Below are 144,179 nucleotides of genomic sequence, written 5' to 3'. Positions count from 1 at the left end.
GTGCAATACCTGTAAATAAGAGTGTTCTATTTTTTTATTTTTTATACGGTTTACTTACCTGCTAATAGTATTACCTAGTCTTGTGCTAGCTATTTTTACTTTATTTTATTTTATTCTATTATCATTATGTTATTATTATTATCTGATTTTTATCTTTATTTTGTATTTTTATTATCGATTTTATTTTATTTTATTTTCCCCTCCATTCCCTATTAAGACAGAAGAGGAGTTTTGTTCATAAGAGTTCTATTAAGAGTGTGTTTTGAAACTTCCTATAATCTGTCCTTTCCTCCTGTTTCTACTGCAGTGGAACAACGGAATTTCCCCTTGTGTGGATATTAAAGGTTTATCTTATCTTATCTTATCTCTTATCTTTCTTTTAGTTTCTGTTAGTAATCTTGCTGCTGCATTTTGAACCAGTTGGAAGCTTTTTTTTTGGAGCTTTTCTGAGAGGTTGGGAGCAGGGAGTTACAGTAGTCTAATGTAGATGTAACAAATGCATAATGAAGTTTATTTTTTTGCTTTTAGGTAAGATCTTTCTGATTTTTGCTATATTGCACAGATGGAAATAGGCTGTTTTACAGACTTGATTTAAATGCGCTTTGAATGAGAGCTCCTGGTCAAATAAGACTCTGAGGTTCCTTTCAATAGAACTGGCATTGACATACACTGACATTGTCCTGTGTGACTATCTGCTCAGATAAAGCCTCTCATAGCCATTTAGGGCCCAGTAGTACAATAACCTCCTTTTTAGTTTATTCTAACTGTTATTATTTGCGCCGCCGTAAAACCAGCAACAAGTCGGCGCATACGAAACAGAGAAAAAGGAGAGTTTGTTGGACTGGCTACAGTGTTGCAAAGGTATCTAGTGTTGTTTTTGTTAACTTCTATCAAATTTGTATAGTATCTGGTTTGGGCTTCAGTATTAATAATCATTTATTTTGCCCGTTTCAATTCAGGTAGAACTGAACATGAATATGCAGCTACAAACATGTCTGCACTGTCTTAAATGCCATCTGCAAAGGCTGTGTGTGCAGCAAGGGAACTTTTGACTGAGAATTGTCCGTGAACTTTATGGCTAAGACGTTACTATTTTGTTTACATTGTTAATTTCAACCATTGTTAGAAAAATAAACTTTCATTCAAGCATCTTTTGTGAGAGCTACATTTTTGTAGTTTTTTTGCATTTTTGCATTGTGCATTGTCCACAGAGGGGAAGGGGGACCACAAGCTATAGTGAGGACGGCACAATGCTCAATATAATGGTGCTTTGGACGCAATGGGTAATCTGTGAATGTGGATTGTAAAAGTTGTCTATGTTCTATTACTTTGGCGAAGAATGTTGATGGATTCAATCGTCTGTGTGTCTTGTGGCACTGTAGAACCTACTAGTAGTGGTATTAGTCCAATGAGATAATGTTATTGCAATGCATTGTTAAGTTGCCAGTTCTTCTGGCACAACTTCTTCAAGGAGATCAGGCATTAAATCATGTGGGTTGCCAGCTACAGCATGGAAGTGGGACAATGACAATACACAGTTTTACACCATATCCTTCATCAGCAGTGGGGTCTTCCTGCACTTCCATCACTTGTTGGTCATACATTTTAGCATTTCATGGAGTAAATTAGCCTGTGGATACCTCTTTTTCTTGTATTTCGCGCCTTGATGCCATGCAGAATCTGCATTGTTCTGAATCGTTTAACTTCATTATGTACTCCACTGGCTTAACAACAGAAAATGTGTTATACATTTTCCCCTTTTACTTGTTGTCAGAGATCAACCTTTCTAACAGAATCTTGCTATAACATTTTTGTTTGTGACAGTTGTCACTCAATGATGTGTCATTAAAACGTTGTCAGCCATGAGCTGTTTTAGAATGTCATTTACTAAATTGTGTAAAAATGGTTCAGACGAATCATATATTTGTACAAGTTGTTCAATCGCTTCTAGTATAGATTGTTGGGGGGGTATGAAAGTTAGTTTCCATCTTGAGAAAGAGTAGAGCCAAATGATCGTCTCTCTGTTACTCTAGTTAATCAAGGTCTTTATTAGGATCCTCACCGTCAGGCTCACGTTCCTCAATGTTTTCATTTGTCACTGCACAGTCCTCTGGGGTACCATCATTATTACCAGAGACAGTCCCCCGGTTATGCTCTTTGTGTGTTCTGCTCTTGCGAGTATTGAATGTGGAATACACATTGCTTTCAAAATTACATCCATCAAATGGGCAAATAACCTAGATGTGTACGTTTTAAAAAAAACATCCTCAGTACAAAATGCAGCAAAATCACAAAGATTCACAAAAATTGTAAAGACTCTTGTGGTTGTGATGCACAACTAGTGTGAGCGTTTAGTGAATGGATTGAAATAATTGTACAAACAAGGAAAGGGCCTCTCCTTGAACCGACACCTTAACGTGGTGGAAGGGTTTGAGCGCCCGAATGATCCCAGGAGCTATGTTGTCGGGGGCTTCAAGCCCCTGGTCGGGTCTCCCAAGGCAAACAGGTCCTAGGTGACGGGTCAGACAAAGATCGGTTCAGAAGCCCTTTATGATGAGTTCACAAACAAGGCCGATTACGTCGCCCAGATCGGCGTCACCGGGGCCCCTTCCTGGAGCCAGGCCTGGGATGGGTGCTCGATGGGGAGCGCCTGGTGGCCGGGTCTTACCCCACGGGGCCCGGCCGGGCACAGCCCGACGGAGCGACGTGGGGCCGCCCTCCCGTGGGCCCACCACCCGCAGGAGGATCCATAAGGGGCCGGTGCAGAGAGATCTGGGCGGCAGTCGACGGCAGGGGCCTCGGCGACCAGATCTCCAGACACAGAGACTAACTCTGGGGACATGGAATGTCACCTCGCTGGGGGGAAAGAGCCTGAGCTTGTGCGGGAGGTTGAGCGATACCGACTAGATATAGTCGGCCTCACCTCCACGCACAGTTTGGGCTCTGGAACCCATCTCCTCGAGAGGGGCTGGACGCTCCACTTCTCTGGTGTTGCCTGCGAGGAGAGGCGGCGGGCTGGTGTGGACTTGCTTATTGCCCCTCAGCTCAGCCGCCACGTGTTGGAGTTCACCCCGGTGGACGAGAGGGTCGCGTCCCTCCGCCTTCGGGTGGGGGACAGGTCTCTCACTGTTGCGGCGGCCTACGGGCCGGACAGCAGTGCAGAGTACCCGGCCTTCTCGGAGTCCTTGGGAGGAGTACTGGACAGTGCACCGACCGGGGACTCCGTTGTTCTACTGGGGGACTTCAATGCCCACGTGGGCAATGACAGTGACACCTGGAGAGGGGTGATCGGGAAGAACGGCTTCCCCGATCTGAACCCGAGCGGTGTTCAGTTATTGGACTTCTGTGCTAGCCACGGATTGTCCATAACGAACACCATGTTCAAGCACGAGGATGTCCATCAGTGCACATGGCACCAGGACACCCTAGGCCGGAGGTCAATGATCGACTTTGTTGTCGTGTCATCTGACCTCCGGCCGCGTGTCTTGGACACTCGGGTGAAGAGAGGGGCAGAGTGGTCAACGGATCACCACCTGGTGGTGAGTTGGATCCGCTGGCGGAGGAGGAAGCCGGACAGACTTGACAGACCCAAGCGCATTGTGAGGGTCTGTTGGGAAGTCTTTTGGAGCCCTCTTTCAGTAGGGTATTCAACTCGCACCTGCGGAAGAGCTTCTCCCATGTCCCGGGGGAGGTTGGGGACATTGAGTCCGAGTGGACCATGTTCTCCGCCTCCATTGTTGATGCGGCTGCTCGGAGCTCCTGTCGTGCCTGTCGTGGCGGCAGCCCCCGAATGGATGAGATCTGCCCTGAGTACCTAAAGTATCTGGATGTTGTAGGACTGTCTTGGTTGACACGTCTCTGCAACATCGCGTGGCGGACTTCAGTCAGACCTGTTCCCAGTGCATGTTGGACTCCGCCAGGGCTGCCCTTTGTCACCGGTTCTGTTCATAATTTTTATGGACAGAATTTCTAGGCGCAGTCAGGGGTCGGAGGGTGTCCGGTTTAGGGACCACAGGATTCCATCTCTGCTGTTTGCAGACAATGTTGTCCTGATGGCTCCATCAAACCCGGACCTGCAGCTGCACTGGGACGGTTTGCAGCCGAGTGTGAAGCGCCTGGGATGAGAATCAGCACCTTCAAATCGGAAAAAGGTGTCTTGCCCTCTTCAGGTGGGTGGGGAGTCTTTGCCCCAAGTGGAGGAGTTCAAGTATCTCGGGGTCTTGTTCACGAGTGAGGGAAGGATGGAGCGTGAGATCGACAGGCGGATCGGTGCAGCGGCTGCAGTGATGCAGTCGCTGCATCGGACCGTTGTGGTAAAGAGGGAGCTGAGCCGAAAGGCAAAGCTCTCTATTTACCGGTCGGTCTACGCTCCTACCCTCACCTATGGTCATGAGCTTTAGGTAGTGACCGAAAGAACAAGATCACAGATACAAGTGGTCGAAATGAGTTTCCTCCGCCGTGTGGCAGGGCGCTCCCTTAGAGATAGGGTGAGGAGCTCGGCCACACGGGGGGAGCTCGGAGTAGAGCCGCTGCTCCTCCACGTCGAGAGGAGCCAGCTGAGGTGGCTCGGGCATCTGTTCCGGATGCCTCCTGGGCGCCTCCCTCGGGAGGTGTTTCAGGCATGTCCCACCGGGAAGAGGCCCCGGGGAAGACCCAGGACACGCTGGAGAGACTATGTCTCTCGGCTGGCATGGGAACGCCTCGGGATCCCCCCGGAGGAGTTAGAGGAAGTGTCTGGGGAGTAGGAAGTCTGGGAGTCCCTGCTCAGACTGTTGCTCCCGCGACCCGGCCCCGGATAAAGCGGCAGAAAATGGATGGGTGGACGGAGGAAAGGGCAGCATAGTTCCAGCATAGCTCCCATGTTTCAGTCTGTTTGATTGTTTGAGCGTGGGACCGCTCTTAGCGCATTTGAACTCACAATAACTACAGCTCCACAGCATGTTGGGATAACCACCTGCAAATAAGAGGTGCAAAACAATTACAATCCAATCAATACAAAGTACAATACATTCCACAATTTTAATTTTTTTATTATCACCCATATAGTTTTAGAGACATACACCTTTTGACCATATTGGTTCTAGTTGCTAAATAAAACAATATAAATTCAGGACACATGTAAAACGGGTTTGCAACTTACGCAGGTGCTGGTGTGTGTCACCAAAGCCTTTACTGGCCAATCATAGGCTATATCCGCTATTCCGTACTCAGTTCCTGTAGCATTTTCTTGTGGAAACGCAAAGATTCTGAGTGACGAGAAGCTCTGGCGGTCCTCCAGGTTTCATAGAACCATAGTTACTTTCGTATTTTTTGTTCCATATCATCCCTACTGATGGCTAGAGATGGTACTTAAGCACTGCATGACCGAATATCGGCAGAGTGACGAGGACTCCTGAGTTCAGAACTCACTGAGTGAACCAAGAGAACTCCAGTAACAGAAACACATGAAGTGAATAAGGCATTATTACAGTCACGGAGCAAAGGATACTACACCACTACAAGTGACACTTGAGTCATTTGTTGAAGGATGTTGCAGAAATGGTGCAGAGCCTTAAACCACACCATGTCCACAGGCTGGTCACAGTCCAAGATGGTGCTAGTGTTCAGCCACGCCACTGCCCGACTCCTGTTATGTCGCTTATTAGTGATGATCGTTACAACATATGCAGTCATATCAGCCCAGACAATAGTCTGTTGAGTTTCTGCTGTACTGGTTTACAACCGTGGCTCACTTTTTCGCGTCAAAGCGTCAATGGAGTCGCTTTTTGATACATGGGACAAACAAGCGCTTAAAACCAAATTATGTCTGTTACAGCTAATCTGTTGTGTGGAGTTCCTCGGGGTTCCGTTTTGGGTCTCGTCTTATTTTTGCTTTGTATAATCCCCCTGGGAAAGATCAGGAAAGCAAACCACCTGTTTGCTGACAATATTCAGCTATATTGCTCGTTCTGAGATCCAGAAGCTGAACTCGTTGGTCAGTTGTTTAGTGCAAATAAAACAATGGCTGAGTAAAAACTCTCTGCAGCTAAATGCAGACAAAACTGAAACACTGATTATTGCCCCTGATGATGCCATTCCAGGCATAAACCTGTATTTGGGTGATCTAGGCCAGACTGCTAAACCAAATCATAAAACTTGGGGGTTATCTATGACAAAGGCATGTCTTTAGAGCACCACTTCTAAGCACAAGGAACTGTTTCTTTCAGTTGAGGAAAATCTCTAAACTCAGGAAAATGGTGTCTCAAAATAATCTGGAACTCATAATCCATGCTTTTGTTTCTTCACATTTGGACTATTGTAATAGTTTGTTTTCCTGTCTTAACAAGAAGGAACTCTCTCGTCTGCAGCTGCTCCAGAACTCTGCTGCGAGGATCTTGACTCGCACAAATAGAAGGGCCCACATTTCACCCTCAGAGCCCTTCACTGGCTGCTGGTCTCCTCCCGGATATAGTTAAAAATTCTAGTTCTGACTTTTAGAGCTTTGCATGGTCAGGTGCCTTTGTACATCAGCGATCTGATCAAACCGTACACTCCCGCTCGCTCACTGAGGTCTTTGGATCAGTAACTGCTGTTGGTGCTTCGCACTCGTTTTCAGACCAGAGGAGACCGATCCTTCCAAGCCGTTGCGCCCGGACTCTGGAATGATCTTCTGGTCTCCCTGCGGTCACTGGATTCTGTTGTTGCTTTTAAGGGTCAGCTTAAAACCTTTTTATTCATTCGAGCCTTTTAATTACAGTTGTTTAGGGACTGATTTGACTGTATATTGTTGTATATGTATTGCTTACTGTAAGTTCTTTCTGTTTTTATTGTTTTATTCTGTGTTTTTGTGAAGCACTTTGTGACTTCTGTCTGTGAAAGGTGTCTATACAAATATAATTTACTTACTTACTATGTATGGAAATCAAAGTCAGAATCAGATATGGTTTATTGCCAATTAACAATAACAAAGCTAAATATAAAAAATAAGGCATGCATCAAAGAAAAACAATTTAAATTTACTAATAAGTAGTGCAATGAGTGGTTGTTGATTAAATTATAGTTAAAGTGACTGGTGCGTAGCCTCCTGCCTGAAGGGAGTGGCTCAAATAGACCGTGTCCAGGGTGAGAAGGTTCGGCTGTGATCCGACGTACAGGTCCCGCAGAGATGGAAGTCTGCAGTCGATCACCTTCTCAGCAGAGCGAACAATCTGCTGTAGTCTCTATTTGTCCCTGGCTGTGGCTCTAGCATACCACACGGCGATGGAGGAGGTGAGGATGGACTCAATGATGGCCGTGTAGAACTGCACCATCATCTGCGCTGGCAGCTTGGCTTTCCTCTGCAACTGCAGGAAGTACATCTTCTGCTGGGCGTTCTTAATGAGGGAGCTTATGGTGAGCTCCCACTTTAGGTCCTGGATGATGGTGGTGCTGAGAAAGTTGAAGGAGACAATGATGGTAATGGGGAAGTCTGTCAAGGTGAGGGGGGGCTGTGACTTTCCTGAAGTCCACGATCATCACTTTTTCTGGGTATTGAGATCTGGCTTGTTACCGCTGCACCAGGACACCAGCCGGTCCACCTTCCTCCTGTAGACTGACTTATTCCCATCTGAGCTGAGCCCGGTGAGGGTGGTGTCGTCCGCAAACTTGATCAGTTTTACGGAGTTGGTGCTGGAGGTGCAGCAGTTTTTGTACAGGGAGAAGAGCAGCGAATAAAGTATGCAACCCTGTGGAGAACCTGTGCTGATACATCACGTCCAGTCCAGCAGCTTTTCGGGGGTTTGATTTCCGGAGGAGTCTGTTTACATCCTGACTCTGAACTGAAAGGGTGGTGGGGGAGGTGGGTGTTTCCGGGGTTGGGTTGGCAGAGGTGGTCACAGTGGGGGACGGGGTGGTGGTCTCGAACCTGGAGTAGAAGGTGTTAAGTTCGTCGGCCAGTTACCGGTCGTCTGCAGCGTCGGGGGCTCGGAGCTTAGTTGCTGAGAAGCTGGAACCCTCTCCACAAAGAGAGATGTTGTTGTCAGATCCATACATCGTAACTTTGCAGCGTTTTCTGTCACCAGCCCTGTGCGCTGCCTCCTCCTGCTACCTTAACTGCCTCAGTTTTGGTCTGAACCAGGGTTTGTCGTTATTGAAAGTGACTTTGCTGTGTGATGGTATAAGGCTGTCCTCACAGAATGAAATGTATGATGTCACAGTTTCCGGTTACTCATCCAAACTGTCTGTGGCAGCTCTGAAAACCTCCCAGTCTGTAATGTCCAAACACGCATGTAGCTCCTCCACTGCCTCATTGTTCCATTCATTAGAGGTCCTCACTACAGGTTTGAAAAGCTTCAGTCTCTGTTTGTACGTGGGGATCAGGTGAACTATGGTGTGAGCTTGGGCCACACAACAAAAGGTGTTGCTGAGTGTTGTGTAACAGTGATCTAGTGTGTTCTGCTCTCTGGTCAGGACTTTAATAAACTACTACTTTGGTCCGCAAGCACACGCTGTGCCTCCTGCTCAGGGGGATGCAAACAGCGGCCAGAATGAATCAGGTGAACTCACGTGGAGAGTAGAATGGTTTGCAGTTAATGAAAAGATATTCCAGAGCAGGAGAGCAGTGCTTGGGGATCACAGTCACATCAGGAAGATCAGGCGCTGTTTATGTAAAAACAGTCTCCTCCGCCTTGTGTTTTTCCCCCGCAGAGATCCATTTGTCTGTCGGCGTGGAGCAAGCCCTCCAACTGTATGGTGCAGTCCAGGACCGACTTGCTGAGCCACGTCTCCGTGAAGCACAAATCAGAAGATAAAGAAAGTTTCGGCCAGTTTATTCAGTTTGCTGGAAAATGAGTGTTTAGACTGGAAGATCCCAGGTAATGGTGTACGCGCCGTGCTTCTGATGGCGCACTAGAGCACCCGCTCGCTTTCCTCATCTGTGATGTCTCACTCTTTTGGAAAAAATATAAAAATGACTAATTCTGCTATGCTAAAAAAACTGGGACTAGGTCTGTAGGAGTTGTATATCTGATGGTTAAAGGTGGTATGGACAATTTTTTTCATCACATTTTTTATCATATTTCCTCGTGGCGTAGATAAATCATTTGTCCTGCCACGTATCAATCATAAAACGCACCTATCGCTCACCTGCAGCCGCGTCAGGCTCGTCCCCACGTTTCCGCTTGCCTAAGCGCATGGATCTATCATAATATAGTTCCCTCAGTGTACGGGGCAAAATGAAGACGGAGAAAGACAGTTCGAGCGCTTCGTCACGATAATAAACAAACGCACGTGTGTGTTGTATCAGTCCACACGGGGGAGTGCGCATGCGCACTTCCGCCTGCGTTCTCAAATCGCCGAAAAAGAGTATTTGGGGAGGTGGGTAGAGTAGCCAGAGATTGCACTCAAAAGTAAAGTTACTTCAAAATAATGTTACTTAAGTAAAAATACACAATAAGCAATTACAAGTACAAGCCTAAGGAGTCCCCACTGGGGTCAGTGCCAGAGGCGGAGCCAGAAATTCTAAACATCCAGGGCTTAGCCCAAAAAGAAAGAGGAGGGTGATTGCTCATTCAGGCCGATATGATGTGGTTTTAGTGCCCCAAACACTTCTGTACATAGAGTAAGGCAAAGAAAGACCATGGCCTTTTTGCCTTCTGAAAGCAGAGCTCCTCCCTCCACATAACGTTGAGGTGGTAGTATTTAGCTACATCTTTTTCATGAAATTGTAGATCTTGGATTAACTCTCTGACACAACACTTTTACTTGGATTTAGTTTGAAGTTACTTGATAATTGGTAAATGATTTGTGCCTCTTGCACTGATCCTTCTGACTTAGTTTGTATCAATTTTGTAGAAAGTAAAAGTCAGTCTTACCTTAAGCAGACTGCGCCAGTTTGTCTTTTTGCTTTTTAGATGAATAAAACCTCTCTTTTAAGCTACTGCTGCACTGAAAACCACACTAATTCATAGTTTGAATGTGCATGTGCTGTTGGTTTAATGCTGTTGTCTATTCTAAGTTAGATAAACTTTACTTACTTTGTTTTTCAGCACATGTTCTAATGCCTCTTTTTTCCAGTCCATCTGCTCCTTATTTATGCCCTACACTTTTTTGCAAAACATCAGTTAAATGCTGTAGAAAAGGCCTTTTTGCCAGACCCATGGTCAAATCGCATGGCATGCTCTTCTCAGTGCTCCGTCTGCTGTAAACATCATGCACATGCTACGCTACCGCCCACTTTCTACATGCAGCCAATCATACACCAGTTCAACAAAAATAACAAATGAGACAGTGGGTAAAAAGAGCCAGCATCCAATCAGAGATGGAGAAGCATTTCAGACGGACAGTCAGAGCTGCCAATCAGTGCTTTATTTCTGGAGTGCTGACAGTAACAGTTAAAAAAAAAAAAAAGCCAAAATTGAAGCCATAGCAATAAAAAAGTACAGAAACATGTTTTTTTGTTGGGGGTTTTAAAATGACGGCTCTACATACTTTATAGACAATGGGCCTCATTATGCTCACCAACATACAGCTATGACCACCACGTCACTCATTCACATTTACATAAAAGTTTGTATGTATTTGCCAACAACGCCCTTAAAACATCTATATTTACAGACCGCCTCTGGTCATGGGGGGTTTACAGTCCAGTGCCTCTGGTCATGGGGGGTTTACAGTCCAGTGCCTCTGGTCATGGGGGGTTAACAGACCAGTGCCTCTGGTCATGGGGGGTTTACAGTCCAGTGCCTCTGGTCATGGGGGGTTAACAGACCAGTGCCTCTGGTCATGGGGGGTTTACAGACCAGTGCCTCTGGTCATGGGGGGTTAACAGTCCAGTGCCTCTGGTCATGGGGGGTTAACAGACCAGTGCCTCTGGTCATGGGGGGTTAACAGACCAGTGCCTCTGGTCATGGGGGGTTAACAGACCAGTGCCTCTGGTCATGGGGGGTTAACAGACCAGTGCCTCTGGTCATGAGGGGTTAACAGACCAGTGCCACTGGTCATGGGGGGTTTACAGACCAGTGCCACTGGTCATGGGGGGTTTACAGACCAGTGCCTCTGGTCATGGGGGGTTAACAGACCAGTGCCTCTGGTCATGGGGGGTTAACAGACCAGTGCCTCTGGTTATGGGGGGTTAACAGACCAGTGCCATACATTTGAATGTCCACCATGTGTCCATGATTCAAGTCAATGAGAAAAATACAAATAATAGACAATAGCTCAAAATGAGTGGGAAGAAGGTGTGTGTACATGCTGTATATATCTTTATTTATATGCTCCTTTCTACTTTGAGCCAATGCACTTTTCGCTGTAAATGTGAGTGTGGAAGTGGTAGTAGTGTTTTTTTTAGCAACTCATCACCCTCCAGTTGAACTATGAATACAATAGTAAAGCACTATTTAACATTTAGACCTATTGATTGTCCCACATAAGTTGGTCAATCCAACTTTATGGTAGACTATAATTTTAAATAAATATGTTGACGTTATCTTTTAAAGTGTTTAAATGTAGGTTTGTCTTGGGGTCCTTGCCTTTCTCTCCTCACATTGCTGTCAGTGCACATCTTCACATCTTCATTTGACATACAGTAACTCTTGCGTTAGTGACACAAAGCATCATAAACACAAGTGTGTCCCGCTCTCGTCCTGTCATAAGGGCAGTTCTCTGCTGTCCATATCCAGACATTTGATTTGTGATTGACCCGCCCACTGTCTGCACAGTTGTGACGAAGAGGAGAGGGACAGAGAGAGAAGGACAGAGGGTAGGGACAGAGGAGAGAGTCAGAGGAAGAAGGACAGAGGAGAGCCAGAGAGAGCAGAGGGACAGAACAAGAGGAGAGGGACAGAGGAGAGCCAGAGAGAGCAGAAGGACAGATTAAGAGGAGAGGGACAGAGGAGAGCCAGAGAGGGCAGAGGGACAGAACAAGAGGAGAGGGACAGAGGAGAGCCAGAGAGAGCAGAAGGACAGATTAAGAGGAGAGGGACAGAGGAGAGCCAGAGAGGGCAGAGGGACAGAACAAGAGGAGAGGGACAGAGGAGAGCCAGAGAGAGCAGAGGGACAGAACAAGAGGAGAGGGACAGAGGAGAGCCAGAGAGAGCAGAAGGACAGAACAAGAGGAGAGGGACAGAGGAGAGCCAGAGAGGGCAGAGGGACAGAACAAGAGGAGAGGGACAGAGGAGAGACAGGTGGAGAGGGGGAGAGGGAGAGGAGAGGGAGAGGTGGGGAGGTACATAGGAGACACAGAGGTAGATGAGGAGAGACAGAAGGAGAGGGGAGGGACAGAGGAGAGGCAGAGGAGGCTTGTATATTTGCAGATGAGGGGCTGTTGTCAGTCCAGAGCTTCATGCACAAACCATAGAAAGAGAGAGTGTCAAATCTAAGGACAATGACAGTAGTGTCCGTAGGATTTGTTCTTCCAGAAGAACACTTTGAGTTAAGAAACATTTTCTTAATGACAAAAACCTTGGTACTAGTACAACTTTATTCTGGATTCAAGGTCCATTTCCAAGACAGAAAAACGTGTTTCCACATCTTGCCTGGTTTCATATTGCACTGCATGTTATATTTGTGATTTTCTGAATTTTTGCCTGAAGATTATACATGAGTCACAGTGGTCCTTCAAGGCCTCATGAGCACCAGACAAGTGCCATTTTAATCCACCTGCAGCCTTCGCAGAATGGCTTTTTGTAGTTAGTCCAGAGGTGGGCCGTGTCCAATGTTTATCAGTACAAGAACCAAACAGAACAAAGCATACCACATTCTACATGGTCTGCAAGTATCATCATCATCTGCCATGCCTGCAGTGGTGATATGCCCAAGATATTTCATTTTAGTTGTAACAAACATTTAAACACAACATTTGACAGGCTCATTAATATGTTTGTCCTTTTTGGTTCTACAGACCATGACCATATTCTTAGTTGCATTACATGTAATACACCATAGTCTGAACAAATGTTTAGTATTTTCTGCGGGGCTAGAACTAAATACTGCCAGATTGTCCGCGTACATCAGATGATTCAAGACAATATTGGGTTTTTTTCAATGCTTGCCCTATTAGATTCTATATACCTTGTTTTTATTATTGTTCATCGTTGTATGTTGCACCGAATCACCAAAGCAAGTCTCATGTTTGTGAATTTTGTTCATTGACAATGGTAAGGAACGTTTTCTGATTCTGAATGGAAGCTTTATGCATAACTGCGAGCCTCTGGAGGATCCTACACCATGATGTTCACGACACTCCAGAGGCACCAGCAGCTTCAAATACCTGTTTGCTGCTTTGTAATGGCATTTTAGCAGCTGCTCTCTTAATCCAATGTATTTGGCTAGCAGAGAACGTCCTCATTGTGCCTTTATCTGCACAAATCCATGTGTGTCTTAATAGTATGATGATCACACTTACGTTTTAGTGAAATATCTAAAGTTTTTATACCCTGTACAAGGAATTCAACTATTTCACACTTTTCGGCATGAAAGAGATCCTTTTATTTCCCCATATTGCTTGAAAATTGTGGTCTACTTAATAATGTTTCTTAAGTAATTTTTCCTTCAATTGGACTTACCTGGCACAGGAGCCTGAGATTGATTGCACTGACCTAAAGAGCCCTGAGACACAATACCATCCATGAGTTTCACCGGAAAACAAATAAAACTTGCTTTATGACACTTAAACACAATTTGCATAACAATTTTCGTATGTATGTAAAACTATCTGCAGACAAGAGTGCTGCGGTTCATCACAAAACTGTTTCAAGTGATGAATTAGCATTTATTTATTGGCAGTAATATCTGAATTAAAATCACCAATACAAAACACATTAGAGAGCTTCATGTCCTGTGCTAAAGAATTCATTAAAGCCAATCTATTGAGATATTCCATTTCATTAAGATGGCACTCATTTCATGTGTGCATATTTTTGTGTTCGTGTATCACTATTCACCAGTCCACTGCCAGTCTAATTATATTGATAAAAGAGTCACTCGTCTTATTCCAGAAGATTGCAAAATTACCGTAAATGTGCCCCTTACTATTCCATCACAAATGTCATTGTAAATGGCAGATTTTTCTAAATAGTTATAATTAGCATATTAATAGGGATTGATTATGCCCAAGCTTATGCAAATTCTACAATGGCGTAAACAAGCCTTTAAAAGAGGTGCACAGTGTCCTTAACATGGAGGAGCTAAGTTCCTCATGTGGGAGAGCGAGGGTTCCTGGAGGAGGACAACACCCGGATATTGTTTGAGTTTATATTCTTTAGTTATGATTGAATATTCTTTCATGTTTTTCACAAAGGGGGCACCATTACAAAACAGGTTTAACAGTTTGATGTAGTTCACAGGGCAGAGCAGTAAACACAATGAGGTATAACAGCTAAACATGAACTTTCTGTCACAAGGAGGTGCTTCCTGGGAAAAAGAAGGTAACCTTGTTTTGACAGACGAAGAGTGGGAAAGTGTTTGTATATCCCAGTGGAGGACCACAAAATCACATCTCTGAAGGGATTTTTTTGCCTTGTTTTTTCATAACACCATGTCAAAGTGCCCATTATTTACATGGAAGGAGAGGGTGTGTAAGCCTGGAGGTAAACCACTATCACGTGTTTTGGGATTGTCCTTTTGCTCGAAAATACTGGACTGAAATTGATAATGCACCGCAGACAGTTTTTGACATTGCCCTCGCTCTCAATTTTAGAATTTAGAAAACATTTGGGCCTCAAAACTCCTGCCACGGAGACAATTAACAGATACCTTTGGAGCTGCTTTTGGCAGCAGGACAAAGGCCATCACAAAGAAATGGATGACACAGACCTCACCAAGGACTGGACGGACGCGGTAACAGACATCAGACAAATTGAAAAAAAAATGACATTCAGACCTCATTTGGAAGCTTCATTTGAAGACGCGTGCACATGCCAGGTTACTTTATTGTTCCACACGTAAACAGAAAAGCTGGCACTTACTTCCATTTAGAAGACACACGCTTGGGACACAACAACGATACCTGACCAGTCTCTTTCTGGTGAGATGTAACGATCAACATTAAACGAGGCGTAGAACGTGAACAATAACGAAAATGAAAATGATAACGGTAAGATAACGAAAACGTAACTTAACGGTCAACAAAAGTCTTCTTCCCCGTGCTCACCCCGCCACCATTGTCCAAGCCACACACAGCAGGTGAGCGCTCTCACTAATGAATACACACACCCTAGTGCCGCCCCCAACACCGCAGAGTCGAGCTCGTACCCACGCACATGCACACACCCGCGCATGCACACACCCACGCGCATGCACACACCCACGCGCATGCACACACCCACGCGCATGCACACACCCACGCCATGCACACACCCACGCACGCCATGCACACACCCACGCACGCCATGCACACACCCACGCACGCCATGCACACACAAACGCGCATGCACACACCCACGCCATGCACACACCCACGCACGCCATGCACACACCCACGCCATGCACACACCCACGCACGCCATGCACACACCCACGCGCATGCACACACCCACGCGCATACCCACGCACGCCATGCACACACCCACGCACGCCATGCACACACCCACGCACGCCATGCACACACCCACGCCATGCACACACCCACGCACGCCATGCACACACCCACGCGCATGCACACACCCACGCACGCACATGCACACACCCACGCACGCACATGCACACACCCACGCACGCCATGCACACACCCACGCACGCCATCCACACACCCACGCGCATGCACACACCCACGCGCATGCACACACCCACGCACGCCATGCACACACCCACGCACGCACATGCACACACCCACGCGCATGCACACACCCACATATGCCTCTTACAGACACATTTTAAGGACTTTGAAACAAGTGGGAGCGTTACGTTAATTTATATATGATTTGGATGTTTTTTCTCTGGATGTTTGGTTGATTATTATTTTTTATCTTCACACTCCGGTCATGTTCTGTTCAATTAAAAAAAAAGAAGAAAAAAAAGCTGTGTTTCCACCTTTTTAAATTAGATAGTCTGTAACAGTTGAGTCTGACGTGAAAGGAGAAAGCAGGTTTTTTAAATCTTTATATTTAACTTATCTGACAATAAAGGTTCATTTAAAATTATTTTAGTCAACTGTAAACCCGGAATTATAATTAATATATGTTTTAGTATACTAATTATAATTCCGGGTTTACAATTGACTAAAATATTTTAAATGAACCTTTATGAACCTTTATTAGCTTTTAGTGCTGCGTTACAGGCGATGAAGAAAAAATGTAAAAAAATGTCCCGTTACACAAATGAGGTTAGTTAGCTTCAAACTCTGGTCACTCTCTGCACCACGCAGTGGGGACTCTTCTCTGATTCTGCTTTTAAGCAAGTGGAAGAAAGTTGGTAAGTCTTACAAAGTTGATATTACTTTAGATATTACTTTAGATACTACTTAAGATAATACTTTAGAATATATATAATATGCTTTTCGAAAATGGCGGAAGATAATGCTTAGCTGCGGCTGTCGCTAGTCAGCTAGCTAACTTGCAGCTATGTCTAGTCTAGAGCATTGGCTTTAATGTCTTTTCACTGGGGCAGTTTGCGGTAGCCATCATGGCACAAACTATGCCCAGTAACGTAGGTTCTCTGTGACAAGTTCTGGGCCTTGCTCGGATAACACCACAGCCACGGCTAAGAACGTTACTGTGTGTAGCAGCACCTTTTTAGTCGTTCATTGGTTCAGCAAAAAAAAAGACACTGAACTGGGCATGAAAGCTAATGGCCGCGTAATTGAACATGTCTTTAACATTCATCTGGGCATATTGGGCCCCAACAGTTCGACAATGGAATTTTTGTTCTATTTCATCAAGCACCACAGATCAGAATTAAATGAGTGACATTTAGAAAAAATTACCTGACGGCTCCATTTACTTGGTGGCAATGTTAACAATCTTAAACGTTAGTTTATTTGCCTGGACAAATAAACTTTTTCATGTTACTGCCTCATTGGTTTGGGATCCATCCATTTTCTACCGCTTGTTCCCTTTCGGGTTCGCGGGTGACTGGAGCCTATCCCAGTGACTTCGGGCCTTAGGCGGGGTACACCCTGGACAGTGGCCAACTTAGACATGGACATTACAGACATTACATTCACTCTCACATTCATTCACTCGGGCCAATTTAGAGTTACCAATTTTGCCTAACACATCATGTGTTTGGACGGTGGGAGGAGCCGGAGAACCCGGAGAGAACCCATGGTAACACGGGGAGAACATGCAGACTCCACCCAGAGAGATCGTGTGATGTTGGTCTGGTCAGGGAATCGAACCCATGATCTCCTTCTTGGGAGGCAAGAGCGCTAACCGCCGTGCACCCCATGGTTTGGGATTGAAATTGGAATATTGTGACCAAAATGTGTTCACTTTTAACAATACTGTCAAGGCTTGGCTGTCTTATTTTTGATACTTACAAGTTCTTCAAAACATTTGCACATGAAATGTATGTTACAATGTGTCTGTAAACCCTCATTTGCATCCTGTCGCAACATGGTAATATAGATGATTCAGCTGTGACACAGATTGTCAAGGCTTCTTCGGAGCGTAATGTAATCACGGTTTTGTGGCAAAGAAGCTTCCCTGTCAACCACAAAGAGGAGAGAAGCATGTATTACCAATAACTTTCTCATGATTATGCCAGTAGAGTACATTCTGACTAAATCAAAGAAATCAAATGAAGTCCTTGCAAATGCAATGTTCCTCGCAAGGAAATGCTTCAAAAACTGTTGATTAGAGACGATGTATTTGAAAAAGGTCTGCCCCAAAATAAAACCATGGGAATACAGTACTTACCAAGATGATAAATATTAGAAAGGAAAATTCTTTGCTTGAAGGGGAATAATTCAAAACCTGTCTTGACGACCCTGAGTTGTCAAATCCATTACGACCTTCTAAATCAGGGGTCCCCAACCACCGGGCCGGGGACCGGTACCGGTCCGCAACGTGTTTGCTACCGGGCCGTACAAAAACAGTGACAGCATCTTCTCCGACGTAACTTTGGCCTGTCCCTCATAACACTAATAAGCTCGTCTGTAGATATATAATGAAAAGCCTTATAGGAAATTGCCAATGAAATCCATTAAACATAATGGCATTTGTATTATATCTATAGTCTTGTCCTGCGTGATAACATTTCTGATACGTGCATTATACGCAATACAACATCGCGGATGAGTCGCATCAAACCCGCTGCTCAAAAGTAGACCCACAAGCCAGCGAAAATGAGTAAAAAACAAAAGTCTTTGGAGAGCGTTTTTGCAAAGAAAAAGAAAGAGATTTGGTACTTAGTCAAATGAGCTAATAATTATAAGCAAAGACTAATAGACCATGTTGAATGTGCTTATGCTGTTTATGGCATTGCTAAAATTAATCTTTATTTATGTAACCAGTTATCTCATGAAACATTAGCTAATCCAGGTTTACGGAGGTACAATCTCTCTCTCTCTCTCTCTCTCTCTCTCTCTCTCTCTCTCTCTCTCTCTATTTTTATATATATATTTATTTATTTATTTTTTCAGAGAAAGTTTCAACATGATATTAGTTACAAAGTATATTTTTATCAGCTATAGCCCCTGTAAAAACCCACTACATTTACAATGAAGTGAATTTACATCCTGTGGAGCAGCGGCAGTAACAGTCTGTTGAACGAGCTCTTGCGGCTGACCTGTGCAGGGTGGAGCGGGTTGGAGGGAAACTCCTCCTCTGCTTCGCGACAGAGTGCAGCCCCTCCCACACAGCAGCATAAACATTGCCCACCCTTCGACCTTTGCCCTCGCTCCAGTCGCTTGTACCTTGTATTTATCCTTACAGCCCCGCCCCTCTCTCTCCTCCTCACCTCTCCCTCTGTAGCATTAGCCCTGTTAATCACCTGCCTCACAGCCCACGCATAATGTGCTCCGTGCCTGTTTACCAACATCCCTGTGCATCCCTGTGCGGGGCGTATAATCCATCCCCTCCTCTCTTAGCGCCACTCGACATATAGCTCCACTCGACATATGTACTGCTCTGCTCCTGTTGTTTAAATATCTCTGCATTAACCTTTTGATTGAGACAAAGAGTGGCACAATGGCTCTGCTCCTCCGGGAGGTGCAGCACAAACAGTGAAGCCATTACCCGCACAGTCAGATCTCTCCGCCCGTTGGGACAGGGGGACATGTTGACTGTCAGTGGTCCGGGCTCCATTGATCCAGCGTGATTGCATTTGCCGTGAAGTTAATGAGTTTTTTAAGGGGAAGTGGCTGTCATTGTGTGGGGCCGTGACAGATGTATGTAAATGGCCTGTCCATGTGTGTGCTAAAGAGAGGGCTGACAGGACTCACGGGCGTGGGTAAAAGTGTCGACAGGAGAACAGGAGAAGGTGTATCATTATTTTTTGTTTGGAATTTGATTAAAGGACAAATATAATTATGGGTCATTTTTTTAGTTATTGCTCTTTAAAACATCTCTTTAGTACCTTTGTTTTCTCATCTTTAGTTTACTAGACAGTTTTAAACATTAAATCATGTATGCATATAAAACCTTTCTAAAGGTCAGGGGTTCCCTCATCAGGATTTGGTGTTAGCACTTCATCTACAGGCAGCAGAAGGTATTACCACAGGGGAATAAATAAATGCAAGCTTGAAATTATTTATTAACTTAAAATCAGGGACATTTGTTTCCGGTAAACTTGTGAACTTGTTATATATTATATTAACTTTATTTTACCAAGCAAAGCATTAAGAAGAAATCCTCATTCACATGTTGGCCTGAGAGTGCACACAAGGTGAAGGGAGTGAAGGGAGAAACAATTTACTTTAACATTAAGTATTATACAGTGAGATTAAATCTGTCGTTAGAAAACTTTTACACAAGTCATTGAAAATGGGCTTTGCATTAAAAAGTAGAGAGAGGAATTATAGACCTTGTTTGAATGAGTTCTGAGCCAAGACAGAGCAGAAAAGTTACCCTTGTGAACAGGATTACTGAAACAAGAGCAAATGAAGACATTTTAAAAGTGATGCGTGTTTAATTAATATTTTTTTTACAATAGACCTTCAAGAGCCTTTAATACATGACTTTGGTAATTCATGTTAATGGCCGGACGGTGGAGGTTGTTTATTGAACATCAATCACGTTTGCTGCATGGATTAAATGTATGTACTTAATACTTCAAAAATAAAGATCAATAACTATTCAGTTTATCACTCGTTTGATAGATCAATAAATCAAGACTTTAAACTTGACAAACAAATCAGTGCTGTGGAGAAGGGTAGCTTTGTCCATTTGAGGGAATTAGCCTAAATAAAGTCGTCACTCTCGAGAAACCATTTTAAAATTTAGATTCATGCTTTTGTCTCAACATGACTCGATTATTGCAGGTTGTGGCAGATTTTTACTTCAAATTTCCTTCATGTCTAACAAGGCATATAACTGGCTTAGGCAATGTGCGTGTCTTATCCGAGTATAGAACCAGCTACCTTCTGCAGTGAGGGCAATAATGCTCTCTGTATCGCGCAACACCAAGGCCATTGTTGTCTTCCATATAAAACGACAAAGCACAACTCTGGTGATAAAGGTGATAAAGATGGTTAGCATGTTAGTGGCGCTCCAGATTCCTCCTGTAGAGGTCATCCTTGAACGTGTCCGTAAAAATGCCATCAGTCATAATGACACAGGCCATGAAACACAATGCCCCATTTCAGCCCCAGCGCTGCCTTCAGGGACCCTGGGAAAAGAGCGTTCGACTCCAGTGCGTCCAGCAGACAATAGCACAGCCTCTGTCAAGTCCAATGGCTGCGGTCGTTTTGTAATAAAAGTTAGACGCAGACAAATGTGGCTCAAACTTTTACTTTTGCTTGGGCAGTGACGTGTTGGATACAGTTTAAATTTGGTGTCAAGATTAATCCTGTGTTCAGAGTAAATGTACAAAATGTTGTTGGTTGTTAGCTTGTTAATGTGTCAGCCTTTTCCCTCCTCTGTCATTGTTGTCCTTGTAAGCAGCCTTATTTGTCAATCCCCTTGTCAATCACGCTCAAGCATTCTGTGGTAAAAGTGTTGGATTTTTTTTTTTTAAATTTGGATCACACTTTTTGCAAGCCACTCGACATATTAATGATGATGTAAATTGTATCAACTTTATATCAGCGAGAGGGGTGAAGGCTACGTGTGCCGTTCAAAACGCCTTTCCTCCACCGTAATCAGCGCAACACCCACAAGGTGCATTTCCACAAGGTGCATTTACTGCTGGTCAAAGAAAAGAAAAGGGAAATAAGATGCATTTTGGTGAACAAAGGTCAATGTCTTGTTTTCTCTAGTGAATTGTATGTTTTTTTCTGGGGACTTGAACTTTCATAAAATTTAAACTGTGTATTCGCTGCAAAATAATTGGTATAAAAGGAATATCTTTCATGAGTACCCTGTTTAAAACAAAACAGATTAAACAAACACACACACACACACACACACAAAAAAAACAATCGATAAAATTAACAAACACACACTCATACACTATGAGATAAAATCGTGACAGTGGTGGTCTTCTTCTACTGTAATGAACCTTAGAGCTGAATGATAAACCGAGTTCAGAGGTTTTAAGACTGATGCTGTAGACTACATCTATAATATCACCATAATCTAGAACTGAGAGACATGTAACCTGGATTTGCTGTTTTCTAAAATTAAGAGGAATTCTCAATCTGATTATTTGATTATTTATCATCTCTTGTACGTGTTTAATGAAGGAGAGTTCATCATCGATCCAAATGCCCAAGTATTTGTAATAGGGTACTTGGTCTCTTACAGTACGATCGACTGTAAGAATAGATATTTTCTTTGTGTTGCTAGAGTGTCTTTTGGAGAACAGCATATATTTTGTTATAATTCTTTATTTTTATTTTTATTAACACAGTTGAATGGAATGAAAATCCTTTGAATGTTGAATGACTTGTGCACAAGAAGGTGCCTTAGCATACAGAATTGCATCATCTGCAAAGGCCTTTGACAAATCATCAACAACAACAGCAGCACATTCTTCATGATTATGCAATATCATTTATAACTTTGGTAGCAGTTGTGATTGTACTATGCCCTGGTCTAAAACCGGACTGGTAGCTATTTAAAATTATTGGTTAAGAAAACACGCACTTGGTTACTTATTAGCTTCTCCAAGGGTTTTTCTTGACAGTTTAGTTTTGCGATTGGATAAATGTTTTTCAATAAAGTTAATACAATATTTTGATCATTTTTCTGGCCTCCTTTGTGCAAAGAGGGAACAAACCTAATTTTCCATAGTAATGGGATACTTTCAGTTTGAATTGTGATATTAAAAACAACAGCCTAGGTTCAAGGGTGTCAGCTCCAGTGGACTTTTATGGATCTATAGAGAGCAAAATATTTAATACTTCATACTGTGTAAAAGGCTTAAGGGAAAACACTTGATCATCAGCCATTTTCTCATGGAATGGGGAAACAGCATTAGATGGAGCATCAGCATCAGCAAAGTGTTGGTTATAAATATATTTTGTTCTTCTTTATTCTATCTTTATATCATTTCGATTGGTTTAGAGCGAGCAGAATTTAATGAAAACTATTTGCCAACATTTTGCAGAATTGCCCTGTGATTCAGTGAAAGTATTGACATAGAAAGATGTTTTGGCTTTACGAACAGTAGAGACATACGCCAAAACTGCTGCCAAAACTGCTGCCGATCTGCTGCTGATTTGGTTGCCGTGGCTTCTGCTCAGACTTTGTCACATTCTCGAGATAATACAGCGATGTCTGGACAAAACCAGGGATTACTCTTTTTTTTTACCCTGACTCTTAAGAGGGGCATGTTCATCAGTTATATCATTAAACGTTTTAATGAGAAATTCTAACGCTGCGTTTGACTCAGGAATGCTAGTGGTAAAACCAATGTCACTATTAAACAGATCAGATTGAAATACTTGTTCATTAAAATGCTTATAGGACCTTTAAACAGTTACACATTTTGTTTTCCGCACTCACCAATAGGACAGTGGTTAAGTGGGTCTTAAAGAGCAGTAATATCTTGTGAGAGGTTTAACTCATTACCATTGTTTTTTTAGACCGTTTGATGTTTTGGACAACAAATCGATATTCATGTCTCTTAAGACAAGTAAGAATGATCAAAAGGGGAAAGGAAGGTAAAGTCCTCCAGCTCACCAACAGGAGCAGACGGAGGGTGATAAAACCCTACAACTGTCATTTTCCCAGTAATATTTTTAACCGAACCCACCTCTAGAGCTTTGTATTCAAAACTTTCTGACTCGGAGACTTCGGAATTTAAAGATACAGCGAAAATATGCATAAATATTGCTAATCCACCTCCTTTATTGGGTCTATCACAATCTAATATATTATAATTGTCCAAAGAAATGTCAGCATCTGAGACCTTTTTTGATTTAAATGTTGATATATATATATCATAGTTAGGCTACCCCAAATAAATAGTCTGTTTGCTGTAACCCGAGTCAACATTTTTTAAGTGGCTCGGACGGTAGGCAAATTCTTATTTTTTTTACTTTGAAGGCAAAAAAAAAAGATCCAAATTTTGTCATTTTTAGACTCGGAGTGACCACCAGGGGTCAGGCTACAACAGTCAATGACGGAAAACGTCTCTATCAACCCGATCAGGAGACTAAATCTCACGATTTTAAGATATTTTAATCAACTTTTTGTACGCCACTATCCTTTATTTTGGTAGCGAAGGCGAGCGGGGGAAACATGCGGGGGACACGGGCGCCGCCATGTTTGTTGTGATGACGCGGCTGGGGGTGTTTCAATCCCAGAATGCATTTGCGTAAGTCAAATTTCACACCCTGACAGAGAAACACATGTTCTATGCACACTACAGTGGCACCGACAGAGGCAAACCAACTTGTAAAAAGCAATATTTCGGCTCTTACGTGTGTTCTGTTTTGTTACAGACGCATGCGAAGTCGCACATGTTTCGCGCGGTGCGTTATCAGTCCTTTGAGATGAAAGACAGGTTTATTAGCGTGATAAAAAATATTAGACGGCGGTTTAGGAAAGTCCGGTCAGTGAGTCGGCGAAATAATTGAAAAATAAGAGATTTTGACGTTTTTTCAACAAAATGCTGATATTTTTTTTCCAGTCGGCTAGTTTCGTAGCGGGTCGGTTGGGTTACGGCAAACAGACATATTGTTTTGCCAAGCCTTATGGACATCTAATTTAGCATTTGCAATAGGCAGGCTTTTAGTACGTTTAATGTTGATTAAGTATGATGTGATGAAATGCCAGTGTGCTTTGACTCTGTTCCATTTTATTATTCACTACACATTTGTCAGGTTTGTAATCATCAGCTGGTTCCTGTCCCATTTCATACGGAGCAATAGAGTGTTGGACAGGTTTAGGCCCTGACACTGTTCTCCTTGTAATCCTGACGGGTTCCATAAAAGGTCCAAGGGTATTTTAAGTATCCATACCTGATTGTCACACATTGACTGCTGCAGATGCAAGTGTGATGTCAAAGTTAAAAGAAAAAAGACGACATCCAAACATATTTGGATGAAGGCGATTACATTCAAACGGTTCAAGTCTTTTGAATAAGGCAGCACAATTGTCCACATATGGAATTTGCTTGGCCCCACAGTATGATTTAAGCCAAACATGCAATTTCAAAATGTATATATTAAAGAAAAGGTGGAACGATGCATATTGATTAACATTAAATGTTGAATGATAATATGCCAGATTATATCCTTGTGCTCATTTTCATCTGCAGACCCCCGGCAGGCAAATGTTACTGAACAATGAAACATATACAGTACTTTTCGGACTTTAAGACGCTACTTTTTCCCCACGCTTTGAACCTGGCGGCACATACAACAGATATGTAGATTTTTACTGGCTAAGGGGCCACCGTATATGTACAATTTCTTGTTTCTTTGTAAATTTAGTTGGAGCGGCTTTTATTCAGGACCACTGTATAACCCCAAAAATACGGTATATACTATTTGCACAGACAGCTGGACAAAACGTAGGCAGACAAGGGCATGTTAGAAAAAAACATGTTGAACTAGAAAATCTGCAATGGTTGAAGCCATTGCTGGAGTGTCTGCGTCTCTCCCTCTCCCTCCCTCTCTCCCTCTCTCCCCCCTCTCTCTCTCGCTCGACTGGCTCCGTCACAAAATTCTAAAGAACACCCGCTGACATAATGCCCGAATTAATTTAAATGGGGAAAAAGTACAAATACTTTTGAAAATTCTGCAAAAAGTACAAGTTGTTCAAATGTCAAACGTAATAGCACATGTACTACTGCGAAAGCGATCGTAATGAGGTATAACATGTTGAAATCGATTGAAGCGTTAAGTAGTTGAAACTGGCTAAATGGAAAATCATGGAAAATATAATAATAAAATATACGTGAAATACAAGAACATATAGTGTCTGCGTGACATCACGCAGACACTCAATAAGCTAGAGAATGATAAAGGACAATTGGAATTAAACTTACCTGTATTGCTCATGCCTTATTCATTCAATCCTATTGCACGGATTCCCTTTGCATATTCATTGCTTGGGTAGATACAATTAAATTGCCAACTTTTAAATAATATTGGAAACTTTTAAACATATTTCTGCCCTTGATCAGGGCAGAGGAATGTAAGCCGTGAGACATGTACAGAACACATTCATATATATATCAGGCTCTAGGCGCTGAAGTCATCAGAGTTGTACCGGTCAACTGAGGCTAGCACAACAAACGAGTGCAGTATTTGCATATGTAAATGCAAATGAAAGTGAACGAAAGAGATGCGGTATTGTTCTTAGCGGAAGCTTTTGCATTGAACACACATTTGCGTTTTACATTTGTTTCTTCACAGCTCACACCTCAGTTTTACCAGTGGTAGGTTGTACAGCGAGCGCTTAAAGGGATACTAATTTCATGTTTGTTGTCCAAAGTCATGGGCACAGTGAAGGCCAGGTGCAGTCACTGGAGACGGGTGTTTAGAATGGTGGTCTTTGATAACATAAATAACCCACATTAGAGTGTAATCTGACTTTCATGGCGATCGCATCGGCCTTGCTCTTCCCTTGGCACAAATGCATACGTTTAACAATGTCCTCTCCAAGTTTATTTCAAAGCAACTTGGACATCGTAAACAAGGCCAAACTGTATCATTTTATTCTAGAAAATTAATTTGTACCTAATTATTAAACAATTTAGGTGCAATTAATGAAAAAAAAAACAATTACTGTTGAGGTGAGAAACACAGAGCACGATCTTTGAGGAAAATGTTAATTATTATAAATCTACAGCGTTAAGACGGTGCTAATTGGGTTCAAAGGGAAACTTCTTTTATTGAGTGCAGATATAGCTTTGAGGGCTAATGGCCTGATGGTGTTATTGCAGTACTCTTACATCACTTGTTGTGTGTTTTAATTGGGACTGTTTGGTTTGCCACTGCATTCTGTCAAAAGAGCTAAACATAATCAATTGTACAATAGTACTGCTCCCTTAATGAGGCTAGACAGCTACTATTTACAATGAATGAAGGAAATTGAGCCTTGTAGCCAAGTTCTGTTTTTGGCGTCCTGTACTTTACTTGAGTTGTATTTTAGTACTTGAACTCCATTACATATACGAAACAGACTAGTTCGATATTACTTTCCAAACCATGCAGTCCTGCTGTACGGATGATCTTTTCACTTTTCCTTTTTGGATAGAAAACCAGTTCACTGCCATCACCGTTTTTCCTGAACATTAATTGCAGCAGGGTGACAAAATGGTCTTAACTGAGCTTTTAACCATGTCTGAGCCTTTTTGCCTCAAATCCCATTCATTATAACTGTGTTCTTACATTAGCATGTCTGGGGAAAGCTAGCTTGCCTTTGTAATTCCTTCTGCTGCCAGTAGATGGAGCTTTGACACGACTCCTAACATGGGAAAGGCCTGACTCAGAGAATGACTCAGAAAATACCATGTGTGTTTTTTGTGGACAGTCTTTAAGTTCTAAAGTCTGTTCAATCAGCCTTTTCCTAAAGCTTGGAAATGTTGAACTCGCTACTGACTGACATCAAGAGCATTCTTGAGTTCCAAACGTTTCCCCACCAGGCTCAAGTTGTGTCTCAAAACAAACCAAAACTGGTTTCACAATAGTGTCACGACCCCAGGAGGTGCCGTGGGTATTTCACTGTTTGGTGGTCAACCGTGTGCACCCTCTCTTTGTTTCCTTTTCTTTTGTTGTCCACTAGACATCACCTTACAAAACTCCCACATCCCCTGATCATGCATTTAAACTAACACTCTGCCTTTGCCTGACGTTTGGCCGCTCCAAATGTCCACGGATCTGGTTCGTCTATGATTTATGTTTTGTTTGAGTATGCCCAGAGCTGATGTGTGTGTAAGCTGGATCCACAATTCAAGGCTTTGCTCTTTCTTTCTGACAATCAACAAGGTGATGAAAGTCGCAGTGGCAGGAAGAATGTTGGAGGAGGTATATTGAGTCATTGTTTCACAGGAAGATAATGAATATGCTTTTAAAATTATTTAGAGGTGGTACATCTTCATAAAAGTGTCTAACAGGACTCTGTGTCTGTCCTCCTCTCTGCTCTGTCTGTTCCTCTCTTCTTCTCTTTCAAGGCAATCTAGGTTATGTACTTTCTTCTGTTCATATTTCAAGTCAAATATCATTGACGCATGTTTAAAAATAAATGCATAGCCGCTGATCGATCGCTATTATTTCAGATTAGACTTATAGCGGGTTGTATTTTTGTGGTTCCTGGGTTGTTTACATTAAATAAAGTGTCAATAATGTTTCATTCTCCTCTGATGTGAGCTTCTGCTCCACATTTCCCCTCGCTTATGGCCCATCATAAGCGCTCTGAGAGAGAGAGGGAACCACACGGCTTTCCACAGCTGTTCACTGTAGTAACGCCACGCCCCCTCAGCCAACATGTATTTTTTTTAACAAATTGTTGCTTTATTTAAAAATGTTTTTCATTCAAAAACAACTGAAATTAAAGCCGCAAGCGGCATCCAACGGCCCTCGCGGGCCGCCGGCCTTCCGACTCTGCTCTCTGCATTTTACAGAGATGGCGCTAACGCAATTGTCTAAGAACTAAGACAGTGACACGTTGTACATGTACAATGCTGTGCTTAACCAGTGCAAATGAAGACAAATATCGGTCAAATGTGCAGCTCCAGCGCACAGAGACCGTGACACTTGGAATAAAAATATGGATAACTTTTGATGCCCCGCTTGTGTAGATGATATTCTCCAAATATGAACTTGATCGGGTAATCGCCCTAGGAGGAGTTTGTTAAAGTGTGAAGTGTAAAAATGTGGTCATTTTAGAGATTTTGCGGTTTCCCCATAGGGATAACATGGGATGTTTCTGTCATCGCTACGGCTACGCTTTACCAAATATGACTTTGGCTCCCATACTTTTAATTTGGGGATGGCAAATGAGAATTGTGTGCAAAATGTCATGTCATTTGGAAAAACTCTTGTTTATAGGCCACTCTGAAGGCCAAATAGTCCAAATTCTGCGAAAAGTTTGCGGCTCAGCTGCACAGAGACCGTAAATGTTATCCATAAAATTTGAATAACTTTTGATGCCCCACTTGTATAGAGGAGGTACACCGATTTTGAGATCGGTGGGCCAAACGCACTAGGAGGAGTTGGTTAAAGTGTGAAGCGTAAATGTGAACATTTCAAGGATTTGGCGTTTTTCCCATTTGTGACAGTATATTTGCAGCTCCACTGCACAGAGACCGTACCACTTAAAATCAAAATATGGATAACTTTTGATGTCCCGTTTGTGTAGATGATTTTCCCCAAATATGAGCTTGATCGGGCAATCGCCCTGGGAGGAGTTCGTTAAAGTGTGAAGCGTAAAAATGTGGTCATTTTAGAGATTTCGCTGTTTTCCCATTTCTGACATATTTGCGGGTCCGCCACACAGAGACCGTAGCACTTAGAATCAAAATATGGATACGTTTTGATGCCCCGCTTGTGTAGATGATATTCTCCAAATATGAACTTGATCGGACAATCGCCCTAGGAGGAGTTCGTTAAAGTGTGAAGCGTAAAAATGTGGTGATTTGAGCGATTCAACGATTTTCCCATAAGGATAACATGGGATGTTTCTGTCATCGCTACGGTTACGCCGTACAAAATATGACTTTGGCTCTCATACTTTCATGATCAGGATGGCAAATTAGAATTTTGTTCAAAATATCATGTCATTTGGAAAAACTCTATTGCTTATAGGCCACTCTGAAGGCCAAATAGTCAGAATTCTGGGAAACGTTTGCAGCTCCGTCGCACAGAGACCGTAAAAGCTATCCTTAAAATGTGGATAACTTTAGATGCCCCACTTGTCTAGAGGACGTACACCAATTTTGGGGTTGGTGGGCAAAACGCACTAGGAGGAGTTCATTAAAGTGTGAAACAGAAAAATGTTGATATTCGAGAGATTTAGCGGTATTCCCATAGGGATAACATGGGAAGTTTATGTCATCGCTACGACTACGCCGTAAAAATTAAGGCATTTGTCTGATTGGCTTTTTTGATCGGGACGCCAAAATAGAATTTTGGGTAAAGTTTAGAACATTTTGGTCAAACTAATTTTTGACCTTCAATGTTAATTTAAAGGTCACTCTGTAGGGGGCGCTATCGCGCCCATTTAAATTTTGTCATCATAAACTGGTCCAAACTAGAAAGTTGAACAACTGATTCAAATTTGGTCATAATTGGACTGGTTTTGATCAAATGGGAGCAATTTTTAGACCTGCAATATTCCAAAATAAGTTGTCCAACTTTGCGGCTGCGCCGCACACAGACCGTAAAAGGTATCTCCAAAAATTGGATAACTTTAGATGCCCCACTTGTCCAGAGGACGTACGCCAATTTTGAAGTCAGTGGGCAAAACGCCCTAGGAGGAGTTCGTCAAAGTTTGACGTGAACAAAATGGCTAACACAGCGTGTTTTCATTTTCAAAGGAAGATGGCGGCCATAGGGTAAGTCTGGGGGCGTGGCCACAATGATTTTTTTGTCTTTGTCCTCACGAGAGGAATGCATGTCCCGAATTTCGTAGCTTTACGCCAAAGTTGACCTCGGGGCGTCTCCCATAGGCGCAATGTATTTTGACTTTTGTCGGTGGCGCTGTCGCGCCATTTTTTAACGAAAAAAAAAAGGCCCAGAAAAAATCAAATTTTTCGCCGATTCTGAATTTTGGGCAAAGTTTGGTGAGTTTTTGAGCATGTTCAGGGTGTCAAATTAGAGATCAAAGCCCTGAAGAAGAACAAGAAAAATAATAATAAAAATTAAAGCCGCAAGCGGCATCCAACGGCCCTCGCAGGCCGCCGGCCTTCCGACTCTGCGCTTTCGACTTGATAAAGATGGCGCCCTTATTGTGTTGAATTAAAAAAGAACTTGACAGACGGCGACACATTGGACATGGCCAATCCAGTGCAAATCAACACAAGTGTCAGTCAAATTTGCTGCTCCGCCGCACAGAGACCGTAGCACATGGAATATAAATATGGATAACTTTTGATTCCGCGCTTGTGTAGATGATATTTCCCAAAGTAAAGCTTGATCGAGCTATTGCCCACGGAGGAGTTTGTTAAAGTGTGAAGTGTAAATGTGAACATTTCAAAGATTTGGCGTTTTCCCATTTGTGACAGTATATTTGCAGCTCCACGGCACAGAGACCGTAGCACTTAAAATCAAAATATGGATAACTTTTGATGTCCCGCTTGTGTAGATAATTTCCCCCAAATATGAGCTTGATCGGGCAATCGCCCTGGGAGGAGTTCGTTAAAGTGTGAAGCGTAAAAATGTGGTCATTTTAGAGATTTCGCTGTTTTTCCATTTCTGACATATATTTGCGGGTCCGCCACACAGAGACCGTAGCACTTAGAATCAAAATATGGATAAGTTTTGATGCCCCGCTTGTGTAGATGATATTCTCCAAATATGAACTTGATCGGACAATCGCCCTAGGAGGAGTTCGATAAAGTGTGAAGCGTAAAAATGTGGTGATTTGAGCGATTCTACGATTTTCCCATAAGGATAACATGGGATGTTTCTGTCATCGCTACGGTTACGCCGTACAAAATATGACTTTGGCTCTCATACTTTTATGATCAGGATGGCAAATTAGAATTTTGTTCAAAATATCATGTCATTTGGAAAAACTCTATTGTTTATAGGCCACTCTGAAGGCCAAATAGTCAGAATTCTGGGAAACGTTTGCGGCTCCGTCGCACAGAGACCGTAAAAGTTATCCTTAAAATTTGGATAACTTTAGATACACCACTTGTCTAGAGGACGTACACCGATTTTGAGGTTGGTGGGCAAAACGCACTAGGAGGAGTTCGTTAAAGTGTAAAACATAAAAATGTGGTAATTTGAGAGATTTTGTGGTTTTCCCATAGGGATAACATGGGAGGTTTCTGTCATCGCTACGACTACGCCGTAAAAATTTAGGCATTTTTGTGATTGCCTTTTGTGATCGGGACGGCAAAATAGAATTTTGGGTAAAGTTTAGACAATTTTGGTAAAACTAATTTTTGACCTTCAATGTTAATTTAAAGGTCACTCTGTAGGGGGCGCTATCGCGGCCATTTCAATTTTGTCATCATAAACTGGTCCAAACAAGAAAGTTTAACAACTGATTCAAATTTGGTCCTAATCGGACTGGTTTTGATCAAATGGGAGCAATTTTTAGATCGGCAATATTCCAAAATAAGTTGTCCAACTTTGCGGCTGCGCCGCACACAGACCTGTAAAGGTATCTCAAAAAATTTGATAACTTTAGATGCCCCACTTGTCCAGAGGACGTCCGCCGATTTTGAAGTCGGTGGGCAAAACGCCCTAGGAGGAGTTCGTCAAAGTTTGACGTGAACAAAATGGCTAACACAGCGTGTTTTCATTTTCAAAGGAAGATGGCGGGCATAGGGTAAGTCTGGGGGCGTGGCTACAATAATATTTTTTTTTTGTCCTCACGAGAGGAATGCGTGTCCCGAATTTCGTAGCTTTACGCCAAAGTTGACCTCGGGGCGTCTCCCATAGGCGCAATGTATTTTGACTTTTGTCGGTGGCGCTGTTGCGCCATTTTTTAACGAAAAAAAAAATGGCCCAGAAAAAATCTAATTTTTCGCCGATTCTGAATTTTGGGCAAAGTTTGGTGAGTTTTTGAGCATGTTCAGGGGGTCAAATTAGAGTTCAAAGCGCTGAAGAAGAACAAGAAAAATAAAAATAAAAAAATATTTTTAGCAAAAACAATATAGCCGTTTCCACTATAACAACAAATTATACATCGTTTGAAAGCTCTAAGCCTTCCCGATGCCGCCATGGGGTGGAATCATCATTACGAGCGCTTACGCGCTCGTCAATCCCTATTCCGTCGGGATGCCCCGCCCACTCCCCATAGACTTCCATTGATTTGAGCAGATACAAGCATGGCCCATGCCTGCGGCATGGATTCTCGCGTACGGGACGATGCCAGGAGTGATTTTGGAGGAATGCAGCGCTTCGCGCTGCTGTTGTCAACAATGAGTGAATGGGCTACGCCCATTCACTCATTGTTGACTATTTCTGTCATAGCAGGAGTAAGTATGCATGATCCATGCCTTCGGCATGGGCTAGTTCACTGTACTTGCCAGGGGCGACGGGGTACCAAACATGCGGGCGCAGCCCGCATGTTTGGTCAGACAGTTGCAACGCTGCCTTCGGCAGCGTTGCGGGAGCAATAGGCCCTCCGCCCTGCTGGGGCTCGGGCCTAATAACATTCTATTGAATTGCTCACAACGATTATGTCATAAATCAATGCAAGTGTTAATTTGTCTTCATTCTTAAAATTCCGTTAAACTCCACGTTACGGCACCTCTTTTGAGAAGGCCTGTTCTAAAGAGTGATGAGAACACGGCCAGCCCATGTATGGCCCAGTAGATCAGAGTAAGGCTGCTGGAAATGAGCCATGGATCATTATTAAGGACACAGACTAAATACAGATGTACACAGCTGGCCTTTAGGGTCTGTTGTTTGGTCTTAACAAAGCCTATTGTGCGTTAACGTTAGATTGTAGCCCGACACATAATTCACCACTTCTTCACATAAGTCAAGGTTAGTTGTAGCTAAGGTAACATCTCTGTCCTGGTCCCCTTGCCTTGTGGCATCTTTCTGAATGTGTTTTTCAAAGCCTGCCTTTCCACAAAGCAAGGTAACTCAAACAGTGAACACTTATTCATTATTAATAATACAAAGAAAACATAGCACCAGGTTGTCTTTGAAACCTATTTACTTGATGGGTCATAAGTAGTAAGTTCACATGTCATTTTCTATGAACATGTGTCTGACACTGTTAGATGGTTAAAACAACGCTCAATGTTGCATAGTAACTGGCCTAATTTTCTTGATCAGTGTGGCAGCCCTGACCGCTGTTTGAAGAACAAAGTGTCTATGCTCAAAGTACAAATGTATCGAGACCACTAATGTGGAGCATCGCTGGCCCTTACTTTGAGACACCTACACAGATGGCAAAGCTCCATTCTGTGCATTCAGTGTGAGGCATTAAAGTCTCCAGTAAAGCTTGTGAAGTCTTACTTAAAAGAAGTACAACAAACCAAATGCTATCCAGAGGCTGTGACAGGAGATTTATAGTGCTACAGAGTTTTAAGGAAACTCCAAAAAGATTGGATTGTGGATAGACTCGGTTCATGTTGGAGAAATCTTGTTTATTCAACCAAGTTCTGACATTTGTGATGCTCAAGTAGAAGGAAAGATATTTTGAAAATATGAATGATTAGTTATCACATGCGCAGGTGTCTGAGGTCAACTGGCTCATGAGAGCGAGATGTAAAGCCGTATGATGAGACTTGACAATAAACATTTTATGAACATGATAGCCACATTATGTTTGTGCTCTCCAAAAAAAAGGTAGGTGGGGGTTTGCTTCTGTTCTTTGACCGCATATTTTCACAAGTGAGCTGCAGGGGACGCTCTATCGCTAAAGTAATATAGAGTTCTGGAACAAATTCCAACTAAAGTTTTATAAATGAGATCCCTTAGTTGAAGTAGAATATATATCTTAATTTGAAGAGTTAGATTTGACTTCTTATTTCAAGCCATTTACCAAAATTGCACCTTCCCTATTAGGGAAATACATTCATTCTCTCATTTCAAGCTGATTTGTTGTGTACGGAGCCCACAAAGTACTGTTTGTAATTTTTGAATAAGGGGTCTTTCTCATGCTCCTGACCAGAGTGTGTAACTCGAGCTATTGAGTTAGTAAGTCATGCCCCCAAATGTGAAAGTGCACATGCATGTGCATCATCTCAGCGAACACAGCAGAGTATCTGGAGCATGCTCAGATATGAGGATAAAGAGCTCCAGTCACAGTTCCAGTCACAAACCGATCTGAAGAGTTTGCAGTCCTGACTAGAACAACATTCAGTGGAGACTAAAGTGCTGCTGAGCCCAATGTCATGCTGCCTATACTTTTGAACAGTTGAATGACCAACAGTTGGCCCTATAGGCTACAGTGGTGCCAATTTTAGATTCTGTTCATTTTAGCTAATATAGACTAAATGAAATGTAAATGTTAATAACACTTCAGATCAGACGCTCCAGATCCTGCACTTTCTCGGGATCCTGACTTACAAACATGTGCATCTTATTAACTCAGGGTGCAACTTACTAACTATTTTTTATTATCACGCACTATCATTATCATTATTCATTTTTTGTTTCGTTTTAATTTTTCACAACAGGACAAAACTAGAGAGAGCAAATAAAGTATAAATGTAAACAAAAAATACAAACTCAGGACCAGGACTTACTTAAAAATAGTCTTTAGTTAGTTACTTTAATCCTAAAAAATTGTCCACTGTTCCTGCCAGGTTGCCCTGGCGACGGTGAAGGACTGTTCAAACGCAGAGGACACACTTAGCATCACCTTCACCTCAATAAGACACTGCAGGACAACGCCTTTTTGCTAATAGTGAACAACACAACGTCCTTCTTTTAGTCCTGGATTCAATCTCTCTAATTTTAACATTCTCTCCACATTTGAACCGCTCGAGTTCACTTAGAGGTGGATTTATTTAGCCTTTGTTTAGCCTGCTTTGTCTCTTTGGAATCACTAATCTCTTTATCATTCAAGACCTAGTTCCAAACTGGCAGCAGCTCAAAGAACTGTTTTTACTCATTTATTTTTTAATGGAGACACATCTTATCAGATCATACTCAGAGACAGTCTGCACAACACAGATAGAACAAATGCCTCAAAAACACACGAGGAGGACAAAACTTGGCAGGTACAGAAATCCACCATTATGAGGGTTAAACTAAAATAAAAATAAAATAATAATAGAGGGGAGATAAAGAGTATTTCAGAGGGAAGGATCATAAACAGTTACTTTCCACCCTTTTTTCACTAACCATTTTACCTGCAGCTGGGTTAAATGTCCATCCACCTTGTAGCTGTATCTCCGGAGTATTTGTGTTATGTTGGTGCCATTTCAGCTCCTCTCGGTCCAGTCCGTTCCAAGGTCAGTTTGGCCAGGGTTTGGTTTTAACCCGGTCTACAGCTGGCACCAGCACCGGTCCAGATGGTGCCCCCGGAGTCACATGATCCTGGGCCGATGGTTCTGGAGGCGAGGACAGCGCAGGTGACATTCATGGGCTGAAATGTGAAAAGGGGCAGAGGGAGTGACAATATCAAGCTTTGGTCTAAAAGAGTACATGTTTCTCATTGATAAGCTTAATGCCATACTCAGTCAATCTGTAATTATAGAGCCCTTTACAACAGGGAAATAATCTCTCAGTGACAGCATCTTCTCCGACGTAACTTTGGCCTGTCCCTCATGACACGCTAATGAGCTCGTCTGTAGATATATCATGAAAAGCCTTATAGGAAATTGCCAATGAAATCCATTAAAAATAATGGCAAGTATATTATATCTATAGTCTTGTCCTGCGTGATAACATAACTGATACGTGCATTATACTTGATACGCGTCGCATCAAACACGCTGCCCAAAAGTAGACCCACAAGCCAGCGAAAATGAGTGAAAAACAAAAGTCTTTGGAGAGCGTTTTTGCAAAGGGGAAAAGGCCAAGTGAGGAGCAGACGAGGAGCCAGCGACCTCCAAGAAAAAGAAAGCTAAATTTAAAAGACAATACCAGGAGTCCTACTTAACTACAGGTGACACTCACGCACCGAGTCAGCTCTGCATAATATGTGGGGTAAAGCTAGTTAACAAGGCAATGAAACCTTCAAAACTGCGGCGGCGAGTGAATTGATTGATATATGACGTGTTCCAAAGGAGGACACGTCTCCTGGGCCAGTATTTTCCAGCTGCTGCACGATCACCTGCTTTTACTTTTACAAGAGTTTGAGCGCTACTTCCCTGCGCGTGAATGGATCCGGGCGAATCGAGCATGTCTGTGCAACAAGAGGATCAGCTGTTGGAGATTGTAAACTACGGCGGTCTTAAACTTATATTTGAGGGAACAACTCTGTTGACATTCTGGATGAAAATCAAGCCAGAATACCCTGACATCGCCACAAGAGCACTAAAAACCTTACTACCATTTCCAACATCCTCTGTGTGAAGCGGGCTTTTCTGCGGAGCAAACTGGACTCAAACACACTGTGGGGGTCATTGTCTCCATCACTCCTAGATGGGACCACCTCATTGCACAGAAACACTCACCCCACTGACTCAGCCTGTGGTGAGTTGTGATTTTTATGCACTTATTTTTGCCATATTTATGTGATGAGCTTCCACCAGTCAGAAGAACAGTGAGGACACGTGTAACTGTACCTTATGTTACTCCAATTCAGATATTTTGGTATGGTACACTTAATAATGTACAAACTTCCGAGCTGAATCGAATGGAAGCCTAAGCCCCGCCCACTTCCGCGCAAGTTAACCTGACCGCGACATAAACTGGCACACCGGTCCGTGAAAATAAAACCTACATCATTCCGGTCCGTGGTGCAAAAAAGGTTGGGGACCCCTGCTTTTCAACACTCAAGGTGACCAAAGTGCTTTCAAATAAAAATCAGTGCAATACAAAACAGTGCAAACAATGAAACAAACTGTACAAAATGTGTCGGTAAATTACAGACTGTTAAAAGACTGAATAATCCTATTTCTAACAACACATCAGAGCCGCAATAGTAGTTCACCACCTCCATGTGAGGGGTAAATGAATAATGCACTGTAAACCGTTTTGAGTGTCTTAAAGGGTGTTATATAAATCCAACAATTAATTAAGTAATGAATTAACTTATAAAGGCCTGTCCGTGATGGTGTGCAGCTTGTTCCACAGTCTGAGGACAGCGACAGAGAAAGCATGGTTCTATTAATGTCCACGCTATTGGCTCAGCTCTGCATCGTGGGCTCTGCCATGTGACCTGCTGACATCACCCAAACATAACATGGATGGTTTTTCAGCTACAATTTAAGAACATATTTTGTCATTAGTTGTCTTATAAAAAGTGGTGTGGAGTTTGAAACATCAAGAACTGTGTTATGACATGGAACTTATCCACAGTACCCGTCCTCACGATTAGATCCATTTGGGTGCGTCTTTTGTTCTAGAAGAGCAGCCTGTCCCCTTGCTGTGAGAGCGCACGAGGACGGAGTTTAAACACGCTGCAGATGATGCAGATGAGAGGTGCCTGTATCTGATCAGAGGAGCCACCATTGTCGCCAAAACTAAGAAAAGCTGTGAGATCAAAGTATGGACATTTTGGGGTCATTTAGACATTCCTCCCGTATTTTTAGTTATTATATTTTTAGTCCTTAAAGAAGGAGCACATGGTCACCCCAGTAAACAAGCAACAACTTCAGCTTTAGTTTCAGCTTTTTTGGCATTGATTTCTCTTCTCTGCAAAGCTTCAACACTGCGCTTTAACGTCTCTTTATATAATGCATTGGCTTTGGCTGATGTAAGCTGCGTTATGAACTGGAAATATGATATTATATATGATAAGTGCTGTGCATTGATAATCAAGTAACAGCCGTCGCTAATGTGCGCTAGTTTTATTTTGCTAAGGATGTTGACTCACCATATGAGTCACTGGAAATGAGCTGGTTTATTACAAAATCAAGTCAGCCTTTGTTGAGAAATGTACAGCTAATGTGAGACAGGCCCGACATATTTGGTGCAGGTTTCTGTCTGATACACCAACTCTGGTGCATCTGGTGCTGTGTTTTAGGGACATATGCTCAAAAATATTTGATGTACTTTTTAAATGAAATGCTCACCACCCTGTGACGTTTTAGGAGCATTAGTTATGTTACATAATAAAGATATTCATACGTTACATGTACACTAACCCAGGATTGCAGTGGTTCCAGCTACATATAGGGGATGATTGTATATCCATACTAAAAATATATATTAAAAATATTCAAATTAATTTACAGACAATATATTTACAACAGAGTAGCAGCAGAAAGAGATACATCTCTCTAACATGCAATACCAACATCGTAATATACTTGAGATGCTCATGTGGATGTGCCGACGTGGGCCAGACCACTAAAGACTTGCATCTCGAAACACAAATTGAATATTTGTAATCGTGTCAAGACAAGCCCATTACATTTTACTGAGGCACAACACAGTGTGAGTGTGCAAAGGTAGCGGTCCTCAACCTGGGGGGATTTCAAGGGGAAAATACTAAATGAAAGTGTCTTAAACCAGGCTTGACACATTACAAATCCAGTGTAGCTTCCTATTTCCGGCCAACAAAATTGATTTATTTAGGCAAAAGTTTTGAACATAAAATCAAGCAGTAAATACACGGCTATAATGTTTTAGTTATATTCTATTTTTTGTGTTTGGGGGTCGCAAATGCCAACAGTTGTTATTTTGAGGTGAAATCCACTGTCTTCTACAAAGTGAAAATTTTGGATTTTCCCTCTGGAAACCCTTAGCCCCTTAGACCCTTTTTGTGTCCTCATCACAATGTTGACAACGTTACTCCACTCCATAGAACACAGAGCACATGACTTGTGCATACCAACTTTCTTACAACTTTATATATATATGTTGTTTCTGCACGCTCCAGACAAATAGACTTCTTGCAGTGTCTTTCTGCAGACCCTCGTCAGAGTCAGTATAAACCACAAACCGAGCTTGAGTCTGTGTTCTCTTGTCTTCACCACGCCTTCTTGTGACGCAGCAGAAGAGGTTGACAAAGGAAACGTTTTTGCGTTCACACCATCAATCTGCAGCGACAGATTTTGGCCTGCAGGCATTATTAGACAGGACAGATGAGTGAGAAATGGGAGATGAGAGAAAATGGAGGACATGCAGTAAATTGTAGGAGTCGGGACACTGAGGCCGGCTGCACGTGGAGCCTGGCATACGTGTGCTGTGCCTTAACCACTCGGCCACCGGGCAGCACTGGAGCAGGACTCGGAACAGACGAGCAACATCAGCATCACAAGTACTTTTGAATGATTGCTGAGCAGATGGACCATGTTCCATCATTAGTCCTAAAATAACTCGTCAGTCAACAACTGCAGAGCTTCCCAAACCCAAACAAGGCCTGGCTGTTGTACGAAGGTAAGATAACAGAAAGTAAGGTAATAAGTAGTTGCTTTTCATAAAACATGTTGGATGCACAATAAAAAATATTGTCATTGTATATAATAATAATAATATATTATAATTAGCATTAAATGACACATAATAGGAGGTAGTTTTAAGCCTGACTGTGGACACCTTTAAAAGTCAGCTGGGAAAACTATAACATCACGCGCTCTCTTTACCCTCAGCAGTGTGACATCGCTGTTTTTCTCCTCGCTGCCAATCTGGTGGATCAGTAAGTCAAATTTTGCCCTTCATCACCCAGCTTCAGCCTAAGAATCATCAGGACAAAGCTGAGTAAAAATAGGTACAGTTTGTCCCTTTCGCTGTCAGGCACAGGTGGTTTGGACAGAGGTTACTCAGGAATGTTCAGGAGTGGATCCTGGAAGTCGATCCCTTGCGTTTTCCCAGGTCTCTTTGCCTTGGGCTCCGAGGTGCCAGTTGTGCAGATGCCTTCCCCCTTGGGCTTCAGGTCCTTCTTGGACTGTCTCTGAAGCAGTAAGGAGTGCCAGTGAGTATGTGTATGGTGTTGGAGACCTCAGTCCCAAGGGCGCGGTTGTCTGGGATTGGTCAGCCTCCACTTCACTTGCTGGCGTGGTTGTGGGCGCACCGAAAATGTCATTATAATATTACACACACTATATAGCATGTAGTAATTTATTAATTATATATATATACATACACACACACACACACACACACAGTTGTGTGGCCTAGCCCGTGACACTTGACACTGACACCATCTACATTAAAGTGGGTGATTTTGGGAGGAGCAGTGATGGAGATGTTGTCTGGATTAGATCTGGCCCCCAGTGCTCTTCTGCTCCTCACGTGTCACGGCCCTCCCCTGCCTGTTGTGGGAGGCTCCCCATGGCAGGTAGGGGTGTGGCCGCCTGATTGGTGGCACCTGAGTCACATAAATGGTTTGCGCTGAGGCTCATGTCTGCTCTCTTCCCCCAGGTAATCCCTTTTGGTTTCTGTTCAACGGTGGTTCCAGTTATATTATACTTTGTACTTTTGTTATGGTACTCAATATTACTTTATTATGTTCATTTGTTGAAATAAATAATCTTAAAGCATTTTTTAACCTCAATTATAACGTCAGAATTGTCGGTTCAGTTTGTGTTCTCCATGTTTTGTGATTGCCTTTTTCTGTGCGGCCAGAAGTATGCTAAAAGTGGGATTGTGGCGTCAACAACTGCATTGCTTTGTTAATCTCAGCCCAACGTTCCTGAACTACAGTCAAAAAACACATGTTGAACACATGATGTTACTCCAGTAGTAAGAATAGTGAGAGGGTTGTAGAGGTCACTGCTTTTTTAATTTCTTGATTATATTAACTTCTACTTTATAAATACCCAGAAAAGTCCTGTTTATCCAAGGCAAAGGATTTTTTCAACATATTTTAAATCAGGTGCACAACTTTGATCATAAGCCAACCAATTTAAGATGTTTTAAGTTTGTATGTTTGATCAGCTCCTTCCATGTTGTAAGCACAGATTTTACCCAGGGATTCTCAACTCCCTCCAAATGACTTAACCACTTATCCATCTGCCAGTAAGGCCTGCACAGGAACCCCCAGCACTACATTAATCTCAATATATTTCCATTGAGCTTATTCTGGGTCACACCAGCAATGTTCTGATTTGAGCTGAAATAAAGTATTTTTTTAAGGAAAAGCCCAGCCTGCTTTTCTTTTGATAATTGTAGAGTTTTGTACTGGATTCGAAGTTTCTCGCCTTGACACACAAATCTTGAGATTGTTATATTCCACTCATCAAACAGCCGGTTGGGATGGAAACGGGAAGAGTCAGGAATAGAAAGATATCAAAGCTTGTAATTGTATTTTATTTTACATAAATACCTTTTGTTAACCAGGCCTCAAACCTCAGGTCTGTGCTGTTTGGTACAAAACCTTGGTCATGACTTTAATCCCAAACGGGAGCCGTGCCAGAGTCGGTGTACGTGATGCTCTTTGTACAGCACAAACCGTTATGTTATTTGCATTGATCAATACACATGACAAAAATAGATTAGGCATAACAATGTTATATTATTTTAGCATGCAATTTGTATTTATATATTTGTTATTATTAAATGTGAAAAATACATGTTTTTTAACATAAAATAGGCATTGATATTATATGCAATAAACCAAGAAAGAAACTGAATTTATATTTGAAATAATGTCCTTGTTGGAGAGGCAATGGCCGTGACCTACAGTGTAATACTATATACACTGGTGTACACAATGTTTGTACATTTGTATATGAAACTTGGGCACTATACGTTAGAGGTATATAATGAACGTAGAAAAGGTATCCGGTCAATATTTTTCACATATCTGGGATTTGTAAGACCTATCTGAAAGTTACTCTCAATCTTAAGTGCTTATGCGCCGTTACAAATTGTGTAAATTCTTTCCAAAATGTCTTTGTATTGGTACAATTACAAAATAAATGAGATAAGGTTTCAGGTTGTAGAGAGCAAAAAGAAGAATTAGGTCTATAACGGGCATGAATGTCACCATTGTGTGCTTACTGGAGAATCTGTGAAAAAAAAAATCCTTAATTTAGTTTGTGATGAAGTATTTCTGGAATAACTAAACCTATTGCACTGCCCACCTGCGGTCCGTTGAATGCACTCTTGTTACTCCAGTTTCATCAACATTCCACATGACGTCACTCCCATCATTAAGGTATTTCTCAATAGCTGTGCAAGTTTGACAAAGACAAAAGTTCCACATTTGAACGGTTAAAGCTTGTGTAGTGAACCAGTCTTGCCCTGCCATCCGCTTCCACACTCACGTTTGTGGGTTTGTGACACCGTACGTCGAGGCAAGTTGATTTTCTCACCTAAAACAATGAAATAACAAACCAAACTGCATTTTCTGAAATCAATGATCTCACACCGTGCCATGTGGTGTCATAGTGTACTGGCCCTTTTTTGTATTTGGCAATGATAAATGTTTTTTTATGTCACTCTTTCTTTTCACGCCTCCTACACTGGTCCCTTGTGTGAAGTGACTTAGTTCTGCTTAAAAGCCTAAAACACAAATTTAGTGTAGGCAAAAAACATTCCATGCTTTGCAAAAAGACATTAAAAAAATGGTGTTCTGTGAATTCTCAGAGAAGTTAAATAAATGCTCTCTAAAGCTGAAGAAACCGAAATAGGTTTGGTGTTAAATCAAGCTTTGGACTCATCTCACAGCGTCACAAACTGGGAATTGTCAAACATATTTTTGTAAATGACTAATATCTAATGATTCAGATTTTAATTAGATATTATGTGCCCTCGAGCATGGAAACACACCTCGCTAGTAACCCTGACCATGCTGCAGCTCACTGGGCAGGCCTGGGTCCAAGAGACAATGGTATAGCCCGCTATAAAATCGATGTCAAGTGAGCAAATATTGGAAAAACAAACTGGCACATGTATGTAAAAAGGCACACGTCCTGAATTGAAATGCTCTCTAAAGGCGGAGATGGTGTTTGAAAAGGGAATGTTGCGGATGGTCCTTGTTCAGTTGACAGAACTCGAGCGATGGCTAGAATGTCACGCACAAAGTAAAAATGTGTTGTTACGCGAGGTCAGCGGAAAGGTTCGGTCATGTATTGCAATAAAAGGTAATAAATCCAAGAGCGCGCTCATCGTAGATTCTTTGTGTAGCTTTACATCTGTCTTGGCTGACCTCATGTCACGTCCAGGAGACACGCCCTCTGGTATGCTGTGATCCATTACATCTGGTAATGATGAGCTTTCTTCTTGGCTTTCGTTCGTTAAAAACCTCTCCCTTCCATGTTTGGGTGGGCATGCCTGAGACGTTCTGTTGGGGCCCTCCGCACACACCGCTCCTGGATTCCTCCACATCTTTGTTGCTGGCACCTTTTTGTCATCTTCAGAAATCGGGCCTTTTCCACCTTTTCCCCTCTGGCAGCCGCTCAACAGATGTGCTTATTCTTCCCCTTTTGAACATGATTTATCTTGATTTCGAAAGAATTACACCACATTCGAAACACCTTAGGCCACATGAAAACAAGCTGAGACGGCATTTGTTTGTCTGATGGAGCATCCAGTATTGCTTTGCAGCGTAATGATACAATCTATTTTTCGAACTCTGGAAAGTGTCGTTTTTTTTACAGCCTTCCATAAAGCGACTGGTCTCGTGATTTTGGGCCGTACAGAAATAATTTGATTTGACTTGATTTATAGCAGAAGGCATTTGCCTCAACAAGAAGAAAAGGCAGGTACGATTGCTTTAATAAGATAACAGGTTGAGGAATCATGCCGTTTGCAGTTTGCTGAGTCATAGAACACTGAGCTTTTTTGAGCAGCGTCAACCTCGTCCACGGCCTTTTTACAGCCCTGACAATAAACCTGCAGCAGTCACAAATATATATATCCAAGAAGAACAGGTGGTGGTTTTATGTTGCAGTACTCTCCCAAGGCTCGAATACTTGTATGAGAATGCATATCGCTCTAGCAAGAGACAAGGACACAATTTGAATTTCCAAGAGTGGTGGCAGGAGCTGTCAAGGAACGTCGCCCAATGTATGTTTGCAATTTCAAGGTTTTATGTCGCAATATAAGAAGCTATTTTGCAGAGAATGGAAACTAAATCTTGATCATGAAATATTCACACAGTCTTTGGGTGGATTTGACATGGCTTTAAGAATGGTGGATGAAAGCCAAAGATAAATGTTGACTGCTCCCATTTTTAAACATTTTGAATACAAATTGTCTTCTTTATTTTGCCAGAGTTGGATAAGAGCAATTTTCTACTTATGGGTAAAAGCTTTGTTTATTATATAACATCTATATGAATCTGCGAAAGGGAACAAGCGGTAGAAAATGAATGAATCTATATGAATCAGCTGAGCATGGAACTAAAATGTATTTTTTATATATTTTCTACGTTTTTTCAGGATGTGCTACTGTAATGTTATTAGAATTGTTTGTCCATCCCAGATCGCAAAAGGACATTTATTCAATGTTTAATCAGGGTTAAGAAGATTGATTCTTGGTTGATGTTGAAAAAGCATCGCTGATTCTATTTACCTTTTTATTCTTTCAATAATTGGAGAAAATCTTTATAATCAGCATTGTTTAAAGACATAATTTCAACCATTGACATTCTGACACTTCTGACTTAAATTCAAGCCTTGAACATTTACAGCAAGAGGTCTGGTCCAGTGTACAAACTTTTTCCAGAACTTGTTTTGGGACAAGCTGTTAACTGCAGCCTTTTTAACTGAAGCCCGTTTACCCAAGTAATTACTACATTTGTTGTTGTTTAATGGGACTGCTTCACTTGTTTTTGTGTGGCATATGTTACAGCAGCATGTCATTTGTCACATGTTCAGGTCAATCTTTGTGAAACAGCAAATACGTGACGTCATATTTGGATATACTTGGTTCAAAAACAATTGAAATACAAGTTGCGTAAGTATCGATTGATTTTTTGAAAGAAATTTAAACCACAATGATGTTTCAATATTGATTATACTTTATTCACAGTCGGAATAAACTCAAAATCAATTAGATGTTGCTCAAAACCAGCACTTTTAATGGCAATTCAACGTTTTGTCGTCGATATTGATTCAACCAAAACACCTAACACAATATCAGTGTTGAATCAATGTCCTTGTGCTATCTGGGTTCTCATTTGCACGCTCAGAGTTTGAGTTATTCATGCATGTTTGAGTCATATTTATTCTCCTGCATTCAACGCCATTGCTCGGTCTAACCCCGTTTTCCCCCCGACACAAACTCACTGCTATTTACACAAAAAACAGATCATTAATGTGAACTGCAGCTCTCCATTGTTGGGCGGTTAGCATAGTTTTAGAGAGTGGCACTTTTTTATCGTTATGATGATGATGATGATGATGATGATGATGATGATACCGTAAAAGGGCAAGTAGAAACCAATGTCGAAATGTTCAACCCACGCAATTTGTTCTTAAAGATCGTGAACTTTACAACTGTCCAAAACACCAAATATTGACCCACTGCTGTTATAAATAATAAGTAAATATATATCAGACCACACTATGTGTTGTTGTTTTTGTTTTCTTGTAATAAAGTCAAATCTGTTTTGCCCTTTTGGCAGTGGGCAGCTTTCGTCAGTGAAAACAAAGGTCTCGATCAAGGCAGGACATAGATTATAACACATAAGTAGAGTTAAACTTTGTTTCTATTCTTGCACGTTTTCCCAAAATTCACACTTTTGTCTGATCAATTTTCCAGGCAAACGCGATGGTCATGAACCAATGGTACGCCTTTTTTCAACACAGAAGCCTGAACACAGCGTCACAGATTGTCTTCATATTGTCAGAGTTAAAGTGTGAGAAGATGGTGAACATTTCATTCAATGAGTTTTACAAGCGACAAAGCTGAAATCCTCTGTCACCACACGGCTGATTATACTCAGATTTCCATATTGCTTTTGTACAACACAAAACATCTACACGCGAGCGGCCTATTATTGAAGATAACAATGCTCCTCCATTGTGGATTCTTTTAGTGTTGGTCATTATTTGCATTATTATTAGTTTCTGTGAAACTGTAAAGTTTTGAAACAGTTTTGAATGAAAAAAAAAGTGTATTTTCTCACAGCAACTACATGTTTATCTACCGAGCCCACGTCCAGTACATTCTCGGTCTTAGTAGCACAAAAGCTGAACCTCAGGTGGGCGGGGTTTGTCCTGCATCAGCTGTTTTTCAACAACAACAAAAAACAAAAGAAAGGATTAACAAAAAAACTTGCACATAATACGAGTGGTGATAAATGTATTTAGATTTCCAGATAAATGTAGACAATGTCAGCAGAACATATGCTCCTCTCTCGGTGGAGAGCTTTCGACTGTACGAAAACAGCTCGGGGCCCACCGCTTAGCAGCGCAGAGGCCCACCGCTTAGCAGCGCAGAGGCCCACCGCTTAGCAGCGCAGAGGCCCACCGCTTAGCAGCGCAGAGGCCCACCGCTTAGCAGCGCAGAGGCCCACCGCTTAGCAGCGCAGAGGTCCAACTCTTAGCAGTGCAGAGGCCCACCGCTTAGCAGATGCCCACCTCTTAGCAGCGCTGAGGTCCACCGCTTAGCAGTACAGAGGCCCACCGCTTAGCAGCGCAGAGGCCCACCGCTTAGCAGCGTAGAGGCCCACCGCTTAGCCGCGCAGAGGCCCACCGCTTAGCAGCGCAGAGGTCCAACTCTTAGCAGTGCAGAGGCCCACCGCTTAGCAGGTGCCCACCTCTTAGCAGCGCTGAGGTCCACCGCTTAGCAGCGCAGAGGCCCACCGCTTAGCAGCACAGAGGCCCACCGCTTAGCAGCACAGAGGCCCACCGCTTAGCAGCGCAGAGGCCCACCGCTTAGCAGCGCAGAGGCCCACCGCTTAGCAGCGCAGAGGCCCTCCGCTTAGCAGCGCAAAGGTTTTGTAAAAGTAGATCTCAATGTGAAATGAAACTGCAGATTACACATGAAGCAGGAAGTGTTAGCGAGCACATTTTTATTAGCTTTACAGTGATAGTGAAATCTACTCTGGCCTCAGAAAGTTGTGAAAAGCGCTTCTAAACTCATTTTGGTGAATAATAATAATGCTCAGAATGCATTAGGTAAATGAGTAAAACTGTGGACTGCTGCAAACAGTTTAAAATGAACTAGTTCTGTTGTTCATGTTTTAAGGCGGTAAAAATCAGGTACCACACCACATCTCAAACTGTAAGCCTTTCTGAGAAAACAACTTTCTGAGAAAATGACAGCTTCGTAAACGTGGGCTCCAAACAGCTCAAACAAACTAAAAACTACAGAGAGCTCGAGCCACGATGAATATTTTTTTGGCACAGAACTCTCCTGAAGATGTTTGAAGCTAATCATGAATGACCCGGGCGCCTCTGATGAGATAATGATGCAGATTTAGATGCTGTCTACAAAATCCCACCAGAATTTATTCATAACGACTTTGTAATTAATCTGTATTTAGTTGTTATTTGTGGCATTCGTCTAATTTTTAGGAATTTCAGCATGCAACGCACTGATGGCACTGTCATGTAGCATAAAGTCGGGGTTTTTTTTGTCCAGGGACCATTCCTCAAACACACTTCAGAGAGCCTCAGCTGAGTGGTCTGCGGTGGGATTCTGGGGCAGTGAGACTTTTATATCAGTCGCTGACTCGGTTCTACGTGGTCACTCAAGCAAATGCCTCTGCCATCCCCAGCTGGCTGCAGGACATGATGATGTGCTGCTGGGGCGGGTAATGAGTCGACAGGTCAACCCGTAAATTAGAGGTATTACCCCACGTCACAAAGATTTTTTCCCTCAGCGTTACCCACATTCTCTAGTTTGCCTCGTTAGTTTGAAACGAGTTAAAATTCTCTCGATCTGCTGATGTGGCATTGTTTCCCACATTTTCTCCATGGTCGATCTTCGTAGTGGCTATACTCTGTACATGGACAATTTCGGCACCAGTCCTGCCTTGTTTATGGATATGAGAATATGGGTGCGTGTGGCATAATCAGGAAAAATGTGTCCCCCCCCAACAAACATTTGAAAGTAAACACAGAATTTACATATTTCTATCATAATTTGTGTAAATTGCTCCTCTGTCTCAGCCAGTAAACATCTTCTCTTATCACATGGCAAGCTTTGGAGTCTATATAAAGCACAGAAAACGATTATACAATTACTTAATTTGTTGATGACTATCTCAATAATCGATTAGTTGCGATTAATCGATTAACTTGTTTCAGCCCTACTGCAAGCTTTGTGATGGACAAACGTGAGGCGACTGTGTGCTCCTCCATTTACACATCTTACCAAACTATTCACGGTATAGTCAAGAGCGAAGGTGCGTGGCGGATCGAAGAGGTTCGCGTCCCAGATTGGGTGCTTGACTATAACAAGCATATGACGGAGCATATGTGACGAAGCGCCGTAGATGCCGGAACAAGTCGGCCTCGGTGAAACTGAGATGAAGCCAAAAAACGATATTTTTTTTCAAATGTGTGATTTTCGTTTTTTTGCAGAATGTGCATGTTGAAGTTATGAATGAGCCCCTGTGTGCTTCAGATAACACTATTGGTTGTCTTAAACATATACATTAAGCTGTTAAAAATGGGTAGTTTTTGGGTCTTTTTCCAGCGCTCCTGGGGGCGTCACCTTTTTCTCGCCAGCGCATTGTTGATATTTTTCCACCAATCAGCTGCGAACCACATGGCTACTTATTCAGCAGCAGCTACACGAGAATTTATTAATTTCTCCAGACTGTCTCCAGAGCTTATGATTCCCTGGACTGCATTGCAATGGAACTGAGGTACTTTTACTCTAAAGTATTGCTTTAACGCAGTGTTTTAAGGTGGTCTCGTGATGTCACTTTAGCCTCGTCACTTTTGCCTCGGGCACCAGAGCAGAGACAGAGCAATGCTAAGCTAACACGCTGCTTCAGTGCACTCTGCATAATAAATACGGGCTTAATGTGACTACTTGCTGAATAATTAACATCACGTAGTCTCTTGAAACTAGCTGTTTTGGCATGGTATAATGTCTGCATGCATGCTTTGTGTGTGTTTTATGGTGCTTTGCATCAGTTTTCGTGGCTAAACCGGCTTTAGCTCCGGGCCGTGGGGCTAAGTTGAAAGCTAAACTTTGTTATCACCATGTTATCGGGTTATTTTTCGGCGTTGTTCTGTACAAATCATATAATTATGTAGTATTTCTTGACCCGTGGGTTGTGTGGGTCGTGCTTTGTGTGTGTTTTATAGTGCTTTGCGTTAGTTTTTACGGTTATCTGTGAGGCATGTTTGTTCTCCCAAGCTAGCCTGCTAGCCGCTAGCCTTACAGCTTTGATGCCAAGAGACCAGGTGTGGTGCTTGCAAAAAGTCACTGTGAAGCAGAACCTGTGGAATTTCAGCTACTACTTAATTCAGCAGTTCTGCCTCCGGTTGACAATCTCCATGTCCTGATCCCACCTGGACTGAACATTGACAGGCAGACCTACCTGCATGAAAAAATCAGACCTTTCTGTGCTGACGAGGCAAAAGACATCACATGCCCAGCGCCAAGAGTCACAGCACAGAAGAGGATGAGGATGTGATCTCTGATGTAATTGGACTCTAGTGGTGTACATATCATATATATTATCTCATATCTCATATATTCAAAGCCCTGGACCCGTTGCAGTTCGTATACCTGGCCCTGGCATCTGATTATAAGAGTTCTTCTATTAAGAGTGTTTTTAAAACTTCCTATAAGTTACTGTCCTTTCCCCATGTGTGGAAATTAAAGGCTATCTTATCTTTTGTTGTTTGTGTTGCACTGAATCACCTGTGAATTCTCTTTATTGACAAATGGCTATAAACCCTATTCTGATTCTTTGATCCAAGTATTTCCATTTCAATATAGTAACTTCTAATTCTGATTCAAGTCCAGTTACCATCAATAACAACACTCCTCTTGAGTCTTGAGTGACAGCTGTAGGGGGAGGTGCTGTCAGTGTGACAGGGGGGAGGGCTTATCTCAATGAGATGCAAATGAGCCCCGCCCCCTGTGACTCTGGGCTCACTCCGGTGAGAATCTTTAGAGGCCGTTTTCTCAGTGAAAAGTTTTGAGAGTTGTTTATATTCAAATGACCACAACTTACTCAAATATTATCAGATCTACATGAGTGAGACATCATTGTATAGCTTGTAATTCACACTTTCAGACTCTGTGAATAACTCAAAATGTCTCCGGGTAGACTTGTTACTGCTTTATCCTCGGTCGGTCACATATGACGGGATTTATCTGACACTGTTCTCCGTATAACAATGGAGTGGTACAAATAATCACTTTCTGTGCCAAGACATTGAGGAGAAAAGGCTGCTGGTGCCAAACGTCTGACGCTAAAGCACTTCAGAAAAGCTCTCTTTGAGCAGCTTGTGAACTTTGCCAAATGACCAGAGCCAGCAGCATCACATTTGCCTGTGGCCACCTGCACACCTCCCTATAATGGTGGGGATGGAGTGAAGAGGAAGTATTACAGGAGGTGCTTTGAGGCCGGCAATAAACAGGTCAAAACACTAATTATCTGTAGAAAGTGCAAAGTTCCTCTGTGCTTGAAGAACTGTTTCACCATCTGGCATGATGAGAAGTGCTAATTGTGTGAATTGTCTTAACAGCTGTTTGCAGTCGAATTTTACCTCCATTTTGTATTCATATTTTATAAGATAAGATAAGATAAGATATTCCTTTATTGTCCCACATGGGGAAATTTCATTGGTGCAACGCAGGTAGATACAGAGGTAGATACAGAAGAACAGATCACTTATAGGAAGTCTGAAAAACACTTTCAGTAGAAGATCTCCTATAAATAAATAAAAACTCCCATAGACAAATAAATAAATAAATACATAAATACCATTGCATGTGATCACGACAGTAATTGCACATGAATATGTGTCACGACAGCACATAGATTGCACATGAATTCCAACAGTAATTGCACATATGACAGAATTGCACATCAGTATTAAGTTAGGTCAGTATTGCGACGGGATAACGTGACGATCTCCGGGTAAGACGACCGTTCTCCGCAGTTTCATGAGTTCCTCCTTTGTGAAAACGCGGTACGGCGCCGGAGCCGGGGGGCGGGGCCGGAGCCGGGGGCGGGGCCGGAGCCGGGGGGCGGGGCCGGAGCCGGGGGGCGGGGCCGGAGCCGGGGGACTCAGAGCCAAGACACATCGCAACGACACGACGAAAACACTCAATCCAGCCGAATAAAGTCAAAACAAGTTAATTTAAAGCGATTCCAGTGCGTGTCCCGATCGTTCGTGAAGTTCCTCTTTCATATAAACGTGTATATAAACGTGTACCGACGACACGCCGTACTTTAGCGCGGCCTGAGGGCGCGGGGGGGGCTGGTGGGCTCGCTCGGAGCTGGCTCACGTCACAACAACACAACGAACGCAACGAAAAACGCTCAAATCCAGCCGAAAAAAAGTCCAAAACAGTTGAATTAAAAAACTATTCCAGCGCGTGTCCCTATCGTACAGTAAAATAGAAAAAATATACTAACTATATTTACAAAATATAGGAGATAAAGCACAATAAGTGTGAGAAAGAAGAGAGAGCGTTTACACCGGGCTGCCAGCTGTACCAGCGCCTTATGACGTATGATATATTATACATAGTGTTGCTGCATGTCCTCCCTTCTCTCTCAACCCCATTTCACGCCTACTTTTCCTGTCTGATAAAGCCTACGGTTAAAACATTCTTGGAAAAGAAAAAGAAAAAATAAATTGCACCCACTTGTGGTCAAATAAAATCAAATTGTCCAAAGATCCTCTCAAACACACACACACACACACACACACACACACACAAAATGTACAAAAAATGTGCCAACTTATGTGTACAAAGTTGTGTACAAAACCATTTCACCAGTAAATACTGTGATTTATTTACAGTTTCACAACCACAATAATCAGGTTAAGGTTAGGAGGTTAAGGTACACTTTATTGTCCCCCTCGCAAAATTTGTTCTCTGACCCATCCTTCAATGCCGCTGAGCCAGATTTTTGTGCTTGGCTTGGTCAAGACTACAGCAGCTGGAAGAGTTGACTTACTGTGCATGTTTTTTATATACATTTGGATGCTTTATACTAATACAGTTGCGCATTAGCATGTCAACATTTAGATTTGTCCGCCGGCTCGTTCCCTGCTCCTGATGCAGACGTCCTAATTTAGCCTCACTGACTCAGAGCTTGTCATCCTGTTGTTTGGCCTGATTTAGTTGGATTACCACAATGTATTCCTCAACCTAGCTCCTATGAACTCTTATGAACTTCTCTGGTTGGAGCTCGTCTTTTCACCGCCTTAAGAAATTGCTGTCAACCCTGTCACACTCCCACAATCCTTTGCAAGTGTAACTGCACAAAATCCCTATGAATGCATCACCTTAGTGTCATTTTATCTCCAGCTACAGACTGCCTTTCTGTACAAAGACTAAGCCAGTTTTCCCCCCGTTTTCCTTAAAAACTAAAAAAGCGGTTTCTATGTTATCAGAAAATGATTCACTCTGCCAAATAAGCTCTGTATAGCTCTGCGCTGAAAATTACTATTCTCTCTCTTATTTCTTTCTTTCAACCAAGCCCGTTTGCCCAATTAGCAGTCCTGAAACCTTTTGTTCAAGCTTGACAAAAGACAAAAATTGTTTTAAATTGGTTTGATTATGTCATGGTAATTAAGATAACTTCAAAAGCACATCTTGTAGCTTCTTTTGACAAAGTGGTTTAGAACTAAGCAGGGACATAGAGGATTGTAATTATAATCGTGTGCACTCTGCGGTCGAGGGTGCAGCCTTTTCAGATCAAGTCATAATGAGCCAAAAGGACACCCGTGGATGTATTTCTAACATCGAGGCTATTACCGTAGACTTGTTTAAACCAGATTCAATTAAAATGCTGACGGTTGGCGCTGGTTTTATCTGTGGCTTTATGACATAAATGTCACGGTGTTGGAACGAGGGCTCGCCGACTACGCTCCAAAGTGTAATGAAGTGAGACGAGCTGAACGCATGAAGATATTTTATGGGAAGTTGTATAAAGCTTTTACCAGGGAGCATTTTGAACCATGAAGTTCAAGAGGATTTTTTTGATCCAGACGGTTTTCTTCTGACGGGAAATGACCTGATATGTACACTATTTGCTTTCATTGCAAAAGTAATAAAAAGGGCTGTGCAAAATCCATTTTTCAGTTGTCCAAAGTTATTTCAGTCCAGCTATCTTGAGGTCTGCTTCGTCGCTGTCATCCATCTCTCTGTTACTGCATTTTTTGCTGCAGCCAAAAGAGCATTTCATATGTATCCATCCATCCATTCTATTACTGCAGTTTCATAGCTAAGATACATTGTTTTAAAGTAAAATGGAATGTTGGTGTTGACAGACTGCAATGCCTCACTGATCTCAGTCTCAGTATTCATGAACAGGACAGTCCCAAAACACATGGTAGTGATGAGCCACTGGACAGCTGCTGAAAGTGTGTAGCTTTTTAGGAGGAATTCGGGGCACCACCCGACAGTGTCGAGAGATTTCCTAATGTGGGTTGTCTCAGTCATATGAGTAAGTCACATGAGACGATAATGGTCAGAGGTCAAGTGTGTCACTTCCTCTTCCTGAGCAGCCCTGAGCACATGGTTTCTGGTGGGTGGCTGCCCACGAGTCCGAAGGTTCACTGGTCCTAAGATGTGTCTCCGTGCAGTGGGCTCTCCTTGCCTCCCTTTGTCCTACACACTGCTTTTAAGACTTTTCTAGTGTTGATGCACTTTTTATGATTAAACTCACGTATTTTCCATAACCGACTTGTTTCTGTGCATAGCCCGAGCTCCTTATCGTATTATTAATGAATTAATTAACTCCGGGATTAAACTGTTTTCCAGTAGCCGCGGCGCGGTCAAATAGCACAGCAGTTTCGGCCGCGCGTCGCGGCTCTGTAGACACTCCCGTCTTGGCGAGATGAATTTCCTTTTTGACTACCAATCCTACGGTGATCGGATCACGCGTATTTCTTTGGATAAAATGAAGGCATAAAGCGGAGGATTCAATATGTTCCCTTGTTATTTTCATCTACACAGTACAACATGGTGCCTCCTGTGAGCAGCTGGTGCACTAAACGTGACGAGCCCCAGTGCGTGTCTTCGTGCTTCGTGCACATTTTACAAACAGACTACATCCCGATGCCGTCTGCACCTTCACTTTAGCCTATGAGGAACTTTCGGACTTGTGAACCTTCGGACTCGTGGGGGGTAACCTTCTGGTGAGCCAAACAATTGTGATTTTTGTAATGGTTTACCCTTTTGCAAAAAATACTTATTTGTAATTTTGTATTCATTTTAAAGGGTCTTAACAGTCCAGTTTTTTAAAGGTACACTTTTATATTTAGGCTCGAGCGCCACAAGCTGGCGAGAGGCCTATTAATCTCGTAAGGCCGTGCGAAGCACGGCTGCGAAAGTGCGCACATAGTGCGCACGAAATCGAGCGCGAAGCGCTCGCCCACTTCCAAACACTCACTAACGCACTCCTTCACTCATGCACGCCCCGTGCATACTAATTAGTAGTAGGAAAATGGAACATTACCGTTGTAAACGGGCGAAGCCCGTGCAAAAGTGCGCACTAAAGATGATCCCCATATAAAGCACTCATTTGCGCTAAGTAGCTCACGAATACGTTCCCCATCTCTTGCATGTTCCGTGCATATAAGCATGTAATGCAAAAATTGAACATTATTACTGTATAGAGGGCCAAAAACACAAAGTGGGCGGAGCCCACTCAAAATTAACGAAAGTACCCGTCAGTGACCAGGGACCCACACCATGAGGTAGGAAAGCGCGAGCGCTTTCCGAAAATGTATAGTTTATGATATTTGAAAAATGGGAAACATTGTTTTCGCATCGGAATATTCTTCTTCTTCTTCTTCTTCTTCTTCTTCTTCTTCTTCTTCTTCTTCTTCTTCTTCTTCTTCTTCTTCTTCTTCTTCTTCTTCTTCTTCTTCTTCTTCTCCTCCTCCTCCTCCTCCTCCTCCTCCTCCTCCTCCTCCTCCTCGGGACCAACCTCCCTATTTTTCACCCAGGGAACATTGACGAAAAGTCACAAAAATGTTCACACCTCTAAAAATCGTGCCTCTCTACATTCTGGCTATTTCCCTTTTCTAAAATAAAAAAAATTGGCGCGTCAGCGCCCCCAAATGTACCAAAAATGCATTGAGAGATGGGAAATGACCCAAAAAAAAAATCTGATCGTAGAATCATGAAATTTGGCGCCGAGGTAGATGGTGACAAGAGAAGTAAAAAATATTATCACGGCAACGCCGTCCGCCCAACCAAATGTCGGCCATATTGCTTCAAAAATGGCTAAACATGACTCGGGAGTTTTTCCAAACGTCGTACTTTTACGAACTCCTCCCAGGGCGTTGGCCCTAAAAAGCTGAAATTTGGTGAAAATGCTACTGAGGAGTGGGACATCAAAAGTTATTCAAATTACATTGATACCTGTCACGGTCTCTGTGCGGCGAAGCCGCAAACTGTAGCAAGAATTTCAGAAATCTCCCAAATTTAACATTTCTGCCGTTTGCGCAGATAAAGTCCAAATTGCGTCAAATTAGAATCAGTTGTTAAACTCTTTGCCCTAAACCTACTTGAAGTGAAATAAATTAATTTGGAGCCACAGCGCCCCCTACAGATTTTATATGGAGGTTAAATATTTAGTTTTGCGAAATTATATGAAATTTGACACACAACTCAATTTTGGCCCCATCAAAAAAGTCAATGAGACCCATGTCATAATTGTTATGGCGTTGCCGTAACGATGACCGAAACCTTCCATGTTATTCCAATGGGGAAATCGCCAGAACATGTTTACACTTTAGACTTTCACGAACTCCTCTTAGGGCGTTAGACATGGTGAGACTCATCTTCAGTGGTGGACCATCAAAAGTTATCCACATTTTTATTCAAAGAGTCACGGTGTCTGTGCGGCAAAGCCGCACATTTTGCCAAGAATTCAAAATAAAATTGCTTTTTGATGTTAAAACAAAGGGGAGAAGATGTGACAGCGTCACAGATTCAGCAGTAGGCGCAATAAAAGGACCATTGGGGCGCGTTAGCGCCCCCTCCTCTTGCGGCTATATTTTATTTTATTATTAATGTAATGAAACTCAGCAGCAGCTGGTCCATTATGGGCCCTGGGGCGCCGCCCCCCCTGTCAATCTGCCAACTACATCAATTTTTTTTGTGTCTAAAAACAATATAATTTATTCAGAAATATCTTATATTCTTATTAGTGTAAATGTGTAAAATAATAATATATATCCATATATATATCTATAAATAGATATAGATGTATACTTTGTTTGTGTGCTGCGTGGTCTGCTGCCTGGCGCAGCCTGCCTCACTTTTCTACGTTCCCGTGGGGCGCTTTGAATAGCGCCCCAGAGCCTCATAGAAAAGCAATGGGGATTTTTAGCCAATCAAATTACAATCAAAAGTGACTACATCACTATGGGTTTCTCCATAGGAAAAAAGCGACTGTTTACGCCACGGAGCTACGCTTTTTACGCTAGAGACACAGACATGTGCGCGCGCCTACACGGAAGTGCCACGTGCGCCGTGTTTCCGTCTTAAAACTGCATCTACAGAGTTTGTGACAAAAGGTACGTCCAAAACGACTCAGAATGAGCTGCTCAACTGTTTGTTGCTTTATTTGTGTTGAAATGAAAACGGCTGATTTCGTATCAATCCTAGCCGAGACATGTGATGTGTCAAACTCCGTGCTCCGTTACATTGACAACAAACACTGCTGCTAACTGCACTGTGCTTTCAGGCTCAGTGCTGGATGCTGTTTTCATATAGTTTATTTTATTCTGTTTTAGTCTGTATTAGTTACTAGTTGGTGTAGGTCCTGAGGTTGCTGGGGAGGATTGGGCCTTACTTTAGTGGGTGATTTTATTTATGCTTATTGGTGATGGTGGCACTTGTTGTTGGGCGTATTCTGTTATGGAAATGGATTTGTTTGCTTTAATCTTGTTTGTCATTAGTAGCATGCCTCTCCTTCCCCAGCTTAGAGTGGAACCTAACCAATTCTCAACCAAACTTTTGATCTTTTATTGTAAATAAAAGCTGCCTTAAGGCTGTTTGACCCACACTGACTTGCTTTGTTATTGAAGCATACTTGTGATTCATGAACACTTAGCTAGTGTTACACTAATTTGCAAATCAATTCTCAAAATGAATTATGATCAATAATCAGTTGAATATTAATTCTTATCAGTAGTCAATAGTTCGTTCATCTGAAGGTTTGTGAGAGCGTAATCGTGACACGGAATATGAAAGAAATTAGATTTATGATTTATAACATTTGTCTTTTGCAAGAACGAGTCTGACTTTGCAGCTTCCGTGTGTCCCTGCGTTGTGTGAGTTTGTGCTTCCATTCATTCACTCTTTTGCACTTTTCTCTGTGAAGATGAGGCAGACCAACATGAAATAAAAGTTTGACACAAGCAGAACAAGGCTATGTGGCCCTGATCTGCTCACCCAGTGCTCAGGGCCCAGTGCTCGCTACCTGCGCCCCAGAGAAAACAGAAAAAGGAGAGGGGAAACCTAAAAAGTCCTCAGAGAAGTGACTGTTGGGAAAGAGGAGAGTAAGGTTTGTGCAGGTCTAAATGGAGGGGGTAATTAATCGTTAAGCTTCAGTGATCAATATGAAAATCATAGACTACACCAGTGCATTGCTTTCCCACAGCCAGCTGGATCCACAGATCAGACACACACTTGTCATTGACATTTGTGAAAAAAAAAATATTCCCACTCTTTGGCATCTTAGCTGCTGCACACATGTATGTACACATGTATGGATGCAGGTTACCGCATCGTATATGTATGTAACTTGCTGCCCCATGTTGAGTTGCTCTACAGACCCCTGCTCTACAGTCTACAATCCCCTGTATCTCTCTCCTTCCTTGTCCTTAGAGGAACTGGCCTGGGCTCAGCCTGTTTACTAGTTTTGACTAAGACGCATACATTGACAGATGTGGGGGTCTGAGGAGGAACAGGCAGGCGCTGTTTGAACATTAACTGGATGGTTTCACATCATTAAATGTTCACGAGATATTCAAATCAACAAACATAACATTATTAATATTGTGCACATTGTAAATGCATCATGTGAGTCAGCTCTGATTTAGCTGAGATTACTATGTTCATCAAACCAATCAAATCAATGCTCTTTGAACTGAAGAATTATCTTCCATTTATTTGCTTTATGAAAGAACATATCAATAGTTTGGTCTTTGAAACTTTGTTGTTTCTTTTTGGGAGTCCAAAAGTAGGAATTGTCCCTGCTTACAGGAAAACAGAGGTCAACACAAAACCCCCTGCAAAGCTGGTCTGCAGGTGGTCTCACCCGCCTTGTTCTCTAAAGAGGTGGGGTCAGCAGGAGAAACAGTTCTGCAGTTTTGGACAGGAAGTTAATCAAACTGTATCTGTTCTGACATTGTTTTGTATTAATTATATGGTTTACAATGAACATAATTTAAAAGAATAAAATGTATTCTTTAAGGCAAACACTACAGGCTTGTATGGGTTTGTTTGGGGTCAGCATATAAACCACACATTTTAACGTTTACACAAAAAGTAAGATCTAGTTTAATCAAATACTAAATAAGATTTCCCCCTTTTCTGTATCTAATAAGTCAACACAATTAAGCAAGAATGTCATTTGTTAGAACAATAGGGGGTGAAAATAAGCTTTATCTTTTGTACTGTGTGGTGTTGATTGCGTTTTAGTTCAAACCTTGACTCTTCTACTGCAAAACAGACATAGGTGAAGCATTTTGGAAATGCTTTAACACAATTTGTTCTGTGGCCTGAATCCGCCTGTGTCCTTGTGCCATTCTTAAGCACCTCTGATTTGTAAAGGTAAGAATGATCCACAGTGGTGAAGTTAAAGTAGCACGGCCATCAGCCCCGACTGAGTGAGGGGGACTGAAGTGAAAAATCTATTGAGGTTACAACACGAAAGAGCACTTTAGAAGTGTACGCCAAAGCAACTTCAGTCAACTAGAAGAAAATGGCACCATCAGAATCCTGCCATGAATAGAGAAGCATCTGCATCTAGTTGGTAGATACTCCAAAATATTCCCAAAGCCAAAACAGGCTTTTTACAGCTTCAATGACTGTAACTGGAATTTGCAGAGACAAAACATATATAAAATGGACCCTTCCAGTGTTTGTAATTTTAAAGGATGCAGCTGAATTGGGTGTTTCCCAAAGAGTCCCTTTACTCCAAAGGCCACTCAAGTTTTTAATATGTAAAAAAAGTGTGTGTGTTCACGAGATATTGAAATCAACAAACATACAAACGAGCCGCGGCTCGTGCTGTCGCAGAGGCAAAAACCTGGGGCTGGGAGGAGTTCGGGGAGGCCATAGAGGAGGACTATCGGTTGGCCCCAAAGAAATCCTGGCAAACCTTCCATCGCCTCAGGGGGGGAAGCAGTGCTTTACCAACACCGGTGTAGGTGCAGGTGAAGATCTGCTGACCTCGACTGGGGATGTCGTCGAACGGTGGAAGGAATACTTTGAGGATCTCCTTAATCTCAACGTCACGTCTTCCGAAGAGGAAGGAGAGACCGGGGACGCAGAGGCTGGCTCATCCATCACCCAAGCTGAAGTCACTGAGGTTGTCTCCATCACCCAAGCTGAACTCCCCAGTGGCAGGGCTCCGGGGGTGGATGAGATCCGCCCTGAGTACCTAAAGTATCTGGATGTTGTAGGACTGTCTTGGTTGACACGTCTCTGCAACATCGCGTGGCGGTCGGGGACCGTGCCTCTGGACTGGCAGACCGGGTTGGTGGTCCCTCTGTTCAAGAAGGGGGACCGGAGGGTGTGTTCCAACTACAGAGGGATCACACTTCTCAGCCTCCCGGGTAAGGTCTATTCCAAGGTACTGGAGAGGAGAATCCGACCGATAGTCGAACCTCGGATTCAGGAGGAGCAGAGTGGTTTTCGTCCCGGTCGTGGAACACTGGACCAGCTCTATACCCTCCATCGGGTGCTCGAGGGTTCATGGGAGTTTGCCCAACCAGTCCACATGTGCTTTGTGGAGTGAGGGAAGGATGGAGCGTGAGATCGACAGGCAGATCGGTGTAGCGGCTGCAGTGATGCAGTCGCTGCATCGGACCGTTGTGGTAAAGAGGGAGCTGAGCCGAAAGGCAAAGCTCTCAATTTACCGGTCGGTCTACGTTCTGACCTCACCTATGGTCATGAGTTTTGGGTAGTGACCGAAAGAACAAGATCGCGGATACAAGTGGTCGAAATGAGTTTCCTCCGCTGTGTGGCTGGGCGCTCCATTAGAGATAAGGTGAGGAGCTCGGCCACACGGGGGGAGCTCGGAGTAGAGCCTCCACGTCGAGTAGAGCCAGCTGAGGTGGCTCGGGCATCTGTTCCGGATGCCTCTTGGGCGCCTCCCTCGGGAGGTGTTTCAGGCATGTCCCACCGGGAAGAGGCCCCGGGGAAGACCCAGGACACGCTGGAGAGACTATGTCTCTCGGCTGGCCTGGGAACGCCTCGGGATCCCCCCGGAGGAGTTGGAGGAAGTGTCTGGGGAGAGGAAGTCTTTGAGTCCCTGCTCAGACTGCTGCCCCCGCGACCTGGCCCCGGATAAGCGGCAGAAAATGGATGGATGGATAACATTATTAATATTATGCACATTGTAAATTTGAGTTTGAAATTTGTATTATTTGAGTCAGCTCTGATTTAGCTCTGAGATTACTATGTTCATCAAACCAATCAAATCAATGCTCTTTTAACTGCGGAACTATTTTCATCTACATGTCTTTAGTCCATTTATTTGCTCTATGAAAGAACGTATCGTAATTGTTTGGTCTTTGAAACTTTATTGTTTCTTTTTGGGAGTCCAAAAGTAGGAATTGTCCCTGCTTACAGGAAAACAGAGGTCAACACAAAACCCCCTGCGTGCGTGCGCGCAAGCTCTCACAATTAGATAGAAATTATCAAGGGGTCTGACATTTTCATTTCTATTTTCAGGGGCCTGACTGAAGGTCTGAAGGATATCACAGAGGCCCTGATTATGGCGGCAGAGGAGCAGGCCCTAAGCACCAGAGCAATAGAGGCCCAGATCTACCACACCAGACAAGACCTAAGGTGTAGGCTGGTTATGGCGTTCCATGTATGCTGTCCCTGCCAGCATCTTTGCACAGAGGCTCCACCCCACAAGTCCAAAGACATCTGCACAGAGTATGGACTGGAAACCCCAAGGTCCAAGTGGGAAACACATTGTGGTGGTGGATAAATGGCAGAGGAAAGCTGTTGTGGTTGACGTGGCAACACCAAGTGATGGCAACATCAGGAAAAAGGAACATGAAAAACTGGAGTAATACCAAGGGCTCAGAGAGAAGCTGGAGAAGGTATGGAATGTGAAGGTAAAAGTGGTGCCCGTGGTCATTCGAGGCACTCGGAGCAGTGACCCCCAAACTGGAAGAGTGGCTACAACAGATCCCTGGAAAAAACAGTAAAGTGCAGTGCAGGAAAAGCAAAGATACTGCGCAGAACCCTCAAGCTCCTAGGCCTCTGGTAGAGGTCCTGAGCTTAGAAAATGGACTAGACTCCCACTGAGGGTGAGAAGGGAATTCATATGCATGTATTTATGTATATGTATATAGGGGAGCAGTGCATGAAACAAGTGTTTAAATAATTCAACATTGTTTGCATAAAGCGTTTGTCACTTGTAGACTTCTAGTGGGAAGAGGAGCAAAACTTATTCAAGTAAGAGACAGTTCGTACACTGTACAAAATATTAAAGCTACAACATAACCTGAGGTATTTGTCATATACTGAGGACACACCATATCACAGAGTTATCCTTTTGTAGGATCTGGCAACTCGGGCTCTCATTCTGTTTCCTAATTATATAATCAGCTTGAGTATCAAACCTTTACATTGTCCACTTTCAACAAATGTAAAACTGGAAATCTAAATAAAAAGGCTTGATGCATATGAAATAGAAACATAGTGAAATCCCAGCAGGCCAAACATGGGAGCGAGGGTCATGAGCCGGTCCTTTGTAATGAGCTCATGCAATTTGGTAGAGCGAAAGTGCCGGGATGTTGAACAAGATCACATATGTACAACGGTCCTGTTGCTAATAAAAGTATTTGATCTTAAAGGTGCACTATGTGACTTTTCTGATCACAGTATGACATTAAAGGCCTAACTTTTATGCCAAATTGACTTTGTAACAGTGTTCCTTCTTCAGAGACATAGCTGCATTTGTATTTAGCTTGATTCACACTTTTCATTCACACATTTCATTAATCCTGTTTACAAGGTGCTCATCTCTGCTTCTTCTCTCAGCTTCTGAAAAAACTTGAAATTTCCCAGATTTGTGACATTAAAGGTAGAGATCCTGAGGTCTACCTTATTGTTTTTTGGTCCATAAAATATTGAATTGATCTCATTTCAAATATATGTTTACATTATCATGTCAGGGCAAGCTAGATTTTGTTTATTTCCCCATGTTAATTCCCTCTTCTGCCAGTAGAGGGAGTGCTAACACCAGTCCTGATGGGGGAATTGTGTGGGTTTCAATGTACATTATTTGAAGTTCTAAAACATTAAAATCTGAAGCAAAGCCCTCGGGAGTATGTTAAAAAAACAAAAAAGAAAACATATAACGTATCATATATGTCCTTTAAACTGATCTATCTCCATGGACACTAGCTGGGGACACCACAACGCGTTACAGGTCAGATCTGTGGATAGGCGAGCCCACTCACATGACCTCAGTCTTTGTGCTATTGATTAAGTCACGGTGGGTGGAGTTTTGGTGCAGGGCGACTTTAAGGCATGTGATTGTGCCACGCCCCGACTCTTTGTTTCTTTGACTTTTCTTTTTCCACTTTCCATTTTACAATATTGCCATACACCAAACTATACAAACGCTCTACGTTCATCTGAGGCTCGCGGATCCATCCTGACATCCAAGGAACTGGTTATTTTTCAGTTTTTTATGTTCTCCTGTATACATGAAATACAAAACAAATGTGCCAAATGCCATTCAAAGGCATTTGGCAGAACAAAGCAGAACAAAGCAGTACCTCCATGAAGACAAGGAGAACACTTACATAATGCACCTTTACAACTACCAGTGTCTGTGAATGTTTTCTATCTGAGTTTAGGGATTTAGCTGTACTTTTTTAATTGACAAACAAAGAACATTACTATACAGAACTGAAATACACAGACATAAAATGCACACTTTTATTTCAAATATGAGGCATATTTACCACACTGAAGCACTGGTCCAGCCTTTTACAGCTGCCATCTAATAGTATTTCATAGGATTTTCCAGCACACTTCTGGCCTGAAAGCTGAAATAAAACTCTGAATATAAGTATCCGTTCTGACCTCCTCTGCATATTTCGCTGCATTTTTTTTCTTCCGGACCGCAGGACACTCCCACCCACATGCACATTCAGTTCCTGCTCTGGCGCTGGCCCCGAATCGTCCATCATTCCTGGGATCCAGAGGAGAGGTGAGGAGAGGGCCGAGAAGAGCAGAGCCGAGCATCCATCAAAGCAGCAGAGCCTCAGTCACCTTTCTGCAAATGTACTGCATCACATGTGTTTGAGACGGGAGAGAACCGCTGTGGACAGGAGACGAGCGCTACACTCTGGACTATAGTTTAAAGAAAGAAGATGAAGGGATTTTCTTCAATCTTTCATGAACAAGACCTTTCGGTATCCTTTCAAATGCAGTTAACATGTTCCAATATCAGAAGAAATATAATGTAATGTTGGCTTTACCAATGACAATTTGACATGACATGTTTAGTCCTGACTCTGGGCACCAGCAGGAGGCCGGTCCCTGATGTTATTGAATTGATGTAGCTGTTGAAATTCAGGTCTGAGTCCATTATTACTTCTAAATCTCTTACCTTGTTTACAGATTTTAGCGAGAGAGACTGGAGGTGACCGCTAACACTTTCTCTTTGTTTCTGTGAGCCAAAGACAATGATTTCAGTCTTGTCTGAGTTCAGCTGGAGATAGTTGTTTTGCCTCCACACACAGAGCTGTTGGATGCAGTGACAGAGTGAATCCACTGGTCCATATTCACCTGCGACAGTGAAACATAGATCGGAATGTCGTCTGCATCATTGTGATAGGACACACCACTGTTTTGTATTAACTCTCCCAACAGCAGCAACATGTACAGATTGAACAGAAGGGGTCCAAGGAATGACCCTTGGGGCACCCCACAGGTCAAGGCCATGCAGTCAGAGACTTAGTCACCAATCTCAACAAAGTATTTCCTGTTTTCAAAGTAGGACTTCAACCAATTTAGGGCAGTGCAAGTGATACCCACCCAGTCTTCTAATCTCTGTAGAAGGATCCCTTGATTGACAGTGTCAAATGCAGCTCTGAGATCCAACAAGATTAAAAAAAGAGGCCTTACCAGCATCAGTGCTCAGACGGATGTCATTTGTCACCTTAATGAGAGCCGTCTCAGTGCTGTGATACGATCTAAAACCAGACTGGAAGACATCAAAGGAGTCACTAATTAGGAGGAACTGAATAATCTGTTGATAAATGACTTTTTCAAGGACTTTTTCCAGGAGAGGCAAATTTAAAATGTGTCCAAAGTTGTTTAGTAATGTGGGATCCAGACTGCTCTTCTTTAACCTCAGTTTTCAAGGCCGATTTAAGTGACATGTTGACTATTTTAGCACCGGTAAGTGGAATTAACAAACTACTCAGCACGGACTTTAAAATCTCACCTGTAATAATTAAACTTTGGCAGTGCTGGGGAGGCTTGTATAAAACAATGAAGAGAATAGATAAAGACTGTTTTAGCTACATTTTAAAGGATACATACTCAAATGATGAAAACACGGATTCGACCAGTGTATCTTGGAGAAACGGGAATTATGAGCATTTGGACTTAATGAATGAGAAGTATTGGGCATTCAGGACCTGCCGCCAATGCAGACAAGGCCCCTCAGAGAGCAATGAGACTCAACGGAGCACTGGGAATGCCTTGCGAAGTTGCGGTGTACGTGCCTTTTTTCAAACTCCAGGTGTCATGTGAACGTTACTGAGGAGTGACGAATTCTGTCGGGCCATTCTCCAGGCCTGATTGGTGGAATGCTGCAGAGATGGGTGTTCTTCTAGAACAGGGGTGGGCAATTATTTTCCTCCGAGGGCCATATATATATATATATATATATATATATATATATATATATAAAGTGCAGACAAATGTTACAGACGGTAAAAAAATAGAAACTAAAATCTTTTGGGCCGTATGTGGCCCGCAGGCCGCAGTTTGCCCAGGTCTGCTCTGGAGCAACTTATATGTGAGAGTCGGTAAATTAGCCGCCAACCTCTGAGCCGTAGCCGCCCACTCTTGCGCTGACTGATTGATAGCGTAGTTGGCATGTTTCGTAGCAAAGTGACGGCTGATATTGTACTCCTTGAAAACTGCAATATTTTCTTTTTATATCAAGCATAAGCCTTTGATTGCACTTCAATGAAAAAATATTTTGTTGTCCACGCCGCATTTAACACTCGCCAGTCACTATCCACTTTTCTTTTCCTTGATTAGCTCATTTTTACAGAAAGTCTCGATGCGAAACGCTTATCAGAAAAGAAGAGGGCGCCAAAAAGGTCAAAGTTCGCCATCTATTGGGGAAATGTGGGCATTACAGGCGAAAGGTAAAATGAAGGGCCAGCCGCAGTATCGTAGTTTGAATCCCAACGCCGACATTTGCTGCATGTCCTCCTTTCTCTCTCATTCCCCCTCCTTTCTTTCTCATTCCCATCTACTGTCTAATAAAGCCTACGGGCAAAAAAAAAAAAAAAAAATATATATATATATATATTAAAAAATATTATATTAAATATTTTTATATACCTTGGACAAGCTTGGCGGGCTGGATTGAAAGGCCCGGCGGGTCGGATGTGGCCCGCGGGCCGTAGTTTGCCCACCCCTGTTCTAGAAGGTTCTCCTCTCTTCTTCAAACATAAGTCCATCAAACTAACTCAAACTAAACCAGGGGATTCAGCTACAAAATACACAAATAGCATTGATGTCTTAATGGGAGTAGACAGCTTTGTTTTTTGTTCGATGTCCTACATGTTCTGTTGGTCTGTAATGTCATTGTGACAGGGACACTGTTTTATTGCAAGACACATTTCAGATCCTGGATCTGACAATAAAGTATTATCACATAAATCTCCACAGAAACACACTGGAGTGCAGTGTGTTTCTGTGGAGATTTATGTGATCGAGTTCTTGTTCACCTCCCTCACTAAGGCCCTTCTCCCATGCAGAGTTTGTCCAGGCCCAGCTCTAGGAAGAGTCTTGGTGGATCCAAACCATTTCCAATTATGGATGATGGAGGCCACTGTGCTCAGAGGATCCTTCAATGCTGCAGACATGTTTCTGACCCTTCCCCAGAAATGTGCCTTTATACATTCCTGTCTCAGAGGTCTACAGACAATTACTTGGACTTCATGTCTTTGTTTGTGCTCTGACACTGTTAACTGTGGGACCTTCTATAGAACAGTTTTTTTTCCCCAAATCAAATGAATTGACCACAGGTGGACTCTAATCCAGTTGTAGAAGCATCTCAAAGAGGATCAGTAGAAAAAAAATCTTCTTTTCTTTTTCAATACATAAGCACATAATTTTTTGAGAGGCGGATAGTGAATTTAATCAATTTTGAAATACGGCTGTAACGTAACAAAATGTGGTACAAGTGAAGTGCTGTGGATACATTCCAGATGCACTGCAAGTGAGGAAGTGCCATTTTAGAAGCCTTTCTGCCCAGGAGTAAGATATCTGTTATTAATGACATGCAGTCATTTTCTAGAAAGATGGCCTATAAGCTTGTGTGAAATTGGGGAGAAGAGCAGGGAAGACATTCAGCAAATTGTCGATCTCACCTCGCTGAAGCTGTACACATAGAGCTGCACCTTGGATCACTCAACCCCTCGGACAACTTTTTCAACTACACTTATGGGCATCATGTCTGTTTCAATACAGTAAGCTATAGTGTTGGTTTTAGTTTTATTGCCGTCTTTTATTGCTTAGCATACGACGTAAAAGCAGTAAAACATGACTTGTTGGATTGCTGATTTAGTGGTGCACCGCTGCACACTGTCGCATCACTGCTGCTGCTACCTGCAGATTATTTTCTCAAACTCCTTTTGCTCAGCTGGGTGGTACCTCTCATGGTGGTCGTATCCCAACCCAGAACCCATCTTGGTCCACACTGCGCTGGCAAACTTTAAACACTGCCTTATCTTGCAAATGTTGTCAGATATCCAAACCACATGGCCAGAAACTATTTAACTTTCATGTTGAACCAGGGAGAGAGTTCCTCCTCATCCTCATCTCGTTATGATACTATTACTATTTTAAACGCCACTTATGAACCACTCAAAATAACATTCTAAAAGAGACAAATCCATTACAGCATATTTAAAGTTTACAAGTCAAAAATAGGTCGCACCATTTTGGTAAAACGTATTAGATTATACATACACTTCATATAATTATAGGCTAAATGTGCAAAATGTGACTTGTCTGGTGGAGGACCCATAACCTGCTTGTCTCCATGGAGATATTACTTCTTTGTCAGACCTGGTCAGATATGTGGAGAGGCAGGCTTATTCACAGTAAGGATATAAAATGCCTGACTCAAAAAAAACTCGCTAGAGAAAAACATAGGTCACACGTTCCAATAATTTGTTGGACCGCCTTCAGCTTTGTTGGACGGCACACACTGACCGTGTACCTGCTGGCCATTTGATTTGATTAAATGGGAAATCCAAAATTGGATAACAACAGATTTTCCAATCTCAAGTTTCACAATTTCACACTATAAATCAAGCTCGGTGGCACAGTGCAGCACATAATGCACAATGCATCACGTGCTCTGAGGGGCACCACCAGTTTGACCAGGCCGTTTGGATTGAATTACAATGGCTTATACCAATTACAACTAAACATGGCCCCTATAGTTGGCCAACTTTGTCTTTGGCTGATGTTTGCTGGCTCTCCATTGGACCTCCGAGGAGTTGTTCATTCTGTCCAATCATGGATCCTCGGTTCAAAAGATTCAAGTGGATTTTATTGAGGATGGGCTTAATCAGACAACGGGCTGGAGACAAGAACGGACAAAGATGAGCTGGTAAAGCTGTCTCTGTCCGCCCCCCAGATTGAGTAGGGGCCGTTCCATGTAATGATACTGAAACCTCACAGCCCAAAAATGAGGCTTCCATTCAAAAAGTTCGGCCTGTAAAATTATTTTTAATCTAAAAATGAAATTGAAGGAATTGTACCCTTTCTAACGTCCTAACAAGACTTCTGGGTCTGTTATTTAATTTTTCTTCATGGAGGAACATTTGTAATGTTTATAACTTTTATATTTAAATAGGGGTGCACGGTGGCAAAGGCGGTTAGCGCTCTTGCCTCCCAAGAAGGAGATCATGGGTTCCCGGACCAGACCAACGTCACATGATCTCTCTGGGTGGAGTCTGCATGTTCTCCCCGTGTTACCGTGGGTTCTCTCCGGGTTCTCCGGCTCCTCCCACCGTCCAAACACATGATGTGTTAGGCAAAATTGGTAACTCTAAATTGGCCCAAGTGAATGAATGTGAGAGTGAACTGTCTGTAATGTCCATGTCTCTGTGTTGACCCTGCGACGAGTTGGCCACTGTCCAGGGTGTACCCCGCCTAAGGCCCGAAGTCACTGTGATAGGCTCCAGTCACCCGCGACCCCGAAAGGGAACAAGCAGTAGAAAATTAATGGATAACTTTTATATTGATTGATAATACAGAAAAAAACCTAAAGCTGTATGACTTGATATTGATGTATTTAAATCTCTCTGACTCATTCAGAGCGCACGGGCAGGAGCGACATTATTCCTTTGTAACACACGTTACTGAGATTGAAGTAATATACAGTATATTACATGTTTTGTACTGACTTGTTGCTCAAACAAATAATAATAATAATGCATACCACTTTTCTAGACACTCAAATAGTGTCACATTGCAGTATTCATTCACTCCGCATGTGGTGGTGGTAAGTCACTATTGTAGTCACAGCTGTCCTGGGGCAGACTGACAGAAGCAAGGCTGTCATTGGCCCGTCCAACCACCACCAGCAGCCATTCTCACAAATACTTATGCCTTAGGACACAATGACAGTTTCCTCTAGCGCCCCACTGTGGCACCTGGTGCTCCAGAGGTTTCCCATCCAAATACTAACCAGGTCCTGCTCTGCTTTGCTTCTAAGATCTGATGGGATTGGTCATTAGCAAGCAAGTATGGCTCAATAAAATAAATTAGAACTAAAACTTATACAGCTCATGTTAACATATCCAAAAAGCTATATGTTCCCCACTGGAGCAAATGAAGATGTGTATTCAGCACCCAAAATATTGTAATTTATTGAATAATAATTAATTAAAAATTAAATGATTTATTAAAAAATGACTAAATTGTTCCCATGACACCCCATTGACTGTCTATGTAAGTGATTCTCAAACCTTTCATTGTTCATTTGTTTTAATTCTAAATATGCTCCTGCACTCACCATGCCATGGTACCGCACACCCCCTTTTACATTCTTTTTGGCCCACAACCTATTCTGAACGTCAAATTTGAGCCCACAACCCAAAATTAGTTTGACACCTCTTCCCAGTGGAGAACCACAAAATCACTTGTTTGGATGGAATTTTGTTGGAAAAATGCATTAAGGCAGCCAGAAGGGTCAAAGGTTCTGGACTGAAATAAACAAGGTTCTGCAGACTGTTTTTGACAGTGCCATCCCATTTGATTTTAAGTTTCAAAACTCCTGCCATGGACACAATAAACTGATACCTACTTTTGGTTGCAGGACAGAAGGCACAAAGAGATGGATAATCCACACCGATTATCAAAGACTAGACATAATAAGAGATATAAGACAAATGGAAAAACTGACATTCTGACTTAATTTGAACATGGTAAATTGGATAGACTTTGGTCTAGAGGGGACTCACATTTTCTTTTTCCTGAAATGACAACAGAATTATTGAAATACATATACCACATGTTAAACATTAAAGGTCACCTGTTTCACACTTCACAATTTTTGAATGACCAATTACGTTATTATTAGCACTATTTCATCAGTTTGAGAGTGGAAACCAACGGAAGACTCCATGGTTACCAAGAACACACGCTGAGCACAAATGGAGCAGATATCAGGACCTTGCTGCGAGGTAAAATGGAATACTGTATAATGAAAAACATGCCACATACCGTTTGTACTAAATGGATATTGTTGTGAGCACAAAGAATGTCCACATAAATATCCAATGCCATATTTTTTAGATGGAAAAATTAACACTTAGAAAACAATTGAAATGGAACTGAATGAGTACAAATTAATGGTATGCTAAGATATAAACACTTTATTGTCAATTACATTCATTTCTCTCACTCCTCAACACAAGCTAGGGTAACATTCATACTGCATGGGTAGGTGAAGCGTAGATCCATAAAATCTTCATGGCCAATGCAATACCGTTCTTTTTCTAAGCTGTCGTCAAAAGGGATTTCATGTCAGTCCCAGGTCCTTTTAAAGTCCAAATTTGCTCAAATAAAATATTCTTAATTCAAGTAATATTAACTAAATCTTCAGTGACTGCATTAGAGAAGTATATTATTGACGTCCAGTTGTGGTGTACTGCCTACATTTTCCTTAAAAATCAGTTTCACCCACATAACCCCTAGAAACGAAGAGCATGAGATGAGTAAACAGGGAAAACACAAGACAGGTAATGCTTCGGGAGCTTAACGGTAAAAGCTGATGGACTACAGACTCAGTGGAAAACAGGTAACGAAGCTAACATGGCTAACAAGATCAGCGCAGCTACGGAAAGCCCGCCCCCTAGTGAGTAAGCTGACCATGGTGCCTGGTGGGTACTCTCCTGGTCCGTCCCTATTGGAAGGAAGCATATAACGATAAAGAATATAACTTTACAACAGGTGGCCCTCTTGTTGCGCAAAATGCATGGGGTCATTGAGGGCTGAGGTCAGGTGAGCCAGTGAAGGGATGATACAACTGGAGTGATGTGGGACATTCTGGGAGTTCCTGTTTAAGGTCTGGCAGTAGAGTTTTGCACAAGCTCTGAAGTCCTTTAATAGTGGGTTTATTAAAACAGCTGACCGATGGCAGTGCGATCGCAGCTGCCTCGCCTACTGCTGTTGTGTCCTTGGGCAAGAAACTTAACCAGTGTCTGTGCACACCCGTGTGTGAATGGTAGACTGGTTCCTTGATGTAAAGCACTTTGAGGGCTTTGAAGGTAGAAAAGTGCTATATCAATGTAACTTATTGTTTTTTTTTTACAATAGGAAGAGCACATCGCCTGGGCAAACAAATACAAGAAGCTAATAAACGGAGGCCTGATAATGAGGTTTCTTAACCATAATGTGAAGGAAAGCATCATGAAGGCTGCAAAAGATGGAGGAGAACTCCAGTACAAAGGCAAACAAGTGTTCTTCGCTCCACATGAAATTTGTTGGAAAATGTTTAGAAAATCTGTGAGGAATTTGTTCTTGACTTTATTGTATTATTATTGTGGTAATGAATGATACTAATCAGAAGAAAAAAAATCTATTACTTTAAATAATTGTTTTTCATTTTGCTTGTGTTAGTTCATATTGACAAAACAATAATTTACTTGTCACACATAATGTCACCAACTGAAGGTTGTATTTATATCCATACATGCTGTATACATTTGAGTTGTGGATTTGACACATGGTTGGCTGTTTTTTACATACAATATGTGTCTAGTTACATGCACTCACCTAAATGAATATACACAGGGGGAGCGTAGTAGTTTAGAGAGGTAGTGTATCTTGTTATTAAAGAGGTACCAGGAGTAGGCTGGGAGACACTCAGGGGATGGGACCCCCCCACCATTTTTTGATCTTTTATACTATCAGGTCTTGGGTCGTGCATGTTTTTGTCTGTATTCATGTGTATGCAGTTATTATGTTTATGTGTTGTGTTTCGTATCATTAATACCTTAATAACAATAAAATAAATATATTCAACCCAATGGCATCGAAAAAGTTACAAATAGCCTCCTTTATCATCAAAAGCTAACCAAATGTTGTTATTTGAAAATGTATTATTCATCATATAGAGGCAAACAAAAGAGGGGAGTTGCTCAAACAAAATATATTTTTAACAAGCTTTGGAATGTAAAGACAAAGATGGCAGATATGAACTGGTTAAAGCGAATATTTATGGAAAGGTTTTTACTCTATTGAATGTGCTCCACCTGGGAGTGACATCACCCTCTATACAGATATTATGGACCTGATTGCAATCCACTCTGAGGGAACCCTGATCCGTGGCAGCAATTGGAAGTATATTATATTATTATAATAAATAGTATATTGCAATCATTTTAGTCATGCACAGCCCTGTTCTCAAACCTCTTAGGACTGTGGTGTAGAAGTGGTGATTAAGATTCAACCTTCCTGTTGTTTATAATGGAATCTTGAATCCCTGGAGAGGTAAACACCCAGGGCATTCGGGTGTTAATCAGGTACTCAGGGAAGAGAGAGAAAGTGAGCCAGGACATAAGGGAGACTAATAGCCCATTAAAGGACTAATAGTAAACAAGAGGCTAGTTTGATAGAAAACAAAGAGGTGTAGTTTCTGTTGAAACCAACAACCTTTTTCATCAGGTCCGGTGGGCGGGGCTTACCACAGAATAGGATAAATATCTGAGTTCCCGGTCTAAATTTGCAGATTGAGAATGACTCTTGGATGAAACGTTTATTTTTTTCTAAAACAGAATCCAGATGATAACAACTGAATCTTTTTCTACATTTACTTACACTACATTATTGTGACTGCAAATATCAGCGTTGCCTAGAACAAATTAACAGTATGCAATACCAGAACCATCACTAACAAACCATCATGATAAAATATGTTGATTTCACATTTATTTTAAGTTTAATTGCTCTAAGGACACGACAAGACAAAATGTTCTGCGTTGGTATGATGTTATTATTATTTTTAGTTGAATTACTGCTCTAGTCTTTAACAACATGTTCAAATCAGCTAATTTAAAATGAACAATAAAAAAATATGTGGTGGCAGATTTTGCATAACCGTTTCATTAAATTTCAATCTTTTTTTGCTGCTGTTTATTCCTCATTCATCAGGACTAACTTGAGCTGTGTTATTGCTCTGTCAGTTAAACATGCATAATAGATTACTTTTTAATTGTGTTCCGCCTATTTGTAATGCATTATTAATGACTCACTAATATATCCCCATGTATGCTTAATAAATATCTAAAACATGGTACACAAATTCTGGTTATTCTTTTCAAGTTGGTCATTTATTCAAGCTCGTGAGTTTCCGTAGTTCTGAATCATTCATTTCAAACACTCCACAAGGATTAATTGTGAATTGTTTTGTTGTTGTCAAACTGTCAGAAGTTTATAACTTTATTTAGGACGCATCAAGAAGCAATGGCACATTCTTTTAGCAGCTGGCGACATAAGGAAAATAAATAACTAACTACTTGTGGGACTGTTTGGTGAAATTTGTCATTCTGGGTTTGATTGAGACAGAGTTGTTGAACAGTAAACACATGCTTTAACTTGAGTCGTGATTTTTTGCCCTGATTAGTGCAAGGAAAGGAAAAGTACAAACAAATAAAAGTTAAACAAAATAAACTAGCTGAAAATACTGAAATATTGTCAGTCAGTGTCATTCATATCTATGTTAAAATTCACTGGGAAACGTTATTGAAGTGTTCCACAGTATGGCTTTGAACCTCTTCATGGAGACAAACAAGTGACGCCACCAGGTCAAGTGACAGGTCAGATCTGTGGAGAAGCGAATCCGCTCACAGTAAAACGTGTTTTTCAGCCGCAGACCGGGCAGCCGACTGTCGGACAGTGGCAAACTTGTAGCGCTGCCTTCAGCGTAAAGTGTGGTGGCCTCAAAGTATGTCATTCAGGGAATATGGTGCAGTGGGCGCTAACCCGTCCCTGTTCACGGCTTGGGGTGTCGGCTTGTCACGTCGCTCTGGTCCTTAACTCGGGAGTCAAACATGCCTTTCATCAGAGGTAAGCAATCTTAATACAGCTGTCAGTCTTGTGTTCCAAACTAGAGCTTATGTCGAGTTGTTTGTGCAGTTTGGGGTCCTTCCGGGAAGCCGGCCTCGGTGGGCATTAGGGCAATAGCATACGGACCTCCCCTTCTTCCACCTACTGATTATATTTGATGAAACTGATCTGGGACAAATAATTGTAGCCTTAATGTGAAATGTTGACAATGCTGGACGTAAGTGCATTGTTAAGACTGTACACCATCTGGAACAATGTAACGTGTAACTGTGCAGAGGACCAGACAACGGCATAGTATTATCTAATGAGTTTCACTTCCGTTATAGTATTGTAAGATATGATTTTATTTAACATTCATTTCTGTTTGATTTACTTGGGGAATTTATATTTGATTATAGTGTGTTGCGCTTATTTTATTTTGGGAACATTAATGCTGTATATTGTTTCAGTACAAGCCTTTTTGTTGACGCACAGGAAGTCGATTGAGTTGAGAGCAGGTGAAATAAAGAGACGGCTGCTCAAACCATGGATGTATTATAATATCTGGATAGGGTACGCCCCCTCTGCCTCTGGCTCCAAATTGAGTAGTGGCCACTTCGCAGAATGCAGCCTTTTGGTCGGACCATTTCAGGAGTTCGGCCTCTAAAATTACCAAACATGCTAAATTGTTTTTAGTCTAAAAATAAAGTAGAAGGAATTTCACTCTTCAACTGTTTCTAAAATACTTAAAAAATACATTTTTAACCTCCCGGTGAACGGTGTACGCGCACCGAGCGCGCACGTAACCCTCATGAACGAGCCTCAGAAGAACACGTGACGGAAACTAAACACAAACAGAAGAATGTGACGAGACAAGACCACGATACACGTAAGTTGTGTTTGTATGTCATTCCTCACGTTTCACACATCGTTCCATATGAAGTGTAAAACAACGATTACACAGTTAACACAAGTTAACACGAGCTAACACGAGCTAACGTAAGCTAAAGTTTAGCTACACAAAGATGCAATAACACGTCGTGATGGCTCGTGCTTCTGCAAATAAATAACTAATTATTTCTCTTACTAAATGTTTTATTAGACAAGAGGTTATGCACAGATCAAGGAAAACTAGAGAAAGAAGGGAAATAAAGTGATGTTTGTATTATGTGCTATAAAACACAACCAATAATTCAAATATAACCTGCTGAAATGGGTCATATCTTACATATATAAATGTAAAGGTGTTTAAAAGTGACAGTGCTGTACTTACAGGGGCTGAGACGACATTTGAGGTTTTATTACATATTTCATAATGACGTGTGCTGTGTTTAAACAAAGCACACGCTTGTTTTCTATAGGAATGTCATGGATTTACTTCCATGGAATATGTAGAGATTTAGCAAACATGTCAGTTATGTTCTAACTTCTAAGGTTTAAACTTATGCATAAATAAATGACTTTTGGTTCTAGCTTTAAAAATTAATGTGAAAAGAGGAACTTTTGTGTTACAGAGCGAAATGTAAATCTGTCAATAACATATTCCAGCTTTTCTCTGTTAAATGTGCAGAATATATCAATGTTCTAATGAGTATCTTTCTCATCTTCAGAGTGCTGACCAGTGAGTTTAGTCTGTCTGTGCTGTCCAGAGCTCTACAGGTCACTGCAGGTCACTACAGGTCACTGCAGACCTAATCACTGCAGACACAGAGTCATCTCAAGTAAACTCCTGACGACTCCAAAGCAAAAGGTATTTTAATAATAACTTCTGCCTCGACTAAAAGTAAACAGTGTAGAATCAGTATTTTGAATTTATAAAATGTCTGTTTTGTTATGACCAAAAAAACTAAATGATAATTGTTCTTCAAAAGAGCCACTGCTGTGTCACATGTGTCTGTGAAGCAGCTTCAGGACAAACATGTGAAGTGTATGTTCTATGACTTGTATAATCTAAAACATATGAAGTGTATGTTATATGACTTGTATAATCTAAAGCTGTGACATGTTCTGTTTGTCTCAGTCATACGATGGAGCTGAACGGTGCAGTTACTGAAGTACAGAAGACTGCGTAGCCATGGAAACAAAGTCTTGTTAAATACTGAGATATTCAGTATTTAACACAATAATGTCACATTCATGTGCATATAACTGATGTAAAAAGAGTGTTTATTTTACCATTATTATTAGTATTATTTTGTCTTACGCTGTTTTTATTTTATCTTTATTTCCCCCTCCATTCTTTATTAAGGTATGAGAGGTTCTGTCTATAGGAGTTTTTGTTTATAAGAGTTCTTCTATTAAGATCGATCTATTAAGAGTGTTTTTTAAACTTCCTATAAGTTTTCTGTCCTTTTCCTCTGGATCTACTGTGTTGCAACAACAAAATTTCCCCATGTGTGGACAATAAAGGAATACCTTATTTTATTCAGTTTGTTCTATTTGACTTATACAGGTTGTTTTATCATTGTTAATATTTTTATGTTGCACTGAATCACCAAAGCAAGTTCCACTGTTTGTGAATTCTGTTCTTTGACAATGGAATAAACCTTTTCTGATTATATTAATGATGATAATAATAATGAACATTACACAGACTCAAACTCCTTAATAAGGGACTCCCACATTGTAGCTTTAAAACTCATTGTAGCTTTAAAACTCAACTAAAACTGGCTAAAATCAATTTATCATTTGTAGTTATAATCAGATTTGCATTTATTGAACAAGTTCATTCATGTTCATTATTTGTATTAAATACATTAATAAACAAATGTGTTTTGTATTTATTAAAGATTGACATGATAAAAAAAAAACGACACAAAAGGAAACTGAATATAATTAAATACTGCTTAACTCAATTATGTAACAGAATCGATGATTATATTTTATATTTCTTCTCATCTGATTAACAAAAATGCATATTGGCCAAATTATATTATGTAAATAAATAACTGAAAAGTTAATAACAAAATAAATACCCAAACCAAAAACTACAGAAAATGATGAGGACGTTATTAAACCTCTAAATGTAATTCATTGTCATTAAACCAGACTTTTTTATCTTAACACTTCTTTATAATTCTCTTAAATATCAGAGCTTTACAACATGATACATGTATATTTATAGATGGATATAACAATCCATCATTATACGTTACGTAAACAGAATATTTCAAGCCGAATTATTCCAAAAGTCCATGTTGACTCTTCTCAGTCGTTCACGCTGCTGTGACGTGCGCGCTCCCGACGCCAAAGCCTCACGGCGATGACGTCACAAAAGTGGGAGGAGATATACCACTGTTCAGGAAGTAATGCGGAACTAAAAAACTTTTTTGGAACCATGCGCCAATGAGCAGCTCCATAGGTTTCAATGGCGGCCATCTTGGCTTCCGGGGGCTTGGCTCAAACGCTGTCCTGCCGTGGTCTATTTTAGCACAGGAAAATAACATTATAAACTCAACCGTAACCCGCAATACCCACTGCCTCAGAGACTGGTGAGCCACAAGAAATAAGGGTTACAGTATTTTTATAGGGAGCCTTAAAAAATATCAATGCAGGCTCCACGAGGTTTCTTTTAGTGCATTATACTGAGGGTGATAATGATAAATCTAAAATAAGAATAACAACAATTTGAATATCTCGATGGCCTCCCTGATGGTATCTGCTGCTCTCTGTGCCTATGACCTCAGCATTGTCCCAGTCCAGGAGGTGGTCAGAAATGGAGGAAGGGAAGGGCAGAGCGCAGCTGAAACTTGTCACGGTGCAACTCTAAAATACTATTAGAATTCCTACATTTATCAAAACGTTAAGACTTAATGAACCTGATTATATACTGATTGTAATTAGGGGATGTCTTGCTGCTGATGTCTCAGTTTTAATATTCACTTTTCTTCTAATAAGGCGGATTATATCTTTCTTATTAGAAGATAATGTTTTTAATTAATCGAACTAACTAAATTTAACCTTTTGTATATTGGTCTCTGTCCAAAGCTTTAAAGTCCTAACGAACCTGTGTGACCTGTATAGAGCAGGGTCAAATAATGAATTCGAGGGTTCCCTGTCCCTTGCTTTAAAATCAGGTGGTGTTGTTCTAAATGTGAGGTAAAAACTGTGGGTACAAAGACAGCTTTACAGCTCGTAACGCTACATAAGGAATGCTCACGAGGATTTATGGATTTAAAAACAGCACAGTTAACCTCTCTACTTTAAACTTTAAATGTAGTTTAAATGTAATTTTAAATAAGTGTTTTTGTGAGGTTGGAGCAGTAGCCGCGGTGTGTGACCTAGCGAAGTCGATGTCGGACACTGTAATATTTTCTGGTCCCCTGCCCAATCGGATCAATGCTGAATTGTACAGCCGTCTCTCAGCATTCAACAACTGGTTATCCAGATGGTGCCCTCAAAACAACGTTGTCTTTATTGATAACTGGAGTGCGTTTTGGGGAAAGCCCGGGCTCATACGCAGGGATGGCATCCATCCGACTTCGGAGGGTACATCCCTATTAGTTCAGAATTTGACCGATAGTCTTAGTCGTGTTAAGTGACCATCTAGGGATGAGCCCCAGGTGCAGAGCAGCAGTTCAAGACGCTCCTCTGTCGCTGAACTCTCGCCCGTTCTGTTACATGTGAAGTGTTCAGATTCAAGACAGATAGAGACTGTGTGTGTCCCTCGTGTCCCTCGTGTCCCTCGTACAAATAATGCCAAAAAGTCACATCTCAGAAAAAATATTTCAGGCGTCAGACCAAATAACTTAAGGAAAATAACAATCACAAATACACAAATGAATAAACACGTAAAATGTGGACTGCTAAACATTAGAGCAATTTCCTCCAAATCGCTCTTAGTTAATGAATTAATTAGTGACTATAACATAGATCTTCTAGCTCTAACTGAAACGTGGCTTCAACAAGACGACTACGTCAGACTAAATGAGTCCACCCCACCCAGCCATGTTAACTTTCAGACTGCCAGGAGCACAGGCCGAGGTGGTGGTGTGGCAGTGATCTCCCACTCAAGCCTACTCATGAGCCCTAAAACTAACAATGCATTTCACTCATTTGAAAGCCTTATGCTGTCAATCACATGTCCAAATATGAAAAACCAAAAAGGAGTTTTGTTCATAGTTATCTACCGACCTCCTGGTCCCTATTCAGAGTTTTTAACAGAGTTTTCTGACTTTATATCAAACTTAGTGTTAGCCTGGGATAAAATAGTTATAGTTGGAGACTTTAATATCCACGTGAACATGAGTGATGACGCTCTCAGTAATGCCTTCAGCGCCTTGTTAGACAGCATTGGTTTCACTCAGAATGTAAATAAACCGACTCACACTCACAAGAACACTCTGGATCTTGTCCTAACGTATGGAACAGAGATTAGTGACCTCATTGTCCTCCCTCAAAACCCTATATTGTCAGATCATTTCCTAATTACCTTTCAGTTTATTCTGAAAGATCATCCAGTCCCACAAAATAAAGTTATAATGAAAAGGACAATATCTGAAAAATCTATCTCAAAATTCAAAGAAATAATAGAGCCAATATTCAGTGACATGTCATGTGATCATGTCATGTGATCATGTCATGTGATCATGTCATGTGATCATGTCATGTGATCACGTCATGTGATCCTGCTGAGAATAGTTTTAGTCCCAGTTTAAGTGATCAATGTGTCGACTTGACCATGAATTCTCTGAAGTCTGCTCTTGACGTTGTCGCGCCGTTAAAACAGAAGGTCATTAGGCCAAAGCGCGCCTCCCCATGGTACAACCAAGAACTGCGTTCACATAAACAAAAAGTTAGAAAGTTAGAGGGATTATTTCGTCGCTCTCACACCGAAGAATCCCTAAAAGCATGGAAAAGTTGCCTGCTGTCCTATAAGCAGGCTCTGCGTAAGGCCCAAACCAGATATTATTCAAATCTAATAGAAGTCAACAAAAGTAACACTAAATTCCTTTTCAGCACTGTAGCTAGGCTTACAAACTGTCACAGTGCAGTAGAGCCCTCAATCCCAGCTACACTCAGCTCTGATGATTTCCTCCTATTTTTTAATAATAAAATAAAAACAATCAGAGATAAATTAGATGAAATTACCCCCGCTATTAGCCCTGAACTAGCCCAAGCTGTAAATCTAACGTCCCATATAAATCCACCTGTAAACTTAGAAAGGTTCACAGCTGTTGATCAAGCAGAGATAACTTCAGCCATTATGTCCTCTAAAAGCTCAACTTGTGTCCTAGACCCCATTCCAAGCAGACTCCTCAAAGACATTCTCCCCCTAATTATAGACCCTATTCTTAATATAATAAATACTTCACTCGAAAGTGGCTATGTTCCACAGTCCTTCAAACATGCAGTCATTAAACCTCTTCTGAAAAAGCCTAATCTAGATCCCGACCTATTGGTAAACTACAGACCTATTTCAAATCTTCCCTTCGTCTCTAAAATCCTTGAAAAAGTTGTAGTAAAACAGCTTTGTCGCCACCTGCAGGACAATAACTTATTTGAAGTTTTCCAGTCAGGGTTCAGAGCCCACCACAGCACTGAAACTGCACTAGTTAAAGTCACAAATGATTTGTTATTAGCCGCTGACGATGGACTGGTCTCAATCCTGGTTCTGTTGGACCTCAGCGCAGCGTTTGACACCATCGACCACAACATTCTACTGCAGAGGTTAGAATGTGATGTAGGTGTTGGAGGAACAGCCCTCAGCTGGTTTAAATCCTATCTATCTGATAGGTTCCAATTTGTTAATGTAAACCAGAGCTCCTCACCAAGCTCTAAAGTAATTTACGGTGTGCCACAGGGTTCGGTACTCGGTCCAATTCTGTTTACTCTTTATATGCTGCCATTAGGCAACATGATCAGGTCACATGGCATTAACTTCCACTGCTATGCAGATGACACTCAGCTGTATTTATCAATGAAACCTGATCAGAGCGATCAAGTAGACAGACTTAGTACTTGTGTGAAGGAGATAAAAACCTGGATGACACTAAACTACCTGCTTCTTAACCCTGAAAAAACCGAGGTCATTGTGCTGGTCCTAAGCATCTACGAGACGCTCTATCTGAGCAGATAGTAACACTGGACAATGTCAGTGTAGCCTCCAGTTCTACTGTAAGAAACCTTGGAGTCTTATTTGACCAGGAGCTCTCATTTAAAGCTCATATAAATCAAGTCTGTAAAACAGACTATTTCCATTTGCGCAACATCGCCAAAATCAGAAGAATCCTGCCTAAAAGTGATGCCGAAAAACTTATCCATGCATTTGTAACGACTAGATTAGACTACTGTAACTCCCTGCTTGCAGCGTGTCCTAAAAGCTCCATAAAAAGCTTTCAACTGGTTCAAAATGCAGCAGCAAGATTACTAACAGGAACAAAAAGAAGAGAGCACATTACGCCAGTGCTGAAGTCTCTTCACTGGCTCCCCGTCGAGTCTAGAATCAAATTCAAAATTCTACTCTTGACCTACAAAGCCATAAATGACATGGCCCCATCCTACCTCAAAGATGCTATAGAACCATATCATCCAAACAGAGCTCTTCGCTCTCAGAATGCCGGCCTTCTGGTGGTCCCAAGAGTCTCTAAAAGTACTGTAGGAGGTAGAGCGTTTAGCTACCAAGCTCCTGTGTTATGGAATCAGCTCCCGACCCATGTTAAATATGCTGACACAGTCTCTTCATTTAAGTCCAGGCTTAAAACGTTCCTCTTCGAAATCGCTTATGGTCAGAGTAGTTAGGAACAGAAACATAAACCCACAGCTTCAGCTACGCTGCCCTAGGAGTAACTATGCTGGGGGAAGTATGACAGCTTGAGCACTATCCTCTTCTTCTTCTGACTACTTATGCTATCAAACAATATTTATTTTTTGATTCCACTTGCAAACTGTTCACCGCCTTCTTTTTCTTTCTCTCACTCCTGAGGACCTGTGGACCCAGATGCCCCTCCCCTGGTGAAGTGGTCCCTGCCCTGTGTGGACGGTCCCTCATCTGCCTGAAGAGTGGCTCCAGTTCGCCTCAGTCGGTCCCTCATCTGCCTGAAGAGTGGGTCCAGCTCGCCTCCGACGGTCCCTCATCTGCCTGAAGAGTGGGTCCAGCTCGCCTCAGTCGGTCCCTCTTCTGCCTGAAGAGTGGGTCCAGCTCGACTCAGACGGTCCCTCTTCTGCCTGAAGAGTGGGTCCAGCTCGACTCAGACGGTCCCTCTTCTGCCTGAAGAGTGGGTCCAGCTCGACTCAGACGGTCCCTCTTCTGCCTGAAGAGTGGGTCCAGCTCGACTCAGACGGTCCCTCATCTGCCTGAAGAGTGGGTCCAGCTCCAGTCTCCTCGTGTCCGTCTGTCCGTCTGTGAGAGTCGGATCTCTCCTTCACTGGAACTCCTCCAGGTTTCTACGCTTTTTTCCCAAAGAGGTTTTTTTGTAGTTTTTCCTGGCCGAGAAGGAGAGTCTAAGGACAGAGGACCCTGGGACATTGTCCCTCGCCACCACAGACATTGTCTGACTTCATCGCCACCACAGACATTGTCTGACTCCATCGCCACCACAGACATTGTTGATTCATTTCTCCCTGTGGCCCTCAGAGGCAACTGTTGTTGTGATTTTGGGCCTTACAAAAATAAATTGATTTGATTTGATTTGAGAAGAGGAGCTTGTTAACAGGAATGTGAATGGAGCTGCCTAAACTTCAGGTGTTACATTGTTACAACGGTTTTAAACTAAATTTAGCTAAATATGTGCCCTTCAAAAGGACATATAGTTAAAGCACTTTTCCAGACAATTTCTCTTTTTCGTTTGTTTTCAGTATTATTCTTTTAATATACAAAACAAAGCAAATGACCATAGACCAGACACAGAGTTAACACATATTTGTCCCATTTGGTCCAAAGTCCAAACATTTTTTTCATCCAGACAAATTCATCATTACCAACATGATTGCCATTAAAGAGACTACAATATTGGCATTTTAGGCCATAAACATGCCAGATAGCTACATGCCACTCCTCAGTCAGTAAACTCATCAATAGCAGATAAACCTGATGCATGAAAAACTGCATGTAATCATCACCCAGCAGGAGTTTTCTTTGGCTTACACAATCAGGAAGAGCTTTTTAGCTGAAATTGGCAATTTGTATTTTTAAATCTGAATAATTCTGCTCAAATTAGTCTGCAATCAGGCGCTTTTGTTGACAACTAAATATTACAGTTCAATGTAGTTTCTTCTTGGAGATTAGCTGTTGTGACAAGATATCTAATTTAATAAATACAAGATAGACAAATTAAATGCCATACTATTATTATTATTTTAAGCTATATATTTCCATTGCCATGGCAGATCATAGATGGTATTTCTAGTGTTAAATTGAAAATTACATTACATTTTCTAATGTTTCATATCATCTAAACAACATTTTCCAGCCTGCAGACCATACATCTCCCTCTCCGTTCTCCTGACAACACACCCTCCATAACACTTGTCATGTAGCTGCTTCATGTCCTATTACTCCGAACTGGAAAGGTCTCCGCTCGTCTTTTCATTTCATTTTTCTCCATTTGTCGTTCTCATCACTCCCCCCGTTTTTTTCTCAGTGTGACGCACAATAGCAGAGTTCTCGGAGGGTTCAGAGCCCGGGGTCAGGGGCGTTTCAGGGGCCGCTCAGAGGAGGTGAGAGGACGGACTGAGCTGTCGATCCAGGGACATGAGGAATGGAGACACGAGAAGGAAGGTGAAGAGAGTATGACCAGACACCTCACATGCGCTGTGCAGAGGACCAGACAACGGCATAGTATTATCTAATGAGTTTCACTTCCGTTATAGTATTGTAAGATTTTTATATTTAACATTAATTTCTGTTTGATTTACTTGGGGAATTTATATTTGATTATAGTGTGTTGCGCTTATTTTATTTTGGGAACATTAATGCTGTATATTGTTTCAGTACAAGCCTTTTTGTTGACGCACAGGAAGTCGATTGAGTTGAGAGCAGGTGAAATAAAGAGACGGCTGCTCAAACGCTGTCCTGCCGTGGTCTATTTTAGCACAGGAAAATAACATTATAAACTCAACCGTAACCCGCAATACCCACTGCCTCAGAGACTGGTGAGCCACAAGAAATAAGGGTTACAGTATTTTTATAGGGAGCCTTAAAAAATATCAATGCAGGCTCCACGAGGTTTCTTTTAGTGCATTATACTGAGGGTGATAATGATAAATCTAAAATAAGAATAACAACAATTTGAATATCTCGATGGCCTCCCTGATGGTATCTGCTGCTCTCTGTGCCTATGACCTCAGCATTGTCCCAGTCCAGGAGGTGGTCAGAAATGGAGGAAGGGAAGGGCAGAGCGCAGCTGAAACTTGTCACGGTGCAACTCTAAAATACTATTAGAATTCCTACATTTATCAAAACGTTAAGACTTAATGAACCTGATTATATACTGATTGTAATTAGGGGATGTCTTGCTGCTGATGTCTCAGTTTTAATATTCACTTTTCTTCTAATAAATAGGCTTGTCACCCCCAACCCCTAATGAGTACGAGTGGTAGAAAATGAATTAATGGCTTTTGTAGCAAAGTCTGTTTCTGCTTCTCTTCCAGCTGGAAAGCCGGCACGTTTTGGTTTGTGTGCAGTTTGAAGTGCATGGATATTGTCTTCAGCACCTCAAAGGAACCTGGCATATGTCTTACAACTTTTCTGGCGTCTTGTGGATACACACTTTTATTTAAACATTTTAAAAAACAAAAACAAGAAACAACAAGACCAGAGATAAACCAATTGGGTAAAATAAAAAAATAGATTTAGGAAAGTAAGGCATCCAAAGAAAGCTGTTTCATGAGGCTTTTTTTTTGCTCATCACTAGTTTCATATTTACAAAGAACGTTTAAGAAACTCAGGTTGTCTCCGTGTGGGCGTGGCCTGTGAGCTCATGCCTGCATCAGCTCAGGTCAATCAGGTGTGTAGCCCCACCCTCACACACCTGCCCCGCCCTCACCTGCTGCACATGTCCAGTGCAGACGAAATAGTGCAATGCGAACTGCTGTACAACACAGTAGTCAATTAGTAGTCTTAGGTTTAAACCTACAAAAAAGTAAAGATGAGGGACCACACAGTCAAGACTGTTTTCCATTTATTGAGAATGATCATTTCTGTTCAGTAAGTAAGCTTCAAAAACAATAATAGGCAAGGCCAAGGAGTAGATACATACAGCATCATTGCAAGTGTGCACATGACTTCAGGAGGCATGACTTAAGAATGCATGACTTCAGGGGGAATGATTTCAGGAGGCCCGACTTCAGGGGGCACGACTTCAGGGGGCACGACTTCAGGGGGCACGACTTCAGGGGACACGACTTCAGGGGGCACGACTTCAGGGGACACGACTTCAGGGGGCACGACTTCAGGGGGCACGACTTCAGGGGGAACGACTTCAGGGGACACGACTTCAGAGGGCACGACTTCAGGGGACACGACTTCAGGGGGCACGACTTCAGGGGGAACGACTTCAGGGGGAACGACTTCAGGGGACACGACTTCAGGGGGCACGACTTCAGGGGGAACGACTTCAGGGGACGCGACTTCAGGGGGCGCGACTTCAGGGGGAACGACTTCAGGGGGCACGACTTCAGGGGGCACGACTTCAGGGGGCACGACTTCAGGGGGCACGACTTCAGGGGGAACGACTTCAGGGGACACGACTTCAGAGGGCACGACTTCAGGGGGAACGACTTCAGGGGGCACGACTTAAGAATGCATGACTTAAGAATGCATGACTTCAGGAGGCTCGACTTCAGGGGGCACGACTTCAGAGGGCACGACTTCAGGGGGCACGACTTCAGGGGGCACGACTTCAGGGGGAACGACTTCAGGGGACACGACTTCAGGGGGCACGACTTCAGGGGGCACGACTTCAGGGGGAACGACTTCAGGGGGCACGACTTAAGAATGCAAGACTTCAGGGGGAATGACTTCAGGGGGCACGACTTCAGGGGGCACGACTTCAGGGGGCACGACTTCAGGGGGAACGACTTCAGGGGACGCGACTTCAGGGGGAACGACTTCAGGGGGCACGACTTCAGGGGGCACGACTTCAGGGGGCACGACTTCAGGGGGAACGACTTCAGGGGGAACGACTTCAGGGGACACGACTTCAGGGGGCACGACTTCAGGGGGAACGACTTCAGGGGGCACGACTTAAGAATGCATGACTTAAGAATGCATGACTTCAGGAGGCCCGACTTCAGGGGGCACGACTTCAGAGGGCACGACTTCAGGGGGCACGACTTCAGGGGGCACGACTTCAGGGGGAACGACTACAGGGGACACGACTTCAGGGGGCACGACTTCAGGGGGCACGACTTCAGGGGGAACGACTTCAGGGGGCACGACTTCAGGGGGCACGACTTAAGAATGCATGACTTCAGGGGGAATGACTTCAGGAGGCCCGACTTCAGGGGGCACGACTTCAGGGGGCACGACTTCGGGGGGAACGACTTCAGGGGACACGACTTCAGGGGGCACGACTTCAGGGGGAACGACTTCAGGGGGCACGACTTCAGGGGGAACGACTTCAGGGGACACGACTTCAGGGGACACGACTTCAGGGGGCGCGACTTCAGGGGGCACGACTTCGGGGGGAACGACTTCAGGGGACACGACTTCAGGGGGCACGACTTCGGGGGGAACGACTTCAGGGGACACGACTTCAGGGGGCACGACTTCAGGGGGAACGACTTCAGGGGGCACGACTTCAGGGGGAACGACTTCAGGCAGGGGACACGACTTCAGGGGGCACGACCTCAGGGGGCACGACTTCAGGGGGCACGACTTCAGGGGACACGACCTCAGGGGGCACGACTTCAGGGGGCACGACTTCAGGGGGCACGACTTCAGGGGGAACGACTTCAGGGGGAACGACTTCAGGGGGAACGACTTCAGGAGGCACGACTTCAGGGGACACGACTTCAGGAGACATGTTTGGACCAAAGTGATCCCATTGGCCCACGACACCACATGACCTGGATTTACAGGCTTGTGGTTTAGTGTGATATCTAGTGGTAAAAATACTATACTGCGTCAGAACAAAAACATATTTATTCATGAACAATGTATTTATTTAAAGAGATTATATTTATGTATTAATAAATAAAGTTGCTGGTGCCAACAGGGGCTTCTGGTGGTCCTGTTGGTTGGTTTTGCTTCAGGCACATTCAGAATTTAGTTTAGTTTTATGTCTTCTTGGGCCTTGTTCAGGCTAATGAAACCTAGGCTTTTAAAACACGGGTCCAACAGTGTGGATTGTCTCATAATGCTAGCGCTTTTATTATTATTCACTACACAGCAGCAGGGCATTTTTCGAGAGCTGCTATGCAACAACATTTTCCAAATTCGTGGAGCGTGTTGAAACAGAATGGTGCAACATCATTATTAAAGAAATCACTTTTGAGACGGACACTCTCTTTCTGATAAAAAGGTGACAGGTGAGTAAAGACAGGCACTTGGCAGAATTTAACTGCAGCAAGAAATGGAGCCAACATTGTGGTGGTGGTGTGTGAATTCCAGTAATGGTCCCATCACAAGACATTTCCGTTGTTTTGAAGAGCGTGAGAGCTTGTTACGTGATCTATTTGTTTTCGGCCTGAGACTTTATTGCGTCTTATAAAGCATTACTGTGGTTATGAGGATGTGGAAAAGAAACATGGCCCTCTTACTTCAGATGACTTTCTTTTCTTCTTTTATTTTTTTTCAGTTTATTTTGCCAAAACAGCAATCGCTTGTCACAGTGATCAAATTGAAGATACATGCATGCTTAGATTTTTTTTTTTTTGGATAAAATGGTTCTGCACAACAGTTCTGTGTTCGTAATCGCTCTCAGCACCCTCAGAGCTTCTCCTCCTTTACAAAAAATAACCTCATATTCACAGAGAAATAATCATAACTAGAAAATTTGCAATGGCTGAAGTCTTTGCTAGAGTGTCTGCGTCTCTCCCTCTCCCCCCCTCTCGCTGGTTCCGTCCCAAAATTCTAAAGAATAAAGTCTAAAGAATAAAGTCTAAAGAATTCCGCAGACACTCATAATGCCCAAATTAATTTAAATGGGGAAAACTAATACTTTTGAAAATTCAACAATTCTGCAAAAAGTACAAGTTGTTCAAATGTCAAAAGTGATAGCACACGTACTACTGTGAAAGCGATCGTAATGAGGTATAACATGTTGAAATCGATTGAAGCGTTAAGGAGTTGAAACTGGCTAAATGGAAAATCATGGAAAATATAATAATAAAAAATATGTGAAATACAAGAACATATAGTGTCTGCTTGACATCACGCAGACACTCAAATATCAAATTAAATTAGACGTGCTTTGACAAGGAAAGACACCGGGGAGCGAAAATGTGCAAAGTCATTACCTGTGAAACAGACTAAAGCCTAAACTATCAAAGCAGGTTCAGACAAAACAAATAAACACACACAAAAACATTATTAATAGGTTATATATCTAACAAACATTTCTTAGGCTAATAAAGAGTATTGTTCTGCGTACATTTTAAAAAACACTGTGGCGCTTGATTGTCGTTGCAGTAAAAGTTTCATCTGTTTCATCTGAGTTTAAGAATAAAACAAAAAGCAGATGGATTTGTTTGGGCTTTGGACCTTGCATTTGGACTAATAACGGGATTTATTTTCAAAGAGCTGGTTGAGTTTGCAAAGTTGTCCTGAAACACAAACATCAGCGCAAATAGAACCAGGCTAACATTAATATCAAAGGATTTCTGTTACTCGGTCGGAGCTCACAGAAAACAGGATGATTGAAAAATTCAGAGTCAGAATCAGAAGGTTTATTGCCATTGTCAATGAACAAAATTCACAAACATAGGAGATTGCTTTGGTGATTCGGTGCAACATAAAACAATGAACAATGATAAAAAACAACATATATAAAATCATAGTATAAAAATAATATTTCAATTTAAGATAAAAATAGGCTTACTATGTACACAACATTTACAGTTAAATTGACAGATGTAGTGCAGAAAGTGAACAGTGCAGTGAGTGATTAAATTATAGTTAAAGTGACAGTGTTTAAGAAGAGTTCATGATCCAACTGTTCTTGTGGCGAGAGGTTCTGGTCCGGATGGACCGTAGCCTCCTGCCTGAGGGGAGTGGCCTCCTGCCTGAGGGGAGTGGCCTCCTGCCTGAGGGGAGTGGCCTCCTGCCTGAGGGGAGTGGCCTCCTGTCTGAGGGGAGTGGCCTCCTGCCTGAAGGGAGTGGCCTCCTGTCTGAGGGGAGTGGCCTCCTGCCTGAGGGGAGTGGCCTCCTGTCTGAGGGGAGTGGCCTCCTGCCTGAAGGGAGTGGCCTCCTGTCTGAGGGGAGTGGCCTCCTGCCTGAGGGGAGTGGCTCAAATAGTCCATGTCCAGGGTGAGAAGGGTCAGCTGTGATCAGACCTGCTCGTCCCAGAGTCCTGGAGACGTACAGGTCCTGCAGAGATAGAAGTCTGCACCGATCACATTCTCAGCAGAGCGCACAGGGCGCTGTAGCCTCTGTTTGTGTAGATAAAGGAGCAGCAGTGGTGACTGTAGAGTGAGGCTGAAGTGTAATAACTGTGTGATGTGCGTTTACTGCGTTGTTACGATCTATGTACAGTGATACTAAGATTAACCTATTGAGCAATAACATAAAATACAACACATTGCAGTTGTGCTGTTCCTGCTCGGTGTGTGTGAAGTCTTGACACGTGGGGATTGTATCGATCAGCTGATGGATGCTGTGGTGGAGAGAAGCAGAGGGTCTCTCTCTTATCTGCAGCACAAACTGTTTTTAAGATCTTAAGATTGCCAGTGGCGTAGCACTGTGGGTGAAAGTTTAGAGGGGACAACAGGGGATTGTGAGATAGTTAAACATGTGTAGAGAATTGTGTGTGTGAGCTCTTTATTAAACAAATTCATTATGAGAGTGGATCAACATTTTTCTAAATGTTTAGCCTGAAAACTAAGAAAACAGCAAGAGCATGTTTTAAAAATATGAGATAAGCAGAATAATATAATTTTAACCAAACAAGACCAAATGCAATCGACATTTCGCTATTTAAAAATAAGGTTATTTAAAATTTCAGGAGATAAATATATGCCTGTCCTCGCTGAAGAGCAAAATAAAAAAATTAGGAGCGTAAATAATCATTTTGGCAATAGAGGTTGCAATTAAGAGACTAAAGAACAACAAATCTTTGGGGAGTGAAAAGTTCACCTCTCAGTTTTATAAAGCTCTAAAAGAAACACACATAACCCTTATAACCGGGCATTTTTTTTTTAAAACTCGGAAAAACTAACCTTATCTAAAGAAGGGAAGGACAGACTTGATTGTGCCTCATATAGACACCGTTTCTGAATGTGGACTATCATATATACACAATTACAGTGCAGCTCTAATGTATTCACAGCACTTTTTCCAAATGTGTTTATGTTACAGCCTTTTTTATTTACTTCTTTAAATGCGTAATGGACGATCTTTCGCCATTTTGAGAACTCAAGCGGAAGTGCGCATGCACAATCCGCAGAGAAAAGCCTCGCGACCACATGTGCGTTTGTTTATTAGCGCGACGGATCGCATCGCATCTCTCGTCTCCGTAGATTTCCGTCTCTTCTGAGCCAGCTCGAACTGTCTTTCTCTGTCTTAATTTTGTCCTGTACACTGAAGGAACTATATTATGATAGATCCATGCGCTTAGACACAGGGAAATGCTGCTCGCCTGGGGACGAGCCAACGAGGCTGCAGGTGAGCGGTAGGTGCGTTTTATGATTGATACGTGGCAGGACTAATCGGCCGTCCACGCCACGAGGAAATGAGACTCAGATTTGGGCAAAAAAAAATCGTCCATTCAACCTTTAATTAAATTAAAAATGTTGGGTGCAAATGTATTAAAAAATCATCATGGTCATAACCCAAAGCTCATGACCATAGGTGAGAGTAGGAACGCAAGCTTGACCGGTTCAGACGCTGCACCGATCCGCCGGTCAATCTCACGCTTCATTTTTCCCACACTCCTGAATGAGACCCTGAGATACTTGAAATCCTCCACCTACCCACCCGGAGAGGACAAACCACCTTCTTCCGGTTGAGAACTATGGCCTCTGATTTGGAGGTGTTGATCTTCATCCCAACTGCTTCACACTCTGCTGTAAATCGTCCCAGTGCATGTTGCAGGTCCACGTTTGATGGAGCCATCAGGACAACATCTGCAAACAGCAGTGATCCAATGGTCTCCCAACCGGACACCCTCCAAATCCTGACTGCGCCTATAAATTCTGTGACAAAGAGCAGACCTGGCAGAGTCCCACATGCACTAGGAACAGGTCTGACGTAATGCCGGCAATGTGAACACAGTTCCTGCTCTGGTCATACAGGCCCTGAGCCAAGGGCCCCGGATTCCAGTATTTCGTCGGAGCATCCCCATGAGGACACCATATGGGACACGGTCGAAAGCAGATCCACAAAGCATGTGTGGACTGGTTAGGCAAACTCCCATGGACTCGCGAGCACCCGATGGAGGGTATAGAGCTGGTCCTATATTTCACGACCAGGACGAAAACCACTCTGCTCCTCCTGAATCTGAGACTATCGGTAGGATTCTCCTCTCCCTGGAATAGACTTTACTAGGGAAGCTGAGGAGTGTGATCCCTCTGGTCCCCCTTCTTGAACAGAGGGACCACCACCCCGGTCTGCCAGTTCGGAGGCACTGTCCCAGAATGCCACGTGATGCTGCAGAAATGTGTTAACCAAGACCGTCTTACAACATCCAGAGACTTAAGGTACTCATGGCAGATCTCATCCACCTCTGGAGCCCTTTCACTGAGGAGTTTGCTGACAAACTCTGTGACTTCAGCCTTGGTGAGTCAGCCTCCGAGTCCTCAGTCTCTGCTTTTTCTTCGGAAGAAGTGACAGTGGAATTGGGGAAGTCCTTAGTATTCCTTCCACCGTCCGACGACATCCCCAGTCACGGTCAACAAGTCTCCATCTGCACCATAAACGGTGTTGGTGGAGCACTGATTCCCCCTCCTGAGGCGAAGGGGGGGGGGGGGTTCTCCCGAATTTCTTTGAGGCCGACTGATAGTCCTCCTCCATGGCCTCCCCAAACTCCTCCCAGCCCTGTGTTTCTGCCTCTGTAACAGCAAAAGCTGCTGTCTCCAGCCTCCCCCAGTGTCCGGGAGAAGCTGCTGACAGAGGGCTCCACAAGACGTTGTTCAGTCAGTACCACTCTACCTCCCATGTCCCCTGAGCCAGTTTCTGTGTCCGGAGATTTAATCAAGGGCCCCATCGTGGACTTCTTCCCAGATCTCTCTGCACCGGCGCCTTACGGATCTTCCTGCATGTCCATTGTGAAGGAATTTATAAGCATTTAATATTGTAATGCATTAATATACCTATCATTGTTATTGCAGACTGGACACACACACACACACACACTCTCTGCTCCCCCAGCTTCTCTGTCTGGGTCAAGGGTCGCATCTCATGACCGTATTAGGACGTCCTGGAAGGTACAGCCTGGTACCAAGAGGTGCCAGAGAAGATCCACCTTCTTATGAATATTCATATTCTTTGTCCTGTGTGTGAGAGGCCCCCAGATGAGGACCAGATGTCTGATGGGAACTTGAGGGACATGACATGCGTTTTAATCTGTTAGTTTTGTAATCGTAGGGAATAAATACTTTTATTATAACGACCATAATCTTGTCTTGTTATTCTCAGTAATTAGAACCAACAACTCGAAAAGGTTTTTGCATGTAACGGCAATCAGCCAATCGGCCGCGGCCCAGTTTACCAAATGAAAAATATACTATAATTTTGTTTTCGCAATGCACCGCGGCACAACCGTTCTACGCTGCTTTGGCAGTATTTATCTGAAACACTGCTCTGTCAAAGCACTAACATGTGATAACAGTAAACAAGAGCTTCATTTATGATTTGGTGTAAATGTAATATGCGTGAAGACCGTGGGCTCCGAGTGGAATTCTGCTTGAAAACGAGGTATATTACACGCCATGGCACTGGACGACAGCATGTTTTCCTGGCTTCCTAGTTGGATTGAAACGCCTGCACAAGAGCACGGTATGTCAGACCGCTGTGTGTGATGTGCGTATTGTTCCACGGGTCGTGTTATGAAAGGTGGACATGTGCACGTCTAAATTCATAAGCTAATTTCTCAGTGACACTGATTAAACAATGTCCATATATGTCAGATTGTAATAAAACACACATCATTTTACAGCTTAACATGCAGAGAACATGACTATGGAGGTGAAGGAAAGATAAAAATACATTAGTTCTCAGGTGCAGATAAATTTTCATCAGTTTAGTTCTGCTTCAGTCCTGATTTCGTTCTGTTTTAGACTTGCTTTAGTCCTGCTTCATCCATAGTTTATCCATGTTTTTCTGGTATATACGGTTTGTTTAGTCTTGGTTTGTATGGTTAGTTTAGTTTGAACCTCGTCTTAGTTCTGCTTTGCACTAGTCAAGTCAGGTTTCTGGTAAACTGGGTTTGAGTGCATTAGTCCTGTTTCAGTAATATAATATTGTTATGATATTTTTACTTCCTTGAAATTAAAGTCCTATGTTGATTTATGTTGTTGAATTGTGCCACTGTGAGTTGTTTGTGGATCTTATAGAGGTCCGACCCCCAGCCTTCCAAAAAATCTGGCACCCTGGAAAATATAATTGGAGACCCCTGCTGTATATAGTCCAATTCAATCTGATGCAATTATGTATTTAAATATAACAAGGAAATCAATCACACAAACAATGTAGTTGTTTACTTTAAGATAACACAATGAGATGTATTTTTCCTTTGCCAAAATTCAGTTGTGAAAAACAGATTTGTCCAGGAAAACACACTGTGATGTTCATAATTACCAATGCACCCGATGTACTCACAACAGAACATCTACAATTTCAGGCTCAAAATTGCTATTGTATTTTTAGCAGACTGGCCAAAACAAAAAGTAGAAATGCTTCAAATTAGAGTGTTCTTCTATCTCATTTGTACTTGTATCAACTAAAACTTTGCGTTGTATGCTTACATCTGCTAATGCATGATACATAGTAATTCTAACTAGAAACTTCTCCAGATGCACCATAAACAATTAAATATCTAGCACATTTTTTAGGTTAGAAAATGTGAAACGCTATTCCCATTGTGACCAAACGTGACAAGAATGTATAATACGTCCACTTTAAAAACAGCAATCATTTAATTTGCAACAAAATATCTTGGTTTGTATGTATACAATTCACAAACTCTGTACTAACACATACTAACATGAAATGCATGGGATTCTTGTATTAAAGGAGGTGTATATGATTTGTTCTTAAAAATGTGAAAAACAGAACTGGACTGAGAAATATCTGCGCTTTTCACATCTCTCAGAAGCTAGAGCGAGTTGTGCCATCACGGTAATGCTATTCCTGCTTCTCAGCTAAAATGCTCTATAATTACGCAGAGCTCATGTGGTTCTTGGGAACATATGAAAATACTTGTGAACGTTTGCATAAGTCAGAAAAACAACTCGGGTCGAAAACTACTGCCTGACTTAAACAGTTGACATCACTGTCGGGTGGAGACTGATGAAAACCACTTGGTTTTTGAATCTATATTCAACAGTTCAGCTCTTTGACTAAACATTACTACATTTGAGGTTTTACTGTCAGTTGTGTATTGATAAGAGCAACATGGTGTAATCCCTCATTCGTCCAGGAGTGTTCCATAAAAGAAAAAGGTTCAGCTGTAGTCATCTGGATCTGAACCTTTTTCTACATAAGAGTAAAACATGTGTGAAAAAAGACTCAACACTAGTGGTATTGCACATGGTTACATCAGTATTGCACATGTTCAGACACATGTGCAATACTGATGTAACCATGTGCAATACCATCATATTCATGTGCAATACTGAATCAACCATGTGCAATACCAGTAAATAAGAGTGTTCTATTTTGTTTTTATATGGTTTACTTACCTGCTAATAGTATTACCTAGTCTTGTGCTAGCTTTTTACTTTATTTTATTCTATTTTTATTTTATTCTATTATCATTATTTTATTATTATTATCAGATTTTTATCTTTATTCTGTATTTTTATTATCTATTTTATTTTATTTCCCCCCCTCCATTCCCTATTAAGACAGGAGAGGAGTTTTGTTAATAGGAGTTTTTTTGTTTTGTTCATAAGAGTTCTATTAAGAGTGTTTTTGAAACTTCCTATAATCTGTCCTTTCCTCCTGTTTCTACTGCAGTGGAACTTTCCCCTTGCGTGGATATTAAAGGTTTATCTTATCTTATCTTATCTTACTTGTTGAGTAATAGCAAGCTAAAATAAAAATGTTAAGCTTTGGAAAAAGTTAACAACTGAACTTTCTGGTTAGCTCTATTAAACACTGTGATTATATTGGTCACATCAAAATCCCAAGATAAAAGGTACATAAATACAAAAATGCCTCAACTTCTCACTTCAGAATCCCAAGTTCCCAATGACCACACGAACGCAGCATTAGATGCAGAACTAATTTTCACTAACAGAATACTTTATTGAGGAAAATGGTTTAAAAATGGTACTGCTCTATTCATAAATGTATCTGAATTGTAGTTGTTTTGACTTTATTCAAGTTTATGGCTTTTACGCCTTGGAGCTTGTCATGTATCAAGATAATTTAGCTTGAAAAGAAGAGAGTAAATCTTTCATTTGGGCAGCAAAACTGTATAATCACCCACTGGAAAATGATCCTGAAATAAAAAGACATTTATTGAAACCACTGAGAAAGATTCAAATCCTTTAGAAGCAGTAGCACAAGCACAAACAGCACAAGCAGCACCCCAGTATGTAGCCAGCTCCCGTGGGTGCCTGTATTAGCCCTTCTATAAGGGACATAATGTGTGTGTTGTTAGAGTTATTTGTTTTACACCATTTAATTACAAACCAGTGAAACGTGAAGGCCACTGAGGCAGATACAGCTACAGACACATGGGCCCAAAGGACAGCTAAGCCATCTTGCTTAAGTTTTATATTGAAAGAAAATGTTTCTCTGGCAATGGCTTTATTTTTTATAAGAAGACATATTATATTTTTGTCTGCTATATAGTTATAATCTATGATGCTATATTCTATTTTTATTTTTATTTTGGACTTATATTGGTCTAAAACGACGTAATATAATGGACCGTGCTGACGGCCTCACCCATTAGACAGGGGGCCGAGAGGGGCTCTCTACTATTGTTTGTGAGAACACACGGTCTCTACATCGAGGAAGGACACAGAATTCAACATCGGAGTAGGGTATATTACTTTATGCCTAGGTTTTGATCAAGAACAGCCTCAGAGAGCAGCCTCACACAGATGTTCACTCACAGCACCAATAAAGAATGATCACAGCTGCTCTCTGGAATGAACAATGCAGGCACAAAAATAGGCTGAATTGTTTTAATGTTTCTTTGCTGTTCCTGCGCTGCACTTTTCTGGACTGAGATGTCTGATGTTTTTCTAGGGAGGGTCACTGCCCCGAGTGGCACAACTTTGACCTTCACCTTCCACGCCTTCTCCAGCTCCTCTCTGAGCCCTTGGTATTTCTCCAGTTTCTCTTGATTCTTTTTCCTGATGTTGCCATCACTTGGTGGAGGGTTAGGATTAGTTTGTATTATATATTAAGATAAACTGTATAATTACAGTTAGTTCCGGCCAAAATAAAAAACATATTTCGGAAGGTGAGTAGCTCAGGGTGATTTTGTTGTAGTGAAAGCTCACAGCAGCTCACAGAGGCATGAATGTTGGCCCTGACCCTGTGGAGCCAGAAACACTGAAGACATCGGGGCAGAGGCTCATCTCGTGTGGTGAGACTTCATCCAGGCAGATGAGGAGCATCTGGGTCTACAGGTCAGGGTTGTGAGATGGCGTGGGGCGTCTAAAGTACAGTGGTCACTGGAGCAGCACCAGCACGGTTTGAAACAGAAGAACTCCCTGGGGGGGGGGGGGGTAGAAGAAGCTACAGGTGAAGTACAACAGAGAGATTTGGAGCAACCAGATCGTTTGGATCCCTTAGTTTCAGAGAGACGTTCAAAAGGCTTTCTGTTTATTTACATGACAGAAGCCAATGTGATGACTCACTTTATGAATGAGATAAATTACGGATTCATTCGATAAATGGCCATGATTTATTGCCCTACAATAAAACAATTATTATGATGCCAAATATGTTTTATGTGCCAAAAGCTCTCTCTTATTATGCATACTCTGCTTATGTGTTGAGTTAGTTAAAACTCAAATCTGTGTTGAAGTTGTTGACGGATTTGGCTCTAAGGTCAAAGGTCATGAACATCACATCACAACTGACAGTGTTTTCTTGTCAAATAATAGATTTACTTACTTACTTAATTTTAGAGGAAGAATAAAAAGACAAAGTGAGATTCTGAATCCGACCGCCTCCCTCTGTAGATGCGCTGCAATAAAGACATAGTGACTAAACACAGCTTTTAAAACAGAGCAGACAGCACTGACAGCATGCATACCATTTAGCATTTTAGCAGGTGCAAAGCCTAAATAGTCGTGTTTATGCTTTTCTCCACCATTAATTTTGGAGAAAAATGTCTGTAAGTTCAGAGGAGATAAATGGAGAGTTTGTTTTGCAGGTGTTTGTGATTCATACCAGGTAAAGAAGAGCACGGTGTTATCAGAGAAATGCCACCTTCATCTCCTCCTCCTGCGACTTATTGCTGAACGCAGCAAATCCTCCTCCAAACGCTGCTGCGGCTTAATCCCACGAGGAGCTAAGATTCTGGGACAACATGCTACTGCAGTCTGTGGAATCAACATTTAAAAAGCCAGGATAAAAGAGGTACACTGCGAAATGAGTGGAGGTGGGTTATTCTGAATGTTAATCTCGCTTTTGGAGTTGTCTGATGAGATTCATTTACTAGTTTGAGCTGGGTAACAAAATTCTTTCATGAAAATGGTTCCAAGACAGTTTGGCCTGAAATGGGAGAATAAATCTGTCAATGGAATATATTTTCTGTGTTTTCTGTTTGAAAAACAGAAACGAACGATCGGGACATGCACTGGAATCGCTTTAAATTAACTTGTTTTGACTTTATTCGGCTGGATTGAGTGTTTTCGTCGTGTCGTTGCGATGTGTCTTGGCTCTGAGTCCCCCGGCTCCGGCCCCGCCCCCCGCCCGGCGCCGTACCGTGTTTACACAACGGAGGAACTCATGAAACTGCGGAGAACAGTCGTCTTACCCGGAGATCGTCACGTTATCCCGGCGGATATCCTAAGGAAAACGCAACGAAGCAGACGGGCTGGACGTAAACTCCGAGAGAAGAGAGGGACAAACAGGAAGTCGGTTCCCGCCGTAGTCATGGGTAACGTGAGGTCCCTTCAAAATAAAATGACGGAAATAGCGAGCCTCATGCGGTCCCAGAGGATTTATAGGGACAGCAGCGTCTTGATTTTCACAGAGACCTGGTTAACAGCAGAAATGCCAGACTCTATTGTAGGTTTGGACAATTTTCATCTGCTGCGGGCGGACAGAACTAGAGAATCCGGGAGGAAAAGAGGAGGCGGTCTGGCGGTGTATGTGAACACGAGCTGGTCCAAACCCGAACACTGCACAGTGAGGGAGCAGCTATGTAACAAGGATATTGAACTATTGGCTATTGGCATGAGGCCATACTATCTGCCCCGGGAGTTCTCACATGTGATTTTAATCGCAGTCTATGTGACCCCGTCTGCCAATGCTGAAAATGCTTGTGAAGCACTGCTCTCCTGCACTTGTAGGCTGCAAACACAGCATCCACAGGCTCTCTTCCTCATCTCTGGTGACTTTAACCACGCTTCTCCCTCTTCTGTCCTACCAACATACACCCAGTATGTTACCTGCCCCACCAGAGAGAATAGAACATTGGACTTGTTTTTTGCCAACACCAAGGAGGCTTATTCCTCTTCCCCCCTCCCTCCCCTGGGCAGCTCGGACCACAACCTTGTACATCTGAGGCCTGTGTATGAACCCATCGTGCGCAGGCAGCCTGTGGTGTCCCGTGAGGTGAGGATGTGGTCTGCTGAGAGCGAGGAGGCTCTGAGGGACTGCTTCAGCACCACTGTCTGGACTGAGCTTTATGACCCACATGGGGAGGACATCAACACCATCACAGAGTGCATCACGGACTATATCAACTTCTGTTTTGAGAACATTGTTCCCTCCCGGACGGTGCGGTGTTTTCCAAACAACAAGCCATGGATTAACCGTGAACTGAAGGCTCTGCTGAAGGAGAAGAAGAGAGCCTTCAGGTCAGGGAACAAGGAGGAGCTGAGGACTGTGCAGAAGGAGCTGAGGAGGAAGATCAGGCAGGCTGAGGCCGGCTACAAGAGGAGGATGGAGGAGCAGCTGCAGCAAAAGAACATTCAGGGAGTGTGGAGGAGCCGGAAAACCATCTCGGGCTTCAAAATCCCCCCTGCCCAGACAGAGGGGGATCTACAGTGGGTGAATGATTTAAATGCACACTTCTTGAGGTTTGATCGGTCACCCGCCCCTCCCCCTGCACAGCTGCATGCTCCCTCTTCCACAGCTGGACAATGCCCTGCATCTGTTCCTCTTCGCTTATCTGCCCCGGACATCAGCTCCCCACTTCGCCTGGACTCACCCATCCCCCCAGCACACGGTCCCCCTGCCAACCACTGACTGTCACAGCAGCACAGGTGAGGAGTGAGCTGAAGAGGATTAAAGTGAGGAAGGCAGCAGGACCTGATGGCATCAGCCCCAGGCTCCTTAAGTCCTGCGCAGATGAACTGTGTGGAGTTATGGAGCATGTCTTCAACATGAGCCTGAAGCTGAGGGTGGTACCACAGGTCTGGAAGACCTCCTGTCTGGTACCTGTGCCCAAGACACCGCGTCCCAAAGACCTCAACAGCTTCAGGCCAGTGGCTCTCACGTCCCACCTGATGAAGACACTGGAGCGGCTAGTCCTGGACCACCTCCGCTCCACCGTGAGCTCAGCCATGGACCCGCTGCAGTTTGCATATCGGTCTGGCATCGGAGTGGAGGACGCCGTCATCTCCCTGCTGCACCGCTCTCTCTCTCACCTGGAAAAGCCTGGCAGCTCTGTGAGGATTCTGTTCTTCGATCTTTCCAGTGCCTTCAACACCATCCAGCCGCTGCTCCTGAGGGACAAGCTGGAGACGGCTGGTGTGGAGTATGACCTGGCAGAGTGGATCCTGGACTACCTCACAGACCGACCCCAGTTTGTGAGAGCCCGGGACTGTGTGTCTGACACTCGGACCTGCAGTGTGGGGGCGCCCCAGGGCACTGTCCTCGCGCCCTTTCTCTTCACCCTTTACACTGCAGACTTCAGACATGACACGGACAGCTGTGTCCTGCAGAAGTTCTCTGACGACTCTGCCATCATCGGACTCATCACGGACGACGATGACGCGGAATACAGAGGACTGGCGCAGGACTTTGTGGACTGGTGTCAGCGGAACCACCTCCTCATCAACGCGGGGAAGACCAAGGAGATGGTGGTGGATTTCCGCAGACGCCACCCCACTGCCCCCTCACCAGTGAACATCCAGGGACGGGACATTGAGAGAGTGGACTCATACAAGTACCTGGGTGTTCATCTGAACCACAAACTGGACTGGACTCATAACACAGACGCACTGTACAGGAAGAGCCAGAGTCGGCTCTACCTCCTGAGGAGACTCAGGTCTTTTGGAGTGACAGGGCCACTCCTGAAGACCTTCTACGACTCTGTGGTGGCATCAGCCCTCCTGTACGGTGTGGCCTGCTGGAGCAGCAGCATCACAGAGAGGGAGAGGAGGAAGCTGGACAGAGTCATCAAGAAGTCCAGCTCCGTCCTGGGCTGTGCTCTGGACTCGGTGCAGGAGGTGGGGGACAGGAGGGTCCTGGCTAGATTCACATCTATGCTGGACCATGAGTGTCACCCCCTGCAGGACACTCTCTCTGCTCTGGAGAGCAGCTTCAGTGAGAGACTGATCCACCCTCGATGTGCGAAGGAAAGGTTCCGTAGGTCTTTCCTTCCTGCTGCTGTCAGACTTTATAACAAAAACTGTTAGTACTGAACACTCGCAATACTGACCTAACCTAATACTGATGTGCAACTCTGTCATATGTGCAATTGCTGTTGGAATTCATGTGCTGTCTATGTGCTGTCGTGACACATATTCATGTGCAATTACTGTCGTGATCACATGCAATGGTATTTATTTATTTATTTGTCTATGGGAGTTTTTATTTATTTATAGGAGATCTTCTACTGGAAGTGTTTTTCAGACTTCCTATAAGTGATCTGTTCTTCTGTATCTACCTCTGTATCTACCTGCGTTGCACCAATGAAATTTCCCCATGTGGGACAATAAAGGAATATCTTATCTTATCTTAAAAAATATTGAACAAACGTAAGATTGTTTACAGTGGAATATTCCAGGCAAAGCAATGACATCTCTATGGAGACAGGCAGGTGGTTGACCCTCCATGAGAAGAGTTATGTGGTGCAACTTAAATGTGGGTCACATGTTTTACAGTTTTTGTACTTATACTAAAGATTGGATCAAACACAGCTGGACTATGAGCAGCTCTCCTCTACTTCCTTGTTATTATGGAATAGATAATGACATTGTAATTCAGGCCCAGTTCTAGCCCACTGAGCTTGAATGGGCTGACAGCAATCTTTGATGAGGAATTATAAAATGTTCCCGTTTTTAGCACAAAAGGTAAATGTGTGACCATCTTTTACTGCATTGTAGTAACATTTGAGCACTTTCTGTCAGTGCGCATCAAACATAGAACAACAACAAAGACAAATTTGTCAAAACATGTCAGCTTGTCTTATGTAACAAATAAAGGATTCATTGGATTGTGTGAAATTAGCAGTTCTTTTCTGTAACAATGGAGACCATGCAAGGACAGTCTTTTCACACCATGAAACCTTCTAGTGGAGAAACGTCATGGGAACGGGCCGGCTCATCACTAACTGAAACCACAGAGTAATGTGCTCGACATGTGAGAAGCCACGTCACTCCTTCTCAACTCACTTCCAATGGAACCAGCGCAACAAAAATCCCAAATTTGTTTGAAAATCACCTCTCGGTCAGTGACAACCTGGCGCTCGTACATGTCGACATGCACATGCGGGCCAGCGACGGAGTCCTGAAAGTAGCTTACAGAAGAGCAAATGTATGTGTCCAGTTTTCATATTTTATATTTCACAAAACTATTTCTGGGATCTGCTGATGAAAGAAAGCGGCTGCCTGTCGGGCTCATGGTCAGCTGTTTGTTTTGATGTGCAACAGTCAATAAAAGCTAGTTGGAGGTAGCTGTTATCCAGATTTTGAGAACTTCTTTTATTATTATGACTTTATAATTACGGGTTTGACATTTGAATGACTAAAGGCCTGTAGGAGCAGCACAAACTTAACTAGCAGTAACTGTTACTTGTGATAAAACACCCCACATTTCCCTCTCAAATAGTTTGACACATCTCCACGGAGCTGTCAGAGTAAAGTGTGTCACCATTTGTCAAGTTGAGTCCCCGTAGGGAGCGGCGGAGGGGTTTATCCAACATGGGTCTTTAGCCCAAAACGGCGCCTGTTTCAGCCTGGACAGCCAAACTCCAGGTCAGCAGGGATTAATTAGCTTTTAGAAACCCACCTAAAGATGTCAAGGTAATCTGATGGTGTGGTCTAAAGGTCAATGTAATATCCCAGAGCGGAGGGAGCCCGTTACAGTCAGCCTATAGGAGCCACTGTTCATGTACAGTGTAACACACAAAAGAAGAGTGGAAACCACTACTGCTGGCTAAAGGACACATTATGCACAGAGGAGACCGAGAAGCAAAGTGAAAATGTTTATGCAGCAGAAGTTCAATTTCCTTCAGGATCAGTATTTGTATTATTATATTTGTATTCTTCAGTATCTTGACTTTGGCATCTCATGTTTTAGAACTGAAAATGATTGTATTGAAAAGCACACTTTTCCTCAGGCAGGCGTTTGGGGTTAGCCCAGGCAGCAGAAAGAATTAGCATGGGGGAATAAACAAAAGCTAACTTTCTCATACAAGCATGCAGTTGTAATGAGCGTGATTTGATGGCACAAATGCTCAGAATGAGTCTGGTTCTACTTCTTATTGACTTTAAAACCAAGATGTCAGATTAAAACCTTTGATGACAAAAATCTGGGAAATTGTAAATCAAGTATATTTGTGAGGCTCAGAGAAGAAGCAGAGAAGACGAGCTCGTGAACAGGATTCATGCAGCGCCTGGAATTTTCCACAGTTTGGCATTAAACGTATCTGTATTTGATTTTTTTAATTGCAGGTATTTTTTATCTGCTTTACTGCAAACAAGCTTGTCTCTCCACAGACCTGATCTGTAACTTGGGCTGATGGCATCATCTGCTTGTCTCTAAGTTCCAAGCAGCAGTTTATGTGATTTTATACATTACACATGTACGTGAACTGGATTATCCTTTACATGCATCAGATGGGCAATGACCTGCTCAAATAGTACTTCTAAAATCCACCAGTATACAGGACGTTTCTTTAAAGTCTTCTGGGGAAGAACCCCCTTCCCCACTGCCATGTGGGTTTGTGTTGGGGGACTTTGTGGCTTATGCCCCAGATGTCACCTCTGCCCAAAGGCAAACAATTTGCATATTGAAGCATGTCTTTTATATAACATTGAGTGTCTCATGCTTTGGGAAAATCACAGTGTAACCACTAGAAAAACGTAGACTACACAACTGTTGACCAGTGCATATATAATTGTATCCTTGGTTTAAAGACTGGACATAGCTATGCAATTAGCGGCCCGCGGACCACATCGCAATGAAGCCTGACAAACACATTGTCTCTTGCCAACAGTGAACAGCAGCAGACAGGCCACAATTAGCACCAAGAAAAATAGAGTTTGTCTACTATGTTTGTCCAGAATGTTAGCTCTGTTATTCAGTGCCAGTGTTATGCTTTTAACATGGACTGAATCAGATGTTTATGTAATTTATGTTCAAGACCTTATCTTCCTGGTTCAGGTTCTATGGTCTAGTCATGGTTCAGGTTCTATGGTCAAGTCCTGGTTCAGAGTCTGTGGTCTAGTCCTGGTTCAGGTTCTATGGTCTAGTCCTGGTTCAGGTTCTGTGGTCAAGTCCTGGTTCAGGTTCTGTGGTCTAGTCCTGGTTCTATGGTCTAGTCCTGGTTCAGGTTCTGCAGTATAGTCCTGGTTCTGGTTCTATGGTCTAGTCCTGGTTCAGGTTCTGTGGTCAAGTCCTGGTTCAGGTTCTGTGGTCTAGTCCTGGTTCAGGTTCTGCAGTATAGTCCTGGTTCTAGTTCTATGGTCTAGTCCTGGTTCAGGTTCTGTGGTCTAGTCCTGGTTCAGGTTCTGTGGTCTAGTCCTGGTTCAGGTTCTGTGGTCTAGTCCTGGTTCAGGTTCTGCAGTATAGTCCTGGTTCTGGTTCTGTGGTCTAGTCCTGGTTCAGGTTCTGTGGTCTAGTCCTGGTTCAGGTTCTGTGGTCTTGTCTTGGTTCAGGACTAGTTCTAGTTCTAGTTCTGCTGCTATAACGATCTGCTCCAGTTTAAGTCTGTTTTTGACTCTGGGTTGGTCTTTGCTTTGACCTGCTTTAGTCCTGTTTTTATGTGACAGAGAAATATAGTTTTATTTTTTTACTTACTTCAATAGATTTCTGTTGAACAGTACCATTACGAGTAGTTTGTGGATATTGGGTATAAATAATTGGATATAAATAATTGTGGTGCAGTTTTGTGGTCTGGTCCACAGGTCACGGCCCTCAGAGGAATCTGGCCCTTTGGAAGATATAATTGAATATCCCTGCACTAGATCGACTTTGCATATCTCCAGTGAGAGATTACTTGCCAAGTGGTTTAATGAAGATATCTTTATAGTAATCTAAACTTCTAGAGCAGAATCACACCTCAAGCACTTCTTCTGCCTGTCCCTGCTCTATTCATACCTCCCGCTCCCTTCTTCTCCATCTTCTGATTCATGTTCTCCCCTTGCACTCTCCTCTTTTCTCCTTCCTCCCTCTGTTTTTGAGATGGATTCAAAGCCTGAGAGATGATCGCTTTGATTGTGATCATCATCTTCATAATAAATTCAAATTTGCACTGTATTTTGAGCTTGCTAGTGAACCGCCGGAGGGTGTGGTCATCGCCAATGCAACGTTTCACTTGTAGATATTGTCCAGAGGTAGAGGTGGTAGTTTTTTAGTTACATTTACTCACTTACTTGAGGATAAAATTACTGAGTACTCACAGTGACAGCTCTGACATCATACTTTTGCCTCTACTTCATAGTCATATTTAGTGTGAAGTTACAGTAGTCCACAAGAGGGAAATATATAAATTTCAAACTTCTCTTGTTGTTTACTCACACAAATTTATGAGAAAATGTATTACAAGGATTTCATCATGCCATTTTTTCATGCCAATCCTTCTAAACTTTCGGTCAAAATCTTGTTAATTACAAGATACAAGATGGTGTGTGTAGGAGCTACTTTAAGGGCTGATCTTCATGTCTCGGTGGGAGAAAATGCAGAAAAGAAAATGGCCTTTGAAGTTATTCCAGAGAATGCATGTGGGTGGATTAAGTGAAATAATAAAATGTTTGTTTCCACAAGAATGTTGAGCGAGAAAATTGACAAAAAAAATTGTTTTGCCTTAAACTATTTGAACTTTTGTGTTTGTTCTGCCTTATTTTCAGGTATGATTATTTTGTTACATTTCTTTACACTCTTCTCTTTTACTTCTTAAACTGTTTTGTGATTTCTGTAATTTCTTTTTGATTTTAATGCATTTTTTCCTGTTGTGTGAAGCACTTTGAAATGCCTTGTGTATGAAATGTGCCCTACAAATAAACTTGCCTTGCCTTACCCATAAATCATAAATCTGATTTTAAATAGATTTTATATTACTCAGTACTCAAGTAGCAGTTTCTTCAAAAGCTTTTTACTCTTACTTAAAACGTCACTCACTACCTTTTACTTGACTTTACACATTATCTCCAGCGTCTTTGGGTCACTGAAAAGCGCTATATAAATAAAAGTTATTATTATTATTATTATCTTTCACACATTTTGGGCTACTCTAACCCCCTCACCTCTGTAATGGTGATTACACTACACATATTCAACAGGTAACAACATTTCTTACCTTGTAACACAGCTAAAACCAGAAGCCAAAATGTTTGAAAATACCTTCTCAGAGTAGAGCCGCTGCTCCTCTGCGCCTACCTGGACCAGACTCTCTTTCCCTCGCCTAAGTTTTAATAACGCGCTCTTGAATGGCTGCGTTACACTCCAAACCCACAGCTCCCTCTTCAAATTAGCGCTTCGGATTTTCCACATCATTGTTCGGCGGTCTCTTCCGGCCCACTGAGTCCCGCGCACTCTCTCCCCATGAAGCGTGCCATTAATATTCATGACTAAACACTGTGCAACCAGCACGGGAAATTATTAAATAAACACTCACCAGCCGCTGTTGGCAAAGTCACCCCTTTCTGAAAAACAACTGCTCAAAGCCCCTCATTGGACCCTGCAATTTCTCTTCCACGATATTTGTAATTGCGACGGACAGAAAACAATCGACAATAATATTTCCCCCCGGCGTCCTCAAGGGAAAGGGTCCCAGCGTTCCCTCTGGAGCAGCGCCGGCCCGAGCTTTTGTGGCAAGAACATTTGCAAATTTATTTGCTCCACTTTGCGAGCAGGTGAGCAGAGCCTTGGGCAAAATTAGGTTGATGTGAGCGATGTTTTGGAATGCGCTCAGAGGGGACGCGATAACCCTGCGCGTTTGTCATACTGCGCTCCGCCGCGGTGCCGGGGGAAATTACAGGACCCTTCTTGTCTACATGCAGAAGCCGACCTTTTGAAATGCGATGGTCCTCGGGCAAACAGGCTTTCCTGAGCTGTGTTTGATGGGAGGAGATGTGCCACAGGGTCGGAGATGGAGAGAAGCCAAGGATTTTTTGATGTAAGTTTATGGGCGCTGTCTTTGAGCTTTTTTCATTTTCTCAAAGGAGAAAATGAAAAAACACAACAGCAATGGTAAACGTAGGCGAGGAATTGATTAACATGTTCATATTCAGTGTTGGAAAATGTGTTTGGTTACAGCTTTATTAGAGGTTTCTGAATTTTAGCAGTGAGTGGCAAAAACGCATGATGAGTGGTGACATTTCCTCCTTTAAGAGCACGAAACACAACTAAAATCTGAAAGAATTGTAATGTAAAAGTCTACAACACTGCTAAGACAATCCATAAACCTGTTTTGTGTAGTTTTTGTGTAAAACTGCAGAAAAGCAGATAAACAACAGAAACACTGCAGCCACGTTCACATTTATCACTGATGCAGACGTGATCGTACATACGTTGAAATGTTTAAATAAGATGTTTTTGAGTCTGTTTGTTGAGGAAATGAATTGTTGTGCAGTAGTTGAAGTGAAGCGAAGCTCTGCACCGCCGTAGCAACAGCGAGAAACTGCTTTCACTTTACAGTTTGCTCAGTAAAATTAATTCCGGTGAAACGAAAGCTCCACAGACAAATGTTAGGCTGAAAAAGGCAAAGAAGCGCATTTTATCACTTTCACTGCCTATAATTCTGCCTCCCTGTCACTGAATGTGTAGGAGCATTTTTCAAATAAAATAATGTAGGTGCACCTCTATAACCTCTATATATTGAATAATTAAAATGGATTATTGTAATGTATTCTGTTAATCTAATAACGTTATTCTGAATACTTTCACATTGAGTTGCATTTTATTTTATTGTGAAAACATTAGGGCTGGGCAACGATTAAAATGTTTAATCGCGATTAATCGCATTTTTACGTGCAAAATTCTAAATGAATTCAAAAGAAGTGTAAAGTGCATCAGCATTTTTATTCAGTAGCAGTTCAATAAAATATGAAGTATTCACCACAATCATTAAAGATGAACAGACTTCAGAGGTAACGTCAGAAACATTATAATCTCATGAAACATTAGACACAAAACACATTTTAGGAGCAGCAGAACCGGTCTAGTACCAAATGTCCCTAAAGCAGTGTCCCTAAAACACTTCAGTACAGTTTGTACATTCTTAGAACTTGACACTAAAGCGCAATAACATTGGTTGTGCAAACAAACACTTTGTGTACATTTGAACTTAAACAATGTCATCAAACACAAAACTAAAGCTTATTGCCACTGCCAGGGCATCGAAAAGAACCAGAAAAGTTTGTAAATTCCTAAAACTGGGTGTTTTTTTACTCCTCTGCACTAAGCCAGTTGCTAAGGCACCAGATTATTCACGTTTTCAGCTGATAAAGAGGCGCGCCGGGCTCTTCTCGCGGATCGGGGCCTGCTCACGCGGGCTCCCGGCCGGCGGGACCTGCTCACGCGGGCCCCCGGCCGGCGGGACCTGCTCACGCGGGCCCCCGGCGGCGGCGGGACCTGCTCACGCAGCCTTTCAGAGACCAGTTCAGAAATGCACCTTCACCGTGGCAAGTGCCACTCTCTTGTCATTTTCGCAACAAAGTCTGTTACTTTTCTTAATTTTTATGTCCAGCATCCTCGGAAAGGATTGCTTCAAAGACAGTATATTATAGTATAGTAGTTATAGAAAAGGACAAGGGAAATGGCCCCAGAGGCTGACCTTTTGGCCCTTTTGGGGCCAGGCTGATGCCAAGACTTAGCCCTAAAGGAGGGCTTTGAATCAGGGTAAACTCTGGGGCCTATTCCCTATTCCTTTTGGATCTTTTGGGGCCAGACTGGTGCCAAAACCTAGCCCAGAAAGGAGGGTTTTGATACAAGCTCGACTCAAGGGCCTTTTCTGTGGTCCTTTTGGCCCTTTCGGGGCCAGGCCGGTGCAAAGACTGTGCGAGCCAAGTTTAGTTTATGTATACGTTCGTATGCTTTCCATACGAACGTATACGTAAACTAAACTTGGCTCGCAGTGTTGATATTTTGTTATAAATGTGTAATTTTATGTTTCACGGATTAATAATTTGGTTGTTTGAATGAGCTAAATTTATTTGATTACATTTGTTTTATTTGTAGAATGTATTTGTAGTCTTTTGCCTGCTCTGACGTAAATGTGTGACTGTCACTTTAAGAGAGACAGCACGAAGGAACACGCAAAGGAGCAGGAAAATACAGAGTCAAATCGTATTCTATTTTTTGAGAATGTGATTTCTCCTGTAAGAAGTGTCACAAAGCTGTGGATGAAACTTTGTTAACTATTTTTACATCGGGGAGTAAGACCATTGGGAAAAACAAGACCTCAGCCACACAAGTACTTTGCCCAGAAAGGTGGTCTTTGATTCAGTCTAAAATATGAAGAAAGAAATCACAGGACGTACATCACGACGTTAAAAGTCGACTACTGAGCACCAAATTCCCTGCAGCCAAGTGGGGCGTGTCACGAATCATAAGAGTCCGATGTGTGTCTTGACCTCCGCCGATCGAACCCCTGGGGTTCGATCGAACCAAGGTTAAGAACCACTGTTCTAATGTACACTGTTACGGCAGTTTCCTGTAAACAATGATCAAGTAAAGAGTAACCAGGCAATAACTTGAAGCAGAAACAGAGTCTCTCGGTCTCTCTCAAAAGGTGGAAGTTTATTCACGTGCACAGTGGATAAACACCCTCTCTCTCCCTAAGACAAGTTCGTTCTGTCCCTACCTAACTTTACAATTTACAAAGTACACCTTTTATAGGTGGTAACAAACATAACATAATCACAACCCAAATCAGCTCAAAAAGAGATAGACCAGACTATCACGTCTGTGACGGTTCCAGCCATCTCTTCAGAGGTTTAATCAAAGACCATTTCCACACCGAATCCGGTCCTGACGCATTAATTGATGATTAAGAGGCGCCGGACAGTAGATATTCAGTATAATCAGGACCTCATATTCTTATCCCATCTGCACAGGAGAACAACAAAGATATTAATTCCGTGACATGTCATGGCCTAAAACAACATTAGAATGACATGACATGACCCATTTTCTGCCATTACAACACGCGCTCAAATTCTGCATCGGGCGCGATTCGGTTTTGTAGAGGCTTTAGAACTGGTGCGGACCAGGGGAATCCGACCTGTGTTAACGCGCATTAAAATAATTGATCACGTTAATGCGATAATAACGCGTTAACTTGCCCATCCCTAGAAAACATGACTGCTTTTTGTTTTAATTTCACTATTTTGAATGCTTTTTTATTCATAAAATTAGAGAACTTTTATCACAAATTAAAAAGAGGAAAAATCACTCATGCTCTAACACCTAAAGAAAACGCAGAGAAGCAGAAGGGCTGGACGTAAACTCCGAGAGAAGAGAGGAGAAAACAGGAAGTCGGTTCCTGCCGTAGTCATGGGTAACGTGAGGTCCCTTCAAAATAAAATGATGGAAATAGCAAGCCTCATGCGGTCCCAGAGGATTTATAGGGACGGCAGTGTCTTGATTTTCACAGAGACCTGGTTAACAGCAGAAATGCCAGACTCTATTGTAGGTTTGGACAATTTTCATCTGCTGCGGGCGGACAGAACGAGAGAATGCGGGAAGAAGAGAGGTGGAGGCCTGAAGAAGAGAGGTGGAGGCCTGAAGAAGAGAGGTGGAGGTCTGAAGAAAAGAGGTGGAGGCCTGGCTGTGTATGTGAACATGAGCTGGTCCAAACCCGAACACTGCACAGTGAGGGAGAAGCTATGTAACAAGGATATTGAACTATTGGCTATTGGCATGAAGCCATATTATCTGACCCGGGAGTTCTCACATGTGATTTTGATCACAGTCTATGTGGCCCCGTCTGCCAATGCTGAATATGCTTGTGAGGCACTGCTCTCCTGCACTTGTAGGCTGCAAACACAGCACCCACAGGCTCTCTTCCTCATCTCTGGTGACTTTAACCACGCTTCTCCCTCTTCTGTTCTACCAACATACACCCAGTATGTTACCTGCCCCACCAGAAACAATAGAACATTGGACTTGTTTTTTGCCAACACCAAGGAGGCTTATTCTTCTTCCCCCCTCCCTCCCCTGGGCAGCTCGGACCACAACCTTGTACAACTGAGGCCTGTGTATGAACCCATCGTGCGCAGGCAGCCTGTGGTGCCCCGTGTGGTGAGGATGTGGTCTGCTGAGAGCGAGGAGGCTCTGAGGGTCTGCTTCAGCACCACTGTCTGGACTGAGCTCTATGGTCCACATGGGGAGGACATCAACACCATCACAGAGTGCATCACGGACTACATCAACTTCTGTTTTGAGAACATTGTTCCCTCCCGGACGGTGCGGTGTTTTCCAAACAACAAGACATGGATTAACCGTGACCTGAAGGCTCTGCTGAAGGAGAAGAAGAGAGCCTTCAGGTCAGGGAACAAGGAGGAGCTGAGGACTGTGCAGAAGGAGCTGAGGAGGAAGATCAGGCAAGCTGAAGCCGGCTACAAGAGGAGGATGGAGGAGCAGCTGCAGCAGAAGAACATTCAGGGAGTGTGGAGAAGCCTGAAAACCATCTCGGGCTTCAAAATCCCCCCTGCCCAGACAGAGGGGGATCTACAGTGGGTGAATGATTTAAATGCTCACTTCTTGAGATTTGATCGGTCACCCGCCCCTCCCCCTGCACATCTGCATGCTCCCTCTTCCACAGCTGGACAATGCCCTGCATCCGTTCCTCTTCACTTCTGGGCCCCGGACCATCAGCTCCCCACTTCACCTGGACTCACCCATCCCCCCAGCACACAGTCCCCCTGCCAACCACTGACTGTCACAGCAGCACAGGTGAGGAGTGAGCTGAAGAGGATTAAAGTGAGGAAGGCAGCAGGACCTGACGGCATCAGCCCCAGGCTCCTTAAGTCCTGCGCAGATGAACTGTGTGGAGTTATGGAGCATGTCTTCAACATGAGCCTGAAGCTGAGGGTGGTACCACAGGTCTGGAAGACCTCCTATCTGGTACCTGTGCCCAAGACACCGCGCGCCAAAGACCTCAACAGCTTCAGGCCGGTGGCTCTCACGTCCCACCTGATGAAGACACTGGAGCGGCTAGTACTGGACCACCTCCACTCCACCGTGAGCTCAGCCATGGACCTGCTGCAGTTTGCATACCGGCCTGGCATCGGAGTGGAGGACGCCGTCATCTCCCTGCTGCACCGCTCTCTCTCTCACCTGGAAAAGCCTGGCAGCTCTGTGAGGATCCTTTTCTTTGATCTCTCCAGCGCCTTCAACACCATCCAGGCGCTGCTCCTGAGGGACAAGCTGGAGACTGCTGGTGTGGAGTATGACCTGGCAGAGGGGATCCTGGACTGCCTCACGGACCGACCCCAGTTTGTGAGAGCCCGGAACTGTGTGTCTGACACTCGGACCTGCAGTGTGGGGGCGCCCCAGGGCACTGTCCTCGCGCTCTTTCTCTTCACCCTTTACACTGCAGACTTCAGACATGACACGGACAGCTGTGTCCTGCAGAAGTTCTCTGATGACTTTGCCATCATCGGACTCATCACGGATGACGATGATGCGGAGTACAGAGGACTGGAGCAGGACTTTGTGGACTGGTGTCAGCGGAACCACCTCCTCATCAACGCGGGGAAGACCAAGGAGATGGTGGTGGATTTCCTCAGACGCCACCCCACTGCCCCCTCACCAGTGAACATCCAGGGACGGGAAATTGAGAGAGTGGACTCATACAAGTACCTGGGTGTTCATCTGAACCACAAACTGGACTGGACTCATAACACAGACGCACTGTACAGGAAGAGCCAGAGTCGGCTCTACCTCCTGAGGAGACTCGGGTCTTTTGAAGTGACAGGGCCACTCCTGAAGACCTTCTACGACTCTGTGGTGGCATCAGCCCTCCTGTAGGTGTGGCCTGCTGGAGCAGCAGCATCACAGAGAGTGAGAGGAGGAGGCTGGGCAAAGTCATCAAGAAGTCCAGCTCCGTCCTGAGAACGGTGCAGGAGGTGGGGGATAGAAGGGTCCTGGCTAGATTCACATCTATGCTTGACCATGAGTGCCACCCCCTGCAGGACACTCTGTCCGCTCTGGAGAGCAGCTTCAGTGAGAGACTGATCCACCCTCGCTGTGTGAAGGAAAGGTTTTGCAGGTCTTTCCTTCCTGCTGCTGTCAGACTTTATAACAAACACTGTTAGTCCTGAACACTCGCAATACTGACCTAACCATGTGCAATTCCGTCATATGTAAAATTACTGTCGTGATTCATGTGCAATTCATGTGAAATTCATGTGCAATCTATGTGCCGTCGTGACACATATTCATGTGCAATTACTGTCGTGATCACATGCAATGGTATTTATGTATTTATTTATTTATTTATCTTTATTATTTTTCCCCTCCATCCCTTGTTGGGAAATGGGAGGTTTTGTCTATGGGAGTTTTTGTTTATAAATGTTACATGTTACATGCTACTTTCAGTAGAAGATCTCCTATCTTCTACTGAAAGTGCTTCACTTTCACTAGCCTTAATAAAGTATGAAGAAAGCTTAGTTACTACTTACTTACTTACTTAATCAATTAGTTACCATGCCCAAACCATTCTTCATAATCGATTTGTTCATTTTGAATTAAGTTTTTGTTCATGTTTTATTGAGGCTGATTAAGGTGTAGCATTTAGGTCAGTGGTCCCCAAACTACGGCCCTCGGGCCACATCCGGCCCGTTGGGCCTTTCAATCCGGCCGCCAAGCTTGTCCAAGTTATATAAAAAAAAATATTTTTAGTTTTGTTTACCCGTAGGCTTTATTAGACAGTAGATGGAATGAGAAAGAAAGGAAGGGGAATGATGAGAGAGAAAGGAGGACATGCAGCAAATGTCGGAGTCGGGCTTCAAACTCACGATACTGTGACTGGCCGTTCATTTTACCTTTCGCCTGTAATGCCCACATTTCCCCCAGAGATGGCCACTGTTCCCTCTAAGCTGCGCGCCTGCGCAGCTGCGTACTGCTCGCACATAGTGCACTGCTCGCACTTAGTGCGCGCACAAAAAAATCTATGGCGCGCAGAAAATGAAATTCACCAGAAACGGCCACCGGGGCCAATCAAGCAGGAAGTGCAAGTGTTTGACACTGAAGAAGACTCTTGTGGACAGTAGAAGACTCTTGTGGACAGTAGAATACTCTTGTGGACAGTAGAAGACTCTTGTGGACAGTAGAAGACTCTTGTGGACAGTAGAAGACTCTTGTGGACAGTAGAAGACAGTAGATAATTAATCATTATTTAAAGCATTTGGAAAACAATTTGTACATTGAGCCTTGATTTGTTGCTTTGTTACAAGTTACAGGTCAAATCTTGCGTGTAATTTATGGTACTTCATTCGTTCACACAAACACCATATTTTCCTGGCCCGGCCCCTCGGCCAAATTTTAGAACCCAATGTGGCCCTCGAGTCAAAAAGTTTGGGGACCACTGGTTTTAGAGGTACATGTTTGGTACACTTTATAATATATACACTATTAAGAGCCTTAATAAAGCACGTAATAATGAGAAGCTACCAACACAATCCACCTGTCTGAAACTGATAATAAATGTAAAAGGATAAGTAAGTATAACTTGGGAGCGGTCATTCAATTTCAATTCAAATCAATTAATCAGTTCATAGGAATTAAATAATTCAAGAGATAGATTATGTCAAACTCTAAAATGGTGGGCCGGCACCTACAGTAAGTAACTATCGCAGATGAACTGTTTTTGAAAGACAAATCCAAAATAGAGTCCACAAACGTTGAACCTTATCATAATTTCTTTGTGATTGGCTCCACAAACTTGTCAAGGTAACAGTATCATCCTGACAACAATCACGTCTTTGGAGTTGAATCATGGCAACACTTTGTGAGGCTGTTGGGAAAAAACATAATTTGACTTGTGTTTATTTATGATGGCAGAGAAGATGTACGGCTCAGTAATTACAGCGGTATGAACCATAAACCACGTCAACAAATCCGACTGCTCCAGCTCAGTTTTAAACTGTTGGCCAGGGCTATTCAATCATGTTGCCAGGGGAGGCAGATTTTTTGGAGGACTGTTGTCAGGGGGCAGGACCACACTTATATAGTTTATATCCAATTTCCACAAACAAATCATAGTAGTTATATTTTACAGAAGTCTACTGTTTCACTGAAATAAACAAATAGACATTGTCCTGGGTTAGGGTGGGCAGGACTACAGCAGGACTACAGCAGGACTACAGCAGGAGGACTACAGCAGGACTACAGCAGGAGGACTACAGCAGGACTACAGCAGGAGGACTACAGCAGGACTACAGCAGGAGGACTACAGCAGGAGGACTACAGCAGGAGGAGTACAGCAGGAGGACTACAGCAGGACTACAGCAGGAGGACTACAGCAGGAGGACTACAGCAGGACTACAGCAGGAGGACTACAGCAGGAGGACTACAGCAGGACTACAGCAGGAGGACTACAGCAGGAGGACTACAGCAGGAGGACTACAGCAGGAGGAGTACAGCAGGAGGACTACAGCAGGACTACAGCAGGAGGACTACAGCAGGAGGACTACAGCAGGACTACAGCAGGAGGACTACAGCAGGAGGACTACAGCAGGACTACAGCAGGAGGACTACAGCAGGAGGACTACAGCAGGAGGACTACAGCAGGACTACAGCAGGAGGACTACAGCAGGAGGACTACAGCAGGACTACAGCAGGAGGACTACAGCAGGAGGACTACAGCAGGACTACAGCAGGAGGACTACAGCAGGAGGACTACAGCAGGAGGACTACAGCAGGAGGACTACAGCAGGAGGACTACAGCAGGACTACAGCAGGAGGACTACAGCAGGAGGACTACAGCAGGACTACAGCAGGAGGACTACAGCAGGAGGACTACAGCAGGAGGACTACAGCAGGAGGACTACAGCAGGAGGACTACAGCAGGACTACAGCAGGAGGACTACAGCAGGATGACTACAGCAGCAGGACTACAGCAGGAGGACTACAGCAGGAGGACTACAGCAGGACAACAGCAGGAGGACTACAGCAGGACTACAGCAGGAGGACTACAGCAGGACTACAGCAGGAGGACTACAGCAGGACTACAGCAGGACTACAGCAGGACTAAGCTAACCTGCTTCACACCAGATTGATCTGTCTCACTCTGAATCGAGTTCTTCACATGAATCAATCTGGGAAGTCTCTCACTGAAAGCCATCGGGACATTAAAAACATACTTCACTGTGATTGGCCGAAGTGTCACAACAGCAGAAGAAGCAGAAAAGGATTGTGTTGAATCCAGTGTTCAGAAAAGCACAGTCCTCTTTCTCATTCACAAGTGTACAACATGTCATTGTGTGCATGTTTTTGTAAAACAAAATAGTCTATAATTTTCTTAAAATAGGTCGAAGTACGGCCGTCGGCGCTGACACGTTTGTTTTGGTTTGGCTTGTTTTGACTCCCGCCCAAACAACAATGCTGCTCTCTGATTGGTTCCAGTCCTGGCTGTGGGCCCTAAATACCATGTGATTGGCCCGTTAAACCACTGGCACAGGGCAAACAAATCAGCCAGACAAGAACCCACTAAAATCTTGTTGACAAAGTTAAGACCAAGTAAAGACAAAGCCAGTGTTAAACAATAACCAGTTATGAGTCAGGGCAGATCATAGCAGCAGATCTAGAGCTAGACCTAGTCCTGAACCTAGAGCTGAAGTAAGACTAAACCTAGTGTTGTATTTGAACAGGACAAGACCACAGACTCATTGCAATGCGGTCCGGCCCATGGCCCATTTTATTGTGATGGGCCAGACCATATTGCTTAGTGTGCCTTTTGAATAGCCATGTTCTAGAATGTTGCAATGTCCCTTTAACACAACCTATTTCACAGCTCGTGAAAACTGTATATTCAGAATGGAGTGATTTTGACCCTAGGATGGGGAAAGAGTTTCTTAACAGGATTTATCTAAATTGTATGAATGCTGAAGCTAAATACAACGCCAGGTATGTTTTTGATGATGGAACAACGTTAGAACATGGTTAAAATGGAAAAAGAGACAATTTTGCACAATTGGTGTCCTTAAATGGATGGGTCTCCTTGAAATTAATGGAAATCAATGTAATGGGCTCTGAAACACTCTGCACCTCATTTCAAAGAGGTCACTCGGGCTGCCACCTCCATCTGACCCCTTCTCCCCTCGTCCCATCAGCGCACGCACTCACCACGAATGTCTAAAATCACCTGTGACAATCGATCAAAACTGGAACTGTCGAAGTGCATTTCTACTCCTGCCGTGTTCTACGCTGTAAAGATGATGATCTACGAGCCCTTAATAGTGCCAGGTTTGTGGTTCTCAAACATCACTTCATAATGTATGTGTAACCGGGTGTTTACATAAATTAACCAACAATGTCACCCAGATAGATATATAACTAAATTAAACTAAACAATAAGACGCTATGCTAATAATAATGCTAATCTAACTTAAATTCTAAGGAAATTAACCTCAACCCAACCTCCCCCTCTCATGTGTGTAGGTGTGTATGTCTCCCTCTCTCTCTCTCTCTCTCTCTCTCTCTCTCTCTCCCTCTCCCTCTCTCTCTCTCTCCCTCTCTCTCTCTCTCTCCCTCTCTCCCTCTCTCTCTCTCTCTCTCTCTCTCTCCCTCCCTCTCTCTCTCTCTCTCTCTCTCTCTTGACTGGCTCCGTCACAAAAGTCTAAAGAATAAAGGCTAAAGAATTCCGCAGACACTCATAATGCCAAATTCATTTAAAATGGGGAAAAAGTACTAATACTTTTGACAATTCTGCAAGAAGTACAAGTTGTTCAAATGTCAAAAGTAATAGCACACGTACTACTGTGAAAGCGATCGTAATGAGGTATAACATGTTGAAATCGATTGAAGTGTTAAGGAGTTGAAACTGTCTAATGAAAATCATGGAAAATATAATAATCAAATGTTTTCACAATACAAGAACATATAGTGTCTGCGTGACATCACGCAGACACTCAATAATAATATGATTACGTTTTTTATGCACAAAATAAGCCAGGTCGTGGTGCTACTTTAAATGTAATATTTATGTTAAGGTTATAGCATTAGCATTGAGACACAAACACCCACCTTAGTAAACACAGACGTATATTACCCTCCGGACAAACTAATGAAATGGAAGCATATATAATTAATTATATATTTTATATTTTCCTTTTATTTTATTTATTAGTTTGTATGTGCGTAAATCCATCCATTCATCAATCCTTGTTTTTGCCTCGTTGGTGTTTAGTTCCCTAATTTAGTGTTATGTAGTTGTACCTTGCCCTAACTAACACCAGAAATAATCACAAGAAACACACACGAAAACATCAATGAAATAACTTAACGACACGTTCTGTCCTGCGTCGTCCAGTTCTGACCAGTTAGCCCAAAGTCGGTCAAAAAAGTCAATTTTCCAATTCTTATGACTGAAACTTTCTCCGATTTATGAATCTCGGTTACAATATTGTTACAGTCCTTGATCGTTGGCACAGTTTGTGTCATCCAGCCGTGATTTTAAGACAAGACACAAAGATTTGCTACAAAAGGAGAACTACAAAGATTCCATGTGCGCTTATTCACAGCGAAAAGGTAAATACTTGCCACTCTCGCTCCCCAAAAACTGTGGAGATGCAAATGTTTCTTAAAATTTGGCTATAAACCTTCTAGCGTACAACCAGAAAATCTTAATTGCTATAACAATGGAAAAAAAAAAGAATGTGAATAACAATAAAGAGATAGTCAATACTTAAAGTTGAATAATAAACTGAAATCAAACCTTTTTTACAGATACTGTGTGTTCTTCACGTCACAGAAAATCGTTTCCGACCGTTTTGACAATTGCACTAAGCCACAATTGTCAAAGTACATTTTCTTTTCCATTACGTCCCATTGTTGTTGTCAGCTTTTGTTATTTTTCCATGTAATTGCAGCGTGCATTCAAATTAGAGCTTGGAACCCCCACACGGAGAAGGCAATGTAGAAGAAAGATTAATCTGCTCCCTCCTTCTTCCCAGGTGGATTTGAAATAATCATTGTTTTGGTGTTTTCCAAAAAGTCGACGCGAGTTTAATGTTTCATGAATAGCGTTGCATTTAGATTTTTTTCATAATCTTTGATCTCATTTTACGCATGAACGAGTTATTATACGTGGCATAACAAAAGGGCCATGGCATTTCCTACGGTCTGTGAATGCCTCTAATGGTGTAAACATGGCGTGGTGACTTTGTCTAATGGCATCAGGGAAAGTATTAACAGCGACTTATCCAGCGAAATTGGTTTTTAAGAGCTTTTAACCATGTGAGAATGGTTTTCCCCCATCAAAGTCATACTCAGAGTTGTATTTTGACATTTTGCATTCGGGGCGTCGTTGATGTCGTTGATCTTAAAATTGTGCTCTGTACTTACTGCACTTGCTCAATTTGAAAACATGTTTTGAAATATCAGTATATCAGTGTTGAAGTTGAAAAGGGGGCACTTATAGGGTGACCAGATTTCCCTATTTACCCGGGACAGTCCCAGATTTGAGCCTTGTGTCCCATGTCCCATCAGATGTATCCAAAACCATTGATTTGACCCAGTTTTATTCAAGACATGTCCGAGTTTTGACCACTTTGAGACCTCCCAACAGTAAAGAAGGGAATTGTTGTTTCATTAGCCAAACTAAAGAAAATCTGGCTTTATAATAACCAAAACACAAACGATGCACTCATTTCCACTGATAAAAGTCTCTCAGATTATACACTGACTCACAAGTGAGCCGTGAAAGAGATAAGAATGATCCGAGCGTATACAAATTTACATAATTACCTGTGTTTTTTACTCTTTTATTATTACTTTCCATTCCATCCCGAGTGTGTCCCAGTTTTTAAATTATCTGCTAGGTAGATAATAAGATAATTTGCGTAACTGTATATCACTGATAATGTATTTTGTATGAAATGTGAAATAAATAAATCCATAAAACAAATAATAAAAATGGTATTACACATAGTTACCACAATATTTGCTGTTTGTTGTTATCATGGGGACATGAAAGGACCTTTGCAAAGTTTACTTTGTACGTGCTTTTAGCCATATTATGAGCACAAGAAAGATATGGATCTAATCGCATGCCAGTCCCATTGCCGAAGGCTGCATTTAGTCATTGTTTCATTGTTAATTCTCACAGCAACAGCAGAGGGTGCTCTAACTCTTGAACAGCAGACACAATAAATAAGGGATCATCTCAAAATGGGTTGAAGCTTAAAAGACTTAAAGGTGGAATGGACAATTTTTTTCAGCTAATTTTTTTTATCATATTTCCTCGTGGCGTGGATAAATCATTTGTCCTGCCACGTATCAATCATAAAACGCACCTACCGCTCACCTGCAGCCACGTGCGGTTCGTCCCCACGTTTCCGCATGCCTAAGCGCATGGATCTATCATAATATAGTTCCCTCAGTGTACGGGACAAAATGAAGACGGAGAAAGACAGTTCGAGCTGATGCAGAAGTGGACAGAAATCTACGGGAGACGAGCGATGTGATGCGATCCGTTGCGCTAATAAACAAACGCACGTGTGTGTTGTATCAGTCCACACGGGGGAGTGGCATGTGCACGGGGGAGTGGCATGTGCACTTCCGCCTGCGTTCTCAAATCGCCGAAAAATTGTCCATTGCGCCTTTAATATTTGGGGGGGAGGGGGTCCAGAGAGAGACAAAAAAAAGTAAGTCTTTTCAGCTTCAACCCATTTTGAGATGATCCCTAAATCTATAGCCTGTGTGTTGGACGTTATTTAAAATGAGAAAACATGAAATTCCAACGCAAAGTTGACCAAAAGCTCAATATTACATGGTATTTTAATAGAGATTGACCTTTTTTATGATCAATGCTGATTTCAAAAATGAAAACAGCCCATAAGTTCTTTGATAATTTCCCCCAAATGATATAATATGATAAATGATGAAAAAGTAACTGTCATCCGGTGACGTCATTTCCGGTGAGTGTGTCGCGTTTTCAGAGCTGTTCGTTCTTAGAGCCTTTTACCGATTAATCCACGAATTATACACACTATTTACGCATCATATACACGAAAGTGAACGTTTGATTTCTCCGCAAACAATCCGGAGCCTCAAGCCGCTCGCTTTTCAGTATTTCGTGGATTAAAAAGCCCTCCTCACTCTCTAGCTCCAGCCTGAACTAGCCTAGCGTAGCCTAGCCGCTAGCGTCATGGCTGGATCTACCTTTACCTGTTTGAGCTGTCATATGTCGAGTCAGAACCCTGGCTCCTTCTCTGATGATAGGTGCGTGAAGTGCAGTGTAGTGGTAGTTTTGGAGGCCAGGGTTACGGAGTTAGAAGCGCGGATCCGCTGTTTAGAGGAGCTTAAGTCCAGTTATAGTTCGGTTTTAGCGCGAGGGCTACCGGACCGCGCTGCAGGGCGTAGCATTAGCATTAGCAGTAGCAGTAAGGCCGAGCTCAGCCCCTCAGCGTCTCCCGTGCAGCCGGGACTAGACCAGGAACAGAATAGGGACCAATTTGTGACAGTTCGGAGGGGACAAGGCGCTAAACGCCGAACCTCAGAGCGCCGTGAGCTTCACGTCTATAATAGGTTTTCTCCCCTCAGCGATCACACGCCCGCTGAACACACGAGAGAAACTCTTGTAATCGGGAGTTCTATTGTTAGAGACGTGAAGCTGCCAGCTGCTAGCGTTAGGTGTTACCCGGGGGCCAGAATGGGTGACATCGAAGGAAACCTTAGGATCTTAAAGCGGAGTAGGACCCGTTTCCGGCGAGTCGTGGTTCAAGCAGGCGGTAACGACGCCCGGCGGAGACAATCAGAGGTGCTCAAAGTTCAAGTAGCCGCGGTGTGTGACCTAGCGAAGTCGATGTCGGACACTGTAATATTTTCTGGTCCCCTGCCCAATCGGATCAATGCTGAATTGTACAGCCGTCTCTCAGCATTCAACAACTGGTTATCCAGATGGTGCCCTCAAAACAACGTTGTCTTTATTGATAACTGGAGTGCGTTTTGGGGAAAGCCCGGGCTCATACGCAGGGATGGCATCCATCCGACTTCGGAGGGTACATCCCTATTAGTTCGGAATTTGACCGATAGTCTTAGTCGTGTTAAGTGACCATCTAGGGATGAGCCCCAGGTGCAGAGCAACAGTTCAAGACGCTCCTCTGTCGCTGAACTCTCGCCCGTTCTGTTACATGTGAAGTGTTCAGATTCAAGACAGATAGAGACTGTGTGTGTCCCTCGTGTCCCTCGTGTCCCTCGTACAAATAATGCCAAAAAGTCACATCTCAGAAAAAATATTTCAGGCGTCAGACCAAATAACTTAAGGAAAATAACAATCACAAATACACAAATGAATAAACACGTAAAATGTGGACTGCTAAACATTAGAGCAATTTCCTCCAAATCGCTCTTAGTTAATGAATTAATTAGTGACTATAACATAGATCTTCTAGCTCTAACTGAAACGTGGCTTCAACAAGACGACTACGTCAGACTAAATGAGTCCACCCCACCCACCCATGTAAACCCCACCCACCCATGTTAACCCCACCCACCCATGTTAACTTTCAGACTGCCAGGAGCACAGGCCGAGGTGGTGGTGTGGCAGTGATCTCCCACTCAAGCCTACTCATGAGCCCTAAAACTAACAATGCATTTCACTCATTTGAAAGCCTTATGCTGTCAATCACATGTCCAAATATGAAAAACCAAAAAGGAGTTTTGTTCATAGTTATCTACCGACCTCCTGGTCCCTACTCAGAGTTTTTAACAGAGTTTTCTGACTTTATATCAAACTTAGTGTTAGCCTGGGATAAAATAGTTATAGTTGGAGACTTTAATATCCACGTGAACATGAGTGATGACGCTCTCAGTAATGCCTTCAGCGCCTTGTTAGACAGCATTGGTTTCACTCAGAATGTAAATAAACCGACTCACACTCACAAGAACACTCTGGATCTTGTCCTAACGTATGGAACAGAGATTAGTGACCTCATTGTCCTCCCTCAAAACCCTATATTGTCAGATCATTTCCTAATTACCTTTCAGTTTATTCTTAAAGATCATCCAGTCCCACAAAATAAAGTTATAATGAAAAGGACAATATCTGAAAAATCTATCTCAAAATTCAAAGAAATAATAGAGCCAATATTCAGTGACATGTCATGTGATCATGTCATGTGATCATGTCATGTGATCATGTCATGTGATCATGTCATGTGATCCTGTCATGTGATCCTGCTGAGAACAGTTTTAGTCCCAGTTTAAGTGATCAATGTGTCGACTTGACCATGAATTCTCTGAAGTCTGCTCTTGACGTTGTCGCGCCGTTAAAACAGAAGGTCATTAGGCCAAAGCGCGCCTCCCCATGGTACAACCAAGAACTGCGTTCACATAAACAAAAAGTTAGAAAGTTAGAGGGATTATTTCGTCGCTCTCACACCGAAGAATCCCTAAAAGCATGGAAAAGTTGCCTGCTGTCCTATAAGCAGGCTCTGCGTAAGGCCCAAACCAGATATTATTCAAATCTAATAGAAGTCAACAAAAGTAACACTAAATTCCTTTTCAGCACTGTAGCTAGGCTAACAAACTGTCACAGTGCAGTAGAGCCCTCACTCCCAGCTACACTTAGCTCTGATGATTTCCTCCTATTTTTTAATAATAAAATAAAAACAATCAGAGATAAATTAGATGAAATTACCCCCGCTATTAGCCCTGAACTAGCCCAAGCTGTAAATCTAACGTCCCATATAAATCCACCTGTAAACCTAGAAAGGTTCACAGCTGTTGATCAAGCAGAGATAACTTCAGCCATTATGTCCTCTAAAAGCTCAACTTGTGTCCTAGACCCCATTCCAAGCAGACTCCTCAAAGACATTCTTCCCCTAATTATAGACCCTATTCTTAATATAATAAATACTTCACTCGAAAGTGGCTATGTTCCACAGTCCTTCAAACATGCAGTCATTAAACCTCTTCTGAAAAAGCCTAATCTAGATCCCGACCTATTGGTAAACTACAGACCTATTTCAAATCTTCCCTTCGTCTCTAAAATCCTTGAAAAAGTTGTAGTAAAACAGCTTTGTCGCCACCTGCAGGACAATAACTTATTTGAAGTTTTCCAGTCAGGGTTCAGAGCCCACCACAGCACTGAAACTGCACTAGTTAAAGTCACAAATGATTTGTTATTAGCCGCTGACGATGGACTGGTCTCAATCCTGGTTCTGTTGGACCTCAGCGCAGCGTTTGACACCATCGACCACAACATTCTACTGCAGAGGTTAGAATGTGATGTAGGTGTTGGAGGAACAGCCCTCAGCTGGTTTAAATCCTATCTATCTGATAGGTTCCAATTTGTTAATGTTAACCAGAGCTCCTCACCAAGCTCTAAAGTAATTTACGGTGTGCCACAGGGTTCGGTACTTGGTCCAATTCTGTTTACTCTTTATATGCTACCATTAGGCAACATTATCAGAAAGCATGACATTAACTTCCACTGCTATGCAGACGACACTCAGCTGTATTTATCAATGAAACCTGATCAGAGCGATCAAGTAGACAGACTTAGTACTTGTGTGAAGGAGATAAAAACCTGGATGACACTAAACTACCTGCTTCTTAACCCTGAAAAAACCGAGGTCATTGTGCTTGGCCCTAAGCGTCTACGAGACTCTCTATCTGAGCAGATAGTCACACTGGACAATGTCAGTGTAGCCTCCAGTTCTACTGTAAGAAACCTTGGAGTCTTATTTGACCAGGAGCTCTCATTTAAAGCTCATATAACTCAAGCTTGTAAAACAGCCTATTTCCATTTGCGCAACATCGCCAAAATCAGAAGAATCCTGTCTAAAAGTGATGCCGAAAAACTTATCCATGCATTTGTAACGACTAGATTAGACTACTGTAACTCCCTGCTTGCAGCGTGTCCTAAAAGCTCCATAAAAAGCTTTCAACTGGTTCAAAATGCAGCAGCAAGATTACTAACAGGAACAAAAAGAAGAGAGCACATTACGCCAGTGCTGAAGTCTCTTCACTGGCTCCCCGTCGAGTCTAGAATCAAATTCAAAATTCTACTCCTGACCTACAAAGCCATAAATGACATGGCCCCATCCTACCTCAAAGATGCTATAGAACCATATCATCCAAACAGAGCTCTTCGCTCTCAGAATGCCGGCCTTCTGGTGGTGCCAAGAGTCTCTAAAAGTACTGTAGGAGGTAGAGCCTTCTGGTGGTCCCAAGAGTCTCTAAAAGTACTGTAGGAGGTAGAGCGTTTAGCTACCAAGCTCCTGTGTTATGGAATCAGCTCCCGACCCATGTTAAATATGCTGACACAGTCTCTTCATTTAAGTCCAGGCTTAAAACGTTCCTCTTCGAAATCGCTTATGGTCAGAGTAGTTAGGAACAGAAAGATAAACCCACAGCTTCAGCTCCGCTGCCCTAGGAGTAACTATGCTGGGGGAAGTATGACAGCTTGAGCACTATCCTCTTCTTCTTCTGACTACTTATGCTATCAAACAATATTTATTTTTTGATTCCACTTGCAAACTGTTCACCGCCTTCTTTTCTTTCTCTCACTCCTGAGGACCTGTGGACCCAGATGCCCCTCCCCTGGTGAAGTGGTCCCTGCCCTGTGTGGACGGTCCCTCATCTGCCTGAAGAGTGGCTCCAGTTCGCCTCAGTCGGTCCCTCATCTGCCTGAAGAGTGGGTCCAGCTCGCCTCAGTCGGTCCCTCTTCTGCCTGAAGAGTGGGTCCAGCTCGACTCAGACGGTCCCTCTTCTGCCTGAAGAGTGGGTCCAGCTCGACTCAGACGGTCCCTCTTCTGCCTGAAGAGTGGGTCCAGTTCGCCTCAGTCAGTCCCTCATCTGCCTGAAGAGTGGGTCCAGTTCGCCTCAGTCGGTCCCTCATCTGCCTGAAGAGTGGGTCCAGTTCGCCTCAGTCGGTCCCTCATCTGCCTGAAGAGTGGCTCCAGTTCGCCTCAGTCGGTCCCTCATCTGCCTGAAGAGTGGGTCCAGCTCGCCTCCGACGGTCCCTCATCTGCCTGAAGAGTGGGTCCAGCTCGCCTCCGACGGTCCCTCTTCTGCCTGAAGAGTGGGTCCAGCTCGACTCAGACGGTCCCTCTTCTGCCTGAAGAGTGGGTCCAGCTCGACTCAGACGGTCCCTCTTCTGCCTGAAGAGTGGGTCCAGCTTGACTCAGACGGTCCCTCTTCTGCCTGAAGAGTGGGTCCAGCTTGACTCAGACGGTCCCTCTTCTGCCTGAAGAGTGGGTCCAGCTCCAGTCTCCTTGTGTCCGTCTGTCCATCTGTGAGAGTCGGATCTCTCCTTCACTGGAACTCCTCCAGGTTTCTACGCTTTTTTCCCAAAGAGGTTTTTTTGTAGTTTTTCCTGGCCGAGAAGGAGAGTCTAAGGACAGAGGACCCTGGGACATCATCCCTCGCCACCACAGACATTGTCTGACTTCATCGCCACCACAGACATTGTCTGACTTCATCGCCACCACAGACATTGTTGATTCATTTCTCCCTGTGGCCCTCAGAGGCAACTGTTGTTGTGATTTTGGGCCTTACAAAAATAAATTGATTTGATTTGATTTGATCTACTTTTGCACAGTGCTTTCTTCTTATATTACTAATTATATTATTAAGTTAAGTGTAAATGTTACGTTATAAGCACATTTTATCTTTCTTAAACTATAGAATCAGGATATAGTGAACCCCAATGTTTCAGCCAAACGAGATGTTTTTAACCAGAAGTGAATGGGCGTTTTAAGTCATTTGAAATTAATATCATTGTGGTTTATAATTGGCCAAATATAAAATAAGGATCTATACACGGTGTCAGATTATCTCTAAATACAAGGGAAAAAAGCACATGTCAAATGAAAACCAGATATATTCAGAAGAACTGCCTTTCCAACTCTCCACAAAAGCGACATTGTTAAAAGAAGTCCATTATACTAAAAGGAAAGGTGTTTCTGCGATATTCTCTGGCAGCACAAAAGACTTGGAGGAACATTTGAAGCAATCATTTCAGGTCGGGAAAAAAAAACACCTTCAACTTTCAAATGTGTTGAAAGCACATAACTGCAGACCAAAAAATAATTTGCGGAATGAGTGACAATAGAGTAGAGAATATGTCCATCATTTTAGCACTTGAATCTGTGACTCTGTTAGGAAACAACTTTGTTAGAAAAAACAACAGAAATTGGTGGATTTAGTTGGGACCGGCATTATAAGTATTGTCACTCAGCCAGCCCACAAATGACTTTTTATTAATACTGATTACATTTTTCAAAAGTTTTTAAAACATAACAAAACAGTGACCATAAAGAGTCAAGAAAAGTCTCTCTTAAAACTTGGGTCCTTGCACAATTTATAGCATGTCTCTCCAAGTGTAAGACTTCTCTCAAATATTCTTCTAACATTCAAAAGATCTTTACCTCAGATTTAGAGAGAACCTGCAACTACCAAAAGAAAATAAGTGGTTAGGACTGACCTTGTCTGAAAAATGACTTTATTTCAGCTCAAATAAGAGCGTTGCTGTACTGGTGTGACCCGGAGTACGAGGCTCAATGGAAAAGTATTGAGCCAGAGGTTCCTGTACAGGCCTTACTGGCAGATGAAGGTTGAGCCATTTGGAGGAAGTTGAGAATCCTGGGTAAAATCTGTGCTTACAACATGGAAGGAGCTAATCAAAACATATATATTGAATAAATATGTTAGAATCTTATAAACTGGTTGGCTTATGATCACACTTTTAAGACAAACAGCACCGATGGGAAAATACATGTACTTCAAAATGGAGGACCACAATGTCACATGTTTGGAAGGAAATTTGTGTGACACATGTTTTTATAACACCATGTCAAAGTGCTCATTATTCACAGGGAGGGGCGGAATGTTGGAGGCATATCATTTTTATATTATTATATCATTATTATAATATCATAATATATATGTGTGTTCTGGGAATGTCCTGTTGCACAAAAATATTGTACAGAAATGAACAGCGCATTGGAGATTGTTTTTGACACCACCGTCCCACTCAATTTCAGAGCTATGTATTTGGGCCTCAAAAACCTCTCTCTCTCTCTCTTATCCATCTCATCCATCCTCACAAACCACATTCTCCTTCCACATTCTGAGGGCAGGAGTCCAGTGCTCATTACTCTAAATACATATCCGAGCCACTCCCCTCAGGCAGGAGGCTACGCTCCAGTTGGACCAGAACCTCTCACAAAAACAACAGCTTCTTTTCCTTTGCCGTTGGACTTCTTACCACCAAGCAAATTCCTAAATTCCTAGTTGGTTAATTTTGTTTGTTGACAATGGCAATAAAACTGTCTGATTATGATGTGAGCAGAGGTGGGCACTTGTCTCCAGCAGACACAGCCCGGGCCCCCTGGACTGGCTCATCTAAGTGACAAGCTAGTTTTGCCCAAAGGCGCTATTGTGCTAAACTGTCTTTTGACTACTTTATACAACTAGCAGGGATGTGTTTTGAGATCCACCGTGATGTTTTTACTGTGTGTATTTACTTACTAAAGATTTCATTGTAATGGTTTCCATACTGTGTTTATGACAATACACCTTTCCAAAGCTATACATACATTCTCATTAGTCTCACAATATGTCTTTGCCACAGCCTTTGGATAAGCAAGAGTAACTGAGCTTTGGCTCCATCTACTGTCTGCAGAGGAAATCACACAATTCAAAAATCCAACACTTGCTGCTGCTCTCTGACTTCCTGGTCTCAGCACACAGTTGCAATGATTGTGATTTGATGACAGAAATGCACAGAACGAATCCAGAGATGATTTATGGACTTAAAAACAGCAAAGAAGATTCTTGGAGCCATGTCACAGATCGAGAAAATGTCAGTTATCAGTTTGTCTCATCCATTTTTTGTGATGGCCTTTTATCCAGCTATCTAAAGTATGTTCCAAAGGTATCCATTTATTTTGTCCATAGCAGGTTTTTTGAGACCCAAATACATCATTCTGCAATCAAATGGAATACCAATATTGAAAACAGTTTGCAATTTTAGATTTTCAACACTACTTACCTTTTCAAGGGTGTCAAACCTGCATCCGGCCCGCCGAACATATTAAGCGTAAGGGACCCCATACGCCAAACGTGGGATTTTTTCTTTCTTTATTCTATTTGACCACTATTTTATGAAAGGAAACTCTCAAGCTGCTTAATATGCTGTACATACAAATACAGCCGTAATTATTTTTTTATTACATATTTCCAGTCTCTGATTACATGCCCTTCCTGGGTTGCTTTGGCTAGAGAGGGGGCCACCACCAGTTCTCTGAGTCCCCCAAATGTCCCAGATTTATGATGTCCAAGGCAGAGATCCCGAGGCCTGCAGTCAAATCACACTCATTACAACTGCATGCTTACATTAGCAAGCTAGCTTTTTTCAGGGCTGAATAAGTGGCATGATTTTGTTGTAGTGATCGTTTCGGCCCCAGCCTGTCGTCTTTCTTTCTACAGGTGTCTTGTCTCTTGATGTTTTCACACAAAGCGAGTGCTAGAGTCTTTGGCCTTGGTAGTTCTCAACACGCTCAAACGCACAAATAGAGCAGAGCCACTCACCTTTGAAAATCCTCTGCCCACCCAGGTGTAAAATGATGCTGACGGGGTGGACATAGAGAGAGGCGAGGCGGAAAGAAAGAGTGGACGGGGAGGAGAGAAATGAGAAATAGAGCGAGAAAGAGAGCAAGACAAAAAGAGAGGAGATAGAGTTGAGACAGAGCGAGAGAAAAAGAGAGAGGTGAGAGACAGAAAGAGAGAGGGGAGAAAGAAAGAGAGAGGTGAGAGGCAGAGAGTGAAAAAGAAAGAGAGGTGAGAGAGAGAGAGAGAGAGAGAGAGAAAGGTCTGAGATGGGAGAGAAAGAAAGAGAGAGATGAGGGACAGAGAGAGAGAAAGGAAGAGAGAGGTGAGAAACAGAGAAAGAGAGTTGAGCGAGAGACAGAGAAAGAGAGAGAGAGAGAGAGAGGTGAGAGAGAGAGAGAAAGGTCAGAGATGGGAGAGAAAGAAAGAAAGAGGTGCGAGACAGATAGAATGACAACAATTATTATTATTTACCTTGCCCTTACGGAAGACAGGAAACAGGAAAAATAACATGATATAGGATCTTTAACCAAAAGGAGCTAGCACACATTAGCATCAGCTGTTTCCTGTTTATCGACACACGACACGCGTTTCAACTGCATTTCGCATCTAACACTATTCTAACCTGACACATTCCATAAAGAGACATTACATCGCACGTAGAGGCTTTGAAGAGAAGTGAAAAGAATGCATAACAATAAACCAGAAGTTGTTTTTTTACGCTAGCATTAGCCATGTTTGACAGCAACACAAACTTCTTATTCTATCACGGGACTTCTTTTTGTGAATCGATGAGATCGGCGTATGAAGGAAAGGTATAATTCAAGCACAATTTCGGTTTCTATGTTCCGATGCCGTCAGCCTTAAGCTCCTCACACACACGACCTTGTCACTCATAAGCGCTGGGTCAGATGTTACGTCACCATCTTGTCTGCTCGTCCGATAGTGATCTGAGAAGGCCACAGAAAATGCTGGGCTACTTTGGGTTTGGTTAGTGTAGACAGGATGGGAGGAAGAGGTGAAGAGAGTCAAAGGAAGAGAGAGAGAGAGAGGGTGAGAGGGAGAGAGGGAGTGGGGATGGAAGACAGAAGGAGAGGAAAAAAGAGCGGGAGTTGACGTAGTTTACAGCCAGAAGCCATCACGTCGGAGGACTCAGATTAATTGCGCTTGATTGACTTTATCAGATGCGCCGCTGTTTCCTGTCTCTTCACTCGGAACACGGCGGAATTTATTGAAAGGACGTGGCGCACTCGATATATTTCAAGTTCTTATCAGGGAAGCCTCTAATTAAGCCCCATTTTATTTCTTCCTCGTTTTTACTGGCGCAGTCTGAGGTGGTTAAGTGGAATTGATCCTTGTGAGTAAGTGGTTGGTTTATCAGTCTAATTCACAAAACTGATTTATTCCCTCGGTTTATGTGTACAAGTAAATTCTAGGTACATTCTTGATTGTTTTTTTTTTATTTGCTTTTTGAAGATAATCAGTAGTTTGTATAGTCTTTTCACTTATTATATTTACAGGGCGTGTTTGACTTCCTACATTTAAAACAGATATTACCAAAAGTGGAATTTAATGCAAAAACAATTTTAGTTTTTAGTTTTTAAAGTACTAATTTCACTCGCCAGTGAATCTCAAGATTTTCTTCAAAGAACTTATAGTTGTGAGTTGTTTGTTTATCGTTGGCATGAGTTCTGCAGATAGTTTTGGCCAAATGCATTTCTGCCGTGGGACATAAAGATCGTTTATACATTTATATACATTGTCTACTGTGTACATTTATAAATATTTTCTTGTAATGCGTTTTTGATACAATTGAACAAAGATTTAAAGGAAATATGGTCCAAAAATGAACAAAATGACATCGGTAATTTGTCAATTGGGTAACGTTACCCACTGTCTATCTCAATAGATGTTAATTGATATCTGTAAAAGCTTTAACACTTTGGATGACTCATTGAAATCTGTGTCTTGCTTCAAAAGTTAAAAATAAAGAAAGACCATGACTACATTTGATGAATATCAATTGTGAATTGTAGAGCTCAAATTTCTTGTCACTAAGCTCATTTCATGTTTCATTAATCCTGTGTACAAACTCTTGTTGCATCACAGGTAAGAATCCAGACTTCTCCTGCTCAGTTTGAAGTACAGAAACCATCTTTCTGTGGTCACATTGTACACACAACAAATGCATGGCTCTAGAATCATTGTATCCGTGTTGCCTGAAGCCTGGTGAACTCTGACTCTAGTCCGGGTTTGGGACCCGTACTGGCCCCGCAGTCAGAATGTCCTTCCTGCATGGCAATGCCGCTTGGAAATGAGACACGCGGAGGACACTGGAGAAGACGATGGCAGTATTTAAAGGCTGTGCATGGTTCATGTGCTGCAGACAGAAGAAATCTGAGCTAGCTGCTTGGAAATCCTGCTCATTTCCGCACAGAACCGTCCATGTTCTTCCACGAAAACATGTATCTGCATAACTTTCATCAAAAATGGACCACAGTGGACCTGAGTTGGTTTAACAGGCAATCTGCAAGTCACCCACGCAGGTCTCGAATCGCACCAGCTATGGAGTCAGTGTACGTGAGGCGTAAGGACTTCATTTATTTATTATTTCACTGTTCATTTCCACTGCTGACAGCAGAGAGCGCTCCAACCCCCAAATACCTAATTGGAAACGGAAGTGTAGTTTTTATATGCGTTTTCCAAATGTAAACCTTGTTTAAACAGGAAATACTTTAGGATTAAATACAAAGTGAATTACTAATCCTAAAGTGACTAAAAGCATGTTTAAAAGTAAATGTAAAAACATAAGGATGCATTTATATGTTCTCTTTAAAGTGTATCCTGATCCAATTCTGGTATTGCTGCTAATGCTAACGCGCTGAGGAGGCTCTATGCAGCTGAAAACCTTATTAATGACAGATATACTGTAGTATTTGTTTTATCCCACCGGATCAGGATAAGCTACGGTAATAAAAATATTTAAAATATGAAGCTCCGATCGGTATTGGAAATTACAAACCAGAAAGATTAATTATTATCAAATTATTATTATTTTAAAGGGAAAAAGACGAGGACAGCCGTAGTTTAAATCAATATTATATTGTCAGCTTATACATGCCTCTTTACTAATACTTTCTTTCTAGCATCAACAACATAAGTACAAAAATAATGAGCTTACAGTTGGTTATTCTGTGTGCAGACTGCAGCATTAGCGGCCTCCTGCACAGTTTACATGCACATGCTAATGATGCAGCTCGTGTTCGGAGACGACTGGCCCGGGCCGGGTAATTGGAACGCAAAAAGCTTCAGGGGAAAACATCTATTTATTTAAACAGAGGTTGTTCCAACATCATTAGACTGAGACAAGGTTCAACAAGTGTGAAGTTAAAATCTGTCCTCTCAACACCAAGTTTTATAGTTTTATAGTGGATTTGTGTTGGGCGTATTAGCCTTTGTTGGGCCAAATTGGTAGATATTTTTTGGAGCTTTTGATAGAGCTGCCAAGAAACAGAAAGCATATTCTGTCCTAACGCTTTCATTGATGGCCGCAAAGTGAAATCAAATATAAACCAAGTACAAGGCCACAGACTAGAGTCAATACAGTGAATCATACACAATAGTTCCTTTTGTGTGAGTTTTTATTTACTGACCTTTATTTAACCAGGAAAGTTGATGTTGTTGCATTTAATGGCGGCTGGCAGCCAACTGTGAAGGTGCATTTACCCCGATCTACCTTATTCTTTACACTTTGTGTCAAAGTCACAGTCAAAAATCACCACCTTTGGAGTTCATTGGAGTTCACCTAACTCGGTGTTTCTATACGTTTTCTGCTTGTTTTGAAGTTTGAAGCTGGAAGTTCCAGGCTCTCCAACCCAGAGTGACCAGGCTCAGGATCCAAAGTGGAAGTATTGCAGGTAATCCAGCCAAGCGTCTCTTATCCAGGTGTAGAGGAGTTACAATCCGAGTTGCAAAGTGTGCATCATGGAAAAACGCGACCAGGACCCGCTCACTGTCAGGTTAGGTCTAGATCAGACACTCACGAACTCACGTAAGTCAGAATTGCAACATGGCGGCGACCGAAATGGAAGTTACAGGCCCTAACATGGCGGCGACCGAGACCGGTCCAGCTGATACAGCTCAGGCAATTATTTCCTTTCTTGGGTCAAAATCCGTTCTCTTGTCCCTAACCCTAACCCAGTGTCTGAAGCGTTTTGAGGACCGCTATATAATTATTCTCTTTTAAGATAGTGATTTGGGCCGCCACGAGGGCTGCCATATTGTAGCCAATTCTGACTTCGGTGAGCCAGCTCGTGTCTGATCTAGTTCTGACCCTCACTGTCATTCAAACAGACAGTTTGAGGCACAATCCGGATGAGTAAACTGTCTACTCACTGAACAAAACACACAGAAAGCCCAGCAGCCAAGTAAAAGAAGTGGAGGGACTAGAAACAGGGTTTAGGCTAAAAGGTTCTATTTTGCTTTTTCACGCATGTCCAATATTCCTGTCTGAACATCAGATTAATAATACAAAAGAGGCTTAAGATAGGGCTGGGCAATCAATCGAAAGATCAATGGAGATCGAGTCATGTGAAATCGTCAATTATTTGAGAGGGGTTTTTGAACGGAGAATTCATGTCAGTAAAAAAAAACAGGTATAAATATGTGGTTCGGAGCAGAAGTCAGACTTTGGAGCCCATGAATCACTAAAGCCAATATTACTGAAGGCTGAATAAAATCAAATAAAAAATCAAGATCAATCAACATGAGAAACCCTTTGATTACATTGATTATTTCCCCCCCCCCGATCGCCCAGCCCAGCTCACTAACATAAATATAACTGTTTTGGAAGATAGACCTATAATGGTCCACTTTGGATTGCAGAAACAGACCAATAGAACCAGTATATATTATTATTAGAATGAGCAAAACAATATGTCCGTTTGCCGTAACCCGACCGACCCGCTATGAAACTAGCCGACTAAAAAATAAATATCAGCATTTTGCTGTAAAAACATCAAAATCTTTTATTTTTCAATTATTTCGCAGACTCACCGACTGTCTTGATTAACCGTGTCAAAACATTTTTTCACGTTTATTAACATGACTTTCTTCTCACAGGACTGATAACGCACCACATGAAACATGCGCGTCATCATTTTCAGTCCTGCACATGCGTCTGTAACAAAACCGAATGCGCGTGAAAGTTATAATTTTATCTTTACAAGTTGGTTTACCCTCGTCGGCGCCACTGAAATGTCCAGAGTAATGCCAGGTTCTGTCAGGGTGTGAAATTTGACTTACGCAGATGCATTCTGGGATTGAAACACGCCCAGTATCGTCATCACAACAAACATGGCGGCGCCCTTGTCCCCCGCATGTTCCCCCCCGCTCGCTTTAGCTACCAAAATAAAGGATAGCGGCGTACAAAAGGTCGATTGAAATATCTTAAAATCTTGAGATTTAGTCTCCCGATCGGGTTGATCGAGACGTTTTCTGTCATTGACTATTGAAGCCTGACCCCTGGTGGTCACTCAAAAAATGACAAAATTTGGATCTTTTTTTTTTCCTTCAAAGTGAAAAAATAAGAATTTGCCTACCTTCCGACCCTCTTAAAAAAATGTTGACTCGGGTTACAGCAAACAGACAATTTATTTGGGGTAGCCTTATTATTATTATTTTTTAAACAACATACATGGTACACAGAACGTAAATATCCTAATTGGCCCAAAGTGTGTTAAATTTGTCCATTTTCAAAGCGGATTCTCTTTCAAAATAACATTCTTGATTTCAGTTTGGAAAGGCGCAAACAAGCTCCCACTCCCGGCCAACAGAAAGACTTCGCTTTAAGAAGTCCCAATTTCCACCGCAGGTAAAGGACCAAAAATGGATGTATATATTGCTTATTTCAGGCAGTTTGACCATGTTTTTTATCTTCAAGTTCTCAGCATCTTTTTTCTCCTGCGTCTGATGCCAGTCCAGGGTCCACGACAAGTGGCAAGAGCAGATACGATTTCTCTTCTTTGGAAAACAGGTGTAATTTAATAAGAAACATATTCACTTGTTTGCTCATACCAACATTGATAACTGATTTATAAAAACTATGAATGACATTTATTGCTAATATTTATAATATTTTTTATTTTCTGTTTTCAAAGTGTTCTAGAGCTGCAATCACCTCAACATAATTCACAATGTCAATAGTATATCATTTATAATAGTGTGAAATAATACTTTGGTCTTCCCAGTCTACAGCTTCCGCTTTCTCCTGAATCTCAGTTCTTAGATTCTCCATTCAGCCCCACACATGGACGCCCATCCTTTCACAGAAGGTGTGTTTCATATTCTGAATTCTGAAATATTAGTCCAGTGGATTTATTTAATTTTTTTGAAATTTGATTGAATTAATTATATAGACTATATAAATTGCAGTGCTAGGAACAGCAAAGATACAGTGCAGAACCCTCAAGCTCCCAGGCCTCTGGTAGAGGACCCGAGCTTGAAGGGGATAATAAAAATGAAAAAAAGTCTATTATTAGTTTAGTGAATAATTGTGATTATTTAAATTGAGAATTGTAAGGCAGAAAGAGTGAGTAATTTCAGTTAAATCTACAAAGCTACATATTAAATATATTTTTTTATCTGGCTGTTTGACAATATCATTACTTTTCCGTCAGAAGGTTTGATTTTATAAATATAGACTTGTGTATGAAAGAAATTTAAGCACTGTCGTCGTGCCAAAAATCTTAACATGGCTCACGCCAGATGAATTTTCACGATATTTTTTTCACAAACTCTTGAGAATCATCTAGTCAGGTTGTTCGGTTGAACTCGGCCGCTTTGGACCTGACCAATCACAGAGCAGCATTGTAGTTTGGGCGAAAGTCAAAAGGACCAATCTAAACAGACATGGCGACGCCCACAGACATATTTTGGCCTATTTTTGCAGATTTACCGATTGAAAACCTGCACATAGAAGGACTTTATGTATTTGAGGGTGGGGAAGAAGTCTGGGCTTTTCTCTGACTGGATTTAACAACAGCGTGATTTCTCGGCTTGTTCCTGTTCCTGACGCTTTGACCAATCAGATTGAAATATTTGTCTTGACGTTACGCCTTTTCCCTATTGCTTTTGGTGAGAGCTTTTCCAAATTGATATTGTGTAGAACTCAATTCAGAGTGATACACATACCAATCTGGCAGAGCCAGATTTAGTGTGAATAAATGTGAATAGAATTTTATATTTTGATGCTGTTAATTGTAATTGTTAGGAGAATGTAAAAAAAAAAACCTTAGTTTTTTATGTATCTACAGTGCAGAATCACTGAGCTCTGACATTTCAAGTCCCTGTCAGACACAACTCGACCCAGTATTTGAGGTTAGTGGATGAGGTACTTTTTTTAATTGATTCAATTATAGTTGGACACTTATGACTTGTTGCTTTGTTTCAGTCCCTCAAGACAGCGATGTTTCGTTTTGTGGAAAAGGAGCTGCTCAAATTCAACAGTATTTTAAGAATGGGATACCTAGAACCTAGAATGTTCTGAAAGCCCAATAGGTGCTGATGCTGTGCAAAAACAGAAAAAGGACGATGAAAGTGCTTTTCTGAAGATCACACTGAACTTCTTGAGGGAGATGAACAAGAATGACCTAGCAGATGTTTTGGAAAGAAGTAAGCTCTGGTCAACTGTGTAATTTATATTGTCTACTTATTTTCATAGCGTCATCAGCTGCTCTTTTCCAACATAATCTCAAAACCAACCTGAAGCAAAAGTTTCAGTGTGTTTGAGGGCATTGCTAAAGCTGGAAATCAAACATTACTAAATGAGATTTATACTGAGCTGTATATCTCAGAAGGAGAGAGCAAAGAGGTAAACGAAGAGCATGAGGTCAGACAGATTGAAACGGCTTTAAGGAGACCACAAAGATCAGAGAAAACTGTGCGATGTCACGACATTTTTAAAGGCTCCAGTCAAATCCGAACAGTGCTGACAAAAGGAGTGGCTGGCATCGGAAAGACTGTTTTAACACAGAAGTTCACCCTGGACTGGGCTGAAGGCAAAGCCAACCAGAACATATACTTTGTCTTTCCTTTCACTTTCAGACAGCTCAACTTACTCAAGGAGAAAGAAATATGTTTAGTGGAACTGGTCCACAACTTCTTTGCTGAAACCAAAGATATTGAAGTCAGCAGCTTTCAGGGCATGCAAACTGTTTTCATCTTGGATGGTCTGGACGAGTGCCGGGTTCCTCTAGACTTCGAGACAACCAAGGCCATATGCAGTGTTACAGAGTCTGCTTTAGTGTATGAGCTGATTACAAACCTCATCAGGGGAGACCTACTGCCCTCAGCTCTTATCTGGATCACCACACGACCAGCAGCAGCCAATCAGATCCCACCCCAGTGTGTCTCAGTGGTAACGGAGGTCAGAGGGTTCACAAACTCTCAGAAGGAGCAGTACTTCAAGAAGAAGTTCCCAGAAGATCAGGTTCTTACAATTATTTCTCACATCAAGTCATCACAAAGCATGTACATCATGTGCCACATCCCCATCTTCTGCTGGATTGCTGCAACTATTCTACATAATCTTTTGAAAACCAGACAGGCCAAACAGCTGCCCAAGACACTGACTGAGATTTACATCCACTTTCTGGTGGTTCAAGCATAAGTGAAAAATGTCAAGTATGACCAAAAATCTGAAACAGATCAGCCCTGGAGTCAGGAAAGCATCGAGATGATAAAATCCCTGGGAAAGCTGGCCTTTGAGCAGCTGCAGAAAGGAAACCTGATCTTCTATGAGTCAGACCTGATCGATTGTGGTATCGACATCACTAAAGCCTCTGTGTACTCTGGAGTGTTCACACAGGTCTTTAGAGAGGAGTCTGGCCTGTACCAGGACACGGTCTTCTGTTTTGTCCATTTGAGCGTACAGGAGTTTCTGGCCGCTCTTCATGTCCATTTTACCTACTTCGATTCTGGATGCAACCTCCTCAGTGAAAGCCAAAGTCCTGTGAAGTGTCACTCAGACGAGGCAATGTTTTATCAGACAGCCATAGACAAGACCCTACAGAGTCCCAATGGACATCTGGACCTGTTCCTTCGCTTCCTCCTTGGCCTTTCTCTAGACACCAACCAGGTCCTTCTTCAAGGGTTGTTTCCAAAGGCAGGAAATGGCTCGAAAATTAATAAAAGAACAGTGCAGTTTATCAAGACCAATCCAATCCAAATGAATCAGTAGAGCGCTGCATAAACCTGTTCCACTGCCTGGCTGAACTAAATGACCGTTCTCTTGTCAATCAAATCCAGTGGTTTTTACGTTCAGGACAACTAAAGGCAAATGAACTGACCGCTTCACAGTGGTCAGCTCTGGTGTTCATCCTCCTGTCATCGGAAGCAGAAGTGTTCTGAAAGAGTACTGTGCATCAGAAGAGGGTCTCAAAAAATTACTACCTGTGGTCAAAGCCTCGAAGACTGCTCTGTGAGTTGAGTCTATCTTACATATACATACAGTAAGCCTCAATATTAGTCATTTTACATTTACATTTATTTCAGTTTAAGTGGCTGTGGCCTCTCAGAGAGGAGCTGCCGGGATCTAGCAGCCCTTCTGAACTCCAAGTCCTGCTGTTTGGAAGAGCTTGACCTAAGCAATAACAATCTGACAGATGCAGGGATGAAGGAACTGGCTCTTGGTTTGCAAAGTCCACACTGCAAATTGAAGATTATCAGGTGAACATTCATATTTTTAGGGGCAACTCACGCAATGAACTCAACTTATGTGTTTTGCAGACTATCAGGATGTCTCCTCACAGAGAAAGGCTGCACTATTCTGGCCTCAGCACTGAAGTGCAACCCATCCCACCTGAAAGTGCTTGATGTGCGATACAATAATCCAGGAGATGCAGGCTTTAAGGAGCTGTTTGGTGTAGAAAATGCCCCACAACTTAACCTGGAAACGCTCAGGTATATTATATACAGTATGTTTACTGTATCACACGCAATAATGTCACATTCATGTGCATATAACTGATGTAAATATAGTGTTTATTTTACCATTATTATTAGTATTATTTATTTATTATTAGTGTTCATTCTATTTTATCTTTATTTATTTTTCCCCTCCATTCCTTATTAGGAAATGAGAGGTTCTGTCTATAAGAGTTTTTGTTTATAAGAGTTCTTCTATTAAGAGTGTTTTTTAAACTTCCTATAATTTATCTGTCCTTTTCCTCTGTATCTACTGCGTTGCAACAACGTAATTTCCCCATGTGTGGACAATAAAGGAATATCTTATCTTACATACACATCTTGTTTGAAGACGGGCTTACTGCGTTATCTTTGGTACAGGGCTCCAGAGTGCGAACATATATTTTGCCAGTGAGACTAAACTAAATCCGGTGCAACATTTATTTCAGATCTGATGTCGTTAGTATATGTAATGCGCAAAGCGACATTCTCCGAGAACTGACGCCTCAAATGCAGGACAATACAGAACTAATCAATCATGCTTTAATCACTTGAAATACAACTCGCTTAAACTAATAAGAATAAATAATAAACACATCTTGTCTCAATTCACTAGGTTGGACCACAACACATGGTGGTTTTATAAAATGTAGAGATTTAAAGTTGCTGTACCACATTTCTACTGTCTTAAAAACATGAAAAACAGTTTGCAGCAGTTAGTCCTCACTTTCCAAACGCATTAATAGCACTGCCAAGAGTTTATAAGCACGTTTCCCAATTTGCAGAGGCCAGAGCATAGTCTTGCCATCACAATACCAGCTTAAGAGTTTATTTAGATAATTGAAATTATATGAAAATAGCAAAAAGTATTTAAGTATTATGGTCCCACTGATTACTCACATAACATTTTAAGATTTGTATGTATTTTATTGTGTGTACCTGTGTTCCGCGGTCTATGGAGTATGGGGAACATAGTAAGTAAGTAAGTAAATTTTATTTCTATAGCACCTTTCACAGACAGAGGTCACAAAGTGCTTCACAAAACACAGAATAAAACAATAAAAGCTTACAGTGAACAATACATATACAACAATATACAGTCAAATCAGTCCGTAAAACAAGTGCATTTAAAAGGCTTGACTAAATAAAAAGGTTTTAATCTGACCCTTAAAAGCAGTAACTGAGTCCAGTGACCGTAGGGAGAGCGGAAGATCGTTCCAGAGTCTGGGGGCAACAGCCTGGAAGGATCTGTCTCCTCTGGTCCGAAAACGGGTGCGAGGAACCAACAGCAGTTTCTGGTCCAAGGACCTTAGTGAGCGAGAGGGAGCGTACGGTTTAATCAGATCGCTGATGTACGATGGGACCTGACCATTTAAAGCTCTAAAAGTTAAAACAAGGATTTTAAACTGTATCCGGTAGGAGACCGGCTCCAGTGAAGGGCTTTAAGAATGGGTGAAATGTGGGCCCTTCTATTTATACATAGGTGTACACTCCTGATATGATTCATGATTATAGGGCCCACCAATCCAATATATTGCTGAATTGGCAAAACAACACTGGCATCTATATTTGATCAACAAATGTCTAGATAATATGTAGGTATTACACAAGTGCATTATGTATAGGTATATATAAGGCCCTATTTGGTTTATTGTCAAATAATTTACTATTGCACAGTTACTGTACAGTTATAAATATATACAAATTAAAACACCCCTGTGCTTATTTATTAACAACATACAAATGGTTGTTAATCGTATTAATTGAACTCTGTATTTCCAGAGCCCCTCAACATTGAAACTGTCTCCAAAAATAGTGGTGTCTTATTCCAACTTCTAAAGAAAGTAGTTGTTACAGAATAATAAAAACAGAGGTCTGATAATAAGAAACAAGGCCGTGGCTGCAGAGACGCAGCGCGGTCAAATAGCCTCATGGCTAACCCTAACCCTAACCCTAACCTTAACCCTAACCTTAACCTTAACCCTAACCTTAACCCTAACCTTAACCCTAACCTTAACCCTAACCTTAACCCTAACCCTAACCTTAACCTTAACCCTAACTCTAACCTTAACCCTAACCTTAACCCTAACCTTACCTTAACCCTAACCTTAACCCTAACCTTAACCCTAACCCTAACCTTAACCCTAACTCTAACCTTAACCCTAACCTTACCTTAACCCTAACCTTAACCCTAACCTTAACCCTAACCTTAACCCTAACCTTACCTTAACCCTAACCTTAACCCTAACCCTAACCCTAACCTTAACCTTAACCCTAACTCTAACCTTAACCCTAACCTTAACCCTAACCTTACCTTAACCCTAACCTTAACCCTAACCTTAACCCTAACCCTAACCTTAACCCTAACCCTAACCTTAACCCTAACTCTAACCTTAACCCTAACCTTAACCCTAACCCTAACCTTAACCCTAACTCTAACCTTAACCCTAACCTTACCTTAACCCTAACCTTAACCCTAACCTTAACCCTATCCTTAACCCTAACCCTAACCTTAACCCTAACCTTAACCTTAACCTTAACGTTAACCCTAACCCTAACCCTGACCCTAACCCCAAGACCTAACCCTAACCCGGCGCGGTCAAGTAGCCCAGCAGTTTCAGGAACCGCGGCACAAAATAACATGGCAGTTTCGCGGCTCTGTTGACACTCCCAAGAAACAGTATTGTAATGTCTGCACGGACTGGACAAACTGCACTCACATGTGCACAATTTCCAATGGTCTATAATAGCTTATAATTGTGTTGCTGTTATTCTTATGATGTGGTCTGAGATCCATTCAGTCAAACATGTTTTCTGATCTTTCAGTGTCAATCCAGCTGGAGGACGTTGGATGATGTCAGATTTGATGAAGTGTAAGTCTTACATAATGAGTGACTTAGAATTCATAGCACAAACCTGATAGAAATGTGTCCTTTGTATGTGTCCTTCTAGACTTCACTAAAATCCCCTTTGATCCAAACACAGTCAACAAGTGCCTACAGCTCTCCAACTACAACAAGGAGGTGACGCATGCACTAAAAGACCAGTCGTATGCCGACCACCCGGACAGGTTCGAATACTGGCATCAGGTGTTGTGCTTGAATCAATTGTCTGATCGCTGTTACCAAGAGATTAAATGGACCGGAGAAGTCGAAATTGGAATAACGTACAAAAGGCTCCAACGAAAAGGGAACAATGAAGTCTGTAGATTTGGGCACAACGACCACTCCTGAAGGTTGAGGAGTTCCCTACAGCAATGCTACATGTGCCACAACAAGGAAATAGTTCCTGTTATAGCAATCTTCCCAAATAGAGTGGGGGTTTACGTGGACCGCCCAGCTGGAGTTCTGTCCTTCTTCTCAGTGGCTTCTGATCACCGTGTCCATCTCTGTACCGTTAACACCACCTTCACAGAGCCACTGTATTTGGGCATTGGGCTAAGAATAGTGCCTTCTCCATTGGCTAGTTCAGCATCTCTCTGTGATTTAACGGATGAGAGGGTTTTTCCAGCGCAATAGTTCTAAAAAGAGAAATGAGTTTCCCAGCTGTATCTACAGTGACCTGTTACTGCGCAGACATGGCAATAATATGTACAGAGCCCAGGGACACATCTACCATAGCTGGAGTATTTTACCTGTTTGTAAAACTATAATCAAAGCTGGACCTGGGTTGTCTTAAAGGCGGTATGGACGATTTTTCGGCGATTTGAGAACTCAGGTGGAAGTGCACATATCACTCCCCCGTGCACATGCCACTCCCCCGTGCCCATGCCACTCCCCCGTGTGGACTGATACAACACACACGTGCGTTTGTTTATTAGAGCGCATCGCATCTCTCGTCTCCCGTAGATTTCTGTCCACTTCTGCGTCAGCTCAAACTGTCTTTCTCCGTCTTCATTTTGCCCCGTACACTGAGGGAACTATATTATGATAGATCCATGCGCTTAGGCACGCGGAAACGTGAGGAGGAACCGCACGCGGCTGCAGGTGAGCGATAGGTGCGTTTTATGATTGATACGTGGCAGGACAAATGATTTATCCACGCCACGAGGAAATATCATAAAAAAATGTGCTGAAAAAAATCGTCCATACCACCTTTAATCTGCAGACAGAGACACAAGTGTTTCACAGGCTGCACCAGCACTGATTGATGATTGGCTTTTACCTAATTAAATGTCTTTGTAAGTCCCTGTTAATATGTATTTTCGGGGTGTTAGAAGTGTCTGTCGTCTCTGGGCAGAAAACCAGCCGAAGACAACCCTCCTGAAAAACCCTGGCTCTTTTAATAATATAATGCAATGTTACA

General features: G+C 42.6%; 1 pseudogene; it reads left to right on the top strand.

Moving 5' to 3' along the window:
• Nucleotides 1-92,083: 92,083 nt before the first annotated feature.
• LOC140354246 (NLR family CARD domain-containing protein 3-like) lies at nt 92,084-143,420 on the top strand (annotated as a pseudogene).
• Nucleotides 143,421-144,179: the final 759 nt, after the last annotated feature.

Source organism: Eucyclogobius newberryi, unplaced genomic scaffold (assembly GCF_026437365.1).
Source record: "Eucyclogobius newberryi isolate DKJ021-1_F unplaced genomic scaffold, fEucNew1.0.hap1 SCAF_9, whole genome shotgun sequence".
NCBI classification, from domain to species: domain Eukaryota; kingdom Metazoa; phylum Chordata; class Actinopteri; order Gobiiformes; family Gobiidae; genus Eucyclogobius; species Eucyclogobius newberryi.
This window is presented reverse-complemented; position numbering and strand designations above follow the sequence as displayed.